Source organism: Pantherophis guttatus, chromosome 7 (genome assembly GCF_059756535.1).
Source record: "Pantherophis guttatus breed Tessera chromosome 7, ASM5975653v1, whole genome shotgun sequence".
Taxonomy (NCBI): domain Eukaryota; kingdom Metazoa; phylum Chordata; class Lepidosauria; order Squamata; family Colubridae; genus Pantherophis; species Pantherophis guttatus.
The window spans coordinates 29394062-29538240 of record NC_142069.1 but is presented as its reverse complement, the minus strand read 5'-3'; the positions used below and the strand labels follow the sequence as shown (position 1 = coordinate 29538240).

The 144179-nt window shown below is 39.4% G+C and overlaps 1 protein-coding gene across 2 annotated transcripts; it reads left to right on the top strand.

Annotated features, from left to right (window-relative positions):
- The first annotated feature begins 26421 nt into the window (after nt 1–26421).
- On the top strand, nt 26422–77083 carry CARD10 (caspase recruitment domain family member 10). Of its 2 annotated transcripts, none has more exons than XM_034403855.3 (23): nt 26422–26556; nt 27942–28077; nt 31740–31873; nt 35123–35341; nt 36340–36477; nt 37761–38086; nt 44837–45016; nt 50150–50305; nt 50926–51051; nt 52050–52247; nt 53359–53496; nt 55818–55933; nt 56798–56838; nt 57703–57823; nt 58815–58995; nt 62125–62248; nt 62478–62718; nt 66066–66123; nt 67268–67349; nt 69026–69178; nt 72883–73004; nt 74301–74416; nt 76648–77083. In XM_034403855.3, exons 3-23 carry the CDS (start codon nt 31819–31821, stop codon nt 76853–76855), a joined length of 3099 nt encoding a protein of 1032 aa, XP_034259746.2. In that variant the 5' UTR covers nt 26422–26556; nt 27942–28077; nt 31740–31818; the 3' UTR covers nt 76856–77083. The 2 variants fall into 2 exon arrangements, with proteins under 2 accessions (XP_034259746.2, XP_034259745.2); XM_034403854.3 differs by having other exon boundaries at nt 26463–27044.
- Nucleotides 77084–144179: the final 67096 nt, after the last annotated feature.

Sequence of the window (144179 nt, the reverse complement as noted above, 5' to 3'; positions counted from 1 at the left end):
CATGGAACGTCTTAGTGCATAAATTGTATCATGGTTACAGTATACTCCACCATGTGGATAACAGGGATTAAGGAGCTCCTGGTTGTCACCATCTGAAATTGCAGCTCAGGCAAGGACGTTGCTCCACAGTAAGAAGGCCAGTAGAGCAACAATAACCCAACTTCTTCTTAGAACAGAACTTCAATCACAAGATCTCACATCCTGTTAAAATCCTTCAAACACTTTCAAAGTCTGCCACCAAATTCATGTTTTCTATCCATTATTGAAATTAGGTTGAAATATGTGTAATAGGAGCTTGGATTATGGTCATTTGATGCCCTAAGCACAGCCCAACAAATAGCCCAATAAATGTTGAAAACTAAAGTTAAATGTGGCAGTGAATGAGTTAAGAGCATGTTAGCTGGGAGGAGAAACTGTGGTGCTGCCCTTCCTTTGGTGCCCTGAAGACACCTGAGCTGCTTCTTCTGCCTAATTCTCTTATTACCAAGGAACATATATAGGAGGAGGTTTCAAAAACAAGACAAGTTTATGTTATAGGAAAAGAGTCTATCCCAAAAACACGAAGGATATTACAAACACTAAGGATGCTACCTCACAGGGCCAAGTAGTACCTCATTTGCAAGTCTGCATCTCCTGTCATTCTTTATCTAAATCCTTACAATGCTTCTTCCAAATAGTAAGGCAGCTTGCAGCATCTCCCTTCCCTTTCCAACTAACTTCATCTAAGAGACCTTAGAAAGTGGCACAACTTTAAGAGACCCCTCTTGCTGTTGCTGTTACTTAGATAAGTGGTCCTTAATTCAGGCCCTAATTTCTCTTTCCACAACAACTTGCATGAAGAAGAGTGAAATCCACATATTTGAGGAATCTTTGAGTTGTTTTAATAATAAAAGGTATTGTCCCAATATGCATTTGAGCCTTTTTCTTATGGCAGCTTGGCTTTGTTCTCTTTATACTATTTCTAGTTGTCCCTTTTTCTATCATATAGACTGTAATGTTCATGGGTGGGTAAGTTTATTTTTATTGCTACTTGGTAAATCATAATGCATGCAGATAGCATGGTACCTAGACATATAGATAAATGTAGGACCTATGGCACAAGATGGGCAATAAAAGAGCCTATATCAATCTGGAAAATCTTTATTTGTCACACTTTGTCTGCTTTCATTATCAATTTTAATATATATTCATTATATAATACAGAATTAGAGGCAAAAATCTTATTTAAAAACTACCCAGTATTTGCAAGATGAGTTGTATATTTGTATATTGTGATGGTGGTGCTACATTATTTTTTTTTTATTTTTTATTTTGTAAGCATAACAGTATTTTAATAAGAAGATGGTGTTTTAATAACAGGCAATTTGGAAGCAGAGCAGGGGTATCTGAGGATGGAGATTTATGGTTTAATTCTGATGTAGGCTTATTCATCACTGGCTTGAGTGATGGGTCCCTCTTTCTGCTGAGAAACAATTCAGTCATGAAAAATGAATTCCATTTAAAAGACCATATCTGAGATTTGATTTTGCTTAGGCATTGAAGTCCCGCTTTTCTTTGCCCCTACCCCTGGCCTGTACTTCTAATAAACATGAAGAGATATTGACCATATTTTAGTTTGAGGCACACTGCAATTCTTTTCTCCCTGGGGGCTACTGAATTTTAAAACTTCAGCCCTATAACAGACCCAGAGGTCATCAAATGCAGCTTCTCGTACAGAGGCAATTATGATATATATAAAAAATACAATTAGATACAAAATTGTGTTTGTTGGGAAATCTGTTGTTTAGAAGGACAACTGAAGTAATTAAATAGAATAGACTACTTTAAAGTTTTATAGGTTGGCGTGTTTACCCCTCCAAGTTAATATTGGAGAGCCACTTCTTTATTATACCGAGAGGTGTGTAAGCAGGTCTGGAGTTAGGAAACCCCAGCAAAATGCTCCACTGACATAATAGAAACCCTCTTACTTGGGAAATGGGAGATGAGGGCCTTACCAACTATGAGTGTTAAGCACTTATAAGCCATCTATAGTTTTCCACAATACCTAAAACACAAAATATCTGACCGTCTCTGAAGTATCACCAATCTTACCATAAATTTGTGATGATCTAATGGGGAGAGCAGCAAAGCCCCACAAGTCTTGTTAAGAGGGAAGGGGAGAATTATGCACAAGCATCTGCCTCCAGATTTTAAGTATTGTTTCCAATACTGTGAATGAGTTAGCATGACTTTTACCCTCAGTGATTTGCCCCCTTATGGTGAAACACAGCGTGCTAGGAGTGTAGCTTCTCATTGGAAAATGGTAACTGTATATCATTGATTTATGTAGAGATGCAGTGGATGCTGCTGTGAAGGCAATTAAAAAATAGGATCTTATAGCCCAAAATGTTCAACCTTTTGACTTGGTGCAGCAAACCCAGACTTAGAACATCTCCAGAGATATGTATCTAGCTACTGTTTGAAAATGTACGGCAATGCAATGTTCATAGGCAATTGATTTCATTGCTAAACTTCTCTTATCAAAAAGTTTCTCCTGATGTTCAAAGAAAATATATTTGCCTGTAATTTACCCTCATTAGATCTTGTCCTGCTCTGTAGGGAACAACAGAAGAAAGAATGAACTTCTCTCTCTGACAGTATTGTCAATATTTAAAGAGAAATTGAGTCCATCATCCACCTAGCACATTTAGTTTCTACAGTCTTTCTTCTTTGGACATGTTTTCCATATTGCTGGCCATCTTTATTAGACTCCTCTGGGTATAAATCTTCTACCAGTAGGTTACACCCTTCTTTCAGTATGATTTCCCAGAACAAGATACACTAGAACAGGGTTCTCCAACCTTGGCAACTTTAAACCTCACGGACTTCAACTCCCAGAATTCCCCATCCATCAAAGCTGGGAGTTGAAGTCTTCCAGGCTTAAAGTTGCCAAGGTTGGAGACTCCTGCACAAGAACCAGTTTGGTCTAGTAGTGGTTAAGGCACCACTCTAGTGGTGAAGAAATGGAGTTCTAGTTCCACTTTAGGCATAAAAACCAGCTGGATGACTTTGGGCCAGTCACTTGCTCTCAGCCCAACCTACCTCACAGAGTTGTTGTGGGGAAAATAGAAGGAGAAAGGAGCATTTAACATGATTGCCACCTTGAGTTATTTATAAAAATAATAAAAGTGAGATATATTGTAAATAAAATAAAATAAATATTCCTAATGAAACAGAATTAGCACAAAATAAAATAATTGTTTCTCATAATTTGGCAAATCTAGGTTTGTTTGTTTTTTTAAATGTAGACTAAAATCTTATAGGCCTTTTCTAAAGCTGTATTAGTGGACTAGGTCATATTCATCTTGAGATGAACTTCAGAATTTTTATATATGTTATTGAAGAACTGTGCTCAGTGTCTAAGCATTAGGAGTCACTGACTGCTTTAACTGCCTCCATGATCCACAAATGCAGCACCACACAGTTCCCATCTCCTATGGAAACTACCAGAACAAAAATAAGTATGGAAACAGACACACATATAAAATCTTTAGGTTGTACCATATGATAGACTAGATCAAAATGGATACAGGAGTTTGGGGTCCAATATGTTGCATGACCCAGGATTCACATTATAGTAAAATATAGTATGTTTCGTTTGTTTGCATATCCTGTTATGTGAAAGGAGCAAATTTATTAACTTTAAAGTTTGCAATGTTCTGTGAACCCAGCTACTGAGCGCACTGGATTCAAACACAGCATTTTTTGCTCTTTCCTTCTTATGGCACAAATGCAATTCTCTGTCCCCCAATAGGATAATTACTGAGATTTTGGGATGAGAGAAAGAGAAAATTCTCACAATTCCTGCCATTTTTGTTCTGTCTTCCAGCAAGAAGTGATTCTAGCAGTTCTTTTGTAAAGAAAAAGATCCATTTTGTGCCTGAGGCAGAGAAGCAGATGCTTCTTTCTTGTCCTGATATCCATCCAAGTCTAGCTGCATAAAATTCAGGGTTTTTTTTGACAATGAGGCTGGGAAAAAAATCTTAAGTACCTCTCCCCATACCTGGCAGTAAAAATACAGTAATAGCAAATGGATCATCTGTGCTGTTTTTCATCTTACTATAAGCCTCCTGTTTACAGAAGCTTCTTAATACTATCCAATGGTTAAATTGGTCCTATTAAAACAGGGGCTACTCTTTATGTCCCCCCCCCCCGAGTAATTGTAGAAGAAAAAATATGTAAATTTCAAGTGAGAAAATATTTGTGCTTCTGAGGAATGGGCTTACTTTATGCAATTCTTCAAACTTTACTTTGAAGAGTTCCCGCTGCAATGCCCGTAAACAAAAATAAAATATAAAAAGTGGAGAATCATAGTAGTGATAATTAATTAATGAGTAATGAAAACAAATGAGAACCAAAAACAACAGGATAAAAAGCAGATCACAGGAATATTTAATGATTTGGGCTAAAAGACTTCCTCGCTCCAAAAAGGGTTGAGAAAGATAAGAATTTCCTGGGGTGGAAATCATAACTGAAAAGGCTTTCAGGATTTGACTTTCAGAAGAGAAGGAGATCCTATTTCTGAAAGCAAAGAGATCCAAAGAAGGTCTAAAGCAGAGGTCTTCAAACTTGGCAGCTTTAAGACTTGTGGACTTCAACTCCCAGAATTCTCTAGCAAGCATAGCTGAAGTCCACAAGTCTTAAAGCTGCCAAGTTTGAAGACCTCTGGTCTAAAGCAAAGAGATCCAAAGGATATCTAAAACAAAAAGAGAAACCTTTGATAGGCTCACATGGAAAAAATTGGCCCATGAATTACAGCTTGTCCGTAACTCAGTGACAAAGAAGATGCTTTGAACATATATGTTCTTCAGATCAATGCTGGACTAGAAAAGATTTCTACTTAAATCTGCTGCCAAATAATGCTAATATAATGAATTAAATGGACCAATGCTCTGTGTTCCTATATTCTTCTATAGTAGATATCCATGAAATGTTTTGGACCATAGTTCCCAAATTCCTTTCTGGTCATCCTGGCTAGGGTTGATGATCTAAAATATCTAGAGGGCATCAGGTTATTTACCATCTCTGTTCTCAGGTGTCTAAAATTAGGTTTATTCTGAGCACCAGGATTTAGAATCAACTTGCAATAGAATCAATATAACAATAGAAAGCCTTTTTTTTTTAGCATAGACATTTCAGAACCTCAGTTGCATGAAGCATTGTTCTCAACTGATAGATTCTCTATGCACATGGGCATAGAGAAAAAAGATGAAATGCAGGAAGTTCTACTTGTGACAATTTAAGTTAAACATATGAATTTGAAGCACAAACCCCATTCACAGCAACAGTAATTGGTGAGAATGCAACTATTCTAGGCTTGCTAAGCTAATTAGCACTGGTTGTGAAATATTGTAGTACTAGGGAAATGACTCCTTCCCTGTGTTTCCATCTTTTCAGTTTTCATATTCTTTTTTAAGCAATAATTTTAAGACATTTTCTTTCATTACTTGGTACACTACCTTGGTTGGAAATAGCCGAAGATTAAGCTCTGATAACTAATTACATGAATAAAAGATGTGTGTTGGAATGGAATGGAATGGAATGGAATGGAATGGAATGGAATGGAATGGAATAGAATAGAATAGAATAGAATAGAATAGAATAAAGTAACAGAATTGGAAGGGACCTTGGAGGTCATCTAGGTGTGGGAAAAATAATAATCACTTTCCAAAAGGAAGAAACACATATTTATGAGATTTATCTCTGGCTTGATCCATGCATGAACTTAAGGGCAGAAGGTCAGAATTGGTCTTGGAGCTACATTTGCATTTTGATCCATGCACTGCTATTTTGTGATACAGTTACCAGAGATCCGTGAATCAAAGCCAGTGTACTTAGAAAGTTCAAATCAGTATGCATAATCTAATCTACTTCAAATACATTTAGAAAATTAGGCTGATTCAGTTTGGATATCTGAACTGATTCAAACCAATCTTCCCTACTGGACCTGATTAAATTTGATCTGTTTTGACAACAACAACTTTTATTGTCATTGTACATATATACAGCGAAATTGATTTAGCCTCTATTGGTGCAATCCAGTAGAGGCTAAATCAATTTCGTTGTATGTATGTTTGGATTTGGATCATTCATTTCATACGTGCATTTGTGCAAAACATCTAGATTGGTCCAGTATGTTCCGCTTGATTTATTAAATCAAGTTAATACATGGAAGCAGTCCAAACTGATTTGGAACTTTGGAACTGAATATTATGCAAGTTGAAAAAGTGCTACAAAAGTGTTAGCACTGGGATTTTTAACATTTAATATGGACAAGAAGGTCGAGGACTGTCAGGCTGACAAAAACATGGCAGCTTTATCCAGAATGGATGACCTTGTTTGGGAAATGACAAAGGGAATGCGATTCTGATGATTCTTTTGGAACACTTAGTATCTTTTGATTCTCTTAAACAAGGATCACCTGTAAGATTTAGGAGTAAGGAGCTATAGCGGTGCAGTCCTTTTCTTCGTATCTCTCAGGAAGATTTCAAAAGGTGTCACTTAGAGACAGTTGCTCCTTGAAATGGCAGCCATTATATGGTGTTCCCTCAGGGCTCCATTCTGTCTCTATTTTTTATTATCTGCATGAAACTACTGAGGGATATCACCAGGAGATTTGGAGCTGGATACTATTATTAAGCTGACTATCTATATTTCTGTGTCATCTACAGGAAATGATTGCTCCTCTGAATGTCTGTTACACTTAGAAATGGGCCAGTTGTGGGATAATACATTGAAACGGAATCCATACTTATTGTTAGGGGCTGGAATCCCTAACCAGCATCTGGAGAGGTTGCCAGGTTTTGAAACACTGTGATTTTCTACACTCACCAAATGAGAAAGTAGCAATAATTTACAGTGAGAATTTTCAGTGAAAATAACAACAAAAAGATACAATTCTGATCCAAACAGTGAACTGCTCTCTTTCTGGGGTAATGGTAGAATAGGGGTGTTAAACCCAATTTCATTGAGAGTGCATCAGGGTTGTGTTTGACCTCTGGGGGCCAGGGTAGGTGTGGCTATGATGGGCATGGCCAGCTCAACGTCACTCGTGTCCGGGGTGCCTGTGGAGGCCCGAGTGCTTTGCCAGCAAAAACAGGCTCCTGAGCTCCGTTTTCAGCTGCCATGGCCTCCTGCAGCCCTCTGCCAGCAAAAATGAAACAGTGAAGGACTGGCTCGTGGTGCTTCTACCAGTGAAAACAGAGCTCTGGAGGGCTGTGTGCGGCCCTCTCAAGCTCTGTTTTCGCTGATAGAAGCACCATGAGCCAGTCCTTCGCTGTTTCCAGAGTGGCCCCACGGGCCAGATCTAAGTACCCTGCGGGCCAGATCCGACACCTGGGCCTTGAGTTTGACACCTCTGTGGTAGAGCATCCTTTGCCACCGGAAGTTATAATTCTTTGTTTTTCTCATTCTTCCTTGCCATTTCCCTTAGAATACTCACCCAGGAAATTTTCTGATTAAAAAAGGAGGGGCGGGAGGAGGAAATTGAGAGAGAGGGGGGGAGAGAGAAAGATTGATTCTGGTTGGCTGCTGCAGAATTACTAGCAGCAACAATTGTAAAGCTCCATTTGGTCTCAGTTCACTGGAGACAGTACAGCCTGTGCTGGCTTCTGATCATTCTTTTGAAGCTGGCGAATTGATTCCTGTGATGGGAAGCAAAGAAGTGAGACAGGCATTGAATGTTCAGAGGCTGTGGGTTGAGTTTTCTCTCTTACAGCTGCATCCTAGAGAGCTGTTGTGGACAATGAGAAGGCAGGAGCTGGCTGACTGGCTGGGTTCCCACATTCCTCTCCTCCCCACAACACATTCTCTTCCTAAGGATGAGTCAGCAGCCCTGTGTGTTAACCCTGACTTTGTTAACTAGCGCTTAATGGGGCAGATGAAAGGCAAAGACTGATTTCTGCAGCTCAGGAAAATTCTCCTTCCGTTTTCCTCCCCCACTTTTAAAGGCTACATGAGCTGGAAGACAAGACTGTAGAAGAGGAAGACATGTTGGATGCTTAAGGAGATGCTAAGCTTGCCAACTGTTTCTCTGGCTCTTGCACTTATGCTTTTAACAGACCAGTTCTCTTCATTTATTTGGTATGGGTCTTTCTTGCTTTGCCTACATGCCTTTTACTATTGGCATTTTAATTTGCATTATGTGGGTGGGGATATTGTCTTGTGAGAACCCACATTGCATCATTGTTCGTTTTACAATAACTGCGCTAACATAGCCTGTTTTATAGGGAATTTTGTGTCTTTGAATCAGTTTTTGACTTCTGGAAACTGCCTGTAGAAGTCCCTGCAGTTTTCTTGGCAAGGTTTTTTAGAAGTGGTTTGCCATTGGCTCCCTCCTATGACTGAGAGAGAACAACTGGTCCAAGGTCATCCAGCTAGTGTTGAGCCTAAGGTGGGATGAGAACTCGCAGCTTCCTAGTTTGTAGCCTGATGCATTAGCTACTAAAACCAAACTGGGTCCCTTACATGAAGAGTGCAAAAAGCAAACATTATATTGGAACATATCCTAAATTCACATTATGTGTGGCCGGTTGAAGGTCACAAAGTATTGTGTGTAGGAATACTGAAGCCTATGCATTTAAATAATTAAAAATAAAAGTAGACATACTGTAGACTTCCCAGAAAGCTGATATTGATAGCCGTATATATAAGCATTAGAAAGGATTACTTGCTCTTCAAAGCCTTTTCTTTAAGTTCTGTAACTTTCTATTGTCATTTCCTATAGGGTGGAGAGGCATGAAGGTAAAACCAGAACACCTGTTCTCATCTTTGTGGAAGTCACTGGAGAAAGGGTTGGAAGCACGCTAGCTAAAAGTCTACTTGGCATCTTTGAAAAGACAAGTAGAAATCCAACAGATTAAGATATTTTATTGAATTTCCATCCTGACCTAAATGATTGCTTGGGATATAGCTGTTAAAAAGTTCACCATGAGTAAGCATGAAAGAGTGTGGCATATGGAGAGATATAAAAGTTAACTCTCATTTGATTATAGAGTTCTGCAGATCTGTCACAAACTCTTAATCAAACTTTTGTAAGAAGAAGAAGAGACCCTTTTGTGCAGTGCCTTGAGGAAAGACATGAAAACATTACAATCTATATATATAAAAGCAAAAACCACTCATGCCATAATCACGAAATCTCCAGAACCGTAAAGCCTACAAACTTGAAATTTGCCACGTACATTCCTCTTGGCTTCTAGGGGGTCACTAAGAAAGGATTTTTTGAAATGACCATCAGAGCATTAGTATTTCCTTAGTAGTATTATGATTAACATGCTCTGAGGCTAAGGAGTTCTATTTCCCATCCCCACCTGAAAAGAAATATGTGCCAAATGCAAAACACAAGCAAAGGAGAGGAGTTTCACTTTCAGTTTTACTTTCACAGCAGCAACCAGGGGATAGGATAGGGGAGGCATCTGTGTGGCAAACCTGAGGGAGAGAAGTGGGTAGGATAGGGGAGGCTTCTGTGGGGCAAGCCTGAGGGAGAGAAGGGGGTAGGATAGGGGAGGCTTCTGTGGGGCAAGCCTGAAGGAGAGAAGGGGATAGGATAGGAGAAGCCTCTGTGCGGCAAGGCTGAGGAAGAGAAGGGGATAGGATATGGGAGCCTTCTGTGGGGCAAGCCTGAGGGAGAGAAGGGGTTAGGATAGGATAGGGTTTTGTGGGGCAAGGCTGAGGGAGAGAAGGGGAGAGGAGAGGCCAATCATAACTACGAATTAATTTTCAAGCTGTAAGTGTTGATTTATCAAGCCCGATCACATAATTTCGTAGAGAAGCATGGGTATCCAGCTAGTAGTAAAATAAATGAATAAAAAGGAATTGAGCAACATAACAATTCAAGCCAGTATCATGTACTTCTCTATCCACAAGTTTTTCTCCCGTCTTTACCTTTTGCTGGAGCCCAAGACTGTCATTTTAAAACTTCATCAGGAAAATAGTATTAAGATAAACAAAGTAAAAATGGGAGAGTTGTTGAGTTTACATTTAATTACCATTTAAATGGAGAAAAAAAAATCAATCCAGCTGCAAGGGTTTCAACCTGCATTTTTGAGTCTTTGAAGCCACTTCCAAAGGCTGGGAACAAACAGTTTTGATGCAGAAGATGTTTTTCCCACTATCATGGCTGAATATGATGTGCGAATTTATCCATTTTAGCTTATAAACTAGGTTTGAATTTGTTTGGTACATGAACTTAATCAACTGGGGATTAATGAAACTACAGTATGCCATATTATGATATGAGAATCCAGTTGTAACTCTAAAGGACTCACCAGAGAACTAAGAGCCCAGCTAGATGGGGCACTGATCAAACTAGTTTGATGTTTCTTTTTTTGAAGTTTAATTGCAGGTTTTTTCCTATGGAAATAGGAAATGGAATCCCATTGGAATCATAGTAAAAATATGTAAATTTTGAGTTCTCTACCATTCCTCCTCAAGGAAAATGGTGAGCTTTTTAATGATAATTTATAAACTATTTAAGGATAATTAAAACTAAGAGGAGAAGGTGCCTGATGCTGAAACATAGAGTGGGTAAGTCAGATTTCATTGGCTACATGCAGCTCTTGAGCTCCTTATGTGTACCTGTCTATCTCACTATCACAGTGACAAAATTCAGTAGTGAAATGGCCAATTTTCCATGTTGCATTTTTTCTAGAAATTAAAAAGGTGGGGAGGCTTCTAGAAGGAAAAGTAATTCAATTTCTACCCTTAAGGACTTGGACAAGCTGTCAAAAAACTAAAAAAGGTGGACTACCAAAATTTAGTAATTTTACCAATGATCCTAAGCAGCAAAATTCGTAGCCAAAGACCTTTGGAATTTTAAGGCTGAAAATGAGTGAAGTTGCTTTCCAGAGATTGCTACTTCTATTTCCTCTTGGAAAAAGGGGGAAAACCCCAAAGGGCCAAAAGCTCACTCTTGCAATACAGTATTCCTTGGCCATGCAATGGGCAGCAGTGATGGGTTCCTCCCGGTTTGGCCCGGTTCGACCGAGCCGGTAGCGGTGACAATATGATGTCACTGAACTGGTTCTCTTTGTTCGGGAGCTGCCCCCCCACGTTATTCTTACCTTTTATTTGGCCATGCCCCCAATCTATTTGCTGCCTCCCGAGTACCAGCTGATCAGCTAGAAGGAAAAAAAACTGTTTAAACTCATGCCGGAGGGCTTCAAAGGGCCACCCTATAGCTGATGAGTGTTAAAAGGCAGTGTGGTGGTAGACTGGTGCCTCCAAAAACAAATGGGTAGACCGATGCCTCCAAAAACAAATGAGTAGACCGGTGCCTCCAAAAACAAATGGGTAGACCGGTACAGCTCTGCAAGCAGTTAAAAGCCTGGTAGACCAGTACCTCTGCTAAATCCTAAAGAATTGTCACATGACCATCAAACCACACCCACAAAATAAGCCACGCCCACAGAACCGGTAGTAAAAAATTTTAGAACCCACCCCTGATGGGCAGTGATTTTGAGCCCTAGGAAAATAGGATACAAATATTCTAATTAAGCATAACCAGGGCTGACATCATGTTTTTTTGATGATGAAACCCTTCCTTATATGACACAATGAATAATCGAACCATAGAATTATTTACTTGAGTCCAATCCATTGCTCCATTTAGGAATTCAGATTATAGCATCAGCAGTGGGTTTCACATATTCCTGCGACCAGTTCACTCTGTGAATGCATGCTCGCTGTGCACGCGCACCTTCTGCGCAAGCGCCCGGCCTTCCCACATGCACTTTGCTTGTTTGTGTGCCTTCCACGCATGTGGCCAGCCTCCAAAACGGGGCTAAATAGGATGGCATTACATCTGGGCAGGTGGACGGTGCAGTCACTGCTACCGGTTTGCCTGAACTGGTCTGAACCGGAAGAATACCCCCTCTGTATAGCATCCATGACAGATGACAGTCTAGATTGCATGTAAACATGCTGTTCTGCCCCAGCTATGGACCCCAAAGAATGCAGGACACACAAAGTCGTACAAACCTTAGTTTACTAAATTAAATAAGTTTTTTTTCCAAACAAAGACTGTTAATTAACTTTCTTAACAGCCTACAAGAATCCAAAGAATAAATAATCTTAATCTTACTATGTTTGGCAGAAAGCCCAGAAGCAATTTGCAAAGAACTATGATCAAGGCATGAAGGAGAGTGAACGAAGTTGTTCCTGCAAATTGCTTCAGTCGGCATTCCTCCTTAAATAGGCTAAGGGAGTGGCCAATTAGCCCCAAGCCTTACTCTCAAGGAGACCTCCTCCTGAGGAGCCACTCCTGCCTTTTGACACCTCTGCACGCCTGTGCATCGAGAAGAGGCTGCTCTTCATCCTCTTCACTTAAGGGAGCTTCTGGAGGTTCTGAAGGCCCTGGCTGAATCTCAGCCTCATTGTCTGACTCGAGTGCCAGCTGCACAGGCTGCTGGCGCAGCACCACACCAGCCTCCTCGCTGTCCGAATCAACCACTAGCCACACAGGCCGAGTACGGGCCACAACACATGCTCAATCAAAGGCAACTTTTTACTGGTGATTATTGAACTGCCAGGAGCATTTCTCTAACAACAGAGAAAACCTATAGCTAAAATTTGTTACTTGGTGTTCTGTCTCCTGAAATTATAGAGTACACACAGTTGCCTTTTTCAGTGTGACACTCTTTTTGATATTTGAAGAGCACTATCATATTCTTCTCTGAGTCTTCTCATGGTTAACATCTTTTAGTCTCTGTTTCAGTTAGTAATGAAGATTTTTTTGCAATAACTTTTTACAGGTATCATTGTCAAGCCAGCTATCCCTTATCCTATAGCTCTACATTTTTTACTTCTGTTTCTTAACTGATGAACTTAACATTTTTTCATTGTTAAAATTCATTCTTGTTTTTTTCATCCATGTTTCATAACTTTTTTTGGTTATTTGTTGCATTTATCACAAGCCTTGAGAGCCAGTTTGGTCTAGTGCAGAGGGTCTCCAACCTTGGCAACTTTAAGACTTGTGGACTTCAATTCCCAGAATTCTGGGAATTGAAGTCCACAAGTCTTAAAGTTGCCAAGGTTGAAGACCCCTGGTCTAGTGGTTAAGGCACCAGCCAGAAACCAGTTACTGTCTCTCAGCCCATGACATCAGGCTCAGCTGATTGGTCAATTCCCTTGTCCCAACCAAAGGGATCAACACTTGGTTGATCCAGAGGGGGAGGGGAAGCAGGAAAATGGTAAATAAAAATATTGTAAGCCTCACTTCATCCCAAGTCTTACATTCCTGACTTCATACTTGTAGATTTGGACTATTTCCTCATATTTTGCTTTTGTTACAGTATATGAGCCTCTTTCCAATTTTTAAACTTGTCCTTGACAAATGGTAATGGGCAGTGGTGAAATCCAAATTGTTTTACTACCGATTCTGTGGGCGTGGTTTGGTGGGCGTGGCAGGGGAAGGATACTGCAAAATCTCCATTCCTTCTCCATTCCTGGGGGAAGGGTATTGCAAAATCTCCATTCCCACCCTACTCTGGGGCCAGCCAGAGGTGGTATTTGCTGGTTCTCCAAACTACTCAAAGTTTCCGCTGCCGGTTCTCCAAATTGCTCAAAATTTCCGCTACCGGTTCTCCAGAACCTGTCAGAACCTGCTGGATTTTGCCCCTGGTAATGTGGCCCAAAGAATCCTTCAGAAGTGCTCTGTTTAAAACAACTTCTGGAAGTGAAAAAGTCTTATTTCCAGAAGGAAATGATTCCAGAATCTTACTGACATAAATAAAAAACAAACTGATTTTCTTTTCTCAGACCTCCTCACTTTAATAAAATTGGACATCACCAGCACATGGAGGATTGACTCAAACAAATTGAAACTTATTGGAGAAGGTATACCTGAGAGTAAGTCAGTGCCAGCCATATAGGGCTTTGCTAAGCAAAACTATCACTTTGAATTACACCTGGAAATCTATTTGCATCCATCGTGCCTCATTGTGATGAATGCCACAAAGAAGCAGACTGCTGCATTTTGGATAACTTGCATTTCCAGATAGGCTTCAAATGGGGCTCCTTGTAGAACAGAATGCATTGTAGAAGACCAACTGAGTGGTAGCATGAGTCCTGGTAGTCAGTTCTTCCCACTCAAGGGAAGATTTCCCACTGAAAGGAAGATTTCCTTGAGGAATCCACCACAATGTCGTGACGGACAAGGAGCTTGGGAAGTGAGTCTGCTGAGCAGAATGGGGATTGCACACCGGCAGAATTATCAATTGTCCTTGGCACTCAATTTCATATATAGGGCAACACATTTAGCCATCATCAAGTTCTCATAGATTGTCACATGCACTATTTCTTCCTATAAGAGAGCATAGTTCTAGTCCTGCCTTAATCACAAAGCCAGCTGGGTAAGTGGTTTAGGTCAGTCATTCTGTGTCTCTTAGCCCTAGGAAGAAGGTAATGACAAACATGTGCAAAATGCTGCCAAGAAAACTGCATGGACATGCCCATATCATCTCTAGAAGTTGAGAATGACTTGAAGGCATAAAAAGAAAAACAAAAAAAACATCTCTCCTGCCCTAACCTGTTCTGCAACTTTGATGTCAAAGCTGTAAACCACCTGTCACCAATTGGGCAGATCTTGGATAGAGGAACAGCCGATCCTTCTTCAGCCAGGTTTGTTGACAAATGCAAGGCCTGTTACCTTCTCCAGTATTAAGACACAGAGGTGGGATTTGGTAGAACCACCATAAGTCCAAGGACTTGAATGATCTGGCATTCATAACCCTGTCTGAGACTGAAGGACTGGAAGAGGGGATTGGAACAAAAATTTCCATCTCCCTTTTCCTATACAGACTTGTTCCCTGAACCCCATCATATTTCCCTCAGCTCTTTGTTATTGCAATCCATCCCCCTCCCTAACTCTCTAGCTTCCTGACAGTCTCTATGATTCCTGTGTCCATTCTTGGTACTCAGCAGGATAGGCCACAGAGCACTCTCCAGCCTTCCTCCCAGTAGCCCTCCTTTCCCATTCCTTCCCCAGTTATTGGACTCATCAGGATTTTCAACCCCCTTGCTGACTTCTGACTTCCTGCCTCCATGTTCTCTCATACCACTAAGTAGGCTCTATATCTTCATCTCCACCTATAATCTCAGGGATTTTTCTCAGACTATAAGGTTCTTTTTTCCTGGAATTGGTCCTTCACCTCATCTGCCTAAACTATTTCCAACCAAACAACCCAAGGAAGCACCATCTCCTCTTTATTAGGCCCCTTCCTCACTGTACCCTTCTCAGCATACTCTAGCTCACTGAGACTTCCAATGTAGTGCACAAAAATAAAATTGACTATGTTATTGCTGTAAGGAAGAGTTGTTATAACAGCAAAGTTGTAGTCAGGATCTGATTGTGGACCAGATCAAAAACTACTCATGAATTTCCAAATCAAGCTAGAGCAAAAAACCAAAGCCACTATATGTTTTATATGAACTTATGTATATAGTCACTATTTTCAAGAAGAACAAGAATTGTTTTGAAGTTGTGAACCTTATTGATATGGAACCAGGGGAAAGAAATTCAAGATGTTTCTGGGTTTAGAAAAGGCCAAAGAATAATATGCATTATTGCTTCTGCTTTGTTGATGTGCTTTATTGAGTGCAGAAAGGTATTTATTGTGTTGGCCATGTCAGGCTGTAGAACGCCTTTAGGAAAATAGTGATCCAAAAATGTCTCACTGTTCTCATGCATAAATTATATTAAGACAGAATATGGTTAAATAATTGGCTCCAGTTCAACCAAGAAGTAAGATAAGGTTATATACTTCTTATTTATTCAAGTCAAATGCTAAATACAAATTAAAGGACACTGCACTGAAAGGTGAATGTGGTTTTAAAATTGAGTGTGGAAGATACATAAATAACCTGCAATGCGCCCGTGATATGATTCTTGATAGCTGAAAATGTAAATGACCTGCAAGCTCTAGTGATGAAAGAAGCACAATGAAAAAAAACTTTAAAATATAAAGATCTAAGCAATGACAGCAGGTACTTATTGCTACTCTTAGAACTGACAATGAAGACGTTGAAGTTGTGGATAGTGTCTGTCTTTTAGGATTGACTATCAACAATAAAACAACCAGCAGTCAAGAAATATGCCACAGATTAGCAGTTAGTAAGGTAGCAATGAAGGCTTTGAAGAAGATATTCAGGTGCTATGACATCTCTACTGTATACCTACAAAAGTCAGAATCCTGCAAGAAGTGGTTTTCTCTGTGACAGCCGAAGGAGGTGAAAGTAATCTTTGAAGAAATGGGACAGAAATAGTAGTAATGAACCTTGGTGTTTGAAAAGATTCCTGAGAATACTATGAGTAGCCAAGAAAACAAAACAAAACAAATGGATCACAGAATAAATCAGTTCAGAATTCATTATATTATCAAATTTTAGAGAAGTTCATAATGCTGAAACAGATGAAAGGAAAGAGAAGAAGAAAATGATTAGCAGCAAGGTGGACAAATTCAATCTTGCAATGATATGTGCAGGGAAATTTAACAGTCAGAGTGGGGGAAGTTCAATCTGGAGAAGGTCTATTATGTGGTTGCAAAGAGTGTACAGTGACTTGATGGCAGAAATCAATTGATATGTAGGAAGAAAAATTCCGGGTCCAGTTCCAAGTCAGGAATAAAATGGAAGCTGATTGGAAAGAAAGTTGGTTTATAGATGAAGCAGAACCACCAGCAGCATGTGGTTCTGGGACAGCTGACAACATGGTGTTGGGAATGGGTCTTCGGGCTTTGTATTTGAGCTTCCTGTTCCTGTGGAAGAACATGTGCTTTAATATTCTACTATCTGTTGTGATATTCTTATGGGGTCATGGCTGGCTCTATGGGCAGAAGGGGAAATACAAATAGGTGTTTGTCTGAGTTAATCTTGTCAACCTAATTGCTTATCTGGAGTTCCTATCTGGCCCAATCTTTCTGAATGGATTACCAAATCTGCATTACTAAAAGCTGGCCTCCTCAGTTTCTGCTTGGGGCAGGGAGACTGGTGCTGGTTTCTGCCTCCCTTAAGATTTTTTTTTTCATTTCTCCTTTAGGGGAAATATTCTAATCTGCCTTTTTAATATTCCCCAAAATATTTCATTCTCTAGGAGGGTGGGTGGGTGCTGACTTTCTACAGATAAAATCCACTTCTTTCTTCTTCCTCAATGCAATCTCTTCCCCCATCCATTTTGGCAGTGCAGGATGTAATTTTGTATGCAGGTCTCCTATCCAGGCAAGTGGGGTCCTTTTTACTCAGAAATATGAAGACTCCTGGTGCTGGTGGAGCTGGATCAAAAGTTAGAGCTGATGACAAAATGTGCTCTCTATTCTAAGTCCTGTTCCAGATCTAGGCTCAGTATTGAACTCAATCTTGAGTGGGTGCTGTGGCCAGGGGAAGAAAATATTCTGGCAAATGAGGCCCTTCTTACTCTGGCCTAAAGGCAGTTGGAGCTGCTAATGTTGTAGATCTGGAAATTCATATTTTTTCCCCAAACAGGTTGTCTTTTTTTCCCCTTGGTGTACATTTTGTGAGGAAAACTCATATATTATTTTCTCCACATTGATAACAGCAGCTGCTACTCTTTATTTTAAAGAGTAAACAACACCTATTTCTAGCATCAAGCTGTAGATTTCATAAAGCAGGCTTCAAGGAAAACATCTCCAACTTTACCAATCATAGTTTTTCAAATATGGTAACCTTAATCAGCTTAATCAGCAACCTCAGCTGCTGAACTAGTTACCTACTTCTACAAGAGAACATTTCTCTGTGTTTCAAACATTCAAAACTGTGCAGCTTTCAAAGCTGCATAATATTAACCCAAGGGCCAATCTGCAGAGAAGATTTGTTTAAACCATTAAAATATATGTTATTACAAAGAGAGCAACTATTAGGATGACTGCCACAGCATTCCCCCCACAGTTTAATTACAAAAACAGTGTGGCTAATTAGGAGTGACACTGAAATGATAGAGAAATACATGAAATACAACTCAAAAGTTCCTCTTTATGCTATTTTCTATTAAACCTGAGGGAATGTCTAAATTACCTGAATTATATGTAGTTTGTACAAGGAATTATTATGAATGGCTTTGGAAGCTCACAATTATTTTATCTATTTAGTTGTTTAGAACAATCTTTTCATACAGTGGTCAGAGTATTCTTAGCAATCAATGAGAAAGGTAGGAATTAAACATGCAGTAACTTAACTATAGTACCTATTACTTATATGTGGAACTATAGATCTTTGTGTCCACCTCCCCTTCAACACCTTATTAAACATCAACTGATTTGTCATAAAATGTTTCCATTTTTTTGATTTTTTCATAACCATAGTATTTGCATTCTCCAAGAAATGCACCACAATCATTTTCTTTCTTTGATTAGAAATTCTGTGTAGAGTATGATAGATAACATGTGAATTTACCTTTATTTCTTCTCAAAATAAAGGAAGGAGCTGGATGTTTTAAAGAAGGGAGAAGAAGAAGCTGGCTGAAGGGAAGGCAGTAAATTCTTAAAACATCAGATAGGAGAAAGAGAGAGAAAGAGAGAGAGAGAGAGAGAGGGAGGGAGGGAGAGAGGAGAGGGAGGGAGAGAGAGGGAGAGAGAGAGAGACTGACCAAGAGAGAGAGAATCTTCTTGTTTTATTCTCCACCCTTATGTAAAACCAGTCAACAATTGTGGTGGTTACTGAAGGCTTGAGAAGGAAGATATCCAAAGGCTCTCAAGACCAAGAATGGGATTCTCAAGAACTTACAAGTGGCACCAGCCAGGATGTCTCACAAACAAAGGCACTTATCTAGGGTCTGGGTTTGAATAAGCCAAGAAGAAATGACCATATTAACAAATAAACAGATATTAGCCATAAGAAAAACCTTCCATGAGCCTTGGGAGTAAATGAAAGCTGAGGTGATAAAGCACTAAAATTAAAAATGGAGTAACGGCAGCTCTTTGTTTATGTAAAGAACCAAGTGTATTTTTTTTACAGTTTTATAATAAAACACTCTTTTCCTAGTGGGAGGGTATGTCCTGTCAGATATGAAACATCACTAAAAGAACACATGACAAAAGTGTACAATCCTGAGTAGAGGCAAACGGATATAGATGCTGCACTATAGCCAGTAAGTCTCAATTTTAGACTTCCCTATATAGTTGAGTCTTCTTTATTTGGTGGCTTGGAATCTGACATGTTTGGATAAATGTGCCCTTCATAATTTGTATTATGCTTTTCACATAAAGAAAACCAGCATAAAATTGTGGCGAGACCTGTAAGTTGAGAAATGCAATAAATAAAACTCTGTATATTCCAACTAGTTAGCTGCAAACTATTAAACCTCCCTTATTACAATTTAGAATTTTACTAGGTGATTTATACTGTGTTGACCATGGTTCTCAAACTTCATACTTGGTTTACTTTTAATGTACAGTTGGAAGACATGACAGACCAGGTTAGGGAGAGATAATATAGGAGAAAATCTAGGTGATGTATGTGACTACTATGAGTCAAGAACATTTAACAATGGACAATTGTTAAAGGGAATTATCAGAAGGGAATTATCTGAATATGCAGGTTTACAAGTGACAATGGTGAAGATTTTTTTTCAGCTGTGAATTTTTTAATAAAAATCTTCAAATTTTTTGGGTTGATAACATATATCTTAAGCCAGGCTTTGGAGCTAGTTTTTTAACACTTAATTTCTTTATTAAGCATTAAGAAAAATATACAAAGCATTAAGGTTAGGTCTCCATGAATTGCCTTACCAGGAAAAGTAGATACAGATGCTCGAAAATTCAGCACCCTCCTAAGAATACCCATGCATTCCAAATCCGTTGGCGATATCCATTTTAATCTCTGAATTCATGGAGAGCCCACCCTAACCCTAAGTGGATTTCCCCCCAATGGGATTTTTTCATGTATTTTACCAGGAAATGTAGACAAGGTAGGCTTGGAAAGTCAGTGCTGTCTTAAGAATACCCATGTGCTCTGAATCCATTGGTGATGTCCATTTTGCTTTCCAAATTCATGGAGACCTAACCCTAAGTTGATTTGCCCACAATGGAATTTTCCCATGTATTCTAACAGGAAATGTAGTTAAGGCATGCTCGAAAAGACAGCACCCTCACAACCATACCCATGTGCTCCAAATCCTTTAGCCATGTCCATTTTGCTCTTTCAATTAACCGAGACCTAACCCTAACCCTAAGCAGATCTGTTTCCCAATGGGATTTTCTCATGTATTTTACCACAAAACGTGGATAGGGCAGGCTAAAAAGGCAGTGCCTGCTTAAGCATACGCATGCATTCTGAATCCGTTGGTGATAGCCATTTTGCTCTCCAAATTCATGGAGACCTAACCTTAAGCGGATTTTCCCCCAGTGGGATATTCCCATGTATTTTTCCAGGAAACATAGATAAGGCAAGTTCGAAAAGTCAGTGCCCTCCTAAGCGTACCCATATGCTCTGAATCCGTTGGCGATGTCCAAACAAACATAAGAAATAAAATAAGTAAAACAGAAATAAAGAAATGAGGAATTTAAAATTATATAGGAAATTAAAAATTTCCAGCTGAAAAAAGTCTTCACCTTTCTCGCTTGAAAATCTGCACATTCAGACAATTCCCTTCTGCAGAAATTGTCCACTGTGAGCACCACGAGCAGATCATCTTTAAAGGTCAGGTTGGAATACATATTGTATAAAATCACTATACTCAACTATAATTTGTTGAAATAGCCCAAATGACTGGTCATAGATTATCTAAACCATAAACTATAGTGTTTAATACCAATTGTTGGCTTCATGGGATGCGTTAAAAACATAGCAAATAAAACACAACATGGCTTACATTGTTACATGGCCTGATAGATACTCAAGTTTCTATAGTGTGCCCTAACTGGATGCGCTCCACTGGCTGTGCTGGCTCAAGATGGGCATTTTATTCAGCAAATTAGAGTAGTCAACCCAAAAGGGTGCCATACAGTATGCCAGACTGAAGTCTATATTTACTTGCCTGAAAATAATGGCAGAAATTCTGTATAAACTTCTATTAGTATTTCACTGCAGAACACAATAAATATATCAATATGATATATTTAAAATACACAATAATGGCATCCATTTAAGGAGATTAACATTTCTAATGCCGCTTTGTATATTTGGATGAAGGCTGGATAAAGGACCAGTCTCTGAAAACTTAAGTGGCAGGTAGAAGAAATTAGGTTTTACATCCAATATATACTGGTAGTTGATTTTGTTGTAAAATATTCTGTTATTCTGTTACTTGTTTTATGAAAACTTTTATGAAGAGTCATACTATTTATGGAATTATTTTATCCAGTTATATTTTAAGTTTACTTTTCTTTACTGATGATGTACTTTGTATTTTATTGTGTAGCACAATGACCATTGACCAAGCCATGGTGTTTGGTTTTATAAATGCCAGTATGGTAAAGTGACTAGAATGTAAGTTCTAGTCCTTCCTTAGACACAGAAGCTGCCAGGATGATTTTGAAGTAGACTAGAAAGTTTTTTAAAAAATCATGTCTATCAATCTGTACTGGACCAGAGTGATAAATTACATTCCATAATGTATGGAATTTATATTTCATAATTAAAGAAGAAGCCCTCATCTTGTAATAGATTGATTCAGTTTGATAATAACAAAAATATTAAGATTTACATCTTGGCTTTATTTTGTATCAAAGTGGTGTATCTACTGCTTTCACTTCCTACTTTCTCTACAATCACAACCATGTAAATGCATTGGGGTGAGGGAGAGTGACCGGCCCAAAGTCGCCCAACCAGCTTTCATGCCTTTCATTCCTTTCACATTTCTCTCTCATTCTCTGTCTAAGTACAAGAAAATCTTTACTATAATTTGTACATGCCAAGCATACACAGCACTGTCAGCCATCACTTCACCTTGATTTAATGCTTTATTATGGTATCTTCCATAGATGCTGATGACTGATTAGATGTAACTATTTAATTCCCCAACCTGGAAGAATGTTACTGCTTTTCATTCATTCCCAGAGATTGCAAAGAGGGGATTTGTTTCTTAACTGGGGAAATTGCAGGCACCCTAGTTAAAAGAAGAAACTCTAAGACAGGCAGTCCAAAATTCACTTTAACTATGAATTGCTTAGAACTGGAGTAAACTTGATTCACATCATGCACTAAGCCAAAATAAATCTATCCACACGATGGCTTAGTATCAAGTTCCCCAATGTAGCATTGGGAAGTACCAGTGTGCTTACAGAACTTCGCTGGACTCCATGACACACCTCACTTTTTTACATGTTAATAAAATTTTAATTTTGAAAGAAAGAAATGGGAATTGGGCATTCTGGAAAGCAGCAGTCTCCATCAACATCTTTATTTTAAAAAATACTTCAAGGCCTTCAATGGATTCCAGAAGAATGGTTAGAAAATAAACATGGTAGGTGACTGTAGCATAGGGCTTTACTAGGAAATGGGAACACTTGCCTAAAGAAAGGACAAAGGAAAGCAGGGATGGTAGGAATGTTCTGCAGGAGGGGATAGCAAGAAGTAGCATGATAACTGAATCTTTGTAGCTGGTTATACTTCTTATCGCAGTGTATGTGACACACATAAAAAACAAGGGAAACTTCTATGGTACCATTATGGCTACCATGTGGGATTTTTTGACCAAAGCCTTGTCACCAATTGGTTTTACTGAATGCCCTGAGAACCCAGATTCAGCCTTGCTTACAATGCAAGGCTAATACCGCTCAGTCTCTTATAGCAATTTTATATAAATTACTGAAGTTATTTGATAAAAGATTTAGGAAGCAATATAAAAACTAGTTTTTAGTATTATTCAGATCAGCTGCATGGCAAGTAATTTCAAATACAAGCAAAGGTAAAGAACCCATGAGTTTAGATGAACTAAAATAAAGACAGAATATTACATAATTTCAAACTTAAACTTTTGATTAATAGAATCTATTAAGGAGAAAGGAATATCCAAGGCAGCATTTGTCTAGTTCAGTGATGGCTAACCTTTTCTGGACTGAGTGCCCAAAGCATGCACGTGCCCAAACCCCCAAAATGCAATGCGCGTGCAGTCCCTGTGCATGCAGCCCGCCCTCTGCACATGTGCATGTGGCCCCTGCATGCGCCCCATCCCCGCATGCGTGTGTGGCCCCCCAAGTGCGCCACCCTCACGCATGTGTGTGTGTGTCCCACATATGCCCCACCCCCCTGAATGCACGGCAGAGACCCAAAGACCAGCTGGCTGGTGGGAGGTGTGCATGCGCAGCAGACCTGAATGCGTGCCATAGGTTTGCCATCACGGGTCTAGTTCAAGGGCCCATTTTCACAAACAGGAACTGCATTTCTTGTGTTTGTTGTCTCTCAGCTTCACATACACTTCCATTTTCTGCAATTGCCTGTCTCCTGCAAGCTTTACTAGATTTTCATTTAGGGGCTTATTTAAATTTAAATATTTTTTCTATCTCTATGTATTTTTAATAGTTAATTTGTGTTTTTTTTGTATTCTAGTTTTTGAACATTATGAATAGTTAATGCTACTGGGTGGTTTTTATTGTTTTGATTGTCCTTTTAATATTTTAAATATTTTAATTGGCTTTGTTGCTTTGATGTTTTTTCCTTTCATTTTAAGGGCTGCCTTGAATGTTAACCAGAATGCAGTTCAATTTAAAAAAAATGCATAACAAGTAGCACTTTTTCATGCCTGCTGTGACCAATCTTCCCATTTGCTGGAATGAGGTGTCCCATTTTATAGATCAGATTTGGAAGATGAGGTTGTTGCACTATTAAATACAACAAAAGATCAGTTTAATAAAATATAGTTTATTTAAAAAAAAACCCATAGGATATACTACCCCATATATACCAATTTTATTTTTTTGCCTTGGGGAACTGAATGCATGGACTGCTATTGCTGCATATTGATATGTAAGTGTTCCCTAGAAACCACTGTAGATTTCTTCTGTTCCCCCACTTATGCACACAGGGGAGGCATTTGTCTTCCTCGTGTTATTTCCTAATAGCTGCAGACTCAGAAGCTCTTTAAATTCTTTGTCTTGCACAGGAAAAAGATTTATAGCCAACACTAGCCATTAGCCTATGCTAACTATTAAAAATGTATAATATCAAAGAAATAAAATATTGATTCCATTGGTTAGTCTGATTTTGTTTTCCTGTTATGCAGCTTTGGAGATGATTGTGCTAAGAAAAACTAGGTTGCTTTTGTGCTTGATTCCAAATTGGGCCAATTCTAGGATAATCACAATTAATCCCAGTTAAAAACAGAGAAATAACATTTCTTTGCTCAAGATTCCAGAAAGCCTCTGCCAGTCAGAATAGACACTATCATGGACTACATAGGCATGTAGTTCAAAATCTGACTGCAATTCTTCAGCTTTGCATAGAGAAGATCACAGGTTGTCTTTTGCAAATTTCTCTTTTCTCAAATGTATAATATGGTAATAATCAATGGAAGGGCATTGTTTGGGAGTACAGTTCAATGTTTTCTTTTTCCAGGGCAGGAATAAGAACACTGTTTGTCCAAATCAGGCAAGAGAATCAGAGGACAAGATTTTCAAGATGGACTCAAGTTTTTGCCAGAATAGCACGTTATAAAAATATATCTTTGTTTATTTTAAACTGAGGCCTTAATTCAGTCTGGCAATTTAAATAGGAGCCACCTGGAAAACTTTGGTTAGTTTAGATGGAGTTAAATTAAACACCAATAGGTTTAATGGCATTTTTTTCCAAATCACTGGAAGCATTTCCCTACTTTTGTTACTGACTACAATACTGGCACATATACAGTAGTGGTGTTCTGCATTGCAAGTGGTGCCCAGATATGGAAGTGGAAAAACAAGGAGGCAAATCATGGCATACCCAGACTCTTCACATTGTTGTATTTACTTTGTGCATTAAGAGAAGCAGGGAGACATGCTGGCCACTGTCAGGAGAGTGGGAAAAATTTCCGCCATTCAACAGATAAGGACGAGAGAAGGAAGTGGAGGTGTTACTGTGGTTTGGCTTCAGGAAGAAAAAAGTAATGGCAGATATTCTTATCAAAGCTGCTAAGAAGGGCTGCTAATTTATGCTTGAACATTTGTCCTGGACTGAAAGCTATCCCTGTCATTGACCTTGGAAAACCCAATGGCATTGGAGGAATATGCAAGGGTGGCGTTGATCTAAATTGGGCATGTTCTTTGCGTACATCATGAGCCTATGCAGAAGTTATTGGGTTACCCTGGTGTGTGCGTATACTGTGCTTACTTAAAAACAATGATACAGTTAATCCTTCTGGAACCCTAGTCCTCCTTTAAATAGCCCTGTGGTTTACTTGTCAAAAGCACTACAGGTAGTCCTCGACTTACAACAGTTCATTTAGTGACCGTTCAGAGTTACAACAGCACTGAAAAAAGTGACTTATGACCATTTTTCACAGTTACAACTTTTGTAGCACCCCACAATCAAAATTCAGATGCTTGGCAATTGGTTCATACTTATGACCATTGCTGTATCCCAAGGTCATGTGATCCCTTTTGCAACTTTTTGACAACCAAGGTTAATGGTTGTAGTTTATGTTTTTATTTGGCTGTTCACCGCCCTGAGTCCTCTGGGAGAAGGGCGGTATACAAATTTAAAAATAAATAAATAAAATAAATAAATAAAATGGGGAACCCAGATTCACATAACAACCGGGTTACTAATTTATCAACGATAGTGATTCACTTAACAACTGCGGCAAGAAAAATCATAAAATGGGGCAAAACTCACTTAGCAAATGTCTCACTTAACAGAAAAATATGTCACATTTTAGAACTAAACATATTAAAAGGAGCATCATTAACTATGTAGAAGCTCAGCCAGACAGCAAAAAAAAAATTTAAAAAAAAAGAAATGCAAAACAGGAGGTGGGACCAAGCCCTCTGGCCAGGGATGAAATCCAGCAGGTTCTGGAGAGCCGGTAGTGGAAATTTTGAGCAGTTCGGAGAATCGGCAAATATCATCTCTGGCTGGCCCCAGAGTGGGGTGGGAATGGAGATTTTGCAGTATCCTCCTGCCACGCCCACCAAGCCACGGCCACAGAACCGGTAGTAAACAAATTTAGATTTCACCATTTCTTCTTTTCTGCCCCATCACTTGTTGCTTTTCAGATGGCGACATTCAGATGGTCCTAGCACTGCACCGCAGGTGCCTGGATTTCTGTCCCCAGGTACAGCTCCCGAGGCACCTCTGGACGGAAACTCCCCCGTGGAATTCCCGCATCCCGCGACAGCAAAGTTTAACCATAATTTATTAAACTAAGCACAACCGGCTAGGTCTATACAACCAACCAAGCCAGGCTCTCAAATCACAACGGGGGATTCCCTCCAGGCGCGAAACCAAAGCTACCGCCTTGTGACTGAGCGCGGCTGTGAGCCCAGCCACAAAACCCTCACGCCCCTTTGCTTTGCCAGCGACCAACAACCACCAGCGGCTGCTAACCTGTTGAGGCTAAAGGTGTATGCAAGGAACGCGTGAAAAGCGCTGGAGGTACAATTTAAAAAAAAAATCCCACCTAGCCGCCCCTTGCTACAAAACAGAGTAAGGTTGAGGGTGCCTGGGCCGCTTAGCTGACGGCGACTGGCCTCCTCCGAGTTCTTTTCGGCTTTTATTTGCCATCCCCTCCCGCCGGGGGTGAGTTTCTCCCCTCTGGGAATGGAATCCAGCCGCCCGCATTCCTGAGCTGGCCGAGGGGCTGCCGGGACTTGTTTGGGCTCAAGCCACCTCGAAGGCTTCATTCAGTTGCCAATCTGCCTCTGCCTGCCTTTCCGCCCACCTCTCTGGCCCGGGAGGAAGCGGCTGTTGACTGCGGCCGTCAGGTGTGCGTCTCGGCTTGAGGCGGGCAGAATTGAGTAGGCGAGGGAAGTAAGTGAGGAGGAGAGGGCGAGGAAGGCAAGCGGGCAAACGCGAAGAAGGACCCCCTCCAGCTCGGGAGTTTCCTCCCTCTGCAATCAGCCCGTCGGCTGAGAAGTTTTAAGGTAACGCGAGCCCTCGTGGTCCGAGTTGTGAGGGGAAAAAAATAAAAGCGCGTTTTCCCGATGCTGCGGTGTCTTAGGGGGGTCTTTTGTTTCTGCTTTTGTCAACAAATATTGCAGCAACTAAGGCCAAGGATGTAAAGCTGAGGTGATGGCATATTTGTCTTTTATTTTCTCTTTCTCTCGCTTTTGCCCCACTTCTTTGCAAAAAAAGAGCCATGGATCTAAATGGTGCTGTTTCAGGGTTGATGGATAACAACTTTGAATAAGCACAGGCTACATGGTATTTCTCAAGTGGCTTAGACATGAGGCCCAAGATGGCTTGGGAAAGCTCGCTCTACCTTTTCTCTAAATCAGGAAGTTTGCAGAATCCAGCCATTGTGAATAGTGGCTAAAAGTACTATTTCCCCCCTCCCCCATGAAGATGGAGACATTTGTCTGCAGTTATTGCTGTGAAGTAGTCCTGCACTTAGGACCTTGTCTCCTCATTTTAATTCTCTCACACCTGCAGATCTGAGTTGTGTGGCATTAGGTTTTGGTTCTGGGGATTACCCCTAAGTGGTTTAACTTAAACCCAACTGTGATTTCAGATTTCTTAAACTGCCCGCACAGTGTTGTAATTAGACCATTGTTTATATTTGAATAACAAGGTCATTTAAAGTGGAGTAAAAGTTTTATTATCCATAACCTTTCTCTTATAATTGATACATGATATTATGTGACAAAGTGCAAGCTACGTGTACTTTAAATATTCAAGTTTCAGGAGAGAGAGAAAGGTGTGGCAAGGAAAGGAAGGAAGGATATTTATGTAGAGATGAAAAGAAGCATCAGCATTTAGCAAATCAGATAAAAGGCAAGTATTGTATTGTAATATTGAGACAAGATATTGTGCTTTTTCAGACTAACTTGGGATTCCTTGAGAAGCATGATGGACAAGAGATGTTTATTATGGCACTGAGAAGAATGTGTAAACTTAAAAGGTTTTCAAAAGAAAACTTGGTTTAGTACTATTTGGATCTGTGGCACGGCAAATAAGGTAATATGGACAATGTGGTGGCTATTAATGGCTATTTTAAATAATAATTTAAATATAATAATAATTTAAATCTTAATGGCTATTTTAAATATTTTAGTTTTATATGAATGTGTGATTTTGAATCTGTTACTTTTTTTCACTGTCAAGGAATAGATATATAGTTCTTTGGATACAGGATTTATGCAGTCTAGTAATGCAGAAACTACATAGCCTCAAGGAAACTCCGTGTATGTGATCAGATATGTGCGCTATGAATCAGCACCATGTTTGCATGTCTGGGATTGATGATTCAAAACATTTCCTTAGAATTCTGGCCCTTTTCACTTAATCTTAGTTAGACTTGGGAGAATTAAAGATCCGAACCTGCTCATATTTAGCTCATAGAGGAATAGGACTGTCATTTTCACTGCTCTAAGCAATAGTTTGGCATAAATGTCTTTTTCCAATCTGAAGTTGTTGGTAAATATCAGCTAGCAGTTGTTAAAGTTCCAAGTACCCAAGTGTGTTTTGGTATAACTAGTTCATAGATCATGCCATTAGTACTCCTACACAAATATGCCATTGTGGTGTTTTCATTTTCCCATCCATTATAATTGATTTGAAGATGATCTGCAACTGACTTCAGTTCTGCATAGCTTGAAACATGAAAACAACTCTATGGTGACAGAAGAAGTGGTAGATGAAAGGAAGCTAGGAGATAGGAAAAGATGCTTTTTTGTTAGTGACAGGGCAGACTCCTAATAAATGCTGCCATTTCAGCAAAACATCAATTGAACCATCAGTATGTAGATTTGGCTCCAGGATGCAGCAAACATCATGTGATTGGATAAATTGTGACCTTAATATGAACTAGCAGAAAGATCTCGCATGCCTAATTCACAATGTGGTTTGAACTTAGTATATCGTGAACTCCCAGTCATTATGGATGATGACTTTGTAGCTGATTAAACAAACCATAGCAAGATAGAACATGTGTTAATATGATGTGTAAGTCCAGACTATCTCTGTGGCTTAGCTACATTTATATAATTTGTTGAACAAGCCATAATGAACTACGTAGCTTACAATAAAGCATGATGGGAAAATTCAGTCATTGTAGTAAGCCAAAATCAAACCATAATGAAACACACAAACCAATATGAGGGATAGATACAGGAAAGATATTCCAGATGGACCTTGGGCCATTCCCTGAGGCTCTGGCTCACGGCTTGACTGAAGACCTAGTGGCCGCCTGGGATAGAGCAGCCGCTGGAGCTTTGGATCGGGTCGTGCCTTTGCGGCCTCTGACCCAGCGCCAGTCTCACCTGGCTCCTTGGTTCACCAAGGAGCTGAGGGAGATGAAGCGCCGGAAAAGACGCCTGGAGAGCAGTTGGAGGGCCAGCCGTTCTGAATCCGACTGAACACTGGTAAGGTCTCATATTAGGACCTACCTGGTAGCGATAAAAGCGGCAAAATGTAATTATTTTTCCGCTCTTATTGCATCATCAGATAATCGCCCAGCCGCCCTGTTTAGGGTGACCCGCTCCCAGCTCCATCAGGGAATGCGGAAGGACCCCTTGGAGGGTAGAGCCGGGGACTTTGTACAATATCTGTATGACAAAATCGCTCAGATTCGGGAACACCTGGACTCTGACTGGGTAGATTCAGGAGGGATGATGGAGGCAGGTTTTGAGAATATTATCTGGGAAGAGTTTGATCCTATGACTCCCGAAGATGTGGACAGGATACTGGGAAGACTGAGCGCGGCCACATGCTTATTGGACCTGTGTCCCTCCTGATTGGTGCTGGCCTCCCGGGAGGTTACACGAGGCTGGCTCCAGGGGATTATAAATGCTTCCTTGAGTGAGGGTGTCTTCCCCACCGCCTTGAAAGAGGCGGTGGTGAGGCCTCTCCTCAAGAAGCCTTCCCTGGACCTGGCAGAGTTGGCTAATTATCGTCCAGTCTCCAACCTTCGCTTTGTTGCGAAGGTTGTTGAGAGTGTGGTAGCGCGACAGTACCTGGATGAATCAGCTTATCTAGATCCGTTCCAGTCGGGCTTCAGGCCTGGATACAGCACGGAAACTGCATTGGTCGCGTTGGTTGATGATCTCTGGAGGGCTCGGGACAGGGGTTGCTCCTCTGTCCTGGTCCTATTAGACCTCTCAGCGGCTTTTGATACCATCGACCATGGTATCATGCTGCACCGGTTGGAAGAGTTAGATGTGGGGGGCACCGTGTTACGGTGGTTCTCCACCTTTCTCTCCGACCGGTCGCAATCTGTGTTGACAGGAGGGCAGAGGTCGACCCCGAGGCCTCTTGTATGTGGGGTGCCACAGGGGTTGGTCCTCTCGCCCCTTCTGTTCAACATTTATGTGAAGCCACTGGGTGAGATCATCTGTGGTTTCGGGGTGAAGTATCATCAGTACGCTGATGACACTCAGCTGTACATCTCCACCCCGGATCACCCCAATGATGCCCTTGAAGTGATGTCCCGGTGCCTGGAGGCCATACGGATCTGGATGGGGAGAAACAGACTCAGACTCAACCCATCCAAGACCAAGTGACTGTGGTTTCCGATGTCCCGATATAGTCAGTTGGTGCCATCACTGACTATTGGGGGCGAGTCGTTGGCCTACACGGAGAGGGCTCGCAACTTGGGTGTCCTGGACTCACGGCTGTTTTTAAAAAGAGCATTTGACGGCTGTGGACGGGAAGACTTTCTATCAGGTTCACCTGATCCGCCAGTTGCGTCCCTTTCTGGATCGGGACTTATTACGTACAGTCACTCATGCCCTCATCACTTCCCACCTGGACAACTGCAATGCTCTCTACATGGAGCACCCGGAGGCTCTAGCTGGTCCAGAATGTGGCCGTGTGGGTGGTTACGGGAGCGACATGGCGCTCCTATGTGACTCCCCTCCTGCGCGAGCTGCACTGGCTCTCTGTGGTCTTCCGGGTGCACTTCAAAGTTTTGGTTACCACCTTTAGAGCGCTCCATGGTTTAGGACCAGGGTACCTACAAGACCGCCTTCTGCCACCAGTAGCCTCTCACTGACCAATACGCTCCCATAGAGAGGGTCTTCTCAGGGTGCCATAGGCCAAACAATGTCGACTGGCAGCCCCCAGGGGAGAGAGCCTTCTCTGTGGTGGCACCTGCCATCTGGAACGAGCTCCCCCCAGAGATACGGAGGATCCCAGATCTGCGCACTTTCCACCGTGCCCTCAAAACATTCTTATTCCAGCAGGCTGGTCTGGCCTAACCTCCCTTTTAAATTGTTTTAAATTTGTTTTATAAATTGGGGTTTTAAATGTGTTTGTGGGCCAAAGTGTTTAATGTATTTTTAAATGGTTTTTTAACGTTTGTATTATGTGTATTTTATCTCTTGGCTGTTCACCGCCCTGAGTCCTTCGGGAGTAGGGCGGTATATAAATTTAATAATAATAATAATAATAATAATAATAATAATAATAATAATAATAATAATAATAATAAATAAATAAATAAATAAAATATCATTTGATAGCGACTTAGCAATTTCTGTTTTTCTGTCTTTGGCCCTTTATTTACCTTGTAGTGCCTTATTGGGAACCATTGTGAGACAGACTTAAGGGATAAACTTTTAATTTTAATCTATGAATATATGATGCTTCCTTATGCTGTATCATTTTATTGATTTTTCTAGCCTACTTCCATTTTCTGGTTGCTCTCAAGCATTTCCACTATTCAGAACTGAAGTTAGTTTATCCCAAGAATTCCAAGCTATGGATTCTCCCCTCAAATGGAACATCTCAGTTCCTTTGGACACAGAACAAGCTGGTCTGTATACTTTGAATTTATCTTTTTAGCTGTCTTGTCTTGTTGCTTGTGTGCCATGCACACAAGCAACATTATTTTATCTTCACTCTGTTGCTTCTGTTTATCAAAAAAATATGGCTGTAGCAAGATAGTTTGGCTGAACAAGACTGCCATGGAAATGGAAGCAAAATATACTGCTATAGAATTAAACTTTGTATGAACCAATTTTTCCCCAACCTGAAGTCCTCCAGATGTGTTAAACTAAAGAGTCCCTATAAACCTCTCACCATGAGTGGCAGCCAATTTGGAAAGCTGTTGTAATACACTCCTGGAAAAGCATTCAATACTGCTTTTTTCATTTAAATGTAGCTTAAGATCTCTGCTTGTTGTCGGTAATTTGAAATTTTTGCAATACTTCCTTATTCTGATGGGAATATTTAGGCTTGAAATTTTGTGAAGATTAGTGGTATCTCTGAACTAGTAAACTTTACTCTGAGAATTACAGTATGCATTCTCACATTGCGCTAAGGCAAAAAGTGGTTAATTGGGTTTTGCATCTGTGGTGTGAACCTAGCAGTTATGGGTTATTCAGAAAGTTGTTAAACTAACTTCCATAATGTACAGGCTTCTTGGTAATTTGCCTTGAGTTTTCAGTAACTTGTCAAATTCCAATTCCCTTTGTTAAGGGAAGGCAGTTAAAGTTAGACTTCAGAATCAAATAGTGACCCTTGTTTCCACAGTTGTGTAATGTATCCATTCCTGCTGGCTATCACTGAAATTGCTAAAATGGTTTTGGTAGAAAAGCAACTATTTGGATCTGTATCTTTGAAGACTTTGGATATGCTAATCTACTTGACTGTTCAGTGCTTTAGAGAAGGCTGTGGAAACTCCTTGAAGAGAGAATAGAAGAACAGCAGGAAGTCCTGCTCAGGCAACCAAACAGCTTATCTTGCTGCTTTGGAAGTTTTTAGAAGCTTTGCTCTTTTTTGAGGGAGTTGACTGCATGCATTCCTAGTAATTTTGTCCCCTGGAGTAAAGTTTAAGGTTTTTTTAGTGAAGATAATAATTGTAGCTTGCTTAATATTAGGGACGTTGGTTTATATTGGAAGGAAGGGCAAGGGAATCTATGGCTCCCAACATGGTTCTCCTTATTGACTGGGATAGTTAGGACTTTTGGGATTGTAGTTTAGCAATATTTGAAGGGCCCCAAGTTGCCTACATCTGTTTGAATAATTAGTATACTGTTGTTTGCTTATTGAAACCTTCTTCACATTATTGAATAGCTGGATTTTCCTTCAATGTGTAGCTGTATAGACTCGAAAATGCCCTCCCATTCTGCTTGGTTTGGTCAAACAATGATGGTTTCTAATAAGTATGTATTAGGTTAGTGTTTCTCAATTGTGGTCACTTTAAGAGTCTGGGTTTCAATTCTCAGAATTCTGCTTTATCTTGGGGTTGGGAGGATTTTGTAAATGGCTACTATCAAAGTCAATCAAGGCTACAGTCAATCAGAGTCAGATCTGAAAGCACACTGTGGCATTGCAGTATTATGAGAATATATGACTATTGTCTTTCTGCATGCCACTTTGGCCCTTTTACTACTTCTGTTGTTGTATGATGTGCTAATTTTGGTGTAGCAAATTGTATGAATGCTACCATTGTAGTTTGTCCAGCAAATCATGGCTTGATACAAGGAAGAGAGTGAGTAAGATTAGACTTGGAGACTTGGATGATACTGAGAGTTTCACACTGAGACTGAGGACTGAAAATTGCATGAATCACTTGAGCCAGAGAACTGAATTTAGATTATTCCATGTTTAAGACAGGAATAAGAACTAAAGGTTTCACCATGAAGATAGGTTTTGAAATAGATTAAAAATAGAAAAAAAATAGTGACAAAATTTAGATGTTTGGTCAGGGGCTTCCAAGGCTTCATATATTTGGTAATTCTAATAGATGCCTTCAATTAAACTGTCATAATCTCCAGCTTGCACAGCCATCTGAAATGCATTATAATTTGGAATTCTTTTTACTGTATGTCCTTGTCATCCTTGTTGATAGTATTTATTTGCAGGTAATTGTTTTCTCTTTTAAGTAATTGTTTTCTCTTTTAAGTCGGAGTTCATAACTTGCAGACCATGCTAGATGTGGTCCCTGACTTCCCTTTTTACAACCCTTGGCGCTATTTCTGATTTTAGTAGTTCTTGTCATTTTGAAATGGAAAGCATAGGAAAATTATTATGTATTATGTATTATTATTATGCTGAGCAGAGATTTGCATTTGAAAGGCAAATTGTGATTTAGAGATTTTGTAGGTAGACAGATAGCACATGCTTGGAACATGTTAAAACAGCTATATCTTTTCTTGAGCTTGTGCATGGTTCCTATTATTTTGTGTGCCTTAAAATAAGAATATTATAGTTTTAAAAAACAAACTCCCTAAGACTCCCCTCCCAAATTTAATTCCGTGTTTATGCAGAATGTAGGTCTTGGCATAGGGTTATTTGAGGGCCCACCTTGCTCCAATTTCATATGAATGCTCCAAGACTGGAAGCTTTTAAGAAGAGATTGGACAGTCATTTGTCTGAAATGGTATAGAATAGCAGGGGTTGGACTAGAAGACCTCCAAAATCCTTTCTAACACGTTTATTCTGATTCATATGCCCATCTCACCAGATCCAGCTGAGAGGGCATGTTACAGGTTCCGTAATGTAGGGAGTTACATTTAATGGTCCTTATGCAGTGGACCTTCTCTGCAGCAGCCCTCACATTCTGGAATATTCTGCCCTCTGAGATGAGATTTGCCTCATCTTTTCTGAGCTTCTGAGGCTTTCTCAAGATTTGGTTGTGTCAGCAGGCCTGGGAACTCCAGGGATTAGTGAGCTAGTGAGGTGGTTCTGCTATTACTAACATTCCTTCATCTGCTTTTTTTTTTTTAGCTTAGTTTTACCTTAGCTTAGTTTTTAGCTTTAGTTTTACCTTAGCTTAGTTTTCTATAGTTTTGATGTTTTGATTATTACTAATTATGATTTTTAATGTGTTTATTGAATATTGTAAGCTGCCCAGAATCTAAAAATAAATATACTTCGGTGCTCACTCCAATAAAGAAGAGCCTTAGGCCAGTTCCATTTTCTGTGCAGAAGTTGAAATCCCCACTTTAACCTTCAGTATACATTAAAATGATGTGAAAAATCCAATTCCCAAACTGTTTAAGAGCACCTGAGGAAATTATTGTCCTTAATTTCAGTATTACTGAACATGTGTTCATAGGGCTTGAAGATGGTATCAACCAGGTCCAAAATCTTTTGGAAGAAGAGGAAGAAGAAGAAGCTTTGTGGGAGAAGATTGAGAGTGTGCGACACCAATTAACTCGTTCTTTGAATCCAGAAAAGTTGACACCCTATTTGCGCCAATGTCGTGTGATAGATGAACAGGATGAAGAGGAGGTGCTGAGTGCCTATCGGTTCCCATGTAGGAGCAACCGAACAGGTGAGAGATATTTGGAATTTGCATGGAGGAGAAATCAGTGGAAAGTCTCTCTCTCTTTTTTTTGTTTAAAATACAATACAGAGAGTTAGTTGGTTTTTGCATGAAAGGAAGGGCCTGTTCAAGAGATTCCATCATGACTCTGTGGTACCTTAAAAAAGCCATGCTATAGCAGACCAAAGCTCCATGAAACCCAGCAGTTTCTGTACTTTAAGGCTTTACGGAACTGAAGTCTAACGTAGATGTTCTCAATGCCTAGCGAAAAGAAAAACAAAATCCACCTTCTATATTTTTAATGTCTGTTTAATTTCTGTTATTGATATATTTTTTATTTCCTTTTGCTGTTGATGGTGATGGAGCATGCTAATGGTATAGTATGGTATAACTTTATTGATTAGTCAGTTGAGCATAGCAAGAGCATGTTAATGTGGTCATTGACTTAAGTCTACAATTGGTTGTCAAGTATTGGGATCATTAAGTGAATTGACAACATTTTTTAGCTGTGTCATTAAGTGAATAATCACATTTACTGCTAGTTTTCAGCAAAATTACATCCATAATAAACCATTGATGGGCAGACTCCATTTGAATCATAACTTGAGAACTACCTGTATTTTTTAGAGAATAGATTATGGTTTCTTTTTTGCTTAACCTTACATAAGACCTAAGGAATTTCCCTAAACCCTGCTGTCTTGACTTGGCTCTCACATCCAGTGAATTTAAAAGGCCATTGCTGTTCTTATAAAGGTTAGACCAAGTGGCCTTTTTACAATTTTCGGCTTTATATTTCTAGAACGGGAATAGGCTACTGTATTAAATCCCAACTTATGATTTAGTGTGATTGTAAGCCTAGCTAACTGTTATTTATTCAATCATGGTTTAATGAGCCAGAATTAAGCACATGATGGCTTCATGTGATATGCAATCACCAAATCTAGGATTCTGTTTGCTAATCATTTGTATCCTATCTGTGTGATATTTTTTTTTTAAAATCTCTGCAGGACTCCTGATGGATATGCTTCGAAGGCGAGGGAAGCGAGGCTATGAGGCATTCTTAGAGTCCTTGGAGTTCTATTATCCTGAACATTTCACCCGACTAACAGGAAAACAACCTGTTCAGCGTTGCTCTATAATTTTGGGTAAGAGATTGTAAGCAACACAATATTCAGTCAGATTTAGAGAAGGTTGATTCTACTTTGGAAGAAGGAGGGCCTTCAAAGCTCTTGATGTATAGTTTGTATGTATGCATAAATGGATGCTTTATTGAGCTTTCTGCTGGTATGGAGAATTTTATGTGAGGTATCTTGGCCCGTATTATACTGAAATTTTTATATTTGTCATTTTTGGTTTTGTTTTGAATGCATAACATAAAGTGGTTGTCATTTAGAAGATGAGATACTCTAGAACTGGCCTTTTATTGCTCATCAAAACAATCTGCTTTTGAGATTTGAAGAAATAAAAATAGCCACATAGATATTTTTTAGAACTAGCTTACCAGGAAAATAGCAGGAAGCTTAAATTTGTCTGTGTTGTCTTTGGTTTATGGATGATATCATCTATTCAGGGCAGTACTTTAGAATGCTTCATGATACCAAGATTATGTTTCTGTATATTGGTTAACTGTTTTGCCTTTTCTCTGCCGCTTCCACTGATATATCTTTTGTTGCTGTATGTGAATAGACTCCTATATTGACATAACACTGTTATCTGTGAACAAATGTTATTTTTATTTGAACAGCTCTCTTGCCAAAATAAAACCAAAATATATAGTTTGAGCTCACTTATTCTTAAAATAATCCACTTTGCTTGCATTTTTATAAATTGCCATGTGATTGTACAGTTTGTGTTTTCTGAATGCAGAATATGTACATAATCAATATGCATTAGAGAAACATCTCCATATTAGAAAGAGGTATGTAACAATAAATAAGCCTCACAGAGAATCTGGTGCAATTCTCAGGAAATGCAAGTTGAGATGCACTTACATTCATATAGACTTGAGCAAAGGAATTTTGTGTGCCAAGTGTCAGATACTTAAAATTTTCTTAAAGAACAGTTTTATCACGAATAAGTGGTATTTTGCACCTTATTCAGCTAAGTGTGTTGCTGCATGCTTGCAGTGATGATAGCCGCAAATTTTAAGCATACATGTATGTTTATAAACATGCTATTTCACATATTAAGTGCTTGCAAATTAAGTAGATGTTTGACAAGTTGGCTTATTGTATGAATAGAATAGAATAGAATTTTTTATTGGCCAAGTATGATTGGACAGACAAGGACTTAGTCTTGGTACATAAAAGAAAAAATACATTCATCAAGAATCATAAGGAATTACTCATGAGGTGTTCTGACTGATGACTCCTAGCATTTTGTCTACTCGTGGCACTAATTCAATGATCATCCTGTGTCCCTTTTCCAGATGAGGAAGGTCCTGAAGGCCTGACTCAGTTCCTGATGTTGGAGGTGAAGAAGGTGAGGGCCCAACGAAAGGAGCACCTGGCCAAAGAGCACCAGCTCCAGATAAAAACCCAAGGCTTAGAAAAGGAATGTTGCCAGTTGAAGCAACAGCTCCAGGGATTACAGAAAGTACAAGAACGTTGCCAGAGGTTCCAAGAAGACTGGGATACTAACAGCCTGGAGCTGCTGAGGCTGAAGGATGAAAATTATTTGCTGGCCATGCGCTATGCACAACTATGTGAAGAAAAAAACACTGCTGTCTTAAGGAGTAGGGATCTGCAACTTGGGGTATGGTGAGCCATTCAGTACAGTGGAATTATGTCCAAATTAAAGAAAGCTGTCTTCTCTTGATTGAAGATTATTTTGTTACTAAAATAATATTTGGGTAAATGTAATCCTAGCAAAAAAGAATTATGAAAAAAGTACCAGAAAAATCAATTCATCTTGCTTCCAATATCTTGGCACTTCATGCTATGTCTGGTATAAAATTGCTTCTCTTGTCCTTTAATTTTCCATTGCATTGCTCATTTGGAGGCATTCTCACCTTCACCTGTCACTTTCTAATTCTGTTCTCCGCTGAGTTTTCTGCTGTCCCTTCCTATCTGCTCTAAGTTTTTTCTCCGAAGTGTGCCCAAATACACTTAATCTACTCTTAGCTACAGTGTAACTCATGACCGGGATGATAGTCTTAAATGCCAACCCCCTCCTCCTTGAAATGCCAACTGTTAAACATTTTGAAATTTGAAAATTAGACTGTATTTGTGCCAAGTTGAGTGTAGGTTCCATTCAACATGACTTTCCTTTATGTCTGTGACCCCACTTAGCTAGGAAATTCTGTAGTTTGACATTGTGGGTGCCTTTTTCTTTTTCTTTTTTTAGAGAAGATAGATTTATAGTTTTAGATCTAAGCAGAATATTGGAAAATCAGTGACTGAACAAATATGTTTGGCACTTGTGTTTATAAGTCTTTATGTTAGAGATGTTGATAACAAAATCATGATTTATAAATATATTTTAAAATTTACTGTGTACTAACAGTTTTTTTGTTTGCTGTAATTGTGCACTTCTGCTAGATCTGTTGTATGATCAGCAGGTATTCATGCAATTGCAAAATACCTAATCACCTTAGACAGAAAGCTAATTTCCCAGGGTAATCTTTGCCCCTTGGTGATGGAATTCCCAAGTTACTATTTATGTCTCTGAAACATTTTTGCCACTGTTTAGCTCAACTGTCTCTCAAAATCACTTTCAACCCTCTGTTAGCAATAGTCTGTTTAAAAAACAAGTCACACAAAGACAACAGATGGGGAGAGATGAGAAAGAATAAGATTAAAATACTTAACAATATTATTGTTACGATAGTGGCTTGAGTTGGAGAAAGCAGGGCATTTTTCCAAATTTCTCAAAAGTGGCTCTTAAGATAGGAGATTGAATCTAAAACTTAATGGTGGCAAATATACAGCGGGTTCTAAGGTCAGATGATTAACCTCATCTGCATTTTTTAAAATGCAGCAGTTTCAGATTGCATTTATTATTGGAAGAAAATAATATTTTGTGTTGTAAATCAGGTATCTTTTAGAGGTGGTAGAAGTGTGTGGCAGCAAAATAGTTAAAAGTGTTGGACTGGATCTAGTTTTAAATTCCCACTTGTCCATAGAAATTTACTGGCTGAATTGGGCAGTCTCAGACACTCTGATAGTCTCAACAATCTGTGGTACTGAATTGCAGTTCTGGGGACTACCAGAACTGGTAGAATTACCGTGTTTCTCCAAAAAGACGACCCACCTTGAAAAGAAGCCCTAATATTTTTGAGCGCATGCAATCAAATTAAGCCCCATCTACAAAATTAGCCCTAATTAAGACCCCACCCACCCCGGGGTTCAGGGTGTGGGGCAAGGCACACAGGTAAAAAGCTAGGGTGGGGATTGGGGGGGGGGTAATGGAGCTGCCCTACTGACTAGGCTTGCACACCCTGACACCTGCCTTGTCTTCTGTGGTCGCTTCTTCTGCAGCTGCTTGCCGCCACTCGCACGGATCGCCCTGGCCTCTGTTTTGCCTTCAGATACTTGCTGGCATCTGTTATCTGCAGCTGATAACAGAGCTCTGGATTGGTATGGAGCTCTGTTATCAGCTGCAGATGCCTTCCGGCAGGCATCTAAAAACAAAATGGAGGCTGGGGCAATGCATGCAAGTGGCGGCAAGCGGCCGCAGAAGAAGTGGTCCAGCAGCGGGCTCCTGCTGGGCAGGGCTGTCGGTACCACTACCACGAGGTGAGTCAATAATTAGAACCCTCCAAAAAGTCTAGCCATTTTTTCAGGGGTCAAAAGAAAATAAGACCTGGTCTTCTTTTTGGAGAAACACGGTAGGAGAGCCTTTTCCCCATTTTTAATGCTCCTGTAAATTCTGAGAGGTAAGATGTAATATCTATGGAGATTCTCAGTCATCCAGGACATGGTTGTCTGAAAGGTGCCTTTTCAAAAGGCAACAGGACTTTGTTTTCCCTTGAAGATGTTTCGCTTCTCATCCAAGAAGCTTCTTTAGTTCTGGAGAACTGAAGAAGTGTCTTGGATGAGAAGCGAAACATCTTCAAGAAAAAACAAAGTCCTGTTGCCTTTTGAAAAGGCACATTTGGTATAGATATGATATATTCCCTTCCCCACTGTATCCATCTTCCTAACCAGTATAGCCAGGGATGAGAATTTGTGAATTGCTTACCTGGAAGTTGTAGTCCAGGGCGGGCAAGTGTTCTGCCCCAGCTCCGGATTCCCAAGGATTGTGACACACACCAACAGTCCTTATCAAAGTTATAATGTACCAAGAATAAAAAAAGTCCGGCAAAGATTGGCAACCAGCCCAGAAAACAAGATATGATAAGACACTCTCCAAAATGCTCTGTAATAATTACATGTTGTTTCCAGCAAGAAATTACTAACTGCGTGCAACTTAAATTGTACCACCTCCTCCTCCTGAGTAGCCACTCCTGCCTTTTGGCAGCCCTGCATACTCGAGCATTGAGGAGAGGCTTCTCCACTTCGCTCTCTCCACTTGAAGGAGCCTCTGGAGGTTCTGAAAGCCCTGGCTGAGTCTCTGCCTCTGGCACCACATCCTCTTCAGCCTCCTCGCTGTCCGACGTGAGTGCCGGCTGCGCAGACTGCTGGCGCGACCCCACACCAGCCTCCTTGTTGGGATCAGCCACGATCCGCGCAGGCCGCTGGCGGGCCACAACAGCAAGATTGTTCTAAATAGCAAGTGCAAACATAGGATTAAAGCCAAAACCAGAACCAACAAGGTAACAAACAACAAAGACGAGGACATAGAAGTAACCAAACCAACCCAGAATACTATGTTATTCAATATTTTAGTTGTTATTCACATACAGTTTTAAAATAAAACCCAAGCACAAGTGTTGAATTCAGTACTTATTGATCATATTAAGTTTAACCATTCCTTGCCATTTTAATCTCAGCCTGCCTAACTATTTAGGAGGGCATCCTTTGATTCCTTGAAGTATTACCAGTCTCCATTGTAAACTCTCATTCCAATCTTTGTAGATGGAATACAGGTAATCCTCGACTTATGACCACAATCAAGCCAAATTTTCTGTTGTTAAGTGAAACATTTGTTAAGTGAGTTTTGACCCATTTATGACCTTTCTTGCCACAGTTGCTAAGTTAATCACTGCAGTTGATAGGTTAGTAACCTGGTTGTTAAGTGAATCTGGCTTCCCCATTGAGTTTGGTTGTCAGAAGGTTGCAACAGGTGATAACATGGCCTTGGGACACAGCAATGGTTATAAATATGAGTCAGTTGCCAAGCATCTGAATTTTGATCACATGATTGATCATAGGGATGCTGCAAAGGTCATAACTCTGAAAAATGGTCATAAATCACATTTCCAGTGCCGTTGTAACTTTGAATGGTCACTAAATGAACTGTTGTAAGTCAAGGACTACCTGTAGTCACCAGTTCTTGCAGAGTCAGAAGACCAAACCCAGTTCTTGGTCCCAATGTAGGATTCTTTATTTATTTATTTATTTTATTTGTTACATTCTTTGTAACGTACATAATACCAGTATTATGACATAAGCAATGAATGGGAGGGAGCAAAGTGTCTCCTATAAAAATGGTAAGCCTCAGATGATCCTTTCGACTAAATCAAGAAAGTCTTTGTGGGAAAGGCCAAAACAACCCAAGATTATGGCTATACTGTGTGGGAATTGAATTGTGGTTATTGTTCTTTTGCAACAGTGAGACTCAATGAAAATCAGATAGTAGTTTCATGCATAACAAATAGTGTTCTTTTAATGTATCCCCAGGAAAAATTTGGTTTGGTTTGGAACATAAGTTGTTTTCTACTTATCAAATTAGTAATTTACTTAGCCCGGAAGATCTGCTGGATTTTATGCAGGAAGCTCATCAACATCATTGCATATCTGATATTTAGGTCATATGTAGGTGTCAGAATTAAATTTGGGATGTGTTGCATACAACGAAAGGGCTTAAGTCTTGACTTATTGTCCCTCCTCAATATTCTCATCTCCAGTTCAAAATTTCCAGGGTTCCATATATGTCCAATCATCTTTTCCAGACATCAATAAAGGTAAAAAGAAGCTGCCTTATTCTAGGTCAGGCTATTGATCTATTTAGTCCATTATTGCCTATTCTGATTGGCAGTAGTTGTCAGGGGTCTGAGGCAGGGGTTTTGCATATTTCTTGGGTTTTGATCTTTTTAAGTAGATATATCACATTGCATGCAGTGCAAGCCCCCTACAAGTAGCCTATGAACTTTAGGTATAGCAGCGATTCTAGGTGGCCATTCAGTTTTTCCTTTGCATGGCCTTATGTCGACCCTCCAGATTATAATTTATCTGTCGTGTATGTAAATGTGTAAATTATAATTGCATTTAATAATATGGTGTCAGATATTTATTATATTCCCCCCTTTTTCCCAATTATATTATGTCCCTGAAGAATAAGCCACTACCTGCTATTTTACTGTTCAAAACCCTATGCATATTGATGATCCTGTAAAAATGATAGATGGTGGCAGTCCTGGCCTTTTTTAGTTAGATCTGAGCTTGAAGTGACTTTCGTATTTGCTCTGGGAAGGCATTATTTTATGGGCCATGGCAGAACTATTCCTAATTTTCTTTTTAGCAAATTAAACAAGTTATAATTGAGGCGGGGCATCTTTTCATGTTAACTGTATCTCCCTGAAATGTAGAATGAATTTTGAGAGTGCATTTATATGTACTTATCTGCTATGAAATACTGCATATACATTATTCTGGTTATTTCAAGATTTGCTATAGATTTTGATTATTTCAACATTTATCTTTCTTTGTGCTTAAAGCATGAACCTACCAATTTAATAGCATGATACCAATTTATTTGCATATAGTATTTGAATTCACAGTCATCTTCATTACTTTATCTCAAAAATCTTTAAAACCATCAGATAAATTGGTATTATTGTATCATATTGCAGATGAAAGTTATTGATTTTATGGTAAAGTCAAAATTTGAAATACATGGTTCATGGTTCTTCACAATTCTACATGTAGCTTATTGTTGCCTCGTGCTATGAGATGAGCTGCATATAAATTTGATAAATAAATTACCTTAAACAATTCAGTCTAAGATAGAATACAGCTATGGTTAACGAAAGACAGACTCATACTTATATATTCATTAATCCCTTTAGTGTGTGACTATTTATAAAAGAGAGAAAAAAACTTAATCTCATCTTATAGCATTGATCACTTTAATATGATGGAATATTGTGTGCTGCAGTTTCAGTGTGTTGTATATGTTTTCCATTTGTATAGGAATGCTTGATTGTTAAATGCTTGATTGGTTAAAACATAGATTGGTAGTGCTTTTTTTAAAAATTGTAGCTCCTAAAATCATTTTGACCACACTGTTGAATTTTCTGGCCTGATTTCCAAAATTGGAGTCATTATTTTTTTGGCATTTTTAATGGGAAAGACATGGAAACTTGAAAGTATAAGATAACCTAACCTTAAACCTAAGATAACAGTGTTAAAAAAGCATAATTCCCATTCAAACAGAAAAGAGGAAAAATCTCAATCCTGCCTTTGTGTGTGATGCAGCCCATCAATTTTACGTTAGTATGGGTTTTCTTCCACTTTCCCACTACCAAACATTGTCCATGGTGGTCTAAGATGTGGGTTTAACTAGATTACCCTTGTGTCTTTCTTTTAGCTGCTTTCAGCAGTCTTAGAATTGCTCCAAATGAAATGCAACCATGGGATTCATCTGAAGTGCCAATCACTAGAATTTGTTCTGGAGTTTGGTAGATTCTTCAGATAAATCCCAGGTTAGATTACATTTGAAACTACTTAAAAGCAAGTAGAGGTATAAAATAGATGTCAAGTCCCCATTTTGAATAATGTTTTCACTCCAGATACTTGACAGAATTTATTAGACAACCCCCTGGTTACTTGATTTTACCTTAAGCAATAGGCATATCTATTTCCTCTTTATGCTGGAAACTTTAACTTTAAATCTATATATGTGTTTAGATTAGAATTTTTCTGAAACCACTATTCTGCCTTCCTCAAACTAGTTGCCACCAATCATGTTGGATAACAATGTCCAACATCCTGTGTCAGTGAATGTGGTTGGATGTGTTGGCCAGAAATGATGAGTGTTGAAGTCTAGCTGGAGGAAATAAAATTGGAAAAGACATGTCTAATCTTCTGGATGTTTTTACCTATTATTTTAAATGTTTCTGAGCATGTGTCCATTAAATGATTGGCTTGCCAATCACAAATCCATCATTACATTCAGAAATAGGGCATATATTGTGAGGAGAACTCACCTATATTCCAATTTACTCCTTTCTTTTTACTACAATATTTATTGACTGTGAACCAATCAAAAGTTTTATGTAGGACTTAATTCTGATTAATTTCCCAATCAAAATGAAGCCCTATATAAATGTAAACTATTTGTTTCTCTAGCGTTATAATCAATGTAGTTCTATAATAGTCTTTTATCTGTTCCAAATTTCAGATAGATCAGTTGAAGTGCAAGATCACTGGTATGGAGGAAGAGTGTTCCCTATTGAAGAAACAAACATTAATGGCTCCTCAGCGGGAGGTGGAGGATCATGGATTTACTGACATTTCTGATTTGCAAACTGAGAACCAGAGGTTAAATGCTTCACTTCAGGAGTTGCAGAACGTAATGCAGGTACATTCTGAAAAATGTGGATTTGAGAGTAATCCATAGAAGCATTCTCTACTCTGAACCTTCTACTGTATGGGGTCATTTTTGTATTTAAACTGGGACAGCATCTGAAAGCGCAACCTTGGTTGCAGAGGAACACAAACAGTGTAACTCAGAGCATCAGGTGCCATTATACCAGTGGTGAAATTCAAAAATTTTCTCTACCAATTCTGTGGGTGTGGCTTGGTGGGTGTGGCTTGGCCATGTGACTGGGTGGGCATGGCTTGGTGGTCATGTGACTGGGTGGGCGTGGCTTGGTGGTCATGTGACCGGGAAAACCATCTATCATACTTTACACAAAAATAACACAAAAGCTACACAACTGACTCACACATAATGCAAAAGCAGCTGGACTTCCCACAAAATGGCCCCTGCAATAAGCAGGAACCTCACAGTCACAGAGAACTCAAAAACAAACTATCACACTTTACATAAAAATACCGGTTTGGGCAATAGGTAGTAAAAAATGCTTTTAAAAAAAAAAGTTCTGACCATTGCAAGGCACAGCTGATTGTCAGAACCTTTTTAAAAACATTTTTTTAAAGCATTTTTTTGCTACCTATTGCCTGAAACGGTAGTAAAAATAAATGCTAAAAAAAAAAAGGAAAAAAAACTGTTGAAGCGATGAGCTGTGCCGCGTGATTGTCGGAACTTTTTTTTTTACTTTTTAAAGCATTTTTTTATGAGTTCGGGTGAACCAGTAGCATTTTCACTACTGGTTTGGGTGAACCGCCCCAAACCGGTAGCATTTCACCCCTGCATTATATCCTCATCATTTGATGGTCTGCCCTGAGACTCCAGCTATGTACCTTCCAAGGTTCTTCATTGTATAGTCCAGATTTCCTACTTGGTGCCTTTGAGAAGTTTTGGACATAATTCTTCAAGTAACAAGTTAAATAGGCTTGGGATAATTTGTGCATTGATTTATATGTTTGGAACCCAGATGTCAGGGAAGGCTGCTGAGGACTTTAAAGGAAACCCATTTAATCTGCATATAATTAAAACTTCTGTTTTAGAATTTCATTCTGGGCCTGTGACTTGGTTGCTACTTCACACTAACTCTTTTTGTTTGTTTAACAAGTAAATGATTGATTCATATATTGCATGTAAGTCATAAACAAGACTTTGAAAGCCATAGTGTTCACACAATTAGCTGCATCCAAATAAAACAAATCATTTTGGTGTGATGTATGAATCCAGTCTGTTGGTGCCAGGACTGGTTCTTTCTTCTTCTTAAAACCAAGTGATAAAGACTTTACTATTATAATTGAAATGGCAATGGGCTGATCAAGAAGAAATGATGGCAGGTAGACCAAGGCAGTTGTCGAATGGCTCCCACTTGATAAAAAGCATCCACGAAAGAGACCTAAAACAAGATGGATCTACAACATCAGCAAATAATTAACAAAAGAAAGCTCAGGACTGTATTAGTTGGAAGCATGCGGAAGAGGCCTCCATCCTGCAATGGATAGACTGGTTAAAATGATGATAATGATTTTTCTACTAGTACTATACTTCTACTACTGTTGTTCCAGTTGGAATTTAAGCATACCGATGGTAGTCCAATATAATTAAAAGGGCATCTGATTGGCAAACACTAAACTAGTTATATGTGTGATTTTACGTGTAGACCTAAAACAATTAAAGGGTGAATGCCAGCAAGGCTGTTCCTTCCTTTCCAGCAATGCCTTGTATTTTTGTGAATCACAGTCTTTGTTCCCTTCTAAATTACTTCATCACAACATTGACAAATGTTTTTCCTTGAATGGCTTCAGTACAAAGTAGTCTTTTATAATAAGTGTAAGACTTGCCACCTAGCCAAACATACAACGTAGTGCATTAGAGTTGTGTTCATTCTTGCACTCGTGCTGGAACAGAACCTGAGTCGGTAGAGTGCTAAAAATAAAATATATTTTACGAAGAGGGCCTCTAGCACTGGCTTAGATGCTGCTAAAATATCAGTGGGTGGTATGAACAGCTGTGATTCTCAGCTGTTTGAGAGATGTAAACAGCCTGTTATATCTGGGTTACCAAATAACCCCTATTTTTACTCTGGAATATATGAATATATATAGTTTTTAAGTTTTCCTTGAATTTATGATTTAAAACTATTCTGTATAATGGGTTCCAATTATTTGGTTATTTACATAAGTTATCTCATGGTGCACAACTTACTCTAATTTGTTTTAGTTTTGGTGAATGTTACTTCAATACAGTATATTTTGGTTGTAAAATTTTCCTTTTCCCCAAATCCTTTTAATATTTTAACCATATAGTTTTTCTAGTCAACATTTTTTTATTGTATTATAAAATAGAAAATGCAAAGTAAATAGAAAAGCGGGGGGGGGGGAGAAGGGAAGGAAAGGAGAAGTGAGGAAAGATAAGAAAAAAGAAAAGAAAAAGAAGCATTGACTTCCGACTCTCTCTGTTACAATAAAATAAGGCATTAACATCAAATCACAACTTTTTGCTTTTTCATAATATGGACAAGCCATTTCTATAAAGATCTATCAGTCTAATTGGTAAAACTGAAAGTAAAATTTTTATTCCTTTCCATATCAAGCACGAAGTTCAGAAGCAGTCTTCATGTGGAAACAAAAGTACTTATGTTCTTTTCTTTAATCAAAGTAGTCAATTTTGCCATTTCAGCCAACTACATCAACTTTTGCAACCATTCGTCCATAGTAGGAATAGAAGTATCCTTTTATTTTTGTGCATACAATAGTCTTGCTGAGATCAACATATAACAAGGTTCCAAAATTTTTTTCCAATTCTTTTTCCATTAAACCGAAGAGCAAAAGTTCTGGTTTCATTTTTATCTCCATTTTCAAATTTTTCTGTAGTAAAATATGAATCATACTCAAAAAATTTTATGCTTTATCACATGTCCATCATAGATGGTAAAAAGTCCCCTCTTTACTTTTACACTTCCAACATACATTTGATATACCTTTATACATCTTAGATGTATAAAGATGTATTTATCTGATGTTAAATACCAATGATATTTCATCTTATAGAAATTTTATTTTAGATTATAATTTAATGTAACTTTTAAACCCTTCGTCCACATATTTTCCCATTGTTCAAGCATCACAAAGTTCTTTGCCCACTGAATCATACAATGTTTTTACATGTTCATTTTCCAAATTCAATTTCAATAACATTTTATAGATCTTAGCAATAATATGTACATTATTACTACATAATGAAATTTCCAATTAATTTTTAACAAAGTCAAATCCATAACATTTTTTATCTAGCTTAAACCTTTCATTTAGTAGTTGTTGGTAAGCCAATGGCAAACATAAACTTCTGATTCAAGTTCTTTCCTCATCTTTAGTATTGGGTCACCAGAGTTAAAAGATAAAATTTTATCCTAAATCAACCAATCTGTTTTTGCCACCATTTCTTTTCTAAAAAAGGCTTCCTGTGGTGACACCCAAAGGGGTAACTTCATAGAGAGCCTTGTTTTATATTCATTCCAAACTCTTAGTATGGCACGTCTAACAAAATGGTTATTAAAATCCATAATTAACTTTACTTTTATCATACCATAAGTAGCCGTGCCATCCAAATCTTAATTCATGGCCCTCTAGTTCAAGTAACCATATAGTTTTTAAGAAAAGTGTTCATGAGGAAGAAGCATATGGATACAATCAGTTATATAAATCTATTACATACTCAGCAAAATATTGCCATTTCCATTATACTCTGTAATTTTTATCTAGAGTAGTTTAAGAACTCGTCCCAGAAAGCATGAAATTGTACGGTTCTTATCTTGGAAGATGTGAGCCCATCTGCCCATGTTCACAATCATCCATAAAACATTGCTTAGCTATGATGTTTTGGCTATACGGTTTCAATCTGACACAGCTTGTCAGTATTGACAAGTATTTTTCACTGCTTAGATTTCCTCATATCATTTATCTAAATATAATCAAAAGTAGAGCCCTGCCTGTACATTATTGGCTTCGACAGCTACTGTGGCTTACTGGTTTAATGCAGGCAGATGCAGAGTCAGCCTATGGAAGCGCCCATCAGGGCTGATACTACTTTTACAGATACTGAGATGAGCATCTTGGGCTTCAAAAGAAAGCCAGTATATAATTGTGGAATATATTTCTCTACTGACAAGGAAGAAAGAGATCTGCTTGTGTGGTTTTCTGTTTTAGAAGACAGAACTTGATTGACCTTAGAATCAATGTATCTTGATTTTGCAACTACTCATTGCTCTATCTCAGGCAGCAGAATACCCCAGGCTTCTCTTGCTGGGAATGAAAAGGCTGTTAAACTGCATCAATCTTATAGTCTCAAATAGATTTAACAGTCATTCTTTGCTTAGAAACTAAGGGGCTAGGCTTGCTAATTGGCAGTTTTCAGAATTCCTGCTAGACTAGAGGATTCAGAATTATTTAAAAGCAGCCGTGAAATTAAAAATGGCACAGCACTGGCATGAAGTTTGTTGCATAAATGCACCTTTCACTTTTGGTGGTAGTGAAGATATATAGATATTGAATTGATTAGCCTTTCTTAAAAAAAAAAAAGGCCCTTTCGGTGTTAACTGAGGATGAAGGGTGTTAAACACATCTGGAGGTTGTCAAGTAATCAAAGAGTAGAATAGACAGAGAACTCGACTGGAGCTCCTGCTGAAGGTATTTTAAAATATTCGCTAGGCAAGCATGCTGATTTCTTTTCTTCCCCCCCCAAAGGCTTTAATTATCCTGAAATCATTATGTCCTAGCACAGTGTTGGCAAACCTTTTTGGCACTGAGTGCCGAAGCGGGAGTGTGCGCACGGGAAAGCGCCAGAAACCAGAAGAGCAGCTCCTGGCTGCGAATGCGCGCGCCAGAAAGCTAAGCTTCTAGTTTCTGGTGTGTGTATGCGTGGCGGTCACCTGGTTTTCCGGTTTCTGGCACGCATGCACATGTAAAGATCAGCTGGCCAGTGCACATGTGCACGCTGGACTCCGGAAGAGCAACGGGTGATGGCTGGCGTGCTCAGAGAGATGATTCTGCATGCCACTTCTGGCACTTGTGCCATAGGTTCGCTGTCATGGTCCTAGCAGATGAGTGACTTTGCTTCTTTACTGCTTAGAAAGCAAGAGAAGACCAGGTTCCGGGTTCTGAGAGGGTTCTTCTAGACATTCTGGAACATGATTGGAAAGAAGCACAAGCAGACCGACAGGAACTGTGTCAGAAGCTCAACTCCTTACAAAACGAGCTGCAGTGTGCTGAACAGCTGAGAGATAAGGTAAGATGCTGTAACACTAACCCCAGACATTTAAGCTTGGAGATACATTGGAACAGCCATGAAATCCTTGTTCCAGACATTAGTGAGCAGGGAATGTCTGTGCCATGGGCTAAAGGCAGTGAAGATATTTTTGGACTTTAATCACTGATAGTCCTTAATTTGTTCTATCCTTTTGAAAAAAGCCAGCAAAACCTATGGAAGGAATTGTTTGCATATTGAGACAGACAATGGAAGATGATAATGCTATCCCTGCAGACAGGTATATAAAAAGGAAAATAAGATTCTAATACTATTCATTTCTGGATCTCACTACTGTTAGAATGAACACCTTCATAGAGGTTAAGGCAATTTGGACCTCTGCAAATTGCCTTATCCTTCTTCCAATGTCTTTTAAACATCAGGTACATGCTTTCTTATCTGGAAATTCTAAATTTAGTCCCTTTGTCCTAAGCTATGCATAATAATTGAAAATGGGGTGTAAGCGATGCAAAACAGATGATGTATACTTTCTTCTTTCTGAACCCTGGCATTTGAAAAGAGATTGCAAACCTCCAACTGCCTTTGTTTAAGACCTGAACATGTACTTGGGAAATAATCCATCTCTGGAATTTCTCTCTCAGTATCTGCAAGAAATGGAGGATTTACAATTGAAATTCCATACTCTGCAGAAGAACTGTGATCTGTATAAGCACAGAATGAACACCGTGCTGGCTCAGCTAGAGGAGATTGAGAAGGAAAGAGATCAGGTAAATTGTTTCTCCTCTGAAATATTTCCTGGGTTTATAATTATGGTACACAGTTAAGATTAAACATGTGTTAACAACATTCTTGCTACCCCATTTCATGCTACTCAAAGTAATGGAAAAATACAGAAACCATATAGGAATGATAAGATGGAAGAATGGTGCTTGTTTCCAATTCATCCTGTTTCTCAGTGTGGTTCTTCATAGATACTTGTGTAATAGGATCGTAGATGTTAGATCAGATAAAAATATCTAGAAGTTTGTCAGGATTGTTTATTTACACTAGTTCTCGGTTATTTGAGTTATTTTTATTGAATGTGCTCTGTTCCATTGCTATTGCTCCGCAAGTAGTTGTATACTTGTATATACCCTGAGTCCTCAGGGAGAAGGGCGGTATAGAAATCCAATATAAATAAATAAATAAATACTGATTGAATTATATGTCAATCCATTCTCATTTCTCTATATTTCATTTTTTTTTTAAATTTGATTTATATGCCGCCCTTCTCCGGAGACTCAGGGCGGCTTACAGTACGTTAAGCAATAGCCTTCATACTTTTGTATATTTTATACAAAGTCAGCTTATTGCCCCCACAAACTGGGTCCTCAATTTACCTACCTTAGAAAGGATGGAAGGCTGAGTCAACCTTGAGCCTGGTGAGATTTGAACTTGCAGTAATTGCAGATAGCTGGTGTTAAATTACAGTGCCTTGTCTGCAGAGCTATCCAGGCTCCTTTTACTTACATTTTACTTTCAATCAGGAAGTTCTTTGTTTAAAACAGCCTGGTGAATACCAGAAGGGAGCTGAAAAGAACTTTAATAAAGCATGGCATTTTATCTTTTTGATTATGGATACTCAAACAGCAGAAATTATGCAACAATGTGCAAAATTGGATATAACTTATTTAAAATGTGATTTAGAGAAAAGAAGAGCATATGCTATGCACAATTCTGCCTATAATCTCACCCATCAGTTCCCGTTCTTCACTGTTTCCTTTAGGCCATTCAGAGCCGAGATGACATTCAGCTCCAGTATTCCCAAAGCCTCATTGAGAAGGACCAATATCGTAAACGTGTTCGAACCTTGGAGGAAGAGAGGGATGACTTGCTGAGCAAACTCACACAGGCTGAGGGCAAGATCCTCACCCTAGAGGGACAGTTACAGCGATGCTTGTGTAACAGGGGGCTTGCCAAGAAGGTATGTTTGGAGGAAAAGAGAAAGACTATAATAGAGGAGAACATTTGTAACTCAGGGTTGAAATGAGAGGTCCTTGGTGTTCTCTGAGCTTGGTTGTTTTCTTGCAGATGTTTCATTGCCTAAACTAGGTAATACCACAGATTGGCACTGATGATGTTGCCTAGTTTGTGTAGTGAAATGTCTGCAAGAAAACAAGCTTAGAGAGCACCAAGGACCCTTTGAAAGAAAGATGAGAAGGCCAATGTCTTGTTGGGAAGGGAGACTAGAATTTAAGGGAATTGTCAGGCACAAAAGACAGGACTACACAGTTCAATTAACAGATTTATTGCTAAAAGCCTATGCACAGGAATCTTCTCAAATGAAGTTCAGCACTTGTTTAGAATTAGATAAAGGTCAACAGTACTCCGGGGGGGGGGGACTTAATTCTCTTGTGGCTACCTAAGGATTTTAGGCTGATTCCCCCTTGCACACTGTCCCCCAGGTTCTGCCATTCCTTCTACAGGAATTCAGTTGCTAGAGAGGAAAAGGGCACCTGTGAGTGGCAAGATAAGCTATCCTCCGTGCCCTCATCTTCTAGATAATTGCAAGAGTGAGAAATCAGAACACAAGAAGTTCATGTAAAAAATAGCCCTACCCATAGTCCATCAAGAACAATAGTCCATCAAGAACTATTGTCCAATAGTCCACCGAGAAGGCAAAAAAGGACAGCTAGATATTCCAATTTTAAACTACATTAAAGTCTGTAGGATTTAAACTGTCCCAAATTCTTCTTCAAGCCTTTGATATTTTATCAAAATGAAACAAAGACAAATCCCATGGCAATTCATAGGATTCTAGCCTGATATTAAAAAATCAAACAAATTCTGGTCCTGCAAAAATGAAATTTCCCTCTGAAATAATTGAGTCAGTCCGGATGACTCTTAAAATCAGAAAAGGAATGCTCTTTTTACACTCCATAGAATCAATGCAGTAAATGAAGTAATGCAAAGAATTCTTGTCTGAAAATTAAGGCCCAGTGTGTGTCTGTTTAGGAATGAATCTTAAGGGATGAGTTACTTTATTGAAGTATCTTGCATTCATTCTCTCTTTTTCTCTCCTCCTGGCTCCCAAGATATGTTCCTCTTCTCATTCACTCTATAGCAGCAGTTGGAGCATAATAGAGAAGCCTTTGTCCTCGGACGATGGGATTGTAGATTCACCAGACATCCTGGACATTGTGTTCCCAAGAGACTCTGTAGAGCCAGATGTGGTAAGAAGAGATTGCATAAACTATGAACTAAAAAGGCACATTCTTAAATGCTGAAAGACCTCCGTTAATTACAAAGAATTAAATGGCAGAGACTAGTCAGTCCTTGTTGTGGCTCCATTGCCTGAGCCTGGGCTATCAACAGATGCAGAGAGTGAGGGGGAGGAGTTGGCAAGGCCTCCCTCTCCAGGACCGTCCTCTCTGGCAATGCCTCCGGAGGACACCGAAGGCCAAAAGATAGGCTCAGAGCCAAGCACGTCCCCGCAGCCACAGATGGACAGCGACAAGGAAAATAAGTGCTGGCTGGACCCTCACCAGAGGTGCAGGGAGAAGCGTGCGCAGCAGAGGGGAAGGCGTACCAGAGATTAGCTGAGTCACTGGACCACACCCCACAGGCTATAAAAGGGAGTGTGGTGGCCATTCGGACTCTGTGACAGACAAAGCTAATCTCTGGCGAGGCACTTTGCACCTTCGGATACAACACCTATTTGTTGTGGATTTAATTACAAACTGGACTATTAAAACTGTGTGTATTTTTGTCTGTGTTATCGGAGTAAAAGTTTTTGGCAGGCAGCCACGGGGTTGCTGCCAAGTTCCTTATCACTGACGTTGAGTGTTTGAAGAGTTTATTTAACCTCGGCTGGCTGGTTGGGTGTGTGCGTGGTATAGGGACAGAACAGTCCTGACTTATTGAGGTATAATTTTCAAAATCTGTCTGATAGCGAGAGAAGCTGAAAGTTGTAGTTCAGCAAAATGTGGAGGACTATCTTGTGGCGGCTATTAACGAAGAAAGACAATTGATGCTTTTTGGAGGAAAGAGCTGATCCGGTATAAGATAATTTTATATGTTCTTGGAAACGATTGCTGTTTTTCTGTTTATGTGGCAAAAACTGATATCCGAAGCTGACAATGTACTTAGTAAGGGCAAAGTTGAGGATATAAATCAGGTTCCTACAACTAAATACCGTCAGGTTGTCTTAAGAATCTTGTTATAATCCCAAAACATCTAGAGGGTTTTAAATTGGGGATTCCAATCCCAGCATATCTGTGGGAATTTGTTCTTTTATGATTTTGACGAGAACAGATGAAATCTCTGTTCTAGAACCAACAAAATTATGTAACGTTCTGCACTGTGTTCAGCAGGTAGGCAAGACTGTCACAGCCACTACTATTGGCCTATTACGTATTGGACTCCTACATTAGGTACTGTAAATACTTTATTGCAGGAAAACATACTAATCAGTTAATGAGAGAGTGCAGCGAATCTGAATCAAGAAAATTCAACTGAATTGAAAATTTGGTGGAGTATTATGATCGAACCATTAATTCCCAACACCACTTCTTTAGGAGACGCTAACATCTAATTTTGAGCATGCAGGTTTAGATGAGTAGGGTTTCATGTTTATTAAACCAGGAAATATAAAATTACAAATGACAATCCAACTTTTTAATGAAATCTGTGGCAAGTCAGTATATTTGTGGTGCCCTTCTCTATTCTAGTCTCTTCCATATGTGCTGGAATACATGCAGACTTGTATAGTTCAATTCTCTTGTAGAAGATTGGGGCCAGCCTCAAAACCACCTTTGGTTTTCCATACTTTTTGCTTTTTAAAGAAGAATCTTTCAGCTATAGCCTCTATGTTCTCTTCACAGTTGGCTTCCAGATGGAGGAGTAGATTCCAGGAACAAGTTGGCTTCTATCCCATTTGCTTCCTGGAGTTGTCTCCTTCCTCTCAGGATGGCTTTTGGTTGGGATGTTTTTAATATTCTATGAAGTTGCTGGTGATAACAAAATGATATAAGTATAAATAGAACTTGAAACTTCCTCTTATATTCTGTCCTAAATCTGCAAACTGTATATATTAACTTCTGATTAGAATTCTGGTATTTAGGCTACCGTTCACCAATTTGACATTTTCTAGAAGTATTGGGTTTATAGTCCATTGGATTCCCACCCATTATGACCACTCAGAATAACTCAGTTATCAGGTTAGTGAATAGTGCTAAGTGGTTGAGGCACCAAGCTAGAAACTGGAAGACTGAATTCTACTCCTGTCTTAGCCATGAAAGCCATCTGGGTGACGTTGGGTCGGTCACTTCCTCTTAGCCCAACTCACCTCATAGGGTCGTCGTGGGGAAAGTAGGAGGAAGAAGGCATGCTGGATATGTTTTCCACTTTGAGTTATTTCTAAAAATATAAAGATGGGTTAGAAATAATGAAATAAAAATATCAAGCCTAGCTAAAGAATGATTGAGACAATGAAATGTGGGATGGAGAGGTAAGAACTTGTCTAAATTAAACATACGCTTTCTGCTTTCCGTAGGAAGTGACTCCAGACAGAGAGAAAGAAATAAACCGGCTCTCCATCTTTCCCTTCCCACCATGTGCAGGTTCTATACTTCGACGGCAGCGTGAAGATGGGCCAACGCCTATCAAGAGGTATCAATTAGAATAGGCTGTAAAGATGTTTCTCTCTTGTTACCTTCCTGAACCATGGGCTTGTCTATTCGGAAGAATATTTTCTGCTGCAGAACAAACTTTAACATTAATGCATTCTTTTCTCAACTTTTGCAACTTTAAAGTGTGTGTGAACTTCAATTCTCAGAACTGGCTGGGGAATTATAGAAGTTAAAGTCCACACATCTTTAAATTATCCAGGTTGAGAAACAATGCGTTAATGTATGACTGGTAGAGGAATATTGTACCTCAGACATGTAGAACTGCAATGTTACTGTGAATTCTGAATTGACTCCCTTTGACTTAGTTTAATTTAATTCAGATTGTCAAATGTTTGGTAGAAACTCATGAGATATTCTTTCAGTGCTGAATTTGAACAATCCAGTCTCTCCTCTTTCTCAAGGTTCTCTCTGCCAATCAGTTTTCTCTATGAGAAATAAAACATTTATATTCTAGAAATGGAATGAAGGGAATGAAGTCATGGCAGAGAACAGAAATAGGCCAGGCAAGAGACGGGGACACCTTAAATTCTAACCTGCTCCCCAGAGGTTTTAACTGTTCTGTTTTGGTGTTCCAAATAAGAGATTTTAAATTCTCGGATTAATGAGACAGACAAAGTGGTGATGAAGTTACCTTGCTCAGGTTACAATTTTTTTTTATCAATATAGATAATACGATAATATGGAGAATTAATGAACACTGGAAAGGAACTTCCCACTATTTTATATGTCCTCTGAATTATTTGAAGAAATGAAAGAATATTAATATAAGAGATTTGATTTTGATTTTTTTGTAAAAAAATAATGTTTTTCCTCATGGTGTTCTGTATTTTTTTTCTGTCTTCAGTTGGTCTTATGGGTCCTTTGGTAGCATGGAAGACTTAAGAGGTATTGCTAGCCATGATTTCCTATCAAACATTTTCATCTCGAAAGCTGCAAGAGAGGGATTATTGGGGCAAGCTGAGAAGAGACAAAATCACCTGCATGAATATGCATCCACTAGGGGGCACACTTGCCCCATGCTTCAGTTGCTAGTTCTGGGTTAATTATCCAGGGGCTCACTGGTGTCCTGCATGCATGCTTGACTCTCAAGTTATTCCTGTTTGGTGTACTTAATTTATTGGGGAGGGGGAGTGGTTAGACAATGAATGTGATTCAGATTCAGAAGAGTAGAAACTGGAAAAGATGAATGTTTCAGCTTCTGGCTGTTATTGGTTCTTGGTGACAGGTTGTAAATCTCTAGAGCCTGTCTCACTGTATATCCTGAGAGATCAGATAGTTTTGTGGCATTCACTACCAAGGCATCTTAACAGGAAGATTGGCATTTAGCCCGATCCTGTCTGGATTTTTGCATTCAAATGTTAAGTATGCCAAAGGTGTGCCCAAAACCCAATCATTCAATGCCTAAATCCAATTCAAGCTTCTCTGTTGATTCCATGAATAGACATTCATAGTCCTGATTTTAATGTAATATGGGGGTTCTTTAAAGAGGCCATATTTATTCCATGACTTGTTATCTTTGGGGGGCTGATATCACCCAAGCTTGTGACCCAAGCTTGTAGGTGTGTAGGTCCTTTACTGAGTTCCACCCATCTGATGGCACATTAGCCTTGCAAAGGAAAGAGCGCTTCCATTTGGGATTTTGTTCCCATATTTATGTCAGTGTTTCTCCTTCCCTGAACCTCCCCAGCTCTCTACATGCAACAAAAGAATGAATAATTCGAATTTGCTCTCCATCTTTCTCCCCATCAGGAAGCATCACCACCACAACCTCTTCTGCCAGGTCACCTTCGTCTTCCAGCAGTGCACACACCAGAGCAAAATCAGAAGCCTGTCTGTCTGATGATTGTGATCAACAAAACTTTGCCAGAAGGTATGTTTGGCTTCCTCCTTGGTTTCTAGAGACAGCTTTATTGACACAAGTGTCATAGATAATAAGATTGTCCTCTACCATCAAAGCTCAAATCTCAGCCCCCTGATGCTGCAACCTATAGGCACTATTTATGATGCTACCACCTTCTACTTGCCAGTTCAGACCAGCAGGCACCAACTGGGGAAGCTGCTACATCATGAGAATGGCTCATTATTAGAATATAGTCTTTTCTTTTTAGGAAATGGAATCCAGATTTGCAATCATCTTTCAAATTTTCAGTTATTTTCTTACTGCTCTGCAATACACTTCTCCAGGGCAGTTCACATTAAAAAAGAAAGAAAATGCGCGCGCACACACACACACACCCCTTAACATGCAAATTATATTAGATCCAAAGAATTGCAACAAAACAAAGCAACCCTTGTTGACAGGTAAACTATAACTTTTATTAATCTGGCATCTTCCAAATGCAGTCTAATATGAGCACTGCAACTCTCATATTTGCCAGTAGGCCTGGTAGCTGGGGGTGATGGGAATAGTGGCCCATTACATCCTAATATCAGGTTGTTAAAAGCTGGAAAATTTCCAGTGTAAAATCTGGCAACAATCTTTCTTGCACAAGAAATGGAGGCTGTTGCCCAAGGTGTTGCTGTAGCTGAGATTAGGTAGATCTGTATATATAAAAAAGGTAGTACTGTGTCAAGACAAAAATTTTAAGCTTGGGATTCATGTGTCCTTAGGCTGCACAATAAAAATATCTTGCCTCCCTAGGACCTAGCAGTGCCATGAATTTAGTTATTGCACAGCTCTTCAGATGAAAACTCTGCAGTAGTTGTAAAAAATCCAGCCTGTCATGGTTCCATGATTGATGCATGATGTAAACTAGAACATTTTATTGGATGTGCCTCTATTGTTCTTGTAAAACAGACGTCATATCCATCTCTCCATTTATGCAGAGACCAGAATCTAAATGGTTTGCTTTCCCTTTTAGATCGGTTATGGTGCATTTGTCCAACACAGCTTCCCTGAGTGTTCCAGGAGCCCAGAGCAGGGGACTGACTGGAGACATTTCCATCCTTGGAGGAAACAGAACTGGGATTTATATCCAGTGGGTGAAACCAGGCTCAGAAGCTGAGAAGGCAGGACTCCGAGAGGGATGTCGGCTCCTAGAAGTATGAATACTTCGGCTCTGCAAAATTATGGCTAATTTCTATGAAGGAAGAATTGGATAAGAAAAGAGAGAAAGGCTTAAATTTTGAACATTAATATTTTTATTTCAGTTCCACTTTTCAACATAGATCTGCCATCCCCATGCACAACTTTAAAACACTTTTTCTAACATTCCCTTTCAGTTAACATTTTCAGTTAATCTCAAATCATTTTATCACTTTTATTACTTTTATTTTTAATTTCATTCACCAATGAGGCTCCTTGTCTTGATTTTCTGTCCAATTCCAGAATTTAAAAAAGAATCTCCATCAAAATTGCTCTGTGTTTTCTTCATAACGATTCCTTCTCTTTTATTACATTATTTGCCATAAATACTATTATTCTCATTTTTGCTGCACCAGTCATTTTCTTATATGGATTTTTTCCCTCTCGTCCACAAACTCTCTCAGTTTATCATTCCACCAGGTTCCATTCTAAACTCCCCATTAATGTATCTTTACCTACTTTTGTGATCCTTGGTAACATAATTCTCTGCTTCAGGCATCTTCTATATCCTCTTAACTTACATCTACTTTCCATTCATTCTCTTGGAAGATTAATCTATCGTCTAATACTTTTTCATGTGAGGCTCATACTTTCTTTTCCACCAGACTTGATAACTTCAGACTTATATCTTTCATGGCTTTCTTTTTTTATTCCATGACAATTTTACTCTCAAGATTTACTCTTGACAGAAAAAAAAAATCTGTCCCATATTCAGAATCACTCACTTTTATATCCTTCACTAATTCTCATCATAAAAGGTCAAAATAATCATGAATTTAGATTTGTATTAATACCTTTGGTACATATGCATGAAGAGACCTATGTTTAAATCACATTTTTGAAGCACACCTTTTCCTGAGCAGGTGCTCAACATATAGTCACAGTTCTTACTTAATTTTCAATTTCTTGAAGATCCAGTCTCTCTTTCTGTATTCTCTCCTCTTGCTCTCATCTATCCATTCAGGAAACCTAACAGTAATTTTTATCATGCATCACATTCATTCAGAATATTGCAAGATTTCCACCAAAGTCTGTTTCTTCTGCTTTTCTCAGAGTAACACAATACATAACAATTACTAGCAATCTATGGATTCCAAACTCCCTATACACTCATAGCAAGCTACTGTAGTAGATGAAACCAATTCATACTTTCTGATATAAATTTTAGTGCTTATTTTTCATATATTCTAATTCATAGTCTTTTATGTGCCATGGTTATCGCAAAATTGTCCGAATATACTAACCTCCATCACACACCATAGATTTGGTTAATTTAGGCTTTTACTGAATATTGTTTAGTGATATAAAGAAAATTTAGATGAAGTTACCGTCACATGTAGCTTTCCTTGCTAATGATAAGAACAGTCGGTATTGCACATTTTGGCCAATATGCTATAAATACAACAGATCCATTTTACCCCAAGCATATTCACACTATTCTATGGTAGCTAGCAACCCCAGTCTAGTGATTACTTTGGAAACCAGCATATTATTCCTGCATTCTATAATTTAGAGGCATAACTCCTTAATATTTTAAAGCAGGGGTCTCCAGCCTTGGCAACTTTAAGACTTGTGGACTTCAACTCCCAGAATTCCTCAGCCAGCTTTGTTTTGCTGGCTGAGGAATTCTGGGAGTTGAAGTTCACAAGTCTTAAAGTTGCCAAGGCTGGAGACCCCTGCTTTAAAGCAACATTGAATTGAATGAAGCATATCATAAGCTTATTGGTTGCTCAACCTCATCTATTTGACTGTTACAAAATATAAATGCTACACTTTTGGTCTACCCAACACAACTGTTGTTATGTTTCTAAACTGTTGCTTTGTTTCTAAAACAAAGAAAATCCTATTTGATAGGTTATACCCATTTTTGTCCCCAAAGTGAAAACAGAATACTGGAAACGAAGTTCTCTAAATTCCTTTCCAAGTTCTATCTTTTGATTCTGATCATTGGATTTTATCAAACATGATGGAATTGCTTTGTTTCTTACTGATTGGCCTTCTCATCGAGTATCTGATTAAATGTTATATCTCTCAGCAACTGATTGATTTTCAGCGTATGTTATACTAGCTTGAGGAATTTTTTATTTTTGAACTAAATTGTCTCCCCTTCTCTCTCCCTCAGGATGGTAATACATATTATTTCATTCGTTTAGAAATACAGCAAGTCAATTCTACCATATTTGAGTACCTTCTGTTGAGCAAAGTTTTGGATTGTTGTTCCGAAAGAATGCCCTGATGGTGGCTAGCCCTTTGAGACAGGCAAATTCAGAAAAAGATAATTACTTGAATTTCTGGAACAAACTTTAGTTCTAGTAGGGTAATGTAGCAGAATCTTGAAAACCTGCCAAAGGAATTCTTCAGCTCAATTAATACCCACCATAATTAAGATGGGGTTACTCTGGGTCTGTTTCTTATATTTCCCCCTCCCCTAGATCTTTAACAGACCTGTTTTTTTAAATCTTTAATCTTTCTCCTATAATGGTATTTCTTCCTCCTCCTCCTATATTTCCAAGGTCTGTTAGATATTCCATCACAATAAGAGAATAATAAAAGTGGAATTGTTTATGATGTTAGATTATTCCATGTGTCTGACTTAGTCACTGCTATTCATCAATTTTATTTACAGCCAAAAGGTTTTAAAAACGTTTTTAAAAACATTTTGGGCCTTTTGGCCATAAATAAAACTGCTGTTAATGTAGCCTGCATACACAAGTTTCTCCTGCGTATAGTTTTCTCGTATAATGACATTGGGCAGAAATAACCAAGCACGGAGCATGCATCCACCAATAAACAAAAAGCCTGTAGCCTGTTTGAGAAAAGTATGGAGAAGTTGTTTGTTTTAAGAGCTTACAAGGCTTCCATTCTTGTTTAAAGAAAGATCTAAGAACCCAGCAACAGCTTGTTTCAAAGATCTGTTAAGGAAACCTCCTATCTAGTTTGTATTGATCAATCTTCTCTTGAATTCTTTTACAGCTTATAGTTACAAAGAAAGTAAAACATTTATTTTAATCCCAGAAATGTTATTCTGAAGCTAATGAATCTTCTCCCTCCTTCTCTCCCTCACTCCATCCTCCCCTCTCTCTTAGCTTAGGGAGGTGCAGCTGAATGGAGAGGGGCTCTCTTTGGAGAACTGCACACTAGAGGTTGCTCACTTAAGCTTGTTGCAATGGAAGGACCCATCTGCTCTTCTATTCTCACATGACATCAGAGGTAAGTAGCTAAGCAGATGTTGTTGTGATGTGTTTATTTATCTTTGATTCATTTGTACACCAAACTTGAATATCTTCTGCATTTGTGTTGATCATATTAAAATATATACAAATGAACACCTGATTATTTATTTTTCATCTCTAAGGAGCATTTAATTTTCTGGTAGGATGCTGGTCTATATGGACCCTTAAAAACTCTTTCCTTACTTCTACTCTCTTCTCTTTATTAGGTTATCAGCCTATCAAAGAAGCATTTGATTCCAGAAAGAAAATTCTTGGTGACTCATTTTATGTGCGTACTAACCTGAGCCTCCTGGAGCTTTCAAACCCTTATGCTCTATGTGTGAAGTGTCGAGAAATCCTTCATGTTACTGATACTTTGTATAAGGGGCAGTTGGAATGGTATTGTGCTCGTGTGGACCCCTTCACACTTCGAGACTTGGACAAGGGCACAGTACCCAACTACAACAGGTAATCATCCTGGGGCGTGTGCCCCTTGTTCATGTATTACAATTACTATTTTGTGTTTCAAAAGGGGGGAAAAATAGGCAACTCCATTTTTTTCCAGAGATTGTAGCTCAGTAGCTCAGTCATTGAAGATGGGCTATGAGGGCAAATTCTAGCCCTAATATCTTCAGCTATGTAGAGAAAGAAACAAATGGGTATGACGTGAAATCAGAGCATGCAATATTTTAATAGATTCTTAAACCAGCTTTTTATTCTTTATATAACACAATTTTTGCGCTTATTAATGGAAAAAATTGTGGTTACCCACAAAGCAAAGCATCACTATGATATGTTGGTGTTGTAAATGCAAGGTTTGTAGGAAAGCAGGGTTTTGTTGCGGAGGGGGGGGGGAGAAGATTCTGATAGCCCAGTTTATTTTACAAAAGGTCCTGTCCAAATTATTGATTTGTGAAATTCAAAAATTTGGAGAATGACTGAATGAATGATGATCGTAAGGTACATTTTGCCTACTAAATGTTGTTAAACTCTAGGCTGCTAGATTTCTCATCAGTTCTGCTATTTTTAAAAATACTTTAAAGTAATTTGTACTATTTAGATAGTATTATTAGAATAATTTTAGATGCACTTGGGTTTCCAGGATTAACTGAGGTTTATTTGGTGCTGTGCTCTTACTATCTTGCTATCAGAATTCTAGAGAAAACTCTGTGGATAAGTGCACGTAGACAGAGATGGAACTGGAATCTGGAGTAAGTGGGTTGCTCAGTGGAGAGATTTTAATTTGCCAGGCCCATGTTCAAATGAGCCAGAAATATCCATAGGAATATTCATGATCAAAAACTCTGGGGAGACAGAAATGACAATTGGATAAAGATAATGGAAATATATATAAATTAATATATATATATTTTAAAAAAATTAAATTGGCCACCCCAACCTAATACCACCCAGTATGTTGGATTACATATTCTGTTGTACACAGCCTGCTGATGGAAATCATGGACATTAAAAATTCAGTGTAACTAATTGTAGTATCAGATTGGGGAAACATTTTGTTAAAGAAACCATTGATTTAATAATCTATTACCTACTATAAAATAAGTTTTTTAAAAACCCTATGCATTGACAGCAGGTTTCAGAGTTGAGCTTAGCAGAGTTAATTCTCAATGCAGATGGCAGACACTGTGTGTGTGTGTGTGTGTGTGTATACACATATACACATACACATACCCTTTTGAAAAAAATGTTTCCTTTTCTTTAGAGTTATTGTTTTAATTATACATTATTTTATGCATAATTAATTTAAAAGTGAATTGATTTGGTCTATAATCTGAAGTTTCCTGGGGCTGGCTGAAGAATCATATGTTGCTTCACCAGCAAAATAGGGGGCTATAGATCCTCCTGGCTATTGTCTAGATGTGTAAACTTCATTCTCAAAATTCTCAGTAATGTGAATGCTTAATGGGAGCTCTAAGAACTTATAGTTATTCATGCCTTTGCTCCCTTCCCAGCTGTAATACACTATATGAGGGTGCCTTTGAAGTCTCTCCTGGAGTTACAGTTGGTCCAAAATAACATCTCATCTGCCTCTTGGTTTTACCCACCTTATAACATTGTTGTGCAAGCTGCACTGGTTTTCTCTCTTTCTTTCTGGGTACAATTTCTGCTGGTTACCACTTTTAAAGTCCTGCATGGCATAGAGCTAAGTTACCTTGGGACGATCCATTCTGCTAGGTTGGCTAGAGTAGGCATTGCTCCAGGTCCTTCCCTTAAATATTGCCATCTAGTGAAACCTGGGAAATATGTCTTTTCTGTAGCCCATCCCCTGTCCTGTGGAACATTCTTCCCTTTGAGATCTGAAAGCTATCATCCTCTCAGCCTTCTGTGTGGATATCTGACCCCCACCCCCTCCAGGTACTGGGACCTTAAGGTTGTAGCCTGGGAATTGAAGAGATGAATTGAAAGAATTTTGTTTGGGATCCTGGCTTTTCTTGGTTTCCCCTTCCCCCCTTTATCATCGTTGTTTGCTGCTCAGAATTGTGTACCACAAGATGGGCAGCTATATAATTTATTTAAACAAACAAACAAACAGGAAGTTTGTCAGTTCATACATTTGGATGGAATCCAGGTTTAGTTAAATTGTGTAGCTACTTCATTCTGCTACCACTGTGAGAAGAAAACATGGTCCATTAGAGTGAGTATACCTGAAATAGGCAGCTGATCCATCTGACTTCATATTTACTCCGGGATTAATGTAGTGATTTCCCTATCATGGTAGTCATTCGGTGGGAAGAAATCAATACTTACCATTCTGTCAAGGCATAGATAAAAATGGTGATTGTCAGCAGATTTCATCCTTCTATATTGTAAAATACAAGATGGAATTGCTCTCAGATGCCTTTTGTTGGTAACTGTCTCACTCTAATCCCATTTGGGATTTTGTCTCTTTATTTTAGTGTAGTGTTACATTGTATTATGGGAAAACATAAAATGCAGCTTTTCACCTGAAGGGCAGATCTATGCAAATAGAAGCAGTCTTGATTCTTAATGGTTTCCATTGTGATCTAAAGGACAAAGGATAAAGGCTGGCAAAAGGCCAGGACTTCCAGCTCTGCGACATGCATGGCAGCATTTTAAGAATGGAGGGGAGGGCCGAGAAAACTATTCTGCTGTCTCCTATATAAGTTAATGCTTATGTTTTGAAAATGAAAATTTAAGGTACCCTGTTGTGGAATACTATTACAAAGAAAACACAAGATAGCTCAGTCTTTATTAAGAGGCATTTACCCAGGAGGAATAATAGGAACTAGCACATCATTATGAGAAATGGGAGTTGGGGTTAGTAACAACCTCCTGTTCTGGTGCTATATAAAATGGAGAGCTATACTTATGGCTTTTAGTCACCAAATGATCATAAAAATGACAGCTTTTTGGCATTGGTATGTCTTGGAATACCTCTAGAGCTGGGGTTGGCAACCCATGGCACTGGAGCCGCATGTGGCTCTTTCATCCCTCTGCTGTGGCTCCCTGTTGCCGGTCGGCTCCACAATTGATAGGGCTTTCGGTTGGGACAGGTAGAGGAAAAAAGGCACCGTGCTAGGAGGAGACTCTATGGTGGGGGAACCGGACTTCTGATCAGCAGTGGAAAAAGGACACCATGATAGGAGGAGACTATGGTGGGGGAACTGGACTTCCGGTTGGCTCCAGAATTGAACGGGGACTTCCGGTTAGGACTTTTGTGGCTCTTTGAGTGTTTAAGGTTGCCGACCCCTGCTCTAGAGAGTACTTGGCATTTGTTCTGTTTCATTTTAGGCTGCCAAGGGTCTGATTTTCAACTGATGTCATTCTTTCAGGGCTTACCAGCTCTTGAAGATACAAGTAGCAATGTGGCAGAAAAGCTGCAGGAATAAGGTGAGCTGAAAGTGAGAGACCGGGGATGACGGATGGGTTACCTAGAAAGAACTAATAGTTCATCATTGATTGGAATTGCCATCCAACATATCTGGAGGCCACCAAGGTGGAGAAGGTTAATTTTACTCATTTATATTCTGCATCACCAACAGTGAAAGGTGACTGCAAATATTGCTCTTCTTTCCAGTAACCCAGATAAATGCTGATTGAATAATGAACAGTGAGAGAAGACTATTTTATACAAGTTCAGAAGGACTATTTTTTTTTATTATTGCATCATATTATTAGACTACAAAGCCTTATTGTTGTTAGCCATAATGTAATCTGTTCTTTCATCTAAGAGTCTCAACCTGGCTGATTATCAGTCTGGTGATTATCTAAATTTATTCTACCCTTTACCCTAAACTGAGGTAAAGATTGAATGGCACAAGGTCATCAAAGAGACTATTAAACTGTGGGTGATTTTAACCCATTTCTTTATTCTAAGTCGTGCATTCTATCTATTACATCATAACACATCATAACCCAGTTGAATTTAAGTCAGAATTGTTACTTTGTCTTTATCCTACAGAAATAAACTCATTTTCATAATCAATCAAGTGCAGGGGCCAATTTATTAGAATCTGATAAATAATATATTATTCCTATTCTGCTGCTTTCCTATTTGCTTTTGTATTTCATGTTTTATTTTATTTTATAATTCAATAAAAATGTTAATAATGAGAATCAAATCAATAATCAGTGTTAAATAGTAAAGTTAACGAGTAAGGAACCAGATAGCTGATTTCCTACCATATTGGTAAAGTAAAAATACTTTTATCAGGAGGTAAGAACCCTGTGTGGTAGTACATTAATGGTAGCTATTTCTGTGGTGTATTTTCTTTCTGGAGCTGAAAAAAAAGCATTTTTTCTATTTTATGTACTTATATTTTGTATTTCTTAACTGCCCATCTCCCTTAGAGATTTACATTTTTTCTTTAGATGCCTCTAAAACTAGTGATAAGTCCTACCTTTCTCAGCGAGCTGCATCTCAACAGTCTACTTAGCTTCCAATAACAAATATGTGGGTGTAATTTTTGCTGAATAATGCATTCTTTGTGTTTCCTCTTTTCCCTTTCTTCTCTCTTCCCTTTGGTCCCTTTAGCTGAAGAAACGGACCTTGAAGCAGCTTCGCCTGGTGAAATTCAAGAAACATAATGAGAACCTTTGGCCGGACTCTTGCCCAGGTGAATTGTGATTTTTCTTACGTCTCTGTCCACAGATAGATGGAAGAAGCTTAAAGCTGTACTTCCATTTTAGATTAGTAACTTCTGAGGGACAGTTCATCCTACCAGGGAGGTGTTCTCTATATTCTGGGACATTAAAACTTTGCACGTTCATAAGAAGTTAGAAATCGATGCTTTATTAAGATTCTTAGCCTGCCTTTGAATCATGCCGTCAGGACAGTTTGCAATAAAATATTAAAGGCCTGGTAAATAATTAACATATACAAATAAATGTAAAACCAGGGAATCTTCTAAAATCAGCATACAAATAATACACTGTATCAAACACCCTAAAATAAGTTAAAGGGTAATAGAAAGCAAAATCAGCAGGCACCAGAAAGACATTGGATTAGGTGGCAGGTGAATCTTCCTGGGAAAGTGTTTTCAGAGCCATTATAGGCCAGTTGTTGAAAAATTCTTTCTCCTAATAACTATCACAAATGATTGGGGATAAGAATCTCTGATGAAGATCCAAAATAAGAATATGTTGTAAATCCAGTGTGTATAGGACCTTTGTCTGTGAGTGTGCATGCATGGAGAGCAGTGGTGGGTTGCCCCTAGTTCAAGCCGGGATCGCTAGAACCAGTAGTAAAACCGGCGGGAGGCTCCGCCCACTGACCCAGACGTCATCATAGGTGATCTGCGCATGCGCAGAAGCGTGTGTGGGTGAGATGCAAACTGGTAGTAAAGGTAAGTAGAACCCACCCCTGATGGGGAGATAATAATGGAAACATAGATTACTATATGTAATTGAGAGTTTAGGATCTTTCCTGCAATACACTACTCATCAGAGGAACAATTTACACTGTTTTTATATGCGTGCACATATTCAGAAGCTTCTCCAATCTGGTGCCTTCCAAATATACTGTTCTGACAATCCTGTTACTCTCGACCTGCTGCCTGGGCACAATAGATAAGTACTTCAGTATATCAAGAGGTTACCAGAGTGCAAATGTTTGCTTCATGGTACCACACATTCCTTCATGTATGTTGAACTGGGTGCTGCTTATTTATTTTTAATCTCGGGACATGGCTGATTTAATTTGTAGCATTTGGACAGTAGTGGTTTAAATAATGCATGACCCAAACAGCTCCACCCCTTCTTTCCAAATACGATATACAACTAGAGGTAGTGTTTGACTTAATGATCATAATTGAGCCCAAAGTTTCCATTGCTAAGCAAAGCAGTTGTTAAGTGAGCTTTGCCCCATTTTACAAGCTTTTTTTTGCCACAGTTGTTAAGCAAATCACTGCAGTTGTTAAGTGAATCACACAATTATTAAGTGAATATGGATTCCCCCGTTAACTTTGCTTGTCGGGAGCCAGCTGAGAACGTTACAAATGGTGATTACAGGATCCCTGGACAGTGCAACTGCCATAAATACTTATTTTGATCACGTAACCATGGGAATGCTGCAATGGCCATAAGTGTGAAAACTGTCCATTAGTCACTTTTCTCAGTGCCTTTGCAACTTTGAACAGTCACTAAACAAATAGTTGTAAGTTGAGGACTACCTGTACTAGAAACACAGGAATCCTCCTCCTTATCTGGTATCACTCACAGATCTTCCCTGGCTAAACTTGCATATAGAAAACCAGCAAAGTCTCTCCCATTACTCATTCCTTTCTACCTACAGTTGGAGTTGAAAAACCATACAGTCTGGTTCATCCTGTAGTGGTTCAGGCCCGTCGCCCCGTCATGCTTTCCCCTGGATGCTTAGCCCCTCTGCTCCTGAGGAACCTTCTGGGCCTGCCTTCTTCAAGTCAGGATTTCTGCTTCAGCCCAGCAGGTAAGCTCACGTTCGGAGTGTCCTAGATCAGGGTTTCTAACTCAGAGTCATTCCAGGATGTGAACTTCTGAGTTGAATGCAGGTAGCCCTCGACTTACGACCACAATTGAGCCCAAAATTTCTGTCACTGTGAGACATTTGTTAAGTGAGTTTTGCCCCATTTTACCACTTTTCTTGCTGCAGCTGATAAGCAGATCACTGCAGACAAACTTGCAGACAATAAATTCCTTCGATAACAGGATTGGCAGCAACCCAGCTGCTTGCCAAGAACTTTACTCACAGAGCATCAGAACAAATACACAAAGCCACAGAATTGTCAAGTCCAGTCCGTATTAAATCCAAGGCAGGCAGATAATGTAGTTTCAGAGATACAATGCGACTCGCTAGTTGTTTAGTTTTGTCCGTCACAGAGCCTGAATGGCCACCACACCCCCTTTTATCCCCTGTGGGGTGTGGTCCAGTGACTCAGCTTAATCTCTGGCACGCCTCCTTTTCTGCTGCATGCGCTTGTCTCTCCGATGCTGGCGTGGATCCAGCCAAGACTTATCTTCGTCACTGTCTGACTGCGACTGCTCGGCGATACCTGGCTCCTGGCCAATCTCTTTTCCTTCGGGAGACACCTGAGGCATTGCCAGAGAGGAGGGTCCTGGAGAGGGAGGCCTGGCCAACTCCTCTCCTTCACCTTCGGAGTCTTCTCCCTCCGATAAGACGGGCTCGGGGGTCGGAGTCACAACACTCGAAGAGAAGCAGAACAAAACCTTGGAAGGAGGCCTCTTGTATTTCAGCCTGTGCTTGCTGTTTCCACAATGCAAAAAGTTAAACTATCTGGGCCAGAAAAATTGAATTCTGAGACACTGCATTCATTTATAGAAAATAAAAACCACACCAGCCCATTTGAATGCTCTGTGAGATTGCAGCAAAAAGCTGTTCTTTTCCTAAGAGCTTCATCACAGGAGTGAAATCCAGCAGGTTCTGGAGAACCGGTAGCAGAAATTTTGGGTAGTTTGGAGAACCGGCAAATACTACCTCTGGCTGGCTCCAGAGTGGGGTGGGAATGGAGATTTTGCAATATCCTTCACCCAGGAATGGGGAGGGAATGGGGATTTTGGAGTATCCTTCCCCTGGAGTGGGGTATAATGGAGATTTTGCAGTATCCTTGCCCTGCCATGCCCACCAAGCCACTCCCACCAAACCACACCACGCCCACCAAGCCATGCCCACAGAACCGGTAGTAAAAAAATTTGGATTTCATCACTGCTTCATCCACTAATGCTACAATCATTTGCATGGCAGGTTGAAATCCATCCATGGCCTGGGGAACAGTGAGATAATATTGTGTGCACAATAGGACACATAAGAAACTCCTTCTGAGAGCAGAATCCTTGGATATTTTTCTCGAAGAAAAATGGCTTTCTCTTCATAGATCATCTTACAAAAAACATTGGAAATTACGATGTAGTAGAAATTCTTTATCTAGACAACCTTGTCTTCTATTAATTCCGGTCTTTCTAAGAGCTTTCTTTTCTTGCTGCTATCTTTTTTGCTGTCTCTCTCAACACCAACCTTTTTCCTTCCCTGATGACAATGTGGGAGAATAAAGGGAGTCATCCTTTGGAAGAAAAAGTAAAGTACAGAATAAACTAATCTGCAGTTTATTTCTTTGCAGTCACAGCAAAAGTAACGGTAACAATGCCATCCCCTTCACTATTTCTTCTCTTTTTTTTTTATTGAAAAAGTTTTTCAAATACAAATTTTCCCCCTTTTTCCCCCCTCCTCCCTAACCCCCCTCACCCCCCCTTCCCCTTTGACTTCTTCATAATAAAACCCAAATTCATAACAGATTATATCATACTTTGCTATCCACTTACTCCATCTCCATATACTGACCCTTTCTTTCTAATAAAATTATCATACCCCTCTTATACTATGCTGTAATATGCATTTCAAAGTGACATTCTATTATAACAATATCTAGTAACTCCTGATTTAACATAATGATATTATTATATCTCCCAATTTAACAATTTCCGCTCGTGATCTACCCTTTTACTACCCCCCATACGATATAACATTTCAAAGCATACTTCCGCTCTAAAACTATTCAATAAATCCTAATTTAACACTTATTCAATTCAACTAATTTCCTTCCCCCCCTTCATTACATACATTCAGATCTAAACATAATATCCCTTTTCTTTAAACTAAACAATCCGTAACCTATCCTATCTCCACCCACTTTCCTACAAAATTACCATAATTATTCTTAATATCTTTATTCTTCTGCCCACTCCCCTAGAAAAATATTCCCTTATGTAAATAAAATCCTAAAAGGAAAAAAAAAACTTTTTGCTTGTAATCCATATAACATCTTCTGTAATATCCTTCAACTGGATGATAAATTCCATCACCCATGTTAGGGTAACATCGCATCCTTATTCCAACAGTATTTTCAGAATCTTCAATTACCATCTGCCCCCATCAGTAACGAATATCTTCATATTGGAAGAAAGAAACAAAAAAAGCCCCCAACAACCACCCGAGTGACTTTATAATTATATTCCGTATAATGTTTATGGAGGTATCTTTTATCCAGATTATTAATTCCAACCATCGTAATAGGGTAACAACCAGATCTTCTGCGTGCCCCAATCCAGTAAATCTCTTGCCATATAACTCGACATACACGTAATATATTTATATTCACTATTTCTTCTCAATCGCCACGTTTTCTTACAGGAATGCTTTGTATGTGGTATGATGGGATATTACCAGTGGTGAAAACTGAACCGGTTTACAATCGGTTTGCTGGCTGTGCATGCGTGCTGTGCGCCAAAGTGCACTGTGTGCACATATGCACAGCACACACCAAATGCGAGGTGCGCACATGCAGTGCACACTAAAAGGAGGCATGGGGTAAGTAGAACAGTGCGTGTGGGGGGGTGATTAGTTGTGGCGCGCAATCTTCAGAGCCTTTAAAAAAATTTTAAAAGCATTTTTTTACAACCTATTCGCCGAATAGGTTGTAAAAAAATGCTTTTAAAAGTAAAAAAAAAGGCTCTGACGATCACGCGGCACAGCTGTGATTGTCGGAGCCTTTTTTTACCTTTTAAAAGCATTTTTTTATAACTAGTCACCGAATACGTTGTAAAAAAATGTCTAAAAAGTAAAAAAAAAAAAAGTTCAGACGATTGCATGTTGCTCAGCTGATCGTCGGAACTTTTTTTTTACATTTTTTACTACTGGTTCGGTGAACCAGTAGCCTTTTTTACTACTAGTTCGGGCGAATCAGACTGAACTGGTAGCATTTTACCCCTGGATATTATCCCATCATCTGCGTTGCATATTTTAAGATGTGTCCAATTGACCTTGTGTGGGAATATGCCATTTTGCCTTTTGTTTCAAGACAATAAAAATGTCTTGGGCTAACCCCATTTTTTTTCCAATCCTGACTTAGTCCTAGTATTCAGCAGACTCCACTCCAGACTGCAGGATTAGGTTTTAATCCTCTGAATACTTAATGGGAAGTAAATACCATTAAATTCAGTGGGGTTTATTCTGATTAAAGATGCATAGGAGGATTGAGGGTGACTGTCTTAATTTATAACTTGGAAGCTTTTTGTGGCATTCAGCCCATGCTTCTTAGTGCTATTCCCTCCTCCATATGTTTTACTATCCATCTTTTGTTGTCGCCTCTTTTCACACAGATAACCTTGCAAACCAAAGAGGATTCTGTGTTTCTTCCAAGAATGTTGTTAATGCTGAGAGGCTCTCTCAGACTCAGAGGGACTGTGGGATGATCCACATGATCCAAGAAGCTATTAAAAAGGTAAGAAAACGGAGCCCAGCAGTTCCCACTACTGAGAGGTGGAGGTGAATTGATTTTATTTGTTTGTTAGATTTATATCCACCCTTTTGTTCAGGAACTCAAGGTAGTGTACACTCCTCCCATCCACAACAACAAACCTGTGAGGTAGGTTGGGTTGAGAGAGAATGACTTGGCCCTGCACCCATGCCTTTGTGCACTGGAACCAGTGCAGCATTGGGATCTCAGACTCAGATATGTTGAAGGGGTTGCTTTAGTGTGGGAACTGTATGAATTAAACAAATGGGCCACTTTTTGCTATAATACTGGTTGTGCTAAGTGCTATTAAAAAGAAATATATCTGTAGAGCTGGAGGCATAACGTCTATGTTGCAAATTTAATGTCATGAAGAGACTGATGGCCCATAGGCTCTTCTCTGGTAGATTAAAAATGCGAGATCAGCAAAATAGACAACGGAAGGTATAAAGCAGCCTTCTCAAAGTATGCTTTTCGGATCTGATGACAGTGCACATAATCCACCAGCCATCAGAGGGATGGCAGTTCAGGAAGATTAGTATAAGCTTATCAGAATAGAGAAAACCAAGAGGATTTCCCCCCCTGTGTGAATAGGAGAAAAATGCGGTCCAGTTTTGGACGACCTTACAGCATTCAGTCAATAAAATGGAATGAAGGTAACGAATAAAAGGATTGGTAACTATTTGTGGCAGGGATCTTATGGTTCTGAGATCAAGCCAAAATTTATTAGGATGAAGCTATCCCAGCCTTCTGGATAACAATTGAGAACATTTATCCTGCTTAAAATCCTCCTATTGAGTGGCTGATGCATGGAATTACATAAAAAGCATAAGAATGTGGGCAACCACTTTGCAGAAGTTCAATGAATTCTTATTAAGTTGTGCCTGGTTACTGATTTCTGTGTGAGAACCAGTACTACTCAGATCATGATTTCATCTTGTTAATTTTTTCTTTCATTCTCTGACCTTTGTCGAGCTCATGGGATGTATATAGATCTGTGGGAATTTTTAGTCTTCAGATAACTCAGAAGACATTTTGTCCCTGAAAGAGTCCAAATCCAATGTAGACATATAATAGACAATATTATGTCTATTATATCAACTGGCTCTGCCCTTCAGTTCTTTTTTCTTCCTTGTAAGTTGGTTGTAAATTCCATCTTTTAATGGAATTACTATTGGAAAAGCAATGAGTTTTCATACTATGGGATTTGATTTAATATAACTAATCTGAAATAGGTTATTTCTTTTCCATCTGAATCACTAAATCTGTTGGATTTCTTCACAGAACCAACATTGTCTGCTGGAACTGGAGGTCCAGCTGGTAAAGGACCTAATTAAAAGTGAAATATATCCCATCATTATCCACATTAAAGTCACCGAGAAAAAGATCAAAGGAATCAGGTATGAATAAAAGCTCTTCTCAGAATTGGAATGTGGATGGAAAGAGCTACTGTCTTCCAAAATATAAGGCAGAGATAAGGATTGGAACAGAAACTGCTACCAAACAAGAGTCATAGGATGGATGGGCAGAATTTAATCTTGCAGGATCTACTTTATTTTTACTAATACCCTAAGATCCATTAAGAAGATCTTGGAACAAAGGATGACTATTAGAGGGATGCTAGGAAATAAATCTGCATGCCAAATTCATTCTACCACCCAAATAAATAAATATATAAATACCCATATCAATCATCACCAAAGATCTATTAGTTTTAGATCAATATTCTCTCCACCCCTTCCAAATCCCATCTTGACTAATTTATAGGGTTTATTTGGGTGGTTGTTGCATTTGTTGCTGTTGAAGAAATTCTCAATAAATATGATGAATTAAAAATACAGTATAGCATACTGATAACCATGCTAGTTTTCAACTCTAAGTATTCAAAAGAGATCTTTCATGTTCTGCAGCCAGTACATTTGGAAGTGATCAGAAAAGAAGCAGTTCTCAGGATATTCAGTGATGGACTGGTTAGGGCATCAGGCTAGAAATCAGCAGAAGGTGAGTTCTAGATCTGTCTCTAGTCACCTACCCTAAGCACTAGGAAGGAAGCAATGGCAAACCACTTCTGAAAATCCTTGCCAAGTCAACTGCAGGGACTTATCAAGGCAGTCTCCAAGAATTGGACATAATTAAATAGAAGAAGAAAAAATACTACTGAACCCTAAACAGTGATATTTGACTACTTATCATAGCCTGGCATTAGTCTGTAGTATAGTAAACCTTCAATTTCATGGACTAATATGGAAAGGTCCTTTAAATAGCAAATGGCATTACAGCATTTTATGCATGAATGAAAAGAGTATAATATGCATGAAATGTAGAAAAATGTACAAATAGTGTCTGGACTGATTCACCAAGTAACAGACTTTCAGATGTTCAGGCAGCTTACTGCCAACAGGTTGAATTTTCAATATGTGTTGTGATGGCAGGAAAGGTGGATCCTAACAGCTGTGAACCAAATATTTCTGACAAGGAAAGAGATGTTCTGATTTCTGTGTTCAGCACAAAATACGTACAAAAACACTTGGCTTGAGGTTTTGGTTTAATATAAGTGTAAATCCTGGAATGTAGCTTAATCAAGAAATTGTGGTTAAGCAATTGATAAATTAGCACGAAGAATGAATCTAGCCAATGAGTAACAGCAGCTAAATTTCCTTGGATGATATATGACTCTCCTTGCCTGTTTTGTCCAGAAATTGCCACCTCAACAATATGCATTTTCTATAGTTTGTTTACAGTTTCATGGAAGAGCACTAAGAAACAGTTGGCTTAGCTAGAGATCTCAATGAATTAATATTGACTTTATATGAATATCCCTCACCTGTTGCCAGTTCTCTCTGTCATTCTTTCTGTATGTGGAAATGTTTTAATCTATATGTTAAAAAAACACTCTAGATAAGAGATAAAAATTATTTTTTATTTTAAATTAGACTACTGACCCATCTTGCTTAGTACCAGTATTGGCAACATTTACTAGCATTTTCCCAAAATTTAAATATTCTTGCTTGGGGACATGTATTCTATTTAGCCAAGCACCTCCCCATATATATCATGAATGACCAAGTTTCACTAATACCAGTACAAAAATATCTTCTTTTTCAGAACTTGACTTGTCAGAGCTGAAAGTCTGCTCTCAGCTATTATTGTTGAATAACAATATTATAATTCATAATATTGCACTAATATAATTATTGGTGCTAACAGCAGCCAAAGAATTTGTACAGTGGCCCATCTGTCAAGCGGTGCAAGGATTGCAAATTTAGGAAACAAGAATTACTGGGATTTCTGGAAAGATTTGTATTGCTATTAGAGTAATGCAACATAATCCGGAAAGCCTGTCAAAGCAATTCTCCCATTCAACTGTTACCTAGTGTAATTAAGGTGGAATTGCTCTGAATGTCCTTTTCCTTATTTCCCCTTCTCCTGGTTTAAGGAATTTCTTCTTTAACAGCACTTTTTTCTCCTTAACTTTCCTGGGATCTATTAAACATTCCATCACATCATCAATTCTTGAGATTAGAACATTAGACTTAAAATATGCTTTACTAAGCCTCCATCAACAACAATGTCATCGGTCTCTAAAAAGTTACATGATTAATGCTGCATTTCTCTTCTGTGTTCTTTCTAGGAGCCTATTAGGGAAGCCAGGGCAGCGAGAATCTGAGGTGCTGAAGAAATGTCAAAGAGATGAATGGGTTCTCCATACTTTGCCCTGTTCATGGGTATGGGTAGATCCTCAATCCTGGAGCAGTGCAGAGGACCTGGTAAAGGTGGTACGGGCTCATATCTTCCAGGAGCAAACCAGGATGGTGTGGGTTGAGGAGAATGATGTGTGATAGATGATACTGGAGTGTTCGCTCATGCAGAAGAATGGCCTCTGCAGGACAGAGGCATACGCTCTATAACCCACCAACATTGCCTTGTATTTGTCATTTACTCCACAAAAAGTGGACATTTGGTATATCTGGCATGTTCATGATCAGGGTCATTTCTTTTTTTCTTAAGCCAAAAAATTGGGGATTAATAAATGAATGAATATAAATAAAAGGAAACTATGGCTAAAACTATTGGTTTTGGTTTTGTGTAGTTTCATACTTTTTAACTATAATTAATTTTATCCACTTCATCAATTGATAATTGTAATATACTTTACAAACATATATGTAAACATTTTTTACATATATTCTTGTTAGGCATATTTTTGCAAGTCCTTCTCCATAATATATTTACATGTGGATTATATACACTTTTGTGCATTAGATAATTAAATTGGAGAACCATTTTGAAAAATATGGAGACATGCAAATTAATATATAATTGTATTTTGATTCTTGCATTGATACAACATGTAGCTGATACTAGCTAATCCTGAATATCTAAGCAGAGATAGATGAAAGAGCACCAGAAAATCCTGAGGCTATAGGCTACTCTGGGAATTCAATTTTTTTTAAAAAAAAAATCCTGAAAGATGGTAATGACAAACCACTTCTGTATTGTTCCCAACTTGAATATTTCAATGAAGTCACCAGCAATAGAACCAGTTCAGGAAGTTTGCATTAGCTTGCATTAAATGAAGCTTGCATTAACATGGGAACTTAGAATTGTCACCATTTCCAAGATGATTGTCTGATTAGCAGGGCTGATTCTACCATCAGGCAGAGTAGGGTTACCGTTTCAAAAAACTAGTTTAAGATAATCATGGAATTCTAACAATTTTATATATAATTTTATAAAATATAAATTTTATATATAAAATTGAAGTCTTCAGTTCATTGTTTTACTTTTGCTCTCAAGCGATAAACTCGAAATTTTCTCCCCCAAAGTCTAAGAAAAAAAAAAAATCTAGGTCTTGACTATTAATACATCTTTATTTAGGGAGATCAGGAGATCATTTGTTGCATTACCTTAGCTAGCAAAATCTCTTACAGATTGTGACATGGATGTTTGCAGAGGTACATTGGGCCACCTCAATGAACAGTTGAGGCAGAGCTGATCGGCTTTCTTTGGCTGATCTGCCTTGTGAATGAAGGCACTGTTGCCTAGTGAATCAAAGTGACTGTTCCACTGATTAAAACCGCTTCAGAGAATATTTCAAAGGAGTGCTGTAGAGCATAAAGTAGATGATCAAGATGACCTTGATGGAAATATGCAGGTACTGTTAGGCAAATGGGCTGCAATAACATTCAGAAGCAGCTCAGGCCTGATTCTTATACAGGAAGACAGCACAATCAGATTTACAAGATTCTGTTATAATAGTCAATCTCAATAAAATTGTTTTCATCTTCCTATGGAATTGATTTCCTAATCTGGTGAATTAGTGGGGCTGATAGCTCCTTTGCTGATCTCTATTAAAGTGAAACACCCCTTCCAAGAACTGTAAGTCTGTGCTGGCCCTATATGCTTCTACTCTAACTCCCCCAAATTTTCTTTTCATCTTCCATGATTCTTAACTCTTCCTTTACTTCAAGAGAACGACATGGTTAGGTGTTTGTGGGATGGTTATACTGGAGGACATGTATATAGGCATTGCATTCACACATTTCAGCAGGCAGTGCCCTTCAATTGGTATAAAAATAAGCTTGAGAGTCTTTTCATTATGCACTTTATAGCATGTAAATTATTCATGCTCTCCCTTTTTCTGATGACCTGATGCAAAATAAAATAGCATTTGCAGTGAAAATGAATTGTTCATGGTTGTACAAATTAGGAAAAGCATAGCACAACTAAGATTAAAGGAAGTTAAAGCTGCTCAATATAATCTCTTGGGCAAGAGTTGCATTGCCTGTTTTTCTTTAATTGGTTTCATAGATCCTTCCAGGGCTTACTTACTGGAGCTGTTGCATTTCTGAAGGGGGGTGGGGGTCAATGGCACGATTCTCTGTGCAGATGGAGGCAGAAGAGAAAGCTCTGAAAAATATTAACTCATTGCTTACTCTGGCCTGCTATAAAATAAAAACAATCATGGCTTAATGTGGACGCTAAGAATATTTAAATCTGCAACAGATCAATTGCTGGAAGTACTTCGTTGAAATCATGTAAAAAATTGTTTAAAGCACCTTTTGGGTTAAGGAAGTGACTTAAATAGCTTCACAAGAAATGGGACTCTCCTTGCCCCATCCCAACAAACGAAGGGAAACAGAAAACAGAGTAAGAATTTAAGCAAAATACAAAATTGGAGCATGACATTTGGACAGTGCAATTTTTACCTTCAGATTTTACTTTGGCAAAGTCATCAGAACATATGCCAGTGAAGTTAGGAAGCATAGAGCAAAACCAGCGTTTCTTAAATGGGACACTCAAGTTCCTGCCTATCTATATGCTATTCTTAAAAATTGAAGCATTCTGACCCTTCAGCTTCATCAGTGCTCTTACACGCAGGATAGTATTCCTTCCTGAGTGCCCTGGATCCAAGAGGGCTCAAATGTAGATGTCCAGTTAGCCTGCAGATTGTTATTTCATAGGGAATCATGTTTGGGTACTGAACCTGGAGGTTCCTGTTACACAGAAGATCAGAGAAGGCCTTAAATTCTGCTTTTGGCTGGTTAACTATATTGTCTTGCAGGTTTACTATGTGAAATAGCTCTAGTTCTTTTTGCCTAAGGAGATCTGTCTGCAGGTGTACTTTGTATCCACGCATTTTCCCATTTCTTGGCATATGCATATGCACCACATTTCATATGTTTCCCCCATATTGACAAATCTATGAGACTAAGAAACCCAAGTCAGCATTTGAGGGTTTGAGGAAGGAATCCTTCAGACCCCTCTCAGCTGAAAGCAAAAACAGGTAAAGGAAGATTAACCATCCACACTCCAGAGTGCATAATTGATTATATACCAGCTGGAATAAGAGTTTAGTGTCATTTAATAAAAGTCAGTAAAGATAACATGAAAAAAATTTCTTCCATGGTTAGGCAAGCATCTTCATTAATGGCAAAAATAAAATCGTTCAGTTGATTTCTCTCTCTTGTCTCTTCCTCTTCCATGAAATGCTTCGTTTTCCAAGTTCTAGAAATGGTTTAATAGTATTAATCCTGGCTGTGTTTTTTGCCTGAAATTTTGCCAACGTTTGAAGAATTCATGATCAGAATGCATAAGGACTCATGAGAATTCATTCCAGGTGGAGACTTTGCAATTTGAACCCTGCTTAGGTATATTTACCATGCTGTTTTGAAAGATGGGAGTTCTAATTGATCAGATCTATTGATCTCATGGGTTTTGAATGAGATAGCCTCTTGTGGTTCTAGCTGTAATTCTGCTGTTGACTGTTAATGTAAAGTTAGGTTGTATTGGGTTGCATCATGCTGAAGAAGAGAGATGCATGCCGCCTTCTCCTTTTGGTTACATATATGTTTCAGCCCTGCATCTCAATGCCTTGGTTGGAAATTTAATTCATTTAAAAATGCATATCCCTCTTTTCTTTATGACACAGTATGGCTAATCACATAAGAGTACAAATAAAAATCAGGAGCAGATCTTACTGTAAGATGCAAATTGCATCCAGATTAAACATCAAAATCTATTGGTTAATAAAACAAATCCCTTAAAAGAAGGGATACTGGCATATTAGTGCCAGAATGTCAATGCCATAGCAGAGAGGATTTTACTTAGCTTCCAGTGGAACTTAATAGTGATGCTATTACTATAGGCAGAAGTTCAGGAACCCAATTAAACTACACAAGAGGATTGTCACCCATAGCAGGGCTGACTTGCCACAGTTTGAAGTAATAGAAGGAACAAACATTACTTGAACAGAGCTTCTTAAGCCCAGTGAGTCCAGAGCATTAATGGCCTGAACCGGTCCGAATTGGTCCGAACCAATCCAAACTGGTCCGAACTGGTCCAAATTGGTCCGAACCGGTGCGAATTGGTCCGAACCGGTGCGAATTGGTCCTAACCATTCCGAACCGTTCCGAACTGGTCTGAACCGGCCAGAACTGGTCCGAACTGGTTGAACCGGTCTGAACTGGTCTGAACCAGTCCAAGCTGGTCTGAACCAGTGCAAACCGGTCCAAACCAGTCTCAACCAGTCTGCACCGGTCCAAACTGGCCCGAACCGGTCTGAACCAGTCCAAACTGGCCTGAACTGCTCTGAACCGGTCTGAACCAGTCCAAACTGGTCCAAACTGGCATGCATCTTGTCTAGAACAGGGACACACAAGGAGAATAAGTCTTAGGTGTATATGCTCTCAGTGTACATAAGGAGAATAAAATACATTCATCAAGAATAAAAAGATACAAGCACTTAGTGTTTGTCCAGGTTACTAATAAGCTACCGAATCGTACTAGGAAACAAAAACACTATAATTGAAAGACACAAGCAACATGGTTATAGTAATAAGTGGGAAGAGATAGCTACTAAGTAAGGAAGAGAAGAATAATAGTAATACAGTCTTAGTAATATTAATATGCCAACATCTTTTAAGGAGAAGGAAGATCAAAGGGATAAATGCAAAGCCTAGTTCAAGCCTCTCAAGTACAAAGTGAACGTTGTGAATCCATGCAGCTTTGCTGGATCAGGCTAAATAAGTAGAAGTGAGTTTTGTTTTTTTTTAATTGCACAAGGAGACAGGCTCTGGCATCCTGCACAAATTTGCTTTTCCAGACAGTCTTTCAAGTATTGTTCTTCTTAAAGTACCTCATTACACTCAACCCTTGAGTTTAGCAAAGCATGGAAGATAGCAGTTGAGTTTGACCGGGAAGGTTTGAAGGATATTTACTGTAGCAGTGAGAATGAAGGATCCAGATGATTTTATGCTGGAAGAGTAATATAATAATAATTTATTACTCATTTAAACAACTAGATGCTGAACAATCAATAAAGAACAATACAGTAAATGGTCTCAGCAATAGGCTTGCTGTCTGTAAATCAAATAGGCAGCAGATATACTAAATTAACAGCACTGGTAGCTGTTAATTTAGCTACCAGTGCTGTGCAGGCTTCTGGCTCCAAGTCAATTCCTCCACAACATACATTTGCAAATGTCAATGGATGAGGGTGCACACTGCTGTGTTCTCCGAATCCTAGGAATAAATGTCTAGGGTACAGTTGAGGGGGTACTATTGAATCATATATACTATTGAATGTTCTACATCAGTCAAGGAAGACTTATCACTGCAGGAAACTCCAGGAAACTCCAGGAAGCTGTTGGAGTTCTTTACTTACTATGCATTTTCTGTTCACACAATCAACCAGTTTTGGGTTCACTATGATTGCCATTTTCTTAATTCTCAGACTTATTTTTTAAAACATTTAAAACCTGCTTTCTGACACAAGTGGTAAGAATCATACTGGTGTGCCAACCCATTCATTCAGTTCTCCAGAGAAGTCGTGATGACAGGTATATATGTACAAAATTAGCCACTGCAAAGATACTATGTGAACTATTTGTTGTTAGTTGCGAAGTCATGTCTGACCCATCGCAACCCCATGGACAATGTTCCTCCAGTGTTCTTCCTGTCCTCTACCATCCTCTGGAGTCCATTTAAGCTCACATCTACTGCTTCAGTGACTCCATCCAACCATCTCGTTCTCTGTCATCCTCTTCTTTTGCCCTCAATCTTTCCCAGCATTAGGCTCTTCTCCAGTGAGTCCTTCCTTTTCATTAGGTGGCCAAAGTATTTGAGTTTCATCTTCAGGATCTGGCCTTCTAAAGAGCAGTCAGGATTGATCTCCTCTAGGATTGACTAGTTTGATCACCTTGCAGTCCAAGGGACTCGCAGGAGTTTTCTCCAGCAGCATAGTTCAAAGGCCTCAATTCTTTGGCGCTCAGCCTTTTTTATGGTCCAATTTTCACAGCCATACTTTGCAACTGGGAATGTGAACTATAGTGTTGTACAAAATCCGCCTAAAGAATATTTGGTTGCAAAGCCTACATATACTTGCCAAATGAAATGAGCTTAAAGCTGAGGGACAGAGCTACATATTTTTATTTTATTTTATTTTTTATTTTATTTATTTCATCAAGCATGTATTTGGTAACATATATAAGTATAAAACATGATTATGAATACATGAAATGGGTAGGATAGCAGGATAAAGTAAAGATGAATCATGGAAAAATGAAGTCCCCAAAACACGTGCCAATGGGTAAGTCAACAAATGCAAACCAAGAGAATTTCAGAGACCAACCAGTTTAAGAAGAAGCAGGATACATCCTCACCAATCTGATGATGTTAACCTGGCAGAAAAAGAAAGGGATTCAGCTCCCTAAGGACATGTTGGCTAGAAAGTTCTCACATATAAACAGCATCCCTGAAGTAAATGAACAAATTACCTTGGAAGACATCAAAGGCTGCCTTCAGATGAGAACCAACTGATGGGAAAAAGTGACGAAATGGATTCGCTCCAGAAAATCAAAATCTGGATACTCACCCAACTATTTCAAGGATGGAAAGTATTTGGGTATAAATAGACATTTAAAATTAAATATAGCTCATAAGAGGTAGTGGGACAGTACAAGGCCAGCTTCTCTCTATCTTAACGTATGACCTTGAACTGTTTTCTCATGCTTGCCCCTTTTTCAAGACTGAAGTTATTGCTGCTATCCCCGTAACAGTTCATCCATTTCTGCATCAAAGTCATCTTTACATTTCTCAATGTGAACTGACTAAATTAGTGATGTGCAGAAGTTAAAAAAACAAAAATAACAAATTAGTTCCCAATTCAAGTAAAATTAAAAGGTGAAGATCCATAAGAGCTATAAAAATGGGAGCTTGCAGTTGTCCATCAACCATTTGGAGCAAGCTAAAGAGGAACACAGAAAATGCGCTCCCAACTTTTTCTGTTTATAATAGTGTGAGACAGAGTATAATTAACTTACCATAATTATTTGGCTATTTCTTTTCAATAATTTTATTATTCTTTATAATACTGCATCTTTCTTCTACTTGTAGTCCTAAGGCAATGTCTTAGAGTTTTAAATAGTTGTAAGCAGTTGCGGTAGGCATAATTTTCAATCAAATGTTATTCCATCGTTTAAGAAAATGGAAAGCCCCCAAATCCAGCTCTGCCATGTTTTAGCAAAACCACTGTTACAGGGAGTCCTTGACGTATGACCATTCATTTAGCAACCATTCAAATTTTTCAGTACTGAAACAAATTGACTTAGGAGTGGTTTTCACACTTAACGACCATCACAATATCCACATGATCAAAATTCAGGCACTTGGGAAGTAGCATGTATTTGCAATGGTTGCAGCATCCTGATTCCTGGGGTCACAACCTTCCCAGGAGGCTTCTGACAAACACAGTCAATGGGGTGGGGGGTGGGGGTGGGAGCTGGATTCACTTAATGACTGCAGCAAGAAAAGTCACAAAATATCAGACCCACAAACCAAAAAAGGCAAGTGGTGATTTTTCCAAGCAGATTGCTTCATTGTTCCATACCTATAGACAAGATTTTTTGAAACACTCTATCTATATCAAGTATACACTCTGAGAACTATTAGGGAGGGACTGTCTTCAACTCTTTCCCGAATAAAATATCTGGACTGAGCTGCCTCTTATTCATCTGGAATGCACCCCTTCCTTCTATGTTACTACGTAGAAGTAGTCCCATCACATCAGATGAGGCATGACTTGCATAATGACCCCATAACAATAGCATTTAGACTTATATACCACTTCTTAGTGCTCTACAGCAGGGGTGTCAAACTTGCGTAGTCATGGCGGCGTCACGTGATATATCGGGACGTTTTTCCCCTTTGCTAAACAGTGTGGGCGTGGCCAGCATGTGACGCATTTGGCCCACGGGCCGTGAGTTTCACGACTCTGCTGTACAGCCTCTCTAAGTGGTTTACAGAGTCAGTGTATTGCACCCAACAATCTGAGTGCTCATTTTACCGACCTTGGAAGAATGTCATAAGTAATTTTGTGGGACAAACCTTGAGCTGGTCAGGATCGAACGCCATACTGTATTCTAACCACTGCACCACCATGGCTCAAGTGACTGTATCTCTTAGCAATGGAAATTCCTGCGCCAATTGCAGTTGAAAGTCAAGGACTACTTGTATCATGTCTATTCTTTGGACTCACAATTGATTCATTATCTCAGATTTAAGATAGCAGCTTGATGAATAATGAACTCCTTTACATATTGAATTCCATGAGATTTACACTCCCAGGGAAATGTGTCTAAAAAGGTTATTTGATTGATCCCATGAGTGATCTATCAATTGCATTTGCATAACAATAGGAACATTGTTTCTGTGGAAAGCAGAATACTGTGTTTTTAAATGCCATCCATACTTAACTTCAAATCAGTGGAGGAAATCCACTGTTACTGCCTGAGAGAGAGCAACTAGCTTCTGTTTAAAAATCTCTAAATACAGAGAGTTCATTTCCTTCCAAAGCAATTTGTTCCATCACTGAACAGCTTCTGCCACAGGAGAGTCTTCCAAATGTTTGATCAGTGTCCCTTTCTAGTCACTTCAACCAATTAGTTCCGGTTCTACTTACCAGGGCAAAAGAAAATGTGAACTACAACACGCATCTTCATAAAAGATACTTTGAGAAAAGGAAGAATGAATTTTAAAGACAGCAATTGCTGTCTGCAGCAATTATCAGCACTTGTATTAAACTAATGATTTTCTAAAAAAAACTTGGGACATGCTTCATAGACAACATTTTTAGTCTAATAAACGTTTTTAATTGATTCATTTGTCTGGTATATTGATTAAATGTTGAAGCCCTAGTTAGGATCCCATTGTGCATTAGTTATGCTCTGCAATATATAGTAAGTTGAATTTATGTTAAACATATTGTATTCAATTTTTCTGCTATTCTGCTATTATCCTGTGATTATTGGTTGATTATTTTCTTAGTTTGCATCAATGCTTAGCAACAGGACCAGACAAATGTGGTGGTAGCGGTGAGTTGATTCATGTTTTTTTCTCTCTCTCTCAATATATAGTTTTGCTTTAATGTCAATGGTAGAGACAGTTGGGACTGATTCATAGCTTTATGCCATTCTGGAAGGACAATCTGACGTCGTTTCCACATCATCTGCAGATCACCCTTACAAACAGTGCAATAGTCCAGAGTTCTGGGCTTTTCCCACAAGTCATGTACTACACATTTTGCAGAGTTACAATTCTGGAGAGCAGTGCATGTTGGACATAGGACCAAGCAATGATGTCTAGGGATAGCATAGGGAGGACTTGTAGGTTAATAGCAGCGTACATAGTTTACATGCAGAACTTTCAAATGTCAATATCCTGCATCTCTTCTTAAAAGGATCAGGAAGCTAGTGACAAAGAAATTTCCCCAGAAATCTGTTGCAGACAGGATGGCTTATTCTGAGATAGATCCCAAATGAGCAAATTATGATATTCAAAACTGGGTATTGAATTCTCCCTCCATTTGCCATATTTTATCCCCAATGAGCTTTTGCCACAGCTGTTTAGCAGGCTACAGGAAAAGAGGATGCAACAGTGTCCCTTCCTAAACACTCTCCTTGATCACAGTCATAGATAGAAGACTGAAAGGTTCGTGACTGAGTGTCATTTTTATTTCCTAAATAAATCATACACCCATCAGCCCACCAAAAAATGTGACAGATGAGCAGGCATGTGATTTATTTGGTTCATTGATAGCCTACTCGACACCATTCTCATCTAATGCTCTTTGTGCAATAATTGAATTGTGATTGAATTTGTTTTTGTTTTGAATATGAGTAGAGGACAAGGAAATGCTGGCCCAAGCTCTACTTTTTACTCACTTCTTACTCATTGCATCTCCAATAATCTGCTCCCATGCTCCACCCCAATGTCATATGCAGTTTTGTGGGCAAAACAACTGCCGCTGCTTTGCTAGATAGACAAGATGACCTGATACAGGGTAACTTTCTACAGTCATAAAGTCAAAACGTTTTTAGGATTTTTTTTAAAGATTAAGAGATGGTGCAGCTTTATGCTATTTTAGAAAGAAGAACAACCTCAGAGTTGTTGCATTTTCCTTCCATGTCATTTTTATCTGCTGAAATGACTGTTTATGTAGCTGCCCTTTCTCAATAAAAGGGAACAGGAGCAATTTGAGAATGGAAAATGGCACAAAATTACAATAAACAAATTATTAAAATCCTAGTTCTAGATGCCTTTCTATATTATTTGTGCTACAGCTGTTACATTCTGAGAAATAATGATCCTGTTTACGCATGACACTGCAAAAGAGATGACTCTGAAGAGAAGCAGCTTTGATATAAACATGTTCTTGAAACATTGTACTATTTAAGTGGCATTGTCAAACAAAGCAATTTCACTGGATGGAGACTGAGCTACCCCATATCATTGGGAAATTGGAGAGTAAAGACATCTAGAAATCAATGCTGATGCAACTGCTATCTTCCTTCTAAAATTAAGATAAAGGACATAAAGGAATCCTTGAAAAAGTTGAGCAAAATACGATCTCCAGAAAATACAGCTAGAGCAGGGGTATGAAACTCGATTTCATTGAGGGCCACATCAGGATTGTGTTTGACCTCGGGGGTGGGTGGGCATGGCGGGGATCGGTGTGGCAGGTTTGCTTTTATTTTGCTGGCCCTCTGCCAGTGCGTAGTCCCCCTGAGCTCTGTTTTTGCTGGCAGAGGGCTGCAGGAGGCCATCGCGGCCAAAGATGGATCCTGGGAGTCGTGCATGGTCCCCCCAAGCTCCATTTTTGCTGGCAGAGGCACCACGGCCAGTCCTTCATTGTTTCCAGGCTGACCCCATGGGCCAGATCAAATAATCCGCAGGCCAGACCTGGCCTGTGGGCCTTGAGTTTGGCACCCCTGTGCTAGAGGACTCTGAAAGTTATTGCAACAGTTCATTCTGCTAATTTCTTCCTCTTGTGTATCTGGGTACCTTTATGTTCAGTATTGTTATGAGCACTTGGGAACTATACTAAGTTGAAATGGAGGGAAACACCTTGCATTAGAGTTGATAGATGGATAAAGCTGCACAGTTGGGCACTCCCACAACTGGAGATGCCAAAAGGGATTTGAAAGCCAAAAGGGAATTTCAAAATCTAGGTCAAACGACAATATGTACATATCTTTCTTTTGAGATGCCACTGGTAATATTCTAAAATGAAACAATTTTAATCAGGTCATATGCTCATCAAAGCATAGAACAAAAAGAAAGGTGTATAAAATGCAGAGCAGCATGATCTGGTTGAAATGAATGACAGTCCCTTATGGGGAAGAGTTTAAGAACAGAAGAGGAATATAATACAAGAGAAATACTTAAAAGATGGGGAAAGATGCCAATTTGTAGCAACTTGTCTGTAAGGCATTGTGTAAAATTAGCTTATATTTGTATGTGTGTGTGAGAGAGAATATTTAGATAGCATCAGCATTTTTCTTCTCTTGGTAGGCTAGGACTGCCAGATATCCATTATTTTGCAAAAATTCTACTTATTGAAAAAGCATGTAGTACACTATGCTACAATATTTTTCCAAACTACTATGGAGCTTTGAACATCTTTCTAAAATTCTGTGTTGGCCAACTGCAACAAAGACTCCTTGTTCAAAGAATTAGAATCATACATTACACTGAAGATCTTAATATATTAATAGAATTAGGATCTTTCCACAAAGTCCAGTAAACATGAAAAAAGCAGCAAGATCTCATTAAAAAAAATGTCAAAGACAAAACTGGTATCTTGATTTTGTTAATCTGAGAACATTGCATTTGAAATTGAAGCTTTTTGATGACAAAAGTGGTGGTGATGGGAGATGAAGTGAAGGAAAAGAATAAAAGATATTGTTTTGCCACTCCCAGTTTCTCCTCACAGACAGAAAAGTTCAGTGGATACTGACAGTGAGAAAAACAATGGCAACCATGCCTTCCAAGACATCTGTGAACTAACATCTATGCTGAGTGACCATCAGTCTCAGGTAATGATTACTGGGCAAAGTGGCTCTTCGGAAAGAAATATTGTGGTCCTTCAGTGGGCACAAAAATATCCAGTGAGATTTTTGATAAACCACAATCTGAACTATCATAGACCAAGAAATAGATTTATTACTTTATGTATTGTTATTTATGACCACAAATTTGTAGAATGGAATATGAATGAAGGCAAAAATCCCACATTTTGTAATATAAACATTTAACCAAGACAGGGGCGTGTATATATTCTCGCTGGTGACCAGAACAATCTGGAACTGAACACACTCAAAACCGTAGAAATGGTAGTGGACTTTAGGAGAAACCCTCCCAAACTACCATCTCTTACAATACTAGACAACACAGTATTAACAGTAGTGAGACCTTCAAATTTCTAGGTTCTACCATATCTCACGACCTAAAATGGACACCCAACATCAAAAACGCACAACAAAGAATGTTGTTGGGTTCTGCAACCCAACAAGACAGACACAGACTTCAGAGGATAATTGCAGAAAAAACACTTACTACCAACCTGCCTTCCACTGAGGATCCGTATACTGCATGAGTCAAAAAGAGGGCTGTGAAAATATTTACAGACCCCTCACATCCTGGACATAAACTGCTTCAACTCCTACCCTCAAAACAACGCTATAGAGCACTGCACACCAAAACAACTAGACACAAGAACAGTTTTTTCCCGAACGCCATCACTCTGCTAAACAAATAATTCCTTCAACACTGTCAAACTAGTTATTAAGTCTGCATTACTATTAATCTTCTCATCGTTCCTATCACCCATCTCCTCCCATTTATGACTGTATGACTATAACCTTGTTGCTGGTATCCTTAAGATTTATATTGACTGTTTCCCTATGACCATCATTAAGTGTTGTGCCTTATGATTCTTGACGAATGTATCTTTTCTTTTATGTACACCGAGGGCATATGCACCAAGACAAATTCCTTGTGTGTCCAATCACATGTGGCCAATAAAGAATTATATTCTATTCTATATTCTCACTGTAACTGAAGGGGTGGGACTTTTGTCCATGGAAGCAGGACTGAATCCTAGTAGAGTGGGGTATCCAGAAGTTTCTTCCCTCCCCCCCCCACAATAAAACTGGAAATGGGAGAAAGTTCTGCCCTGCTAGCTGTTGCTCTGGTATCTGCCATTGGTGCAAGTTGTGTGAAGTGTTGCAATTGCTCTGGAGCGCAAATGGCTTTGAATGTAGGAGCCAAGATTCCATGTGTCACCCCTGTGAAATTCAGTTTGCAGCAAATAAAGTGAAATGGAATTTATTCCTAAAACAAATATTATACCCTGGTTCTGTTCTTAAAAGCACCCTGCATTTAACTTGAGGATGTTGAAACAAAGGAAAAGCTCATTTTACTTTTTTCAGCGTCTGCATACAATAAAGCTATAATTTACTCTTGGAGCTCTTCAGTTAAACAGTCTTATTTATACGCAAGCAAGCTTGAGAAATCAGCATTGCAGGGATAACGTCTGCAATATCCCTGTAATTTTTCATTACTGAGAAGTTGAATTCTTCATCAGGAATGGGATAATTTTTATTGCCTGACAAAGCTGCAGAGGAAGAAAGAGCTGGGAGAAAGGCAGATGGCTGGGCGAGGGGAGATTTCCCTGGAGATGAACAGGGACTGTCCTAACTAAGGCTGTCAAATCCATAAAAGGGCTTGGGTGGAGCCTGCCATTTACAGCTCAAATAAAACCAAGCAGGGAAAGTAACTGCAGTAACTTGCCAGCAGACAGCTGGCAAGACTGGAGAACAGCACTTCCCTTTTCAGCCTTCTTGCCATTTCTGCAACCTAGTAGGCAAATTGCTTTGGCTTTTAAACACTCTGTTAAAGAGATAAAAAAATGAATCTTCTCGTGGCAACTCAGGAATGTCCTGCCTGAATTACAACATTTGTAATTTATTTTGCAATGTGAATTCAAAGAGACACAGGGCAAAAGTATCACCATCATCAGCAGTGGTGGGATTCAATTTTTTTTACTGGGCGTGGCATGGTGGGCGTGGCTTGGTGGGTGTGGCGGGGGAAGGATACTGCAAAATCCCCATCTCTTCCTGATGAGCTGGGACTCAGGAGGCAGAGAATAGATGGGGGTGGGTGGGACCATTCAGTGGTGGTATTTATTGGTTCTCCAAACTACTCAAAATTTCTGCTACCGGTTCTCCAGAACTGGTCAGAACTTGCTGAATACCACCTCTGATCACCATAATCACCAACATCATCTTCCTGCCTTAGACTGCATAGTTTTCTCACCTGTTGGCCAGCTATCTTTTACCCCAGTGTTCTTCAGGTCTCCCTAATTCCTGCAGCTCTTAACGGAATGGGATATAGAGAATGACGAAACAGAGCTTTTTGGTACTTTCTGCATTGTTTAAAAATGTTGCCATCTCATTTGGTTTCACTCCACAACATTTTAGGAGTATTGTTTACTCAAGCCTCACCTGTCAGTTTCCACTTTGAAAATATAAAAAAATGAATTTGTAATGCAGGCACCGAAGCAAAGAAGAAGAAGATTCGCTCCAGGAAAAAATAGAATGGCCGAAGAATGTAAAAAACAAATAATGTTAAAAAGTTGTAAACATCCTAAAAGCAAAACAGTACCTATGTAATTAAGCAGTTCTGCAAGTATGAAAGTTCAATACCGGTAGAAAATTACCTTTGTAAATGAAGCCAAGTCTTTGTACATATAAAAGAGCTTAGAGGAGAGATGATAGGTAACGGAAGGATAGATAACAATAATACATATAGAATTTTAAATGGAATAGTTAAGTCAATCTAATTAAATCAATTACATATTAAGCTACTTAAAGTACTGAGTTTCAGAGTATGTTAAGGTATTTACTCCAGTTGTAAATCTTTAACTGTATTAACAAAAACACATTGTAAATTTCTGCTCTGAACTTGTGTTTTTCAAGGTTTGCATGTACAATAAGTGATATTCTCTGAACCATACAGGGCTGTTTTCAAACATAGTATTCATGTTCCTGAAGGAAGAATGAATAAATCAGGATGTCATCTAAGTAAAAGCTGACAAACTTGTTTGTAAAATCCTGAAAAATATTGTTCAAGTGTTGAACTATTATGGGTATATTACATAAGCCAGATGTCATCACTGTATAGTCAAAAATGGCCAGACTGGGTATGAAAAGCTGTCTTCCACTTTACATTGTTTTGCATACTCTGAGAATAAATTTTGTAAAAAATTGGGACTTCCTCAGATGTTTAAAAATCAGATTATGATCGGTAATTATGATCAGTTTAGTAATCACTTGTTGCGAAGTTTGTTATCCTGGCTTCTTTTTCACAAATAATAGAGGTGTTGCCATATATAATTATTTATATATATTGGTTTCCCAACTTCATCCTGTGGATAAAGTAGAGGAGCAAATGAACTTGCTTTAAAAAAAAAATCTTATGAAGCCTTGCAGAGCTATAAGATTAGGTTCTGAGAGAAGTAAATCCACCCTACTGGGATCTTGGCTCAAAGGTTCAATCTATAGGGAAATAGGGCATCCACGGGTGTGATATAGTGATAGACTAATCAACTTTATATTCACCGAAGATGTCACTGAGATTTACATATTTGTATGGAAGGCTGGGCATCCCTTCTCCAGTTGTTAGAACAACTGGATGCATGGAGGGGAAATGTTTCATGCAGCTGGGTGAATTGTATAGTATGATTCCTTTCAAAGGGATGATCTGAGAGGCAAAGTTATGGAGCTACTGAGTGCCCCAAATCACTGGCAGATGAAGGGCAAAGATCAGATGCTCTATGTACTTTTAAAATTCCATCACAACCTAGGCCTCTGGCCCAGATATAAGGGATCTCCCATCAATTCTTTCTATGTAATGAGGAAATTAAGCAGCATGTCTTGGAAACTCATGGATCTCAGAAAATGTGAAGTCCATGAAATTTCTCATGGCTCCAGAATCAATCATGGCATGGTTCATAAAGTTAGGAAACCATGAATTTGAAACTTGACAGGCAGGATCAAGTACTGGCTAAGCACAGTAGTTCATGGCACTGTGAGACTAGCTGGATGGCCATAGTCTAGAGTTCTATAGCCTGTTTCTTGGCATGATTTCTTGGCTGGATATATAGTGGCCTAATGCTGTCTCCTAGACATCTGCATTTAGTCCTTTTATTCCAGAGATAAATGTGGTGTTATTCCATCTATTTTCATGGGCTCTGCAGGTTGAGAGGATGTGGCTAAAGATCTTGGCTTTGGGGGTCTGAAAGGAGGTTGCAATCCAAAAGGGGATTCAATGAGGCACATCTTGGGGTGTTTGGAGGTACCCATCAACAATATGCAGGCATTGATGGATCACGTTGTGATGGATCACCTTTCCATCAGAAAGGCAGAGCATTTTAATCTGATGAATTTATTCAGGATCCTATATGCAAGTCCTTCCTTAAACTGGTCCATCAGAACTGCTAAATTCCACTCCAAGTCTTGTCCCATGAAAGTGATGTCACTAACATAAACAACTACTACCTGGCTTTCCTGCTGTAACTCTCTAATACATCAGTTGGCTAGAGCTGACTTAGTTTGGGTCTTCAAATATCATCTTTAAGTGGTTGACAGCCTCATCATAATTAAACAGCAATGGGTTCTGTTGAAATAGCAGAGGATTAGCCCATTTGACCACTTAGTCAAAGAGTAAGATAATTAGAACCCCCAATTTAAATCAGGTTGTGGAAAAGTCTCCAGAGTGAAAGCTCAGGTATAGATTGCATTGGGCCAGAAAGACTGAAACAGAGCCAAAATCCCATCAACATTTTCAGGTATTGCTACAAGGCATTTACACCTGGTGCATTCCATCTACCTCACATGGTCAATGGAAATCTGTACTTGTAGTTCTTTGTTTTCAGATTGTAATTGCTCCACTTTGGTTATTGCAAGTACTGTAATAACCTGTACTACAGTGTGAGCATGTATGTGGGGAGGCAACCAAGCTGTTCTGTGTTGCCAATTGCAAATACACAGGGTATTTATTGTGGTTCTAAATTTTTATTTTTGGTACATATTGGAAACTACATACATTCTATTTGGAGAATAGAAAACTGAAATCTTACTTTTTAGATAGTCTGGATCAAGGCTGTCTAACTCCCGGTCCATAGGCTGGATGCATCACGCGCTGGCCATGGCCACACCTGGTTTAGCAAAAGGTTAAAAAAGTCACATGACACCGCCGTGATGACATGAGTTTGACACCCCTGGTCTGGATTGATGGCCTGGAGTGACATAATACTTGCTCAGATATAACCCCAAAGTGGTCAGGTTGCAGTCCAATGTTCAGCAAGGAATCCAAAACAGAATACAGATCAGATCATAGCAAATGGCATCCATGAAGATTAATTGCCACAAAGAATCAGATAAGGTGCAGTTTCTTTAATACAGCCCTTACTATCAGTTTGACTCATTTTTTTAAAAAAAAAATGATTTATATGCCGCCGTTCTCTGGACACTCAGGGCGGCTTACAATGCGTTAAGCAATAGCCTTCATCCTTTTGTATATTTATACAAAGTCAGCTTATTGCCCCCACAAACTGGGTCCTCAATTTACCTACCTTAGAAAAGATGGAAGGCTGAGTCAACCTTGAGCCTGGCGAGATTCGATCTTACTTTAATTGCAGACAGCTGGTGTTAAATTACAGTGCTCTGTCTGTTGAGCTATCCAGGCTCCTTTTTGCTGCTCAGAGTGTATTGCTGGACTAGAGACTTTGCCTAGCTCAGATACTGGATCAGCTGACTCGGCCTCTATTGGTGTTTCCTCAGATGTGCTTTCTTCAGCTAATTACTATGGTGTGGGTTGTGGAGGTTCATTTGGGTCAAGCACTTCAGCTCTTACAACTGAAGACTTAGACTGATCCCTAAGAGATGGTCCATGAAAGACAGACTTGACATCTTGCTTGAAAGATATTTGGCAGCCCTTTCTTTTTTATTTCTCCTTGATGTCATTTCTTGCCTTTCTCTCCCTCTTTTTTTGTTGCATTCTACTCACATTGATAGGATGTTGAAGGCATAAGTTAAAGTCAGTCTCTTTGTGGAGATTGATTGTTGCTTTAGTAAGTCAAGCTTTGTTCCATGTCTGATGTCATGAGACTAATTAACAAATCAGTGAATTACTTGGTCGATAGGTCCACATTTCTAATAACTCTATGGCTGAATAATAAGTTCTATTATTATGATAATTATGATATTGTATGAGAAGTATTTTGTGGGAAAGGCTTTTTGAAGAACAAAATATGAAATTGATCTATTTGGGCATTTGAGGATGGGTCAATTTATCCTACCATTGCTTTGTCATTGCAAATAAAATAAAAAGTTGTTTTCATGCCAACAACTAATTGGGATATCTGGTCCAGCTCAGATGTCAGAAACCTCAGATAGAAAAAATGTAGTGTTGTTATATGACTTATAGTACCTTTTTTTCATGTAAAACCATGCAAGACCAAAACAAAAACTAAATCATGCAAGACCAAAACAAAAAACTAAAATTTTTAGCTTTTATGCAGTAACACCACAGAAAGAGAAAAGAAGCCAGAAAAATTTCCCCCGTTTGATTTTTTTTTTCTATGGCAGGACAAATCTATATTAACTTACACTGCAGGAAAATTTCTGTAGTTGGCAATTGGGAATTGGAAACATTCAGGTTTTTTTTTTTTTAACAGACTCTTTTTACAGCTTTCTCAATCTGGTGCCCTCTAGACATGAGTTATAGTTTAACACATTTAAAGAACACCAGGCTGAAGAAAGCTACTCTATCATAAAACCTTAAAATCTGCTCATGTACAAGAGAGTGAAAGTCATAAGCTTCTGCTGAGTAAGGCTCAAGGTTGGAAGCACCAAGCTGACAGCAAAGTACACGTGAAGAGTATGCCTTAAATCAAGATTGCTCAGTTGATTTTCATTTGGTCCTAGGTTCAGACCTAACCTGCTTTTAATCAAGGTGTGTCTGTTGTCTGGCAGAATTCAAAACTATTTACAACATCAAACTGTCTATAATATTATAGAGAATGCAGAGAAGAGCAACAAAGATGATTAGGGGTACTGGAGGCGAAAACATATAAAGAACAGTTGCCGGAATTGGGTATGTCTAATTTAATGAAAAGAAGGACTAGGGGTGACATGATAGCAGTGTTCTGACATCTCAGGGGTTGCCACAAAGAAGAGGGAGTCAAACTATTCTCCAAAGCACCTGAGGGCAGGACAAGAAGCAAGGGATGGAAATTAATCAAGGAGACAAGAAACCTAGAACTAAGAAGAAATTCCTTGACAGTTAGAACAATTAATCAGTGAAACAACTTGCCTCAAGAAGTTGTGAATTCTCCAATGCTGGAAGTTTTTAAGAAGAGATTGGACAACCATTTGACTGAAATGGTATAGGGTTTCCTGCCTAAACAGGGAGGTTGGACTAGAAGACCTCCAAGGTCCCTTCCAACTCCTCCCCTCCCCTCCCCTCCCCTCCCCTCCCCTCCCCTCCCCTCCCCTCCCCTCCCCTCTCTATTCTATTCTATTCTATTCTATTCTATTCTATTCTATTCTATTCTATTCTATTCTATTCTATTCTATTCTATTCTATTCTATTCTTCCATTCCATTCCATTCCATTCCATTCCATTCCATTCCATTCCATTCCATTCTACATAAACAGTAGTGGCTTTTCTGGATCCCAGATAGATTTATCCTTTTTGTCCTTTTTGGAGAAGCAAAGCATTACATTTGGCACCTTGTGTGTCAATTCTGATACAGTTCTTTTGCTGTGTAAAAAGGAAGAGATAAAGTCATTTGCATTTTGAATTTACTACTCTGGTAAATCCTTGAGGGCAGGTGCTGCATGCCTATGCAGTCCTTGCTGCTAGATGGTGCTATGTTAGTATATTTCAGAACTTGGCCACTGAGAGAAGGATTAGTTATTGTAGCAAAATGATTTCTGCCCCTTGCCTAGGCTCTAATCTGAATCCTCTCTCTCTAAATAGAGAAATTGATTAGCCACATGTGATGCAGATGCCAAGCAAATATCTTCCACAGCAAGTTCATGGATTTGTAGCTCTTTGAATATTCTGTTGCTTTCACTGCTCATTATCCTACTGGTAAACTGTCTCATCCATCACTTCATTTTATCCAAGAAAAATAACATTAGTGTCTCAGTGGAACTGAAAACAAGGAGAAAGAATGAATCACATTGATCTGAAGAGATTTGGTGGGGCGTGAGAAGCAATGCATTGTTGAGCTTTGACTTTTTCACCTAGCTTCGTCCAATATGGATCTTTCCACATGAGTTGGTCTGCAAGTCCCATCATTCAGGATGTCTGTACAACTCAAAGATCATCAGAATTGTAACTGTGTAATGTTGAGAAAGGCTGTTCTAGGTCTTCCTACTACTAAGTCTTCGGGAGATACTGGATAAATCTGCCTTTTGTTACAGGTAGTCCTCAACTGACAACCATTTGTTTAGTGACCATTTAAAGTTGCAATGAAAAACACAACCGATGACTGTTTTTCATACTTAACGATCATTGCAGCATCCTCATGGTCATGTGATCAAAATTAGGAAACTTAGAAAATGTTCTACAGATGGCATTTGCCACCAGCAAATATGGCAAAGATGTTCCAAAACACATCACCAGCATGCTGGAAAGATACCGGGTTCCTATTAACATATGTGGTGGACCTGTCCAATGGCAAAAAAATAAAAAGGTGGTTAGAAGGTGCTCCTTAGCAGACAGGAGTTGTAACATTCCCTTTTTATTGGACCTAATGGGATGGAAAGATGTAATGTGGAGAGGCAGTCCCTCCCAAGGTCCCTACGTTGTCTCAGATCATATAGGGCTTTAAAGCTTATAAACAGCACCTTGGATTGAATCTGGAAGCAGACTGACAACCAATGCAGCTCATGGAACAGAGGTGGTCAGTGGTAGGGGCACAAATAACTGCCCACACCACCACATTTTGCAGCAGCTGAAGCTTCTGGATACTGCTAAAAGGCAGCCTTGTGTACAGTGGATGACAGTAGTCCATTCAGGGGATGATCATGGCAAGAGTCACTTAGAGTAGAGTCCTCATAATGGGCACAACTGGTATACAACATGCAGTTGAGCAAAGGTCCTCCTAGCCATGACTACCACCTGTTCCTTGAGCAGAATCATGAGTCTATTGTTCCCCATTCAAGTCCCTACAACTAGTGGCCCGTGGGCCAGATGTGTCATGCACAGGCCATGCCCACCCCAGCTCCATGAATGGAAAAATGTCGAGAAACATCATGTGACAGCAATGTGATGCCGCAAGTTTGACACCTGTGCCCTACAGCCTCTGACATCAAGCCAGGACATCCACAGCATTGCTTAATTCACTAGGGGCAGCTGGATTCATCAGGATATGGATGATACCTTACCCCTCAGTGATAGATGACCTTGTCCAGTGGTTACATGTAGAAGTTAAATGGGAGCAGAGAAAGTCCTGAATCCTGCAGCATCCCATACAATAGATTAACTGGACTGACTGGAACTGGCCTTGGCAGAATGACTAAAATAGACTGACTGGAACTGGCCTTGGCAGAATGGAGAGAACCAGCCAATATAGTCCTGCCTACTCCCAACCCAGAGAGCTAATCCCAACCTATGGGGCTGATCCAGAGGACACTGTGGTTAATGGTATCGAAAGCTGTTGAGAGGTCAAGTAAAGAAAGGATGGCTGCAATATCCCCGTTCTGCTCCCACCAGAAGTCGTCCAAAAGTGTGAACAATACTAATTCTCTACCAGGCCCAGACCTGAAACTCAACTGAAAGGGGTCTGCTTTACACAATCATATTTCATAAAGCTGGGTTCATCAGGAAGACTCTGTATTTAAGTTCTATGTGGATCCATATAACTGGTGAATGGAAAAGCTATACACCTTTGGCTAGTCATGTTCTCTCAGACCTGGGAAGGAGGCAAACCACTTCTGAAAACCTTGCCAAAACAGTACAGGAACTTGTCCAGGCCATCTCTGGGATTTGGCATGATTGAACAGAAAGGGGGGAAAAAAAGTAAACTGTTTCTTTCCTCTTAAACCGTCTTTCTCTACCAGTGGTGAAATCCAATTTTTTTTACTACCAGTTCTGTGGGCATGGCTTGGTGGGTATGATGTGGGTTGGTGGGCATGGCAGGGGAAGGATACTGCAAAATCTCCATTCCTACCCCACTCTGGGACCAGAGGTGACATTTGCCAGTTCTCCAAACTACTCAAAATTACCGCTACCAGCTCTCTGAACTGCTCAAAATTTCCACTACCGGTTCTCCAGAACCTTTCAGAACCTGCTGGATTCACCCCTGGTTTCTACCTCATCCTCATACTTCTTTATACACTACATTTTTTTTCATTAAACTTCTTATATCTTTCTTTTTAGGGTCTTTTCTGTCATGTATTCTGTCCTTATTCTCTGTACATGATTGAAACACTGCAGTGTATTTTTTCCTGGTACTAATCTCTACCTTTGTATTCTATCCACATTCGTATTGACGTCATCGCTTCTTGTTTTACTACACTTTTTATAAAATAATCCATTTTCATTGTATTCAACTTTTATGTTTCTCCTTAGATGCCTAACTTTCTCCCACATATATAACACGGTGGGCAGAAGCCAACTTTTTCATTTTTGCTTCTTTAGAAACATTTTTTTGATGCGCAGACCACATATTGCTGACTGTTTTTCTACCAGAATTCGATGTCTTAAAATCTCTCCATCTATTTTTCCATCCTTAGTAAGCATCCTACCATCATTTATTTACTCTAGCTTTTACCACTTGTATACAACTTATAATAGATTATTGTTTTTTTTGTTAAATACAAGTATGAGAGGAGCAGGGATCTGAAAATTAATACATTGTACAAATATTTGCTGCAAATTGTTCAAGTTCTCAGTCAACAACATGCCATCATTTGCACATAAAATATATACATAGATTATGTCCAAAACTGAGTACCAGGTATCCATAAATACACAACTAATGTTCTTGTCTTACTCCCTGCTCCATGTTGAACGATTCAGTAAGCATTCTAGAATAACAGAATAACAGAGTTGGAAGCGACCTTGGAGGTCTTTTCATGCATATTGTTTTTCCATTATATATTGATTTGATCACATTTAGTTACAAATTTTCAACATGGTGTCTCTGAAATACATTCCATAGTTCCAGCTTGTTCACTTTATCACCCACTTTCACTAAATCAACACACATATAATCAATACTTCTCAGGTTCAAACAGTTGTCAGTGATCTGCTTAAAGAGCAAAACTCTGGACACATGCTTTGCCTAGAAAATGCACAGTATGCCAATTTCCCAATGTAAGAGCAGGGCCAGAAACAAACAGCCTGAAACTAGAGTAGCCCATTACCATATCAAGGAACAAAGTCTTCCTATGCAGGCAGAGAAAAAGTTAAACCTTGATTACATTATAAATATGGCTCACATTCAGTGGTATGCTACTGCTGGCTCATACCAGTTTACAAGAGCCAATTGTTAAATTTTCTGGAATTTTGCGAGCAGGTTGAAAGTAGAGTTGAACTGAGCTACTATAACTGATGTGACAACCAGCTGTTTGATTGTGTGCAGTGCAGTATGGTGAAGGGGTAAGAATGGAGCTGGCAGAACCAACTGTTAAACTTTTACAGTGCTACCATACCATTGCTTACATTTTATACCTGGAATATTATTATAATGGTAACTTTTCTCATTCTTGCAATAAATTAAATTATCAGAGACCAGCTGCCTTAAAACATGCCTGCTAAGCCTGGCAGCTGCAATTGCATTTCCCTAATTGTGCTCATTGTCATTTCATGTCAAAGTGTCATTTTATACCACTTTGACCAAAATTCTCCCAAACATCTTTCCAGCCGTACTTAATATACTAATCCCATTGTAGTTTTTGCATTCATTGTTGCTAACTATCTCTCATGATGGAGAAATAAAAGCATTCTTCCAAATGTCGGACATTGAAGGAGTCTTCAAACAAACAACAGTCTACTTGTACAGTCACTCCATAAGCAAACATCATCCATATTTTAACATTTCCTCAATTACTATTTACAACTATACTTTCAGCCTTATCATTTTTCAACATTTTCACAGTGTTTACGATTTCCCTTTCATCAGTGTTTTCTTATGAAATAACAGAGCATTCATTTTAATTCCACTCTTTGACATATTGCTATGGTTTCCATGCAAATTCCAGCATCCCTTCATTTCAGTTTCATCTCAAATAAATTCACCCTTTTTATTTTTTAATTCCATTCACTTTGCTGGAGGCTTGTTGTTTAGCCCTATTCATCCATTTCCCAAACAATTTTGTTTTTCATTTAAATTGCTCTGTTTTCTCTCTGCCTGTTATAATCCTAACATTCCCTTGAATTTGATTATACGTTTGCAACCATCTCTCTCTCTATATGTGCATTATAAAATATCTTTCATCCTCATTTTTGTAGGAATCTTTCTCTTATATACAGCCACAGCTTCTTTTATCATTCCACCACCATCCTTTTCCATACTTCATGTTAGCGTAACTCCACAAACATGTGGAGTTATTTCATTTTGCAATGTAAGTTTACCAAGTGGCTTTGATATCCTTTTAATTTAAAGGACCATTGTTTTTACCTGCCTGATTTGGTCAAGCGGGATGGGTATGCTTCAGGCTAAAGAGTATCTATTGGCAGAAGACATGACTTTTCTGCTGTAATACCATCCCTATGGAACATTCATCTTCTGGGGATCAGGATGGCCCTGGCATATCATAAATCCCTAAAGATCTGGCTCAGTGCCCAGGCTAGGACCACAAATGTGTGTGGGTACCCTTTCCTTGGTTGTATTGGTGATGATGGGATATGGTATTTTCTCAGCTGCTATGTACAGTATTTTAATTTTTGTAATGCTTGTAATTGTTAATTTTGTCCAGTTCCCAGAGTTACTTGTTGAGATGGGCAGCCATATAAATTGAATGAATGAATGAATAAAATTTACATCTATGCATTCTGTTGGGAGATTCTAATATTTTTTCATAAGAGGATTCACACTTTCTCTTGTACTTTCTTTCTCATGTCTTTAACTTCTTCCTTCCTCCTACCCCCCCATATTTTTCTCATTTCGCCCCTCCATTTATACTTGACATTATCAAAAATGAGCAATACTTTTCATCATCATTGGAGCCTTCAAAAACTCAATTTTACATCATATGTAATCAAAGCAATCATGATTTTATATTTGTATGTTCTTTTGCCATCTCCACTTAAGAAGAGACGTGTAAATTGCTTCTTCAAGAGAGTTAGACCTACTTCTAAGTAATTATTCCAAACCAATCACCATTCTTTCTTATTGATGGATCTCTGAATAGGCCAAAAACCTTTTCTACAGACTATTGTCTCAGTCCCATCCATCCAGTCACACCATCTAACAGATATATACCCTCTCCCTCCAGGGATCACATTAATTTTGAATAATATTTCCCCCCTCAAATGTACCTCTCCTTCCTCCATTATCACTATTGACTGACATGAAACATGCAGCTATCACCAGCTTATAGATTCCTATATTTATAACTACCCATAACAGCCATATGATAACAGTTCATATTTTCTGAACCATATTGTAGCATTCTCTTTTATATTTAAATTTATATCTTTTGTTCCCTACACAAAATCAGATTATCTTTATCCAAATCATCCTCCTTCCCTTAGTTTCACAGGCTTGTCCAACCTGTCTACTTTTATTTATATAGTTCATCAATTCATACTTTTTACAATTTAATTCTAAAGCACAAATATAACAGTCCTTAAAATATGGACCTGTAGGTATTGCATTCCACCACCCATTTTGGCATTTGGTTGATCAAGACTTTCACATAATGCTTTTTAGTACAATAAGGAATATGTGGCTTATGTCTACCAACCTTAGCTATACTCATGTCACTTACCACCTGCTAACGGGTAAGGATAATATCAGGCAGTTTTGACACATTTAGACCCACATTCCACAAATGCAACCAAAGGTAGTTTTAACCTAAGTAAATTCACATGCTATTTTATGCAAACTATGACATCTGATCTAGTCATTAACTGCAAACTAAGAGCATTAAACTCTAGAGGCCAGAAACAGAACAGAAAATTCATTTTGGAACAATAACAAACGTGGGATTCAATATTTTTTGCTACAATACAGCATTGTCTCTCATGTAACACAGCTGAACCTATTTGTTCACTATTTGCAGGAGATTGAGGGCCCACTCTTTTCAGTTTCCAAATAATCAGATACACTGCCCATCTAACACCTAATCAACTAAGGCTAGTGGTATAATAGGAAAAGACTTTGGAAACTTGTTTACTGAATAGTGTAGGGCAGGGGTCAGCAACCCGTGGCTCTGGAGCCACATGTGGCTCTTTCATCCCTCTGCGGTGGCTCCCTGTCGCCAGTCGGCTCCACAATTGATAGGGCTTTTGGTTAGGACAGGTAGAGGAAAAAGGATGCCGCGCTAGATAGAGACTCTATGGTGGGGGAACTGGACTTCCGGTTGGCTCCAGAATTGAACAGGGGGCTTCCGGTTAGGACCTTTGTGGCTCTTTGATTGTTTAAGGTTGCCGACCCCTGGTGTAGGGTTTCCTGCCTGAGCAGGGGGTTAGACTAGAAGACCTCCAAGGTTCCTTTCAACTCTGTTATTCTGTATTAGGTTGTATTAGATACATGCAGTCAGTGGTGGGTTTCAATTTTTTTTATTACCGGTTCTGTGGGTGTGGCTTGGTGGGCGTGGCATGGCTTGGTGGGCGTAGCTTGGTGGGCATGGTAGGGGAAGGATACTGTAAAATCTCCATTCCCTCCCCAATCCAGGGGACGGTTACTACAAAATCCCCATTTCCTCCTGATCAGCTGGGACTTGGGAGGCAGAGAATAGATGGGGGCGGGGCTTTTTTACTACCGGTTCTCCAGAACTGGTCAGAACCTGCTGAAACCCATCTCTGCATGCAGTGTATTGCCAGAAATACACTGAGAATGAGACATTGTTTTGAACATTTCTATGATATACAGAGAATTTACATTCACTTTGACAGTGCATATTGTTCCAGAGGAGGGCACCTGATTTATATGTTTATAAATTTACATCTTCTGTCAGGAAATAGATGAATGTGTATTTACCATATTCTTTCATCCTTGTTACATTTCCAGCAAATGTGTCTTTTTTTTTTTCTATTTTACAATTCTCCTTTTCCATGGTTCCTCCTGCCTTATAGTTGTTTCTCAGTTTGCTCGTTCTTTTGGAAACAGGAGACCCAGTGTCGTATTCAAGGCTGCTGTATAAAAAGGCTTCATCCCAGTCATTCCCAAGGGAGGACCATGCATCTTGGTGACTGTCTGAATGATATGCCCTTCTTTCAACACATTAAGCAAGCACAGTGCGTTACTCACCCTGCAGGCAACTGGTGGGTAGATTGCTTAAGGCTTGTATCTTGTTTCATTCCCCTTGGCTTCTTGAAAGTCCATTTTCTGCTTGAGAAGAGCTACTTTGCTGGATGTGATCCCCAGTCTGCCATTGGGATGGAAGAAGATGCCACCAGAGGAACTGGGAGGAGAGGGGAAGATCTGAGAAAAAACAGGGAACCTATAGGTATATGCAGTGAAAGGCTGAATGGAAAGTTAGTGCTGAAAAGAAATCTGACTAGAGAATAGAACACCTGTTGCAGGGTGAAATGCTCCCGGTTTGGACCGGATTGCGTGATCCGGTAGCGATGGAGGCGGGTGGTTCAGAGAACCGGTAGCAAAAATCCCTGCCCCCCCCATGCCCAGCTGAGCTGCACAATCATCAGAGGCTTTTTAAAAAATTTTAAAAGCATTTTTTCTACATCCTCTTCGGCCAAAAAAAATGCTTTTAAAACTAAAAAAAAAAAAAGCCTCTGATGATTGTGCGGCTCAGCTGGGATTGTCAAAGGCTTTTAAAAGAAAAAAAACCCTTTTTTCTTTAAATGCCTCTGACGATCCAAGCTGAGTTGCCTGATTGGCAGAGGCTTTTTAAAAAACTCAGCTTGGATCGTCAGAGGCATTTAAAAGAAAAAACCTTTTTTTTCTTTAAATGCCTCTGACGATCCAAGCTGAGTTGCCTCTGATGAGGCAATCTGACAATCCAAGCTGAGTTGCCTGAGTTGCTTTAAAAAAGCCTCTGCCGATCAGGCAACTCAGCTGGGATCGTCAGAGCCTTTTGAAAGCATTTTTTTACAACCCCTTTGCCGAAGAGGTTGTAGAAAAAATGGTTTTAAGAGTAAAAAAAAAAAAAGGCCACGCCCATCCAGTCACATTACCCCCCCAAGCCATGCCCACAGAACTGGTAGTAACAAATTTTAGATTTCACCACTGATCTGTTGGTATGTAACCTATACACCAGAGGTGTCAAATTCAATTTCATTGAGGGCCGCATCAAGGTTGTGTTTGACCTCAAGGGGGTGGGAGGCATGGCCAGGGGGACGTGGCCAGCTCAATATCACTTGGGTTGGGGGCCCCTGTGGTGACCCGAGTGCTCTGCCAGTGAAAACAGAGCTCGGGAGGGCCCTCCCAAGCTCCATTTTCGCTGGCAGAGGCACCTGGGCCAGTCCTTCACTGTTTCCAGGTCAGCCCCACGGGGCAGATTCAGCCTTCAGGCCTTGGGTTTGACACCCCTGTTAGATACCAACAGATGTTCTATTCTCTGTTCAGATTTCTTTTCATCACTAAGTTTCCATTCATCCTTTCAGTGCATATTTTATTAACATTAATGTAAGATTTTCTGGGGTTAAGAGATCCCTTTGATGATGATCTGTTGGGTCCATGGCATATTTAGGGATCAGGAAACTCCATTTGGACTGAAGAAATGTGATATCCTAAGATATCTCTCACAACATGAAGTAGTGTCTGCCCTAAGCATAATGTCAGCACTCTTGGCTGCTTATTAGGTACTAATACTTGTCCTGCTTCCAAGCTGTGTGTACGGCATTCAGGATAATGTGTGAAGTACAATGCTCTCTCAGGTAAGGGCAGGCTCTCATCATTCATCATTATGGAAAGACCCCTTGTTACATTTATATACAAGTAGTCCTTAACTTACGATCGTAACGGGGGCCTGTCCATCGTAGTCATAAATTGTGACAATCATAAAAGAAGTCACCCACAAAACTGACTTGATTTTAGGATTAATTTTGCAGCAGTTGTTAAGTGAACATGGTGATGATAAAGAAAGCACAATAGTCATTAAGCAAACCAATTCTTTGCTGGTTTTGCCAAGAAGCAAAAGCAAATGCTACTTTTTGGCAAAAACATCATAATATGCAGTCACATGACTGTGGGATACTGAGAATGCCTGTAAATGCAGGCTGGTTGGCAAGTGTCCAAAGACTGGTCATAAGTCGAGGGCTACCTGTACTGCCTTATGGTTCAGAAAAAATATTCAACCCTCCGCCCCCCATTCAAATGAATAAAATATGTAATTCACATAAAAGTTTGGTGAAAAAAATATTCCTGAATACTGTTTTAAATACGGAAACAATGGAGGCCAACTCTAATTCTAAATCCTGAGATCTGGGCTGTCCATAGCTTGGGAGTGATGCAGGAAAAGGTCTCCTCTTGTGTGACAGTAGGATTATCCTCAAACATTCTCTCTTGCAGACTTTAATTCTGACAACTTCATAAAACAAAAGGCGGTCCATTTAAACAGTAGATCCTAAACCTTTTCGCTATCGCGTGCCAAAAGCATGGGGAGTGGGGGCGGGTGGGTTGAGCATGTGCCCACACCCATAATTCAATGCCCCCCACCCCCACCCCCTGCACATGCACATGCGACACCCCCACTCGCCCCACTTTTGGCACATGATGTCACAGTGGGCCTGGAAGGCCCATTTTTCGCTCTCTCCAGCTCCAGAGGCTTTCTAGGAGCCTGGGGAGGGCGAAAACAGCCTTCCCCACCCACCCCAGAGGCCCTCCAGAGGCTGAAAACAGCCCGTTTCCCAACTTCTGGTGGGCCCAGAAGGCCCAAAAATCAGCTGGCTGGCACGGGCATGCACTCTGGAGCTGAGCTAGGGCAACACTCATGTGCCCACAGATATGCCTCCACGTGCCACTGTGACACACATGCCATAAGTTCGCCATCATGGTCCTAAGCTATGTGGGGCTCTAAAAATGAGCACCAGGGCTTTAAACTATGTTAGAAAAGTAGTGGGCAACCAATGCACCTCCTTCATTTCTCTGGGATCCCTGTGTTTTATGACAATTAACATCTTCATTACCTCATTTTATACCAGTTGTGACTTCGGGACAATTTTTAATGGTTGCCCTAAAGAGTGTATGTTGTGCAAGAAAGGCAAACCTTTCTTTGATTTTTTTTTTTGTCCTCTATTTTGGATAGAGGACAATTTCTTTTTCTTTTTTCTTTTGGTGATCTGTTGTTGTTAGCTGCGAAGTCATGTCCGACCCATCGTGACCCCATGGACAATGTTCCTCCAGGCCTTCCTGTCCTCTACCATCCTCTGAAGTCCATTTAAGCTCATGCTAACTGCTCCAGTGACTCCATCCAGCCACCTCATTCTCTGTCGTCCCCTTCTTCTTTTGCCCTCAATCTTTCCCAGCATTAGGCTCTTCTCCAGTGAGTCCTTCCTTCTCATTAGGTGATCTGTATGTAACTATTATAATTAGTCAAGGCAGGATTGACTAAGGGCATGGACTGTTAACAAATTTGGTCAGTTTAGAACTTTATTTTTAAGCCATTTTGAAACCTGGTAAAAGGCTTCACAGATAGTCTATACAGCAAGACACATCTCCTTAAATTGTACCAGGAAAAGATTTTCATTGGCTGCTTTCTTAATGGATGGGGCGGGGGAGTGAGTGGAGTCAATCTAATTCTTTAGATGCTTTTGCAAATGGATAGCAAGGCATCTTTCTGTTGTAATTAACAAGTTATTGGAAGAATTTGCTCATATGCAGGAGATGGAAACATAGCCTCTCCTGTCAATGTTCCCCTGCAGCTGGAATTTGGAGGCAAGATTTTCCCAGTTCAGAGGTAGCATGAAATCTCAAGCCCTATACCCCTTGATAGGCATCTTCTCCATAAATTTATCCATTCCTCTTTTAAACCATCCATGTTAGTAGTCCTCACCTCAATTTAATGATATGCTTCCTTTGCTTTAAATCTCCTTCCAGTTGGCTTCATTCTATAATCTCAGGCTGTAGCATTTTCTCCACTATTTTTTTTTTTTTGCTTTAATTTATATGCCGCCCTTCTCCGGAGACTCAGGGCGGCTTACAATGCGTTAAGCAATAGCCTTCATACTTTTGTATATTTATACAATGTCAGCTTATTGCCCCCACAAACTGGGTCCTCATTTTACCTACCTTAGAAAGGATGGAAGGCTGAGTCAACCTTGAGCCTGGTAGGATTTGAACTTGCAGTAATTGCAAGCAGCAGATGTTAATAACAGTGCATTAGTCCACTGTGCTACCAAGGCCCTTATTTTCATGCTATGCATGATTTTATACACCTCAATCAAGTTCTATCTGAGTTGCTTTTTTCTAAAGTAAGTTTCTTTCCTCCTTTTCTCATTGGGAAAATCCCTGATGTAGTACGGTACTGTTCTGCATGTGTACCTATTAAAGGGAACAAAGAAAACAGGCTACCATTTTTTAGAGAAGCAGACCAGGGATAGCACTGAGTTATTTCTCTTTGAAGTTTTGATATGGGGCAGAAGGATTAGACTTGTTTCCTATTTGCAAAGGATGGTCCTGTATCAGAAGGGCTGTCACAGAACAGTCCTCTATTTGATAGTGTTCTCTATTTGGACAGCGAGTCCAAACCAATTTAAAAATAAATAATGTAAGAGCGACAGGTAGAAACCTTGAAATTGGCTATCAAGAGTGAGCACCTGGATAGCAGACTGATCAGACGAACAGCTTGCCTGACCAGCCTTGCTTACTATGGCATCATATTTATGTTTAAATGATTATGACTTCTTTACGTTTGAATTTGAAGACATAAATTATCACCTGCACTTTTAATGCAAACTTTTCTTTGATTTTTTTTTGTCCTCTATTTTGGAGATGCGTTTCTTTTTCTTTTTTGGTCATATGTATGTAAATACTGTAATTAGCTTTCAGGAATTGGAATGATTCTTTCCTTCCTTCCTTCCTTCCTTCCTTCCTTCCTTCCTTCCTTCCTACCTACCTACCTACCTACCTTCCCTCCTTTCTTCCTTCCTCCCTCCCTCCCTCCCTCATCTTAGTCAGTATAATACACCTGTAATGTTTAGTGGCATTGATTTTTTTTAAAGAAAAAGTTAAATAACAATAACATTGATTATACAAACAGGTGGAGCACTCAATGGACTCATTCACCAATTGTTTTCTTTAATATTTTTTTGGGGGAAGGGGTGTTGTTGTTTAAAAATCAGATAATGAGATGGAAGAAGGCAGAGATGTTTTCTGCCAGTCATTATTTTCCTCCCCCGCTGGTGACGCTTACCCAATTACTGTATGCAGAGTAATCACATTAGCAATGATAGCGCCAGCTGAAGGAAGAATCTCATTTTCTGATTAGAAAAACTTGAAGCTCTGAGAACTGTGAAAATAAGATATGCCTTTAGTAGGAGCACTCAAAAAAAAAAAAAAAAAACCCCCACCACATTCAGAGCCTCAGGAACGCATGAGTAATAGTTATGTCTTTATGATGCAGTTTTTAAAAATAAAAAATGTTCCCATGATCTGCTGACTTAATTTTTTTTTAAAAAAAGCAAGTTAGTGTGAAAATTAGCATCAAATTAATGAGAGCTATTTTCATAAACAATAATTTTTCCCTAATACATACAGATTTCTTAGCTTTCTTCTATTTTGGGGTGGTTTTTTTTTTTGCCTTTTTATTTCAGATTCTCCACAGAACTATACAATCTGTTCTGAGTGAAATTATTGATTGTTTAATATCTGAAAACCCAAAATAAGTTTGTCATATTATGTCAAGGGTGTGCCAATTGGACTTTGATTCCCTAGACTAGGCCTGTCAACCTGGCAGCCCGCGGGACAGATGCATCACATGCAGACCAGTAGTGGGATTCAAATTCCGTCGCTACTGGTTCGCTCGTGGGTGCATGTGCGCTCACGCATGCACGTGACACTTCTGCGCATGTGCAGAGACATCCAGGCAGGTGGGCGGAACTTCCCACCCCCGCCACTACCGGCTTGCCCAAACCGGGGCAAACTGGTAGCAACCCACCACTGATGCAGTCCACACCCAATCCGGCAAAAAACATTGCGATAAGTCACGATACATCACATGATGCGATCGAGTTTGACACCCGTTCCCTAGACCCACTTATAGAGGGGCATCTGCAGTGTGTGGTTAAAAAAAGGTCACGGCGGCCTTAACGATGAGATCACAACTCATCATCACTGCATTGCAGACCCAACAGACATGAAAAAACAAGCAAAGATTTGATTGCACCATCATGGCCACCATCTTGACTTTTTTTACCACACTCTGTAAACACCTCTGCACTCACATGAGTGTTAGTTCCACTGAATTCCGCGGACTCTTTCCAAACAGCTATTTGCATACATGCTGCAGTGAGGAAAGAATCAGTAGATAAACAAATGGATCTACAGGTAGTCCTTGATTTATCATTACAATTGGGACTGGAATTTCCTTTGTAAGTTGGTGCAGTCATAAATAAGTCATCATGTGACTTTTCTCCCAATTTTACAACTATTTTACCATGGTAATTAAACAAATCTGGCTTCCCCCATTTACTTTGTTTGCCAGAAGCCAGCTGGGAAGGTTATAATTGACAATCAAGTGACCATAAGAGACTACAGTGGTCATAAATGTGAGCTGTTTGCCAACTAACCAAAATTGCAGTCATGTGACCATGGATGGTGATGGTCATAACTTCACAGTCGGATCATAAATCATTTTTTCTGTTGTAACTTTGAATAGTTGTAGAATGAATGTTTGTAAGTCGAGGTCTACCTGTATTCAAAACCTGCTGACTTGTGCTGGCAGAAAGGAGATAAGGGAGTAGTATTTTTAGTCTCCCCTTCAGCAAATCCCTTTCTGAAAAAAAAAAATCTTTTAAAATGTACAACTTCATCCCACTAGTTTTGATGGATGTATCATAGATGTTCAACCATTGCCTTTTTTTGTATGCGTATCTGAGGGTTACTTTCCTAACATACACTCCTTCTACATTCTTTTATACTAAAAATAACAATAGCCATAAAGCATGGCTTTCCCAATCTTTGATTTACACTTGTGTCCACTCTTTCCTTTATTACTTTATTAATTTCATCCCAGTCTGTGAAAAATGCTAAACCAAGACAGACGATGGATATGTTCCTCTTTGATTGTTCCTAAAATGCTGAATGGAAAATTATTTATGTTTCACCTGTATTGTGATTTTACTAAAATTGCATCCGACCCTTGTAATGCATGCCAGTGGACCCTTCCACAATTTGGACATTGGGTTGTTGTGGTCCTTCCTGCATGTTCTGAGGCACTTCTTTCAAAGGATTTGCACAGCTCTGTCATATTAGGCTAACTCTTGAGTGTTGAGAGTCATCTGCAGGCTCAGAGGCTATTGCCAAAACAATGAAAGTACTATTCCACCAGTGTGATACAATTCTACTCTTCTATACAAAGTGCACATGCAAAAGAGGCAGAGCTTGCATCATAATGGCATAATATTGTTTCCATCAGATGCCCTTCTTGATCCTTCTGAGGATGCTTCTGCATTGTTCTCATGAAATATTAAAAGATACATAAACTAAAATGCACTTTAAGCTTGCCTAGAGAAATATTACATTTCTTTATGCTGGGGAGAGAATAAATTTGCCTTTATGTTAATGAACTTTGGGAGGAAACAGGGCAGACTCCTCAAATTTCTTCCTAAAGCTTCTTTTCTTATTAGATGACCGTGCCATAGTCACTACTAGTAGTACTTTGACGAGTACCGACATCCAGCATTATCTTTCAAAAATGGTAGCTAAATTTGATGCATTTTTAGTTAATGGCTGGAGGTGAGCAAATTTACTTGAATTCAGAAACATATGAGAGACATCGATTTCCGCATGGGTGTGGGGACTTGGGAGCATTTATGATGTATGAAAAACGTTGGGGAATATAAATATTTGCTGTATGATTCTCTAAAGCTAAACTTTGCCTTTGCAGACAAAGAGCCTCCAACTGGAGCTACCTGGGGTTCAATAAGAACATATAAATAAAATGTAAAAACGAAATCAGCTTCATTTGAACAACATGGAGTATGGAACAATTGATGGCATTTTGGATGGTTAGATAAATTTTCTGTTACACGCAACGGCGGTGGGAACAAAGTATATGCTTCTTTATGGTTTTATAGCTTTCTTTCCAACCAGTCATAATTCATTAAAACTAAATTAGATACGTAGCTGTGTTTATTTACAGAACTTCTGCTTTGGCCTTCAACAACTTTAACAAACCTGGATTAACAGGTTGGATACCACAGACAATTCAATAGCCAACAACAGTAATAGTACTTATGGATTCAGGTTAAGATAATATCCTACTCTTGAATCTATCAGTTGCCATTTATTTATTATATTTCATTTCCATACTACCAAATTTGCCCAACTTCATCTCTAGATGGTTCTGCCACTTTAACGATGACTACCTGAATACATAAGTTACACTTACGTTTTTGTCTTTTTGTTGGAAAACCCATCCAGAATCAGCCAGTACATATATCACAACTGTTGCCAAATATCCAGGTAGTAAGTGCAGGTAGTCCTCAACTTACAACAGATCATTTAGTGACCACTCAAAGTTACATCAGCACTGAAGAAAGTGACTTATGACAGTTTTTCACACTTACGACTGTTGTAGCATCCTTATGGTCACGGAACCAAAATTCAGATGCTTGGCAACTGACTCATATTTATGATGGTTGAAGTGTCTCAGGGTCATGTAATCCCCAAGTCATCCTTGTGATGTTACTGAACATCTGGTCTCCACAAATATTATAATGGGCTGTGTGTTATACAGCGTGCTTATTAGCAGCACCCACACTAAACATTTCAGGTGAACTGAAATCCTGTACTATCAAGACTTAAATCTACTAGAAGCTTGTTGTGGCCCCTCCACCAGCTGAATCATAGGAGGAGGAGGAGGCATGGGAGTTAGGGTCAGCATCAAGGCAACCTGAGAACTCCGAGGGGGAAGAGGGAAAGGAGCTGGCAGAGAGAGAGAAAGAGAGACAGAGACAGAGACGGAGCCATCCGTCAGCCCTCAAATGGAGAGTCAACAGCCCCTAGGTGTGGAGGTGGTTGATGAAGAAGAGGAGGAACACCTGGGTCCAGTGCCTGATGCCTGGCTGTGCAGAAAGCAGAGAAGAGGAGAGCAGTAGAATGCTATGGGCCTATCCTGGGGAAGGAAGAGCCACCTTTGCTAGCGAGGCCCCACCCTAACTCTGGGGATAAAAGGCAGGGGGCAGAGATGAATAGATGTGGCAGGTAGACACGTATTCATCTTCTGGCCTGATGGCCTTGTTAGCTTGCGTTGAAAGATAAACTTTTTGCCGGGGCTGCCGGCACTCCTAATAAAGAAATCTTTTGAATTCATTTCAGAGGGATTTCCATGTTTGGGGAGCTGGGTCAGAACAAAGCTTCACATTTACAGGAAGTCTCTCCACTATAGATAATCATATTTTTTTCTTGTAGAGAATGATTCTGCACTGATGCCTCCAGCATCAATCCAGTGGTGGGTTCCTCCCGGTTCGGTCCGGTTCGGCCGAGCCAGTAGTGGTGACGATATGACATCACCGAACCGGTTCTCCTCCCCTCCCTCCTACCCCCCACCCACCCACGTTATTCTTACCTTTTATTTGGTCCCACCCCCAATCTATTGCTGCCTCCTGAGTCCCAGCTGATGACTAGAGGGAAAAAAACTGTTAAAACTCTTGCCGTGGGGCTTCAAAGGGCCATCCTACAGCTGATCAGTGTTAAAAGCAAACAAATGAGTCGGGTCGTAAATGCGAGGACTGATCGTAAGTGTGAGGACCTTCCAGAAATGACTCTGACCAGCTAGCCATGCCCACCTAGTCACATGACCTCCAAGCCACACCCACAAAATAAGCCACGCCCACAGAACCAGTAGTAAAAAAATTTAGAACCCACCCCTGCATCAATCCCTTTTCTGGTGGAGGGAAGGCACTGTTTTTTGCATGTTAAATTCAGCATTGGAATGCATAACCTGAATAATGTTAGAGAAGATTTTATAGAGTCCTAACATAAAGGATATCAACATATTGAATCTTTTCTACCTCTCACTTCTAATTTAGTTGGAAAGGGACCATAGATCAAAGGGAAACATCTGCTTTGTATTAAGAAACTGCTACCTGTGGTAGAGTCCCCATATCTGGAATTCAAAAATCTATACAACATTAGGTAGCAGCAAAGAGATACAGAAAACCTGTGCCATCTCCAGTTAAAAGAGAGGCAAGCAAGAAACACTTCTGTGTGCGACCCTGAAGAGCCATTGCTGAATTGCAATCAGTTGAATCCACAATTCTTGCAAAATTTATAAACATAGGCGTCTGTAGCAAACTGAGTGTTATGGTTCGCCAGCAGCCTGCGGAGCTGGCAGCGGAGTCAGACAGCGATGAGGCTGAGGAAGAATATGGGCCAGTCCTGGAGGCTGGGGAAGGCCCGGATGAGGGCTGTGCGTCAGAGGCAGAGATGGGGCCACAGTCATCGGGGAGGGATGTGCGGACTCCGGAGCCTCCAGAGGCTGACCGTAGAGAGGCAGAAGAACAGGAGGAGCCTGTTTCTAGTGCACTTATGAGAAGAGCTGCCAGAAGGCAAGAGCAGCTAAAGCAAAGAGGACGACTCGGGAGTAGGGCCAAGAGATTATTGGCCCATCCCATAAGGCTTAAAAGACCAGCAACGGCTCTTGAGCTCTTTGTTGGAAAACAATGTTTATAGTATTGCTTGCACTTATCTCTTGTCGGCATCTTTTGCTTTTGAAATTTTGCCAAGAGAAGCCTTTGGCAGTTTGCCTAATTATACCAAGGTTGGTGATTAGACTGAAGAATTTGTGTTATGAAGAGTTTGTTTTAATTTAGTTTGGACTATGCTGAGAATGAGTTAATTCTCAGCTGTTCTAATAAAGTCTGTTTGTTTTGGAACTGTTTGTGTCGATTACTACCTACTTGGGCCTGGGTCACAACAGTGAGATTTATTTATTCATTTAATCATTTACTGTAATTTCAAGTTAACCTGAGATTATATGGACATATTGACAAGTGTAAGATGATGTCATGAAGCGAGCTCTACCCTTACATATTTATGTCCTACTGGCAGACACAAGTATATGTTGTGTGTTTGTTTCAAGATACCGTGTTTCATCGCTGCCTGCCTCATTTGCAGATGCCCCTTTGCATTCTGCCTGCCGTTTTGCAGATGCCTACATACATAAACCGTGAAATTTTGAGAAAATGCCAACCATTTCAAAATGTTGACTGTTGGGGGATGGGGAGTGAATGTTAAGGTGGCAGCTATGGAATCGTGCCTGATCTGAAAATGGCTGCTATCCAGTATTTATGTAACCAACAAAAACAGAAGAACTTCTAAATGGTATAAATATGGAAGTCTTTAGTTAAAGACGTTTGAAATTCAGTGTAAACTGCTTGACACAGAAAACAGCTGATGAGGAAAAAAAATAAAAATTCTCGACAGTGCTAAAAAAGACAATATATTTGTTGCTTTTCTGAAACTTTTTGAGAATGAAATCCCTTTTTGATCTGCTGCAAATCCCTTGTAGATTGGTAAGCAAAAAAGAGGAAAGTGTTTTCAAAACAGAGCAGACGTTTTTCAGTGGCAAATAGACAGCTGGCCAAAATGATGGCAATTTGTTAGAAAATCCTGTATTCTCATATGCAAAAGATGTTCTTGCAGAAGATGCTGAAGTTTTCTTTATAATTATTACCTTTTATTCCTTTCTTCTAAAGGCAAGTCTTATAGATGCCTACTGAATAATATGTCAGTGATGCTTACTTCTGGATAAATTGCCTATCTCTGAGTCCCCAACCTTTTTGGGTTAGAAGCAGGGGTGAAATCCAGCAGGTTCTGCCAGGTTCTGGAGAACCAGTAGTGGAAATTTTGAGTAGTTCGGAGAACCAGCAAATATTACCTCTGGCTGGCCCCAGAGTGGGGAGGGAATGGGGATTTTGCAGTATCCTTCCCCTGCCATGCCCACCAAGCCACGCCCACAGAACTGGTAGTAAAAAAATTTGGATTTCACCACTGGTTAGAAGACATAATTTAACAACATGCCAATGGGAGGGGAAGGGCAATCACAAAGCAGCTGTTCATCAGAAAGTTAGTTTTCTGATAAAAAATGGGTTAGCTTTCTTGTCACCCATTTTAGTCTCCCAAAATGATTACTACAACTTCAACTAACCTTTCACTTTTTTGGGTGTGGTGAGAAGGAGGCTGAATGGGCACGTTTCCAGATAAAGTTGTGAGCTACAGCCTTCTATAATTTTTATTTTTTAAAAATGGCTCTGAGATATTGTGGTACTCAGAGGTGGAATGAAAATGATGGCTGAGGTTGGCACTTGCTTTGCAGCCTGTTCACTTCCAATTTAATTAGAAATCTTTTAAAAAATCAGGAAGGGCATGGAACCATTTTGGTGCCAAGGGGTGTGCCTCTGGATACTATATCAGGGATCTAAGGATTTATTACTTGTTTAGTATAATTTTTGAAATATGAAATTAAAAAAATAAAAGGTATCTGAAATGAAAATACCGACCTTAGCAAAGAAATACACGAAAGCAAAATGTAAAAGTTGTTTTAATCAGTAACTATAAAAAGTTATTTCTATAAAACATATGGCTGAACATTATATCAAAACAGTGTTCATTCCAATAATGAATAAACAATGCCCGATATTCTACAAACTTATTATCTAACTGGCATCCTTCCCAAAACCTTATATAAGCCTTGGGGGTATCATTTTGGCTATTTGCCAAATCTTTCTCACACCGCCATTAATCTTACGAGCCGTTCCTTTTTGCTGGGTGCTGCCAGATTTAATCTTGATTGCACATTAAAGGTTAATAATAAATTTGAGATCACATGTCTTAACCTTTTGAGAGAATTACTGAAAAAAAAGGGGGGGGGGAGGAGGCTGGGGATGCAAAAAAAATAATAATTTGTAACCCATACTGAAATATCTTTAATAAATCTGATAAGTCATTTTCAACTACATTGACTAGAAATGATTTGAGCTGTAGGTCCCCATATACAGGAGGAGGTACCAGCTTGAGGAAAGCTGAATTAGATTATAGCTTGTCTGTCAGTATTACTTATATGGGAACCACCTCACATGGGGTTTAGTTTTATAAAGAAAAAAAAAACCCTCTACCAATAACTCTACCAATCAATTAAAAACAACAGCAAAATGATAGCATAAAGGACAAGCTGGATAGACTTTTTTCTTCATTTTCCCACAGGTGAAATCAAGGAATAACCCTTGACTGCCCCAAATCTATTTCAATATCTATTCTGCAAAAATGATCCATTTTGTTATCCATTTTTAATACTAATAAGAAATAGCCCCAGGATTCGGTGGTGCTTTGTGTTAAGTATACAGAGCAGATAGTGCTGAGAGGTCTTTGTTATAAGTTTTGAACCAATCAAACATTTTCAGTTTTATTTTTAATTTCTTAATGGGGTTTAAGTTTTGGCCCAGTTTAGAGAGAGACTCTGAGTTGCTTATATTCCATTCCCTTCAATAAAAAAAAAATTAAAATAACAAAACAATAACGTGATATAACTGAGAATAGGAAAGGTAAACGGAAAACTATAGTCACTCAGGAACTCAAAAAACAAACAAACAAACACCCCCCCCAAACACAAAACACTCAGACCCAGAATGCAGTTCCCAGCTTCTAATGTACCCCCTCCCAGGGGTTTCTTTTAAAAGCATATTTTAGGCTCAGTTTGGGAAGGTAAAGTGAGAAGGCAAAGTGATTCTATGGACCTTACAGGTGGCCATCCCTATGAGAAGAGACCCAGAGTGAGCACCCCTATTCAATTTTATACTTTAATTTAAACAACAAAAGTGCTTTCCCATCATTTATATAAAGTGGCAGTTAAAAGTATTTATGGACAATTACTGGGCAGGAAAGACTAACTTCTACCAGATCAATGATTTGACATTGGCATGGCATGGTATGGCAATAGTTCGGTGTGGATGGAGCCAGGGCTTCAGGCATGTAAAGCTTAGGGGGTCTTAAGTTTTTTGCCATTACACATTCACTCATTGTCTCCCTCCCTCCCTCCCTCCCTCCCTCCCTCACACATACAGAATGGTCCTTTGGGTATGAAGAAGACTTGCTCTCCTCCCTATGGGTGGTATTTTATTTTATTTATTTATTTATTTAATTTATATACCGCTCTTCTCCCAGAAGGACTCAGGGCAGAATAAAACACACAGATATAAAATTTAAAAAACAATTTAAGAAATATTAAATAATTTGGCCCATATCTAATTAAAATAAAACTACCCGTTTTGGACATTTAAAAATTAAGAGTTAACGATTAAAAAATTTAAAAGTTAGGCCAGCCCGGCTTGTTGGAATAAAAGCGTCTTGAGGGCCCAGCATGTGCCTTCCTTAATTTTGGATCTTCTTCCAGTTGTCTGGGAGTTTCAGAGTTCTGTGCAGTATCTGCTCCTAACACTTCACTCCTCTGGACAGAGAGCTCTGACATTGTTTCTTGGATCTCCCTCTCTCAACATTTTTTTAAAAGGATATAAAAACTAGCCCAAATGAATATAAAGTAAGAAAAAGGAAAGACACATCAAAGAAAAGTGCAGGAAAGTAAAAAACAAAACAAAACAAAAAACCCCACCCCATGGTACTTACTGTATGGTTACAACTTCTCTCTCTCTCTTTTCTATAATCTATTCTGTTTAATCATCCATACCATAAATCATAAATTTATTTTCCCTATTTCATAGAAAAAGTCTATAATAGCTTTCCAGCCAGCTATAAATGTAGATATTGTCTTTTTTCTGATCAAAGAAGTCAATTTAGCTATCCCATCAATTTCTGTCATTTCCCCCAGCCATTCTTCCATTATGGGTAATGCCATAATATTTTTGGCGTATAATTTTCCCCTAAAAATCCAAACATCGCAATAAACATAAATGAACAATAAAAACAATGCAATCGAACTTGGGGAAAGGTGGATTTTTGTAACAATGTACAACTAAAAGGTTCTTCACACCTCTATCTGCTTCTTCCCAATGGAGGTACATACATCCCAACATTTGGGAATATTTGATTTAAAGAGATGCCTTAAGCATTTGGAAGTTTCCACTCATTTTGCTGCTGAAAGCTCCCCAAACTTCCTCCCTCACCCAACAGGGTTCCAGCAGCAACCAAAGAATAGAATAGAATAGAATAGAATAGAATAGAATAGAATAGAATAGAATAGAATAGAATAGAATAGAATTCTTTATTGGGCAGGTGTGATTGGACACACAAGGAATTTGTCTTTGGTGCATATGCTCTCAGTGTACATAAGGAGAATAAAATACATTCATCGAGAATAAAAAGATACAACACTTAGTGATAGTCAAGGTTAATAATTAGACTAGACTAGACTAGACTAACAGAGTTGGAAGGGACCTTGGAGGTCTTCCAGTCCAACCCCCTGCTTAGGCAAGAAAGCCTACACCACTTCAGAGTGGTGAAGTTAAGTTATCAAATTGTACTAGGAAACACATAAAAACAATATAAATTGAAAGTTACAAGCAACATGGTTATAATAATAAGTGGGAAGAGATAGATACTAGTAAGGAAGAGAAAAATAATAGTAATACAGTCTTAGTAAATTATTTGACAGTGTTGTGGGAATTAGTTGTGAAGCAGAGTGATGGCGTTCAGGAAAAAACTGTCCTTGTGTCTAGTTCAGAGGTCTTCAAACTTGGCAGCTTTAAGACTTGTGGACTTCAACTCCCGGAATTGTCTTAAAGCTGCCAAGTTTGAGGACCCCTGCTCTAGTTGTTCTTACTTATTCCTGGTAATGCTGCTCAGAGTCTTTGTGTCCCATTCTTTTATTCCAATCATGCTTCTGTATGTTGAAATCCCAAGTGAAACACAGAGCAATCCAAGCTGTTTGGCTTGAAGGAGAAATTAGATTACTCCAAATTTATCTATAGAATATATGGTGACAAATACATATATTCACGACTAAAGACAGCCCAGGATCCTTTACGATATCTGAAAATAGCAGAATAGCTTAGGACCACACAGGTCTAAGAAAAGCATCTACTAGAGTAAGTCTGGGTTTTTGCATCTGTGCCCGTGTAGGGGAAACCCCGAGTTGTCATTTTATAAGGATATCTTGCTCTGACAGTGTTACTCAATATCCATTACACATAAGATTATTCCACATAATTAAATTGTACTACTCCAATGGTTTTACAGTTTCTTTATAGTTCTAACCAGGTGTCCTCTTATAAATACCAAAAGATGCTGTTGGTGAATTATTTGGACTTACATTAGGCTTATAAATTTTACATGTCATCCATATGGATAATACTAAGGAATTGTATTCATCAGCTCTACATAAGAGTTTGAGAAAGCATTTTTACAGAATCTAAGTCCTTTGCTTTTATCACTATCAAACATTCATTGATTGCTACTAACTATGATAAAAAGTAGTGAAATAAAAGATTTGATGTAGCTAAATCACCTGCCCCTTATTATACTTTCCAAATGTGCTAGTTTCATTTAGATTGTTTTTTTTTATTGCCAAGGTTTTACAATTACATTTTCACCCCTTTTTCCCCCCCCACCACCCACCCCAAACTTCCCAACCTCCCTAACCCTCCCTAACCCTCCCCTCCCCCCAGACTTCCACACAATATACTCATATCAGGTACAAAACCCCCCTTAGTATAAAACTTGTATAAAACTTGAACCCCTCCCTCCCCCTTATATTTTCTCTTTTTATCTTCATTACATTAAAATATTTCTAATACATTATTTTCAAATAAAAGCTATTTGATACTTCCTAGTTTGATATTTGTTCTGAACATATTCTACCCACTTTTTCCATTCCCATTCATAAGCCTCTTGTGAACAATCTTTTAAATCTTCACCATCTCTGCAAAACTGGCCATCTTCAAAGTCCATTCCTCAATAGTGGGCAAAGCTTCGTTTTTCCAGTATTTATCTATCAACAATCTTGCTGCTGTTATCATATACAATATCAATTTTGTTTCACCCAATGTAAAACCCTTAGCTATACCCAATAAAAACAATTGTGGAGAGAATTGAATTTTTTTCTTCAAAACATTCTGCATGACCCACCAAATTTTTATCCAAAAAGCCTTAACTCTCCTACAGGTCCACCAAACATGATAATATGTAGCATCCAAGCATTCACATCTCCAACATTTTGGCTGAACATTAGGGTACATACATGATAACTTTTTGGGGTCTAAGTGCCATCTATAAAACATTTTATAGAAATTTTCCCTCAAATTCTGCGACTGTGTAAATTTAACGTTCTGAACCCAAATTTTTTCCCATGTTTCCTCATTTAGATTGTTTTTGTTTTGAATCCAGATGATTCTAATATCATATTACTGCCAGGTTTGTAGTTTAGAATTGCCATAAATATTGAAAGCAACATGAATAATTAAAGTATTTTGGCAGAACAAACATCTTTATTGTGCAGGTTTTTAAAAATCTACTAATTGTTTCAATTAACCAGTAAAGGAAAGTTGTTCTAATTTTCAGTAATTACTTTATTGTCTACAAGCAACTCATTCAAAGAAGCAGCAGTACAGATAGTCCTTGATTTATGACTGGTCACTTAATAACTATTCAAAGTTACAATGGGCTAAAAAAAAACAATCTGTTAAAGTTACAAATGCTATACCATCCTGTGGTCACATGATCACATTTCAGATGCTTGGCAAAATTTATGACCAGTTGTAGCATCCTACAGTCATATGATTGTGTTTGTAATTTCTTTTTTTTTTGGCCGTTTTCCAGCTATGAATGCCCATCGAATATAAACTGCAATATACCTCTATTATACAGTATATCACTATGTAATGAATATACCTGGGGCAGCATGGAAAACATATTGGATTTAGTTAGTGTTGATATAAGACAGAAAACATTGATATCTTTCCTTTGTTTTATCTTACTAATGCATTATTTCTAAAAGAGGCCCATTTACTCCAGCTCAGTGAAGTTTATTGTAAATTGCCAAAACACAATTAAAAAATATTTCTGCTAGACTGTGCAGTTTTCTAAATGATAACTCAGAATTAAGCTGCAGTGACTGTAGAGGAATTTGCTTCCAGTAATTGCTAGGGAACTTAGTCCTTCTGGTCAATCAAAAGATAAAACCAATCAAAAAAGTCCAGCCTTGCCAAGAAGGAGAAGAAGAAGGAGAAAGATGAGAGGAAGAAGATGATGATGAAAAAAAGAGACAAAATTAATATCTATTTAGTACATCATGAACAGGACAATCAAGTGCATATGTATTTAGATATGCTGTGGAGAACTTAGTCATTCACATATTCATGGACTTGTTCTGGTCCAGCAACTCAGTCTTACAATATTACTGTATCTAGATAATAACATCTATTTTAATTTTTAGAAAATGATTGATAAGAACATCATATTTTTATTTGATTGCCTTTCTTTAGAACAATTTTCAAGTGCTCTTTTAACAAATCAGATTATCATAACTGATGACTCCCAAATCTGTATCAAAAATAATCCAACACAAAACAAGTGTTTTTTTTTCTTTAGGTTGGGGAATGAATTCAAAAGAGTTGTTCTGTGATATGTTTTAGGGCAAGTAAACCATGTTCCTTCCCATGATTCATTGCAAAGCTGGAGAGCTTTGAACAGTCTCCCCAGCTCTGTGGGTTTATGTACTATATGCATGAACAGTGACTTCCCTTTGCAGGTGGTCTCACCTAAGGAGGAAGAAAAAAGAATTTTATAACAATTTAAATAAATAGTATTTTTAATATTTTGGACATGTGATGCGACACCCAGAAAAATATGGCATCCTTCACTTAATCCTCCAGGGAAAAATTGAAAGCAAACGAGGCCCAGGCAGAAGAAGAACATCATGGCTTCAAAACCTAAGGGATTGGTTTGGACAAAACTCAGCAGCACTTTTTCATACGGCTGTTGACAAAAATAGGATTGCCAACATGATCGCCAACATCCGATGACGGATATGGCACAAGAATAAGAAGTATTTTTAAAAATTCCTACATTATGAATCAATATATTTGGAAGCATACCAGCGAACAAATATGTATGCATCTTGATACACCCTATATATACACTCTGTTTCAGAGAGCACCATATGTACATACGTACATACATACATACATACATACATACATACATACCAGACCTATGTTTTTTTGCAGAGAAATCCTAGTAGCAGTTGAAGTTTATATTTTCAGAATATGACAAACAGCCATATGTTTATTTCTTAGGAACCAGTGTTGCAAATACATTTTTAAATGTCTAAAAAAAGACACATCTGGTTAAGTCTGCCATTATAAACTTATTTACTTGAGAATGTTTCCTGTGCGTCAGTGGGTTTTACTCCTGTATAGCTAAATTATGTGGTTTATGGGCTACATGTAGCACCAAAATTAGATCTGTGACTCCTCAACACTTCAAGATTGTATACAATTTAACTGGAAAATGGCTGAATTTTGGCAGCAAGTTTTTATTAAAAAAAAAAAAAAACACAAATCAGGGGAGGAATGGGGGGGGGGGTAAATCCCAAGATCAATTCTTAAAATGCCCTCAATACTCTACAGATCCTAAAGTTGCCCCAAATTGTTAGTCAATTTTGGCAGTTCATGGTTTTAGATATAAGAATGGGAGCAGTTTGCCTCAAGGTGTTTTTGAGTCCTATTCCAACTCTTAAAAATCTTGTCCTGAAAAAGAAAAGTCAAAACCCCCCAATGCGGGTTGGATTATTTTCTTTTTGCAGAAATATGAACAAATCACTAGCATCCCTTCCCATTTTAAAGTTTTAAACTGAAAAATGTTATCATTCAGTTTTATGTGGCACAGGAAGTGGGCCAAGAGGAGAAAGCTGCTTCAGTAGCTATTAGCACATTTCTCTACTCTCCAGGCAGCTTGGATGTCAGCTCCCATAATGCTCCAGCCATCTCCAATATTGATTCCTATTGCAGGTCAAGAAGAATGTACAATGGGAGCAGGAGGAACTCTTTAAACATACATTTTAGGCTGCCCCTGGAAAGGCTCAGAAAACACTTCGTCAAATGCTTTTCAGAAAGAGTTCTTTCCCCCATAGAAGAAAAAGAACTTTCCCCCCTCCACTTCATTCTACCACAGGGTGCTCTTGGATTTCTTTTAGTATTGTTAGCCTATTTTATTTTATTGTTGCATGATGGCAGAGGATGCTGGCGTTTCTTTTGCTTACAAGGTTTTTTTAACCACATGCCACCTCATCTTAAACAACAAAACCAGGACTATTTCTATAATGGTAGTTTCCCTTGGGATTTAATTCAAGTGTGGAAACCGGGTGGCTGCATGGATGCATAGCAGTGATGGGTTGCCCCCGGTTTGGACCAGTTCTATAGAACCGGTAGTAAAACCGGTGGGAGGCTCCGCCCACTGATGTCATGAGAAGCGATCTGCACATGCGCAGAAGCAAGGCGTGCGTGAGATCTGGTTGTGATCCAGTAGTAAAGGTAAGTAGAACCCACCCCTGATGCATAGTGAAAGAGAGGACAATCACATAATGTTTACTTTCTAAATTGGGTAAATCCCGCCTGATTCGCCAGTTGCGTCCCTTTCTGGATCGGGATTCCTTACGCACAGTCACTCAGGCACTCGTCACTTCCCACCTGGACTACTGCAATGCTCTCTACATAGGGCTCCCCTTGAGGAGTACCCGGAGGCTCCAACTGGTGCAGAATGCGGCCGCGCGGGGGATTATGGGAGCGAGGGGTCGCTCCCATGTGACACCTCTCTTGCGTGAGCTGCATTGGCTTCCAGTGGTCTTCCGGGTGCGCTTCAAGGTATTGGTTACCACCTTTAAAGCGCTCCATGGCATAGGACCTGGGTACTTGCGGGACCGCCTTCTGCCGCCGATAGCCTCCCACCGTCCAGTACGCTCCCACAGAGAGGGACTCCTCAGGGTGCCGTCGGCCAGGCAATGTCGGCTGGCGACCCCCAGGGGGAGGGCCTTCTCTGTGGCAGCCCCCGCCCTCTGGAACGATTTGCCCCCGGAGATAAGAAGGATATTGGATCTTCGGGTCTTTCGCCGAGCCCTGAAAACACTTCTTTTCCAGCAAGCAGGGCTGGCGTGAACCCCGCCCCCCTTTTTTAGTTTTTAATGGTTATTAATTGTTTAGTTTTAATTTGTTAATGGGTTTTAATTCGCACTGTTTTAATTCGGGCCAAAGTATATAATTCTTTTAATTAATTTTAAATTTTGTATTGTTATGTATTTTAGTTTTGGCTGTGCACCGCCCTGAGTCCACTAGGAGAAGGGCGGTATATAAATTGAATAAATAAATAAATAAATAAATAAATAAATAAATAAATAAATAAATAAAATAAATTTTTGAAAGCTTAACAAAATAAATTAAATTAAAAGAATTTGAAAATGATTGTAACTATGAAACATTTTTTTTTTAATCTGTTGCATCATCTTATCTGTTGCCCTAGGTTTTTTTTTGAGTGGTGGTAAACTCCTGATCATACCAGAAGTCATCCATGATCTCCCAAGTGGTTGCATTGTGAACTATATCAAATTAGCAGGGTTTTTTTTTTAGTGACCTATCTCACTCTCACCTGGAGAATCTGCGGCAAATCCACAATCTCTGGCTAATGAAACCGGGGAAATGGTGCAGGAAGAAGAAAAGTGATATAAGAAGATAGTTGAATCCATGCTGAAGTGAATCAGAGCTTGGTAAATGAAGGATTCTGGTTGTGCAGCAGTGTTAAAAATTTGTTGCTCAGAATCCAATCATCCTTGCTTGAAGTTTTTCATCCATTGCAGTGATATAATATTTTCTCAGTTCAGTTGGGATGTGTCATATTTTATATCTGGGAGTAATGCAGTTCCTTCCCAGATGAACTCCTTCATTGTTGCTGTTGATTGCTGGAGCCAGACTCACTCCGTCTCACTAGTGTCTGCAGCACAACATCTTCCTATCTGTTATGTGCAACCAGATCACCTTTGAATGGGGATCTCTGCAAGTCTGATTGAAATGCCATTGGGATTTTCTCGGTAAGGATTTGCGAAAGAGGGTCAAGAGGACAAGAGCAGGCAGGAGGGCAGTCATTCACATCATCTCCTTAGTAATTGTGACACTGATTGAATCAATCATACATTATTTAGACAAGGTTTTCCTGACAAATGCTTCCCCAGACACTTCTCTGCAGTAATAGGTAAGGGATTGCAAAAGGCAATTAAGTAGCTAATAAAACTTCTGCCAGTCAGGGCATGAGGGGAGAAACTGTCCTTCCCTGTAGAGCACAAATGCACACACTAAGAAATTGCTATCCTCACTCTGGGACTCAAAGGATCCTGTCTAACATTTGAGAATGCAAGTACTGAAGTGCATACTTGCATGCTCCTGTATGGGGATTTTCTACCTGAATTATCAAAATCATCAGCCAGCATCCATGAATACATCTAAGTTAAGTCACTTCTTATGACATGCTATTTTCCCATATGGAAATGTGTGTACATATTCTCCCTCTCCCTCTCCCTCCTCCCTCTCTCCCTCTCTCTCTCCCTCTCTCTCTCTTTCTCTCCTTCCCTCCCTCCCACCCCTCCTTCCCTCCCTCCCACCCCTCCTTCCCTCTCTCACCTGAGTGTGCATGTGCACACGCAAGAGAGGACTTTTACCTTCACTACATGCAGCCTAAAGTGGAAGAGCCCTGGATTATTTGCCTCAGCTCCAGGTGATTCTGCTGGTTGTATAGATGAGCTTTGAGACTTTGCCTTTCTCCATACAGCAAATGCTGAAATGCCTCTAGAAATGAAATATAGTTAAAATAATTATTTATAGGTTTCCAAAAATTATTTAAGAGTGGATGAGCAATCTTAGGTGGTGGTGAAATGAGACAAATCGTGCCTATAAGCAAAAGTGTTAGCAATATTTCAGTGGAGTAAAGGACATGTAGTGTCATTAGCTTTCTCTTTTTTTCCCCACCTCTGTAGGTCCCTCTCAACTACAGCATTGGTTTGTTTCTTTAGATATTGACTTATAATACCTAATCATTGCAATTCTGATTCCATATGGTGATTTTATTATGGTTTTATCTTAATTTAATATTTTATCTGCTATGTTGTATCATCCACATACTTTCTCTTTCTCTGTCTCTCATTCCCTGTCTCTGTCTGTCTTTGTCTCTATTTATCATCTGTCTGTCTGTCTGTCTGTCTGTTTATCTATCTATCTATCTATCTATCTATCTATCTATCTATCTATCTATCTATGCTGTATTTAAAATAAATTTGTAGCGATAGCAGAACCTCTGTAGATTCCATATACTAAATAAAATAAAAATAAACTACAGCATTTTAAAGAAGAAATGGAATAGTCCAGGTTTCCTTTCCCCAGTTATGTCCTAACTGTTAGCTTGTTATTTACAAAATGTTGGCGATGTTAGGCAGGTGAGAATTGAAAAAAAAATAAAAATAAAGCTAGAGAGGAATAACATCAGTTGCTACTTTGGGTAAAGATCATGTAGGAGAAAAAGAAAACCTCACTATCAGAAAAATAGTGTGGTTAGAATAGTGTTGGTTTCATTTCTGCTGTTTATTGAGTGCTGACTTTATCGTCCTTTAAAACCGAACGTTTATTGCAAAACCTGAAACTGAAGCCAAACATTCAAGGTTGTGTAGGCCCAAGGGGCTGGCAGGGCGTATTCTGGCAGAGGCTCTTATTAAATCTGCCCAGGGTTAAAGAACCAGAGGCATCTACTGAGGCATTTTGCAGCAACGTGGTTTTAGAGCATCTGGTGCTGGATGGGACATTGGGGAGCATACACTTCTGCTACACAGCCCTTTTGCCCTCTGTAGCAAGAATTCTCTTTGAATATGCCTTTTCCCCCCTCCTCTTTCTCTAAGTTCTGATCACTTTGCTTACCTTATTTTTCCAGATACTTTCTGGTGCCCAGAGTAACCTGGTGACATGTGTTTAGAACCTGTGCTGATTGATGGGCCAAGTCCATAAGGCCAGCACTCTTTCAAATTCCTGTTCAGTAAGAACTACTCTAGGAAGAAAGCAAATGCAGTGTATTAAGGCAGGCAATGTCTAAGCAGAGAGCTGTTTTTGGATTACTCTCTGTAAGAAGATTCATTGGGATGTACCCCAATGTCAGTCTGGTGCCAGACAAAACAAACAATCAAAAACATACAAATAAGCTGAGTTCCAAGCAGGTGAGATGTCTACTTTTGTATTTTATCTTTTGAATTCATTAATGTTGTAGTTTATAGTTGATAGATTTAGCTTATTTTCTTTTCTTGTGTGACATCTTTTGACACACAAGATATAGGCATTCATAAATGTATAAAGTATCCAAGAAGAGTTTTGAACACCATTAGAAATCTCTAGTTTTCCCTGTGGTAATGTAAAATATGACTTTATCTTTATTGTACCTGCCTTAGTAGACTAGAAAGGAAGGAACAATGGCTCTCTTTCTTCATCAAACAGGGATTCTTCAACGAACAAGAGCCAAGGTGGCACAGTGATTAGAGTGCAACACTGCAGGCTACTTCAGCTGACTGCTAGCTGCAGTTCGGCAGTTCAAATCTCACTGGCTCAAGGTTGACTCAGCCTTCCATCCTTCCGAGGTCGGTAAAATAAGGACCCAGATTGTTGGGGACAAGATACTGACTCTGTATAACCGCTTAGAGAGGGCTGTAAAAGCACTATGAAGCGGTATATAAGTCTAAGTGCTATTGCTATTGCTATTCCTTCTAGGTTGCTGCTCTAGTTTGTCAATAACAATAAAACTGTAAGTAAAAATCTGGTCTGACTCCAAGTCCCATTGTGGTCTGAATTTATTGATGTTATATTATCACATCCAGGATCATTATAAACATGTTCTTTGATTATACAAGATTAGGACTTGGAACGTATTTTTTCTGATTCTGACTCCAAGCTAATGTATTCACCAGGAGTGTTGGGTTAGTTTTTGATGGCAGGCTATTCTGAAAAATAATAACCAAGATTCTCTTGGAAATATTCATAGCTAAAACAAGATTTGAATCCTAATCTCTCCCAATGCTAGTTAAATTACTACCCAATGCCAATACCCTTGGGCTGTTCTACCATAGGCATCAAATTGCTTTTGCCTCCTAAATTATGAATTCATTGGCTTTTAAAGTATGGAGGTTTACAACTTTGACATTATACTCCAATGAGGACTTTAATGGCTGCCATCTTTTTAACGTGCCTCAAACCTCATATTCTGTTCGTAGGAAACGGATGATTTTTTTCTGAAAAAATGCTCTGATAATAACCAATGTACAATTGTTTTTCCCTCTGAGAACATGAATGAGATAACAGGACATTGATCAAAATGAAACCTCCCTTCAATAAAATGAGGAGTAATTACTGCTTTGAAGTGCTTAGTAGACACTTTTTTGGAAAAAAACCCAATGCATGAATGAGTTGGGAAGAGATTCGGTTATCATCATAGTCATCATCATTATGATCAACAACAAAACATGCTCCATGTCTCTGGATGGGGTGGCATTGGCTCTGAAGGAGCAGGTCATGGTACAGTTGGGCTCCTCCTGGACTCTTGACTTCTGGTGGCAGGGGTGGGCTGCTGGGGGTCTGCAGGGTTTTGGGAGAACCTCTAGCTAAGATTCTGTGCAGTTCAGAGAACCTCCAAATCCCACTCCTGGATGGCCCCACCCACCCCTCCTAGGAGTCCCCATGTGGCCCGTTTTGGATGCAGATAAGTGCAGGGCACACGTGGAGGCTTGTGGAGACCTACTAGAAGTTTGGGCCGATTTCCGGCCTCCAGAGGGCCCCTGGAGTCTGGGGAGGCTGTTTTCGCCCTCCCGGAGGCTCAAAGAAAGCCTGCAGAGCCCGGGGAGGGCAAAAATGCCCACCCACCGTGGTGCAGGAGGCTGACTAGGCCATGCCCACTATGGCCACACCCACTCAACAACCGGGCAGAGAACCCCTTGCTAAAATTTTTAAAGCCCACCCCTGCTGGTGGGTCAGATGGAAGCTGCGGCCAAAGGGCCTTTGCCCAGCTGTAGTTGATGTACTAACTGCAGCCTTACTTGGGGCAAGAGGACCGGGCTATGTTGGTTCACACACAGAGAGATTACTACAATATGCTGAACATGAAACAGCCTTTAAAGAACACCTAGAAGCTTCAGCTAGTGCAACGTGCAGCCACATGAGTGGTCATGGTTGTTTGTTGATGAGTTCACGTTATGTCTATTTTGTGGGCTCTGCATTGACTTACTATTAAATTACTTCTGAGTGCAATTTAAATTGCTGCTTTTCCTATAAAGCCCTTTATGATTTGATACTGATACATCAGGTCCACATCTCTCCACTAGAATTGGTCTGCCACTTCGGTCATCGGAGAGAAGCAGATTGTGGTTCCCCATTTGGGGGAGGTTAGGAGGGCTGAGGCCTGGAGACATTTTTGTTATTGATCTGGCTCTCTGGAATGGCCTTCCATGAAATACATAACCGGCCTCAATTCTGGTTGCCTTCTAGAAGCTCTTTAAAACTAAGTTTTTCTCAGGGCTGAGTTTGGAGATTAATGCTTGATGAACTGCCAGTTTTATTTTATATAAACTTTATTATGGTTGTTTTTTAAAAAATATTTATTGATTAGCCTATAGGCCATATCAACGTACAGGTTCAAACACATATTACCAATATAATTCTAAACAATTTAAAATGAGAGTAGGGTAAAATACAATAGTTGTAAGATAAAATACAATAATTTAATACATAAACATGTAAGATAGAATAAAATGACATAAAATTTTATTTCTTTATCTCCCTGCAATCTACCCCAATCAGGCCCACATATGTCGATCTCAGTCAGTTCATTTTAGTCAGAAACTGTGCTGTATTAGATGTCATTTTCAAATTCTGGCCACACATGAGGTATGTTGTTTTAATATGGGCCTTCTATTGGGCCATACATTTAATATGTGAATCAAGGTACTTATCTCTCGCCCTCTTATATAATTATGGTTGTTATTTTATGTTGTGAGTCTTCAAAAGTCTTTATATGATACAGACAGGGTGTAAATGTAATATATAAATAAACAACAAAGAGAATCTTTTTCTTTCCCTCTTCAACCAAAGGCCTCCTGGATGTATTGGTACTGCATCTACAAGAATTCCCATCTGCCATGATCTCCAACACTGCTAAACTGGGAGACTGCCTCACTTTTAATCATTAATTTATAGTCTGCAAGAAGAGGCCATTCTGCACAGTGACCTTCTCTTTGGAATGTCAGTTTCCTTTGGCTCTTGAATTTCAAAAACACTACCATAATTATTAGTAAAGAAAGACCAAAAAAGAAAGCGGAATTCATAACCTGACAATTGGGGATTATTGAATAAAGAAAGCAATTATGCTTAAGATACACCCTACAAATTGCTAAGAGACTTCCAAAAAATGGAGAAATCAGCACTAAATTGGTTATTAAGGTGTTGTTGTTAAGAAGGATTTCTATTACTAGTGCAAATTGTAAACATAATGCAATTCAGAAACACAACATTGCAATGAAAGGGGCTAGCACTATTTTTGAATTCTGTAATTACAGGGTTAACAATGAGTGTTCTATCTAATTATAAGAAAAACCTGAGAAAAATATACAATATACATCAATCTATTATTTATTTATTAGCTATAGATAACACCTCCCATTTAGAAGCTCAAAGTGGCAAAATACTCCCTCCTCCTATTTTGTACCACAAAAAATTATATTGGTTAGATTGGTTTGAGCCTGGCTTATGTGAGTCCTTAGTCAAAGATATACTGGCACCTGAGTCCTTCTCTTCTTTCAGCATTATAATGTTATACTTCTTTCAGCATTATAATGCTATACTACACTGACTGTTAGAGTGTAACTGACAAAATCTGAAGAATTTATTTGTCATCTCCCCCCACAAAGAGAAGTTAAAGGCATGGACATTAAATATTAATGTAAAGACTATATAGAACATTCTAGTATTCAACTAAGATAAAGTTCTTAGACAAGTTCTAAGTAACAATATCTTAAATGAGATTGGATGTTCTAAATTTAGAAAAAATGATGTCGTATATGAACATTTTAAATCTGAAACCTTGTTTCTGTATGTTTTCTAGACTTCCATTAGGTATGGAAACTGGCTGTGATGTAAAATAATTGCCGAAATCACCTGTACTTGTAAAATCCAAGGTCACATGAGATCCTGTAAAATAAACATCAATTTTGAAAGGTACAGACCAGAACGCTGAATCCTCAAGAATTGAGATAAAATTTCAGTGATCTTATGCAATAGCTTATAGAAGACAGAAACCTTGGGAGGTTTTGTTTTTAGAAGATGTAAGACTAGGAGGTGTAAGATACCCAACAGACAGGCAAAAAAGATTTTTGATTCACAATTAGGGGCTTGGAACAGTGTCATGCAGTCAAAATCAAACAATGTATGTAAAGATCATGGCGGGAAGCCAGCTTCTTGTACGGTTAACTCAGTGGTGGAATCCACATTTTTTTATTACTGGGTGTGGCTTGGTGGGTATGGTTTGGTGGGCATGGCAGGGGAAGGATACTGCAAAATCTCCATTTCCACCTCACTCCAGGGGAAGGATTCTACAAAATCCCCATTCCCACCCCACTCTGGGGCCAGCCAGAGGTGGTATTTACCAGTTCTCTGAACTACTCGAAATTTGCGCTACCGGTTCTCCAGAACCTGTCAGAACCTGCTGAATAGCATCCCTGGGTTAACTGCTAATATCTTGCAATACTTGTACATGTTCATAATTGCCTACCATATTTAGGCCAGTACAAAGTGCTGTTATTAAACTTTAACATCTAAGTGGCCTGGAGTCAAGCTCTCTGAAGCAATGCTGCTTCTGAAGAATACCCCCCCCCCCACACTCCCCGCTTCTCAGATGTTTCCTGGGATGCTTCATTTAATCAATAGGCAGGATTTTTGCAGGAATTGTCTCTTAGTTGTAGAATTCCCTTTCCAAGGAGACCTGCAGAGCAGTCGCATTTTGTTTCTTTTAGACTGAGGCTGAGGCGTGTACGAGGATATGTAGTTGTGTGTGTTAATGCTACAATATTTTCATGATTTTAAATATCTACAGGTTTTGTTGCCTGTATGTTAGTAATTTTAATTACATGTTGCCATCTGCTTTATTTTGTCTGATTTGCTTGTTCAGATGTTTTAACCACAGAGAGAAGACTGTGGATTGGCAATGTGCAAATAAATAAAATAAATCTTTAAAATTTGAGGCATGTGCTGTATGGGCAAATTTAAAATTGAGAACCAGGGTGTCAAATTATTAATACTTTGTACTGTTCCACCATGGGAAAGCAATGTTCTTCCTCTTCGCCAGTCTTCTGTAAAGTGAAAAATAGTCAAGGAAAAGCACTCATGCCAGATTCTTCCTTGGGTGTTAGGGAAGGTTGGAATAAAGATATCAAAATTTTGCCTTGAGTTCCAATGATATAAAAACAATGATAGTCCTATGGTATGGGCAGAAATAAAAGAAAATCTTGCTCATTGTAAGCCAGTTTGGTTTTGGTCAATACTTAATGTGGAAAAAAGTAAATTTACTATTGTTGTTTTTGTTAATGTTAATGATATCCAAAACATTTGCATTATTTTTAATAATTGTCACTTTACAAAGCATGAGAAGACAACTTCTACCTCTAAGAGGCTACAATATTCATTAAGAGGCTCATATTTTTAATTTATGCTTTGATATTATTTTGGCTACAGGCTGCAACTTACTGATCAATAATTTTTTTAAACCCCCTGAAGGATTTTGTTATTGGAGAGTATAAAAATATTATGAAGATGTAAATCAATACTTTAGGCACAACAGAGAAAACTAGAGAATTACCAGGTGCATGTAATGACAGAAATTAATATAGAAAAGTTATGATACTATTGGAGTCAAGACAAAATTGGGCTAAATTCTAATCAAGTAATCTACAACATGATTCTCCAGGTATTGAATTACAATACCTGCCATCCTTAGACACTGGATATTCTGGCTGGTGCTTATAATAGCTGGGCTCTAACATTATCTGGAAACCATTTCAGAGCATGGAATAATATAATTTTTATAATGTACAACTTCATTCAAGATTTCATAGAAAAGGTGGTTTTTGAGGAGCAAACAAAATTAGAGAGGTGGTTTTACAGTAGTTTCAAAGAAATCCATGAGATTTTTGCCCCCCTTGGAAAGTAGAGCTGAATCAATAAAAGTCACAGATATGAGTGTGTCAGGAATTAACAGAGCATAAGGATCTGTATATGGACATTTTAAAAATGACATATAAGTTATGAAAAGATTGTTTCTGTTATGAATCTATTGATTTGTAGCTTTAAGAAAAGAAACTCAGTTCGAGGAAGTATACATATCCTACTTTTTTACACATTAGCTTTACACAGCTTTATTTCTTTAGGTCATTGCACTCATATGTACATATTTTCCTTCCTTTGTTATAATCTGGGTGGGTTTGAAGAGGCAAGGAGAAAATGCTTATCCCACGTTTTCCTACATGTCTTCATGATTACAAATTAATTGTGGCAGAAGCAGTTCAATTATGTTGCATTTGAGAGAACTTGCACAATCTTCAGCAGGTAGGGGAACATGGTCTCTCTACTCTTGTGCTAATACCCCCCTTAGCTTGTTGCTCCCACCAACATCCACTAGATGGGGATAGTATATTATGGACTTCATGGAAGTTTTTATTGGGGCACATGGTGCTATTACTGTACATTTTGGAGTATAAGACACTCCGGAGTATAAAACACACACTAATTTTTGAGGAGGAAAACAGGGGGAAAAAATCGGCCTCTGCCTAGCAGCATCCATTGGTATTCATCTGGCTAGCATTCTTGCAGCAAATAGCAAACAGCCTGGTCAGCTTCAGCACATTATCGCAGTCTGATTCAGCACAAGCAGCTGATTGGCAGGTGGATTGGCCTCTCAGAATACCCCCAAACAGCTGTTCCATGCTGCCGGGATTGCCACAGACCATCGCCGCCTCTGTGCCTTATGTTTTTGGCCTCCGAATGCTTCATTTTAGACCCATTCCAGGCTACGGGGATTGCCACAGCACATCGCCGCCAATCGCCGCCACTGTGCGTTGTGTTTTCGGTTTCTGCGCGTTGTGTTTTTGGGCAGCGGGGATCACCGCCGCTACCAATCCCTGCTGCCTGGAACCATCTGAAAATGTGATGTGCTGAGGCCAAAAATAGGGCGCACAGAGGCCAAAAACGCAACGTGCGGAGGCTGAAAACATGATGCGGCAATCAGCAGCGATGTGCTATGGTGATCCCTGTAGCCCAAAGGCCAAAAATGTGACACATGGAGGCCAAAAATGCAACCTGTGGAGGCCAAAAACCGCCGAAAGGTGCGGGCCGGTGGGTGGGTGGGGCTACATTAGGTTATAAGACGCACCCAAATTTTCACCCTCTTTTAGAGGGGGAAAGTGCATCTTATACTCCAAAAAATATGGTACTTTCTTACTGACAAGTAGATATAGTGTACACTGTTCTTCTCCAGGATTCCCATTTAATTGTTCTTGCTCTCTATTTTTCAAATCTTCTGCATCAAAAGACATTCAACATTCAGTGACCCATGAAGATGTTTAATCTTTGGTAAGCTGCTTTGTATGGAGGTTTGCCTACTTAGTTTCTCCCCTAAAGTTTGTCTCTAGTTCCCTAAAGCATGCTGATACAGCATGCTGATGCATTTTTAAAAATAGTCTCTTTTAACATATTTAGTCATCATAAAAAAGAGCTATGGCAAATTAGATCAGGGGTTGATCCAGCCCGGCATCCTCTTTTCTGAATAAATGCCCAAGAGAGCTCATAATCAGCATACCACTTTCTTCTATGAAGAACTACAGTAGATGCACAAACACTTATGGATTACTCAGGACAAAATATAGATTACTATGGGACTACATTTTTGAAGAGACCCTAAGATTTATTTATTTATTTATTTATTAAATTTATATACCGCCCTATTCCTAAGGGACTCAGGGCGGTGAACAGCGAACGATAAAAATACATGTAATACAAACGTTAATAATAAAAAACCAATTAAAATATACTAAACATTCTGGTCCTAGATAATTCAAGACATCCCAGTTTAAAATAAAATCAAAAAGCAATATAAAGGGAAAGTTAGGCCAGGCCGGCCTGCTGAAACAGGAATGTTTTGAGGGCACGGCGGAAAGTGCGCAGATCCGGAATCTTCTGTATCTCTGGGGGGAGCTCGTTCCAGATGGTGGGTGCCCTCACAGAAAAGGCTCTCCCCCTGGGGGCCGCCAGTCGACATTGTTTGGCTGACGGCACCCTGAGAAGCCCCTCTCTATGGGAGCGTACTGGGCGGTGAGAGGCTATTGGTGGCAGAAGGCGGTCTCGTAAGTACCCCGGTCCTAAGCCATGGAGCACTCTAAAGGTGGTAACTAAGACCTTGAAGCGCACCCGGAAGACCACAGGGAGCCAGTGCAGCTCGCGCAGGAGGGGAGCCACATGGGAGCGCCATGCTGCTCCCATAACTACCCGTGCGGCCGCATTCTGGACCAGCTGGAGCCTCCGGGTGCTCTTCAAGGGGAGCCCCATGTAGAGAGCATTACAGTAGTCCAGGCGTCAAGTGACGAGGGCATGAGTGACCGTTTTTAACGAGTCCCGATCCAGAAAGGGACGCAACTGGCGAATCAGGCGAACCTGATAAAAAGACCTCCCGGCCACAGCCGTCAAGTGTTCTTCTAAAGACAGCCGTGAGTCCAAGAGGACGCCTAAGTTGCGAACCCTCTCCGTGGGGGGCAATGACTCATCCCCAATAGTCAGTGATGGCACCAATTGACTATATCGGGATGTCGGAAACCACAGCCACTCGGTCTTGGATGGGTTGAGCCTGAGTCTGTTCCTCCCCATCCAGATCCGTACAGCCTCCAGGCACTGGGACATCACTTTAAGGGCATCATTGGGGTGGTCCGGGGTGGAGATGTATAGCTGAGTATCATCAGCATACTGATGATACTTCACCCCAAAACCACGGATGATCTCACCCAGCGGCTTCACATAAATGTTGAACAGAAGGGGTGAGAGAACCGACCCCTGTGGCACCCCACATACAAGGGGCCTCGGGGTCGACCTCTGCCCCCCTGTCAACACAGACTGCGACCGATCAGATAGAAAGGAGGAGAACCACCGCAACACGGTGCCCCCCACCCCTAACTCTTCCAACCGGTGCAGCATGATACCATGGTCGATGGTATCAAAAGCTGCTGAGAGGTCTAATAGGACCAGGATAGAGGAGCAACCCCTGTCCCGGGCCCTCCAGAGATCATCTACCAATGCGACCAATGCCGTTTCCGTGCTGTATCCAGGCCTGAAGCCCGACTGGAATGGATCTAGATAAGCCGATTCATCCAAGTACTGAGGAAGCTGTCGCGCTACCACACTCTCAACAACCTTCGCAATGAAGCGAAGGTTGGAGACTGGACGGTAATTAGCCAACACTGCTGGGTCCAGAGAAGGCTTCTTGAGGAGAGGCCTCAAGATAAATTCCCTCTCTGAATAGCAAGCAGTGAAGGATTAGAAAAGGATGGAAGCCAATAGAAAAAGTGAGTTCAAACATTGCAGTAATAAGAAGCAACATTATGGTTTGCTTGGCATAGATATAATGTATTGTGTGAAGAAAGCTTTTGGGTTAAACATTTAATAAACATTGTTTATTACTACTGGAATGTCAAAATCTTGTTACATGGATGCTATGCGTTCACTAATATTGCTGGACCCCATCCCCAAAGCATGGAAATTGAAATCACCCAAACCAGAAGGTGTGGGGACTTAGTATCAGCTAGGAGAAGGACCCAAGGAAGGAATCCAAGTGGGAATGGGACACATGCAGGGATGAAATGCTCCCAGTTCGGACTGGATCGGGCGATCCGGTAGCGATTGTGGCGGGTGGTTCGGTGATCCGGTAGCAATGGTGGAGCAAAGCTCCACCCACCCGCCTGGGTGTCGTTACTTCCTGGTTTTAACCAGGAAGTAATGTGTTCTTTATCTTCTGCGCATGCATGCACAGTGCGTGCATTTCCACACCAGTAAGGAAGGTAAATAGATTTCACCCCTGGACACATGGTCTATTAGACAGATCAACTGATTCCTACAGTCTATGATCTAACATGCTGGCATTAGCTCAATAGCAGAGTCCTTACTCACAAAAGTAAGCTGATTTCTATTTAAAATATACTGTGACAATAATGCACCGGCAGACAAAAATTGGAACAGGCTACTACATCTGAGCCACTTTTGCTTACAAGTTAAATCTCCATCCTAACTTGAAATCAGTATGATGATTGGAGTGCATATGGAGTCATGCAGAAATTGCAATACATTTTAGTTCATTGCCTGGGGTTCAGCATTTCTCCCTTGCAGAACTTGGCTGCAATGAGATATTGGTGATTTCTGCTCTCTGTGGAGAAAATTTATTGTGCATATGCAAGTGAAGACTGAAATTGAACAAAAAGAAGAAAATCATACCAAATTAACATGCTCAAGTTAACTTTTAATTAAAGTTGCAACGTTATAGGAAAATGTTCTTTCATTCTTTCATATTGAACAGTTACGCTGAAAGAAAGAAGTATAACAGAGAACTTGCTTTAACTCTGAACAGGAATATAGTAGGTAATGAAAAGAATTCATATTATGAACAAATCTGTCTTTGAAAAGTTTACTTTCCTAGAGAAAATTGTTTCTGTTTCTTGACTCCTCTACGCATGCCTTTCCATTTATTTCAGTCTTATTTTTGAACTTAACTTGATGTTGATGGTCTTTGCCATCTTCCCCTCTTCCCTTTCACGTCTGTGGAGATTCTCAGCCCTTTCAGAAGTTGGTCAGGTTTGTCCCAAAGGTATTTTTTCCAAAAGGTTACCGGGCTTTGTTTTTCCTTGAAGATGTTTTGCTTCTCATCCAAGAAGCTTCTTCATTCTGACTGAATGGTGGAGGGTGAAAGGATTTATATTCCTCGCAGTCACCTGGTTGTTAGCACTTTTTCTACGAGTCATTGAGGCCGCTTGGAAGTTTATCTGTGTCCTCAGGGTCCCCTGAATAGCGCAAATGGGTGTGGAACCTTCTTGGAAGTGCTGAAAAGATTCAGATGAGACTATAGTTTCTTATGACGGGACTTCATTCTTCATCTACATTCCAACAACCGTTGTGGCCCATCAGCGGCCTGTGCAGCTAGTAGCTGATTCCGACAGCGAGGAGGCTGGTGTGGTGCTGTGCCAGCAGCCTGTGCAGCTGGCACTCGAGTCAGACAATGAGGAGGCTGGAGAAAATGTGGTGCCAGAGGCGGGGATTCAGCCAGGGTCTTCAGAACCTCCAGAAGCTCCTATAGGTGAAGAGGAAGAAGAGGAGGAGCCTTTTCTCGATGCACGGGCATGCAGAGCTGCCAAAAGGCAGGAGTGGCTCCTCAGGAGGCGGTCTCCTTGAGAGTAAGGCTTGGGGCTAATTGGCCACTCCTTTAGCTTATTTAAGGAAGGACGACAACTGAGGCAATTTGCAGGGAACAACTTCGTTCACTCTCCTTTGCGTCTGGATCTTAGTTCCCTTATCAGTTTCCTGCAAATTGCTTCTGGGCTTTCTGCCAACCATAGTAAGATTACAATTATTTATTTTTTGGATTCTTGTAGGCTGTTAAGAAAGTTAATTAACAGCCTTTGTTTGAAAGAGACTGATTTAATTTAGTAAACTAAGGTTTGTACAGACTTTGTGTGTGCTGTGTTCTTTGGGGTCCGTAGCTGGGGCAGAACAACACCTGAAACTGAAGTACTGAAGAAGAAACTGCTGCATATGTGCCTTTCTGGACCTTTGCCTGAACACTACCTATTTTAAATACAATGAAGGTTTCTACAGACAAAAACAAGGCTGTCCCATGGGTTCACCTATGTCCCCCATTGTGGCCAACCTCTACATGGAAGATGTAGAAACCAAAGCTCTAAACCTGTGATAGCGAACTTATGGAACCCGTGCCGGAAGTGGCACACAGAGCCATTTTTCTGGGCACGTGAGCTGTCACTCAACTCACCTGCAGCTGCACATGTGCGCACGCCCCAGCTGGTGTTCAGGCCTCCGGTGTGCATGCACACAATTCAGAGGACCCAACTGGTCTTCGGAGCTCTCCTGTGCATGTGCACATGTTTGCACATGCATTTGAGAGTACTGGTGCACAGTGCATGTATGCACAGATGGCATTTGCGTGTGGTCATTGCACGTGCGAAAACTACGTGCATGTGCAAATGGTGGATTGCATTCGCAGCGCACGGTGAGGCACACACACAAAAGCTGTGTGCATGCGCAGATGGTGCGGTTGCATGTGCAGCCATGGGGAAGGAGCCGTGTGTTAGCGCGGATGGCATGCACGCATGAAGCACGCGAAGCACGTACCTGTTCGGCCCTTGGTGAGTAAAAGGTTCGCCACCACTGCCCTAAACTCCTTTATAGGAAGTCCACTCACTCATTGGTATAGGTATGTGGATGATACTTGGGTCAAGATTAAAACACAGAAATTGGAAGCCTTCACCAAACACATCAACTCCCCTTGACAGGTACATTAAGTTTACCTCGGAAGATGTTAAGGAAAATAGTCTTGCCTTCCTGGCAGTGCAATACACATTAAGGAAGACAGAAGACTTAACATTGAAGTTTACACACACACGCACACACGCACACACACAACACATTTTGATTCTCACCACTCACTGGAGCACAAAATGGGAGTGATCAGAAACCTACACAACCAGGCTGAAAGTTTGCCTACCAACAAAGATGGAAAAGAAAAAGAACTAAAGCACTTCAAGGAAACCCTCAGAACCTGTTGAAAAAAACACCTTGGGGACTCCCTCCTTTCAGTTCTTGCACTCAGTTTGCAACCTCTCTGATTGCCTAGACTTCTTGATCTGAAAAGACCTCAAGGAAGGCATTTCCTTGTGATGTTAGGACATCACAGAAAACTGTAGAAAGTATAGATTGCTGAAGACAAGATCACATAATGAAACAGCAATGCATCCTTTGTCCACTTCATAACGCACTGTACACCGCCCTGAGTCTCCGGAGAAGGGCGGCATATAAATCAAATTAAAAAAAAAAATATCATGAGAATTTCAGATATCATCAAATATCATGAGAATTTCAGCATTTTTTTCTCATAAAATAGCAAAATCATACCCCTAAAAAGTCAGTTAGTCCAACAAGTGTTCTGTATAGGATCTCTTAATTTTCTTCGTCTTGCGGTGAAAGAAGCAATATATTTTCCACCAAACTGAAGGTCAAGAGTGGGAAAAAAAGGCCAGGAGTATGTTTAGCACAACACTAGTGGATATCACTTCTCTTGACTTTTCTTGAGTCTGTTTTTAATTTGTTAAACAAACCATAGTCCACATTCCCTACCTCTGCCCCCCCCAAATAAGGTCTGTAAATTTGCACGCAATTGAAAATTGACGCAATTTGGTGGTGTATGTGCAAATAACCAGCACATGGAAGGTGGCCTCATTTTCTCCATCCTTTAGATGTATAGTTTGTGCAATTGAGTCAAAGGACCCTGTAAGATATTCATATTCATTGCTGCCTTTTCCCTGGTGTGAAAGGAGATACTACATGGGCTCAATGGAATATATTATTCATGTTAGAACATGTTAGGCTTAGAGCCATAGTAGGAATGTAAAATTTAGAGAGTCAAAGTATACTAAGGTTATCACATGTTGTTATCACATGGTATGTAAAATGTATGTAACAATTCCCTATGTAACAATCAGGGCCGGATTTTCCTATAGGCTAACTAGGCTTCAGCCTAGGGCCTCAAGATCAAGAGGGGGCCTCAAGATCAAGAGGGGCCTACATTCAAATTGTTAGCAAAATTAAAATTACACTTTCACTATAGGTGAAAGGGCCTCATAAGTGGAATAGCCTAGGGCCTCTTTTCATCTAAATCCGGCCCTGTAAAAATTCTGCAAGAATATAAGATAACCCCTATGCAGAGTTATGGAGCTCTTCTGTATTCTTGTAGCCATGAGTCCAGAGATCACTGTAGTTGTACATGCCAATAAATGATAGAAGATAGATATAGAATTCTTTATTGGCCAAGTATGATTAGACACACAAGAAATTTGTCTCTGGCGCATAAGCTCTCAATGTACATACAACAATAGTGATAGATCATTATCATAAACATAAAGGTAAAGGTTCTCCTCGCACATATGTACTAGTCATTCCTGACTCTAGGGGGAAGGGCTCAATTCCGTTTCAAAGCCAAAGAGCCAGCACTGTCCAAAGACGTCCCCATGGTCATGTCGCCGGCATGACTAAATGACAAAGGCACACGGAACGCTGTTACCTTCCCACTATTTTTCTACTTGCATTTTTTATGTGCTTTCGAACTGCTAGGTTGGCAGAAGCTGGGACAAGTAATGGGAGCTCACCCCATTATCTGGCACTAGGGATTTGAACCACTGAATTGCCGACCTTTTGATTGACCAGCTCAATGTCTTAGCCACTGAGCCACCGCGTCCCTTTATCATTATCATAGTCATTGTAAAAATACATTCATCATAAAACATTAGATACAACACTTAGTGATAATCATGGATACTAAATAAGCAATCAACATAAATCATACTAGCATACTAAATAAACAATATAAATCGTAAGATACAAGCAATTAAGTTATAGTCATAAGAAGATAAGGAGTTAGGTAATAGGGAAGATAAGAATAATGATGATAATACTGCCTTTCTAGATAGTTAGTACAGTTAGTACAGTAACAGTGTTGTGTGAATTAGTTGTTTAGCAGAGTGATGGCATGGAGGAAAAACTATCCTTGCATCTAATTGTTCTGACATGCTGTGCTCTATAGCAGGGGTTGCCAACCTTGGCAACTTTAAGACTTGTGGACTTCAACTCCCAGAATTCCTCAGCCAGCAAAGCTGCCAAGATTGGAGACCTCTGCTCTATAGCGTCATTTTGAGGGTAGAAGTTGAAACAGTTTATGCCTAGGATGCGAGGGGTCTGTGTTGCATCCATCTACAAACGCTTTGCTGCCTCATTTAAAGTGTATGTTTTCCCATAACAATGTGATTGGAAACTAGCAACTTTTCTTTAGACCTCTTCCTGTTTTTAAAAATATTTTTGTGCCTTTGAGACAGATTTTGGCTCCCTGAGACTGTCTGGACAAGTCCCTGTAGTTTTTTTGGGGGGCAAGGTTTTTCAGAAGTGCCATTGCCTGCTTCTTAGGGTTGTGAGAGAGTGATTGGCTTTCTGCCCAAGGCAGAAGAGAGTTCATGGTTTCTTTTATAGGTTTCTAGCCTTAGCCCCTTAACCATTACACCAAACTGGTTTTCTTGGGAATAGGCTTTCTTTCTTTCTTTCTTTCTTTCTTTCTTTCTTTCTTTCTTTCTTTCTTTCTTTCTTTCTTTCTTTCTTTCTTTCTTTCTTTCTTTCTCTCTCTCTCTCTCTCTCTCTCTCTTTCTTTTTAAAATCTGAACAGCTAAATATTTGCTTGATTGATGGTGAGACAAGCCTCTTGGAAAAAAAGTAATTTATTCCAGGGTTGTGTGCTATTAATTACTCATGTGAAGTTTGATGATTTGATGATCTCTGCTGTTTAATCTGCTTTACAGGAATTAGAAAAGCCAAGCAAGTTAGTAAAATATTTAGTCTGAACAGAGTAAAACATTTTCTGCCTCTTCAGCCAGATGCCTGTTATTTAACTAACTCTCTGGACATGTGAAGCCGAATGTCTTATTCATGACTTTGGCCAATTTGCTTTCATTTTTTGCAGGATTGCAGAATCTCTCCAGCAGTGGACCTTGAAAGAGGAGATTTATGTTTTTGTATTAACCTTTATAAACATATCCAGAGGTCTTTACTTTTTTTTTTTTTTGCTGTATTAAAAGTTTATCTGTT

Excerpts from the sequence above, each read along its gene's own strand:
- CARD10 (XM_034403855.3), top strand. The coding sequence starts at position 31,819 with ATGGATTCTCCCCTCAAATGGAACATCTCAGTTCCTTTGGACACAGAA. Across the intron at positions 35,342-36,339 it reads ATGTAGGAGCAACCGAACAG|GACTCCTGATGGATATGCTT; the intron begins GTGAGAGATATT and ends AAATCTCTGCAG. Across the intron at positions 53,497-55,817 it reads ACTCTGTAGAGCCAGATGTG|GAAGTGACTCCAGACAGAGA; the intron begins GTAAGAAGAGAT and ends TGCTTTCCGTAG.